At 33.2% G+C, this 144,179-nt stretch overlaps 10 protein-coding genes and 4 long non-coding RNA genes across 17 annotated transcripts; 5 read left to right on the top strand and 9 right to left on the bottom strand.

Moving 5' to 3' along the window:
* Positions 1-7,975: 7,975 nt before the first annotated feature.
* On the bottom strand, positions 7,976-10,620 carry LOC132254168 (uncharacterized). Of its 2 annotated transcripts, none has more exons than XM_059739008.1 (3): positions 9,693-10,620; positions 9,472-9,602; positions 7,976-9,376 (listed from the first exon to the last, which is right to left on the bottom strand). In XM_059739008.1, the coding sequence occupies exon 3, from the start codon at positions 9,237-9,239 to the stop codon at positions 8,040-8,042; it is 1,200 nt and encodes a 399-aa protein (XP_059594991.1). In that variant the 5' UTR covers positions 9,240-9,376; positions 9,472-9,602; positions 9,693-10,620; the 3' UTR covers positions 7,976-8,039. Both variants share the same exon structure in this region, with proteins under 2 accessions (XP_059594991.1, XP_059594992.1).
* Positions 10,621-22,204: 11,584 nt separating this feature from the next.
* On the bottom strand, positions 22,205-22,864 carry LOC109123015 (uncharacterized). The gene is made up of 2 exons (XR_009466396.1): positions 22,804-22,864; positions 22,205-22,758 (listed from the first exon to the last, which is right to left on the bottom strand). It is a non-coding gene; the product is annotated as an uncharacterized LOC109123015 (long non-coding RNA).
* A 2,272-nt stretch (positions 22,865-25,136) lies between these two features.
* Positions 25,137-27,765, bottom strand: LOC109122998 (serine carboxypeptidase-like 45). Its single transcript, XM_059739007.1, has 10 exons — positions 27,416-27,765; positions 27,227-27,316; positions 26,990-27,085; positions 26,785-26,877; positions 26,573-26,643; positions 26,222-26,485; positions 25,954-26,078; positions 25,711-25,803; positions 25,510-25,627; positions 25,137-25,390 (listed from the first exon to the last, which is right to left on the bottom strand). Exons 1-10 carry the CDS (start codon positions 27,672-27,674, stop codon positions 25,244-25,246), a joined length of 1,356 nt encoding a protein of 451 aa, XP_059594990.1. The 5' UTR covers positions 27,675-27,765; the 3' UTR covers positions 25,137-25,243.
* A 2,246-nt stretch (positions 27,766-30,011) lies between these two features.
* LOC100251693 (serine carboxypeptidase-like 45) lies at positions 30,012-32,809 on the bottom strand. Its single transcript, XM_002277384.5, has 10 exons — positions 32,339-32,809; positions 32,133-32,234; positions 31,882-31,977; positions 31,710-31,802; positions 31,525-31,595; positions 31,182-31,436; positions 30,966-31,075; positions 30,707-30,799; positions 30,505-30,622; positions 30,012-30,400 (listed from the first exon to the last, which is right to left on the bottom strand). Exons 1-10 carry the CDS (start codon positions 32,625-32,627, stop codon positions 30,254-30,256), a joined length of 1,374 nt encoding a protein of 457 aa, XP_002277420.4. The 5' UTR covers positions 32,628-32,809; the 3' UTR covers positions 30,012-30,253.
* Positions 32,810-36,486: 3,677 nt separating this feature from the next.
* LOC109123017 (uncharacterized) lies at positions 36,487-43,496 on the bottom strand. The gene is made up of 2 exons (XR_002030636.2): positions 43,393-43,496; positions 36,487-40,498 (listed from the first exon to the last, which is right to left on the bottom strand). It is a non-coding gene; the product is annotated as an uncharacterized LOC109123017 (long non-coding RNA).
* LOC109123016 (uncharacterized) lies at positions 43,353-44,101 on the top strand. Its single transcript, XR_002030635.2, has 2 exons — positions 43,353-43,465; positions 43,544-44,101. It is a non-coding gene; the product is annotated as an uncharacterized LOC109123016 (long non-coding RNA).
* Positions 44,102-52,578: 8,477 nt separating this feature from the next.
* LOC100255006 (serine carboxypeptidase-like 45) lies at positions 52,579-55,200 on the bottom strand. The gene is made up of 10 exons (XM_002282942.5): positions 54,855-55,200; positions 54,666-54,755; positions 54,429-54,524; positions 54,224-54,316; positions 54,014-54,084; positions 53,663-53,926; positions 53,395-53,519; positions 53,153-53,245; positions 52,952-53,069; positions 52,579-52,832 (listed from the first exon to the last, which is right to left on the bottom strand). The coding sequence occupies exons 1-10, from the start codon at positions 55,111-55,113 to the stop codon at positions 52,686-52,688; spliced, it is 1,356 nt and encodes a 451-aa protein (XP_002282978.2). The 5' UTR covers positions 55,114-55,200; the 3' UTR covers positions 52,579-52,685.
* Positions 55,201-57,539: 2,339 nt separating this feature from the next.
* On the bottom strand, positions 57,540-60,227 carry LOC132252594 (serine carboxypeptidase-like 45). Its single transcript, XM_059739006.1, has 10 exons — positions 59,811-60,227; positions 59,605-59,706; positions 59,354-59,449; positions 59,169-59,261; positions 58,978-59,048; positions 58,635-58,889; positions 58,419-58,528; positions 58,160-58,252; positions 57,958-58,075; positions 57,540-57,853 (listed from the first exon to the last, which is right to left on the bottom strand). The coding sequence occupies exons 1-10, from the start codon at positions 60,058-60,060 to the stop codon at positions 57,707-57,709; spliced, it is 1,335 nt and encodes a 444-aa protein (XP_059594989.1). The 5' UTR covers positions 60,061-60,227; the 3' UTR covers positions 57,540-57,706.
* A 5,397-nt stretch (positions 60,228-65,624) lies between these two features.
* LOC100249857 (mitotic-spindle organizing protein 1A) lies at positions 65,625-68,006 on the top strand. Its single transcript, XM_002282968.5, has 2 exons — positions 65,625-65,878; positions 67,560-68,006. The coding sequence occupies exon 2, from the start codon at positions 67,630-67,632 to the stop codon at positions 67,849-67,851; it is 222 nt and encodes a 73-aa protein (XP_002283004.1). The 5' UTR covers positions 65,625-65,878; positions 67,560-67,629; the 3' UTR covers positions 67,852-68,006.
* A 3,168-nt stretch (positions 68,007-71,174) lies between these two features.
* Positions 71,175-79,448, top strand: LOC100263696 (putative SWI/SNF-related matrix-associated actin-dependent regulator of chromatin subfamily A member 3-like 1). The gene is made up of 3 exons (XM_010655332.3): positions 71,175-73,070; positions 74,690-74,981; positions 78,440-79,448. Exons 1-3 carry the CDS (start codon positions 71,514-71,516, stop codon positions 79,243-79,245), a joined length of 2,655 nt encoding a protein of 884 aa, XP_010653634.1. The 5' UTR covers positions 71,175-71,513; the 3' UTR covers positions 79,246-79,448.
* Positions 79,449-95,799: 16,351 nt separating this feature from the next.
* LOC100854018 (adenylate isopentenyltransferase 5, chloroplastic) lies at positions 95,800-96,576 on the bottom strand. Its single transcript, XM_010655417.3, has one exon. The coding sequence runs from the start codon at positions 96,574-96,576 to the stop codon at positions 95,800-95,802; it is 777 nt and encodes a 258-aa protein (XP_010653719.3).
* A 12,847-nt stretch (positions 96,577-109,423) lies between these two features.
* On the bottom strand, positions 109,424-116,825 carry LOC100854396 (uncharacterized). 2 transcript variants are annotated; one of them, XR_786416.3, is made up of 3 exons: positions 116,295-116,825; positions 109,875-109,927; positions 109,424-109,701 (listed from the first exon to the last, which is right to left on the bottom strand). It is a non-coding gene; the product is annotated as an uncharacterized LOC100854396 (long non-coding RNA). The 2 variants fall into 2 exon arrangements; XR_002030588.2 differs by having other exon boundaries at positions 109,424-109,927.
* A 1,252-nt stretch (positions 116,826-118,077) lies between these two features.
* LOC104880090 (probable mediator of RNA polymerase II transcription subunit 26b) lies at positions 118,078-122,374 on the top strand. The gene is made up of 8 exons (XM_019221574.2): positions 118,078-118,646; positions 119,242-119,324; positions 120,848-120,918; positions 121,040-121,215; positions 121,396-121,423; positions 121,517-121,734; positions 121,817-121,907; positions 122,026-122,374. The coding sequence occupies exons 1-8, from the start codon at positions 118,164-118,166 to the stop codon at positions 122,130-122,132; spliced, it is 1,257 nt and encodes a 418-aa protein (XP_019077119.1). The 5' UTR covers positions 118,078-118,163; the 3' UTR covers positions 122,133-122,374.
* An 8,079-nt stretch (positions 122,375-130,453) lies between these two features.
* LOC100250012 (probable mediator of RNA polymerase II transcription subunit 26b) lies at positions 130,454-135,830 on the top strand. Of its 2 annotated transcripts, none has more exons than XM_010655334.3 (9): positions 130,454-132,288; positions 132,791-132,859; positions 132,988-133,070; positions 133,782-133,834; positions 133,962-134,089; positions 134,191-134,218; positions 134,335-134,702; positions 134,794-134,881; positions 135,086-135,830. In XM_010655334.3, exons 1-9 carry the CDS (start codon positions 131,800-131,802, stop codon positions 135,208-135,210), a joined length of 1,431 nt encoding a protein of 476 aa, XP_010653636.1. In that variant the 5' UTR covers positions 130,454-131,799; the 3' UTR covers positions 135,211-135,830. The 2 variants fall into 2 exon arrangements, with proteins under 2 accessions (XP_010653636.1, XP_010653635.1); XM_010655333.3 differs by having other exon boundaries at positions 134,791-134,881.
* Positions 135,831-144,179: the final 8,349 nt, after the last annotated feature.

The raw sequence follows: 144,179 nt of genomic DNA, 5'->3' as shown, positions 1-144,179 counted from the left end.
AAGGGAAAGAATCTTCTAGAAGGGAAAAAGGTTTTCTGTTATGGGGAGGTGTCGTCTGGCAGCGGCAGGGGAGAAGGGCAGCTGTGTGAGGCCGTTAGGAGCGGCCTGGAGATATTTTGGGAGGATCCTTTGCTTGGTGGAGGGGGATAGAGAGGATTCCAGAGTGCTTTTGAGGAAGAGGAGAAAAACAGAGGAGTTTTCTGGGGGGAGAGAGGAGGAGCAAGCTGGAGCAGAGAGCTTTAGAGAGAAGGAGCAAAAGAAACAGAGGAAGTTTCTGGAGAAGAACGAGAGAGCATGGTTTTGACAGAGATTCTAGAGATTTGTTGCTGAAGAGAAGCATTTTCAGGTACTGTCATTGTGGTTTCCCTATTAGCTTCTACTGGTATACTTTTCTGTTCTGTTTCTGTTGATTTTGGATGATGTTTATTGATTGGGGGTGGGCATGTTCATGTTTTGCTAATGATTTTCCTGTAGTTTGGTTTGCTCCTGTTTTGATTTCTTCATGAAACATTCCTGTAACCGTGTTCCATCTTTTATTTGATGCTCGTTTGATTTCATCCACCCTGATATGAGCTCATTGATTATTGTATGAAATGAGACTTGTATGAGTTTGTTTTGCTCCTATTATTGGTGCTTTGTTTGTTTGTTTTCCTTTGTTCCTGGTACTCCGACCATGGGGCATGTTAGTTTTCTCACCTCTGCCTAGGGGAGTAAGCAATATGTTCTCCGCTTGAAGAACTACCTAAACTCAACCAAGAGATGTGAGGATATTACTTCAGGATTTGACACGGGGTATCTCAGATCTAATGATTTTACTGTTGAAGTGGCTCTCTTTATTGGCGATTCGGTAGCGGAAATTTTGGAGTTTTTGGTTGTGGAAATGAAGGTCCAATGAGGGAAACATAATGTGCATGAATGGATATTTTATGAAAGAAGCTTTCCTATTCAATGGTGACTCGGGCATTGTGGGTATTTATTCTGGTTTCACTAGTTTTAGCATCCCAGAGGCACTGAGGCAAGATACTGGCAGTAATCACGTCGGCAACAAGTCAGGCTGCAGAATGGTTCATCATCATACCGAAAATGCCCATCAAGCATCTTTTAGAATTTCATACCACTCATTCCACTAACTTCCAACTTCCGATTCCACACCATACCCACCATTGTAAATATAGTCCCTGTTCTGACCCGCCTTTCTCTTTTATCCCATGCACAGACCCACCTTTAACAGACTCTACCCAATCATCCATAGATACCCACACTCCTTCATACCCATGTCCCATACTAACCACATGCATGCTTTCCTATTCATTCTATCACCACTTCGTTTGTTCATACCCATCTGACCACACCACTAAAACACCTTCTCTCCATTATCTGCCATACCCACGTCACATATCTCCTCTGCATATACTCATTGGACTACAGCTTCAAAACCTATTTCTCTCTCTAGATTTCCACATTGTTCTCACCACCATCACTCAAGGGATTATTCTTTCAATACTTGAAAATCACAGAAACCGGTTCATGGAAAGAGCAAGCAAAGCTGTCCTTGAATGACGTCGGCGGCTTGCCGCCGGCGGCGAAGCGCCTCCGCCATCACCGGAACGCCAAGCAACCATTGAAGCCCCTTTTGAAGATACTTTTACCTATTTTCTTTCATGCTATGCCTCCATGGTTTCTTCTCTGTTGTGGTTACATTCTCGTTTTTGGATCTTGTGCTATGCTTGAACCAGATCCGAAAACTGGCTGACAATTGTACTGATCTCCAAGGTTTCCTTGTTTTCAATGCTGTTAGTGGCGGTACTGGCTCTGGGCTTAGTTCACTGCTTTTGGAGCGTCTTTTTGTTGATTTATGGCAAGAAATCAGTAACTTGGGTTCGTAGAGCTTCTAAAGTTGGAGAAACTCTACCAGAGTAAGGGGAAGTATGGACCAGCTTTTATGAACTTATGGAAGTCATTGTTGAGCAGCCACCGCCTTATGCATCTGGCATCTGTTGATCAATTTTCTGCAGAATTCTGTTCCTTTATCTCTGTATGCATACAGAGAGGTCCAGATGACAGAAAGATCTCCACAATGGGCTTGCCCGCAGGTGCACCGTGTAGGTCTCATATGCTATTAGTGTGCCCGAGCCTTTATCCGTATTTGTTGACACGCATGCCACTGGAAAGATGCCAGACAAGGAGATTCTCAAGATTGTGAAAGAGAGCTTTGACTTCAGGCCTGGAATGATTGCCATTAGCCTGGATCTCAAGAGGGGTGGCAATGGCAGGTTCTTGAAGACGGCTGCATACGGGCACTTTCAAAGAGATGACCCGACTTCACATGGGAAGTTATGAAGCCTCTCAAGGCAAAGGATGACGAGCACCGTGAGGGAGAGTGAGGCTTCAGAGGTCGAGCTTCTTGAACGCAGATGAGTGCAGTTTCTTAGACGACTCCACGGTTGCTTGCACCCAGGAGACCTTTGAAGATGGACCTCCCAAAAGTTTTCTCAGTGGACAAACTCATCACTATGACATCATCAGAAGGAAATGTCTGCATGAAAGATCCCTAGGCAGTCCATGGCCTGAGCTTAGTTCAATGGATGAACACGCAGCAAAATCCTCCTTTGGGTATCTCTCCTACCACATCGGTCAAAGCTTCGAGAAGATCAACCAAAACACGGATCGTGGTTTCTTCATAAGCACAAAAGAAGCCAAGGAGTACAGATTTACAGATGGCGTCATCTTGAATCCTCTAAAGGCCTTCCCATCTCCGGCGGCTATTGCAGATCGAATAAAAGGCTTCCTTTAGAGAAGGAGATTAATCCTAAAGTCACCTGCGATCTTGAGATGATGCTGATAGAAACAAAGCAGGAGATGCCACATCAGGTGTTTTGAATGAAGAGTCAGAAAAGTCAACCCAAGGATGAAAGATCTGAAGTCCATATCCAATACCCAACTATGGCAACCTGGACCCACCCTTATCTATGACTTGCATGGCCACCTTTGGCATGCAACCCTTGACCATGTGGTTTTCTACATTTCATTATTATTATTATTATTATTATTATTATTATTATTATTATTATTATTATTATTGCTATTTTAAAGATAATTTCCTAACCCCATTTTCAAATGTTTTTTCCAAATTCCAAATTCTCAAACTATCCCAACTTCCCCATTTTTCATCCTTAAAATGTTTAGATCCCAAAAATCCTCCCATTTTTAATAAAATCTGGCTTCCATCTTTCTTTCTGGCAAGCAATTTTCACACCTCTATTTTTTAAAATGTTTTGAAATAAGCAAAAATCAAATTCCGTAATTCCAAATGATGGAATTTATGGAATTAATTCATGCAAAAATAAATGGGCTTTGGTGGGGGCCCTACATATGAGACTTCATGATTGATTGACTGATTGATTGATTCATTAGCTATATGTGATTGATTTACCCTGATCCTTGATATGCACATAATTATATTTGTTCATTGTTCACTGGAGAAAGCAACAGCTGCGGAATTATCACAAAATAATTTCAGCGGTCTAGAAATGGAGTCAACAACTCCTAAAGCTGAAACAAAATTCTGCATCCACATAGCATGACAACAAGCCTCATAACATGCCACATACTCTGCCTCCATAGTTGAGGATGTTGTAAGTGTCTGCTTGACACTTTTCCAAGATACAGCTCCTCCTGCCATCATAAAAATATAGCCCGTAGTGGATTTCTTATCATCTATGCAACCAGCAAAATCAACATCACAAAACCCAACTACATCAAGTAAGCTGGTGCGCTGATATGTCAACATTAAGTCCTTAGTTCCTTGCAAATACCTAAGGACCTTCTTAGCTGCATTCCAATGTTGACTCCCAGGATTGCTCAAGTACCTTCCCAACATGCCCACAACAAAAGCAATATCAAACTACAGTTGTGCATATTGAACCTCTTCATATCTTTTCAATATAGGCTCTTTGAGACAATTTAAGCACTCCATTAGTCCTATCACGAAGAATCTTTATGCCCAAGACATAAGAAGCCTCACCAAGATCCTTCATGTCAAAATGGGTTGACAACATGTGCTTTGTCTCAATCAACAAGTCAGGATCATTTGATGCGAGTAGTATATCATCAACATATAAAACAAGAAATATGTAACTACTCCCACTAACCCTCAAATATATGCATCTGTCAACTGTATTTTCTTTAAAGTCATTTTGGGTGATAATACTATCAAACTTCAGATACCACTAGATCTTTCATCAACAGAGCTCACATCTTCAAAATATACAACCCTGTCTAACTCAATGATCCTGGTGGTATGAGATGGACAATAAAATCTGGAACCCCTTGATCCAATGCAATAGCCAACAAAGAAACCAATAATGGTTTTAGGATCAAGTTTCTTTAACTATGGATTATAGGGCCTAACCACGCTTCCGCTGCGCATAGCTCATAAGGTGTCTTAAGCACAGACTTACTGGGCACTTGATTCAAAATATATGCCGCATTCCTTAAGGCTTCACCCCATAGAAATTCTGGTAAGGAGGAATTAGACAACATGCACCTCACCATATCCAACAATGTGCGATTCCTCCTTTCTGCAACCCCATTCTGTTGAGGAGTGCCTGACATTGTATATCTAGCATCAATGCCGCATTCCAATAGAAACTTAGTGAATGGTCCAGAATTCCGTCCAGTCTCATCACATCTCCCATAATACTCACCATCTCTAACCAATCTCTCTAATCTTTGCCTAGAAATATGACCTAGGCGTTTGTGCTACAATATGGAAGAACTCAAATTTACTTGGCTTATCAACTCTCAAAGCCCAGTCCAAAATGTGCATAGTCATATGCACATTGAAAGACTCAAAACATTCCTCAAAATTATTCCAGTAAGAGGGTTTGATGGCAAACAATTGCAGAGTAATACCAGGATTGCTAGTAGTTGGAAAATAGCAAAATTAAGCAATATGCATGTTACTACAAAATCATGCATTTGCTAGTTTCCAGAATTTCTCAATTTAGCAACAGCTTGGAATTTTGAAAATTCCACGGCGGTAAGGACAATCAATTAAATATCACAACTAAGATGCACTAATTTTATTACCGAAAGGGCAAAGAAAATTAGTACGAGTCATAATATAAAATTAATTTCCTTCACCAATCCAAGCATCCTACCAAATATGATCGCTCATTCTCGGACCATCACGCACCCGGAAAGCAGATTATTGGATATCAAAGGAGAGAAGAAATGGTTTCCCAAAGCACGAACCAAGGTAACGGATTGAATTTTGCTGTTAAATGCATGCTTAATTTGTCAACATGTGATTCTATGCAATTAATAAGGACAATCAATTAAATATCACAACTAAGATGCACTAATTTTATTACCGAAAGGGCAAAGAAAATTAGTATGAGTCATAATATAAAATTAATTTCCTTCACCAATCCAAATATCCTACCAAATATTATAATCATCGATAGGACAATCACAATACCCGTATGGACCTTAGTTATCACAATAATAAAACAATAAAAAAAGGGAGATAAAATATCTCAACAAAGACAATTTGACACATATAGGATCACGATAGGCAACCACACATATGTTCACTATTGTCATGAATAAAATTCAAAATATCTTAATTTTCACAATTTGACACACTTGGAATTGCGATAGGCAATCACACAAGTGTGCTTCATTGCCTCAATAAATTGAAATATTTAACAAAATTGACATAGGACAACATTATTGATATAAGGAAAAATTATACCATAAAGAACAATAATAATAATAATTGTCCCAATAAAGCCAAATTTAACAAATGCATAATAATTCTAGCATATGCACAATCAATCACACACTTGGAATTGCAATAGGCAATCACACAAGTGTGCTTCATTGCCTCAATAAATTGAAATATTTAACAAAATTGACATAGGACAACATTATTAATATAAGGAAAAATTATACCATAAAGAACAATAATAATAATAATTGTCCCAATAAAGTCAAATTTAACAAATGCATAATAATTCTAGCATATGCACAATCAATCCAAGAATACCAAGGCAACAAAAAAAAAAAAAATTGGTTTTTTTTTTTTTTTTTTTATGACGTCATGATTCATCACATCACTATTCATCTTCTCCTCTAGCTGAGCACGGCCTGGTTCTGGAGAAGAAAAAAAAAATTTTCCGCCCAAAATTTCATGCATTTTTCGTCAAAAATACATAGATTTCCATCCTCAAACATCAATTCTTCAATCCAAACCCAAAAATTGCACAAAAAAACGCATAATAGCAAGAACCAAACAAGCCTTAATTTTCGAAATCCCACCAAACAAGCTCCAAAAATCAAATAAAATGATGGGTTTTGCTCCAAACAATATTCTCTACAAGTTTCCAACAACAATCGGGCTTGAAAACAGAGAATCAACATCAAACGAGAAATAAAAATCCAAAAAAATGGCTTCCACCACAGGAAACGGGAAACCCAAAAATTAACCCAAAATTGCAGCTCAAATGTCAATCATGCTTGCTCTGATACCAATTGAAGAAAATTTAAACAATATAGGATCACATGTTGACATTTAAGCATGCATTGAACGGCAAAAACGGAAACGTTCACCTTGGTTAATTCCGTGAAAGGCCATTTCTTGCTCTTTTCTAGTATTCAGGAAGCTCCTCCAGTGCTTGATAGTGCGAGAATTACGGGTTAATGAGTTCTTCCCTTCTACACCCAGATTCAGTCCATGACGAGAGTGCGTGCTCTCTTTCAGCCAAAGGAGGAAGAGTAGGGAGCCAGCCACACAGTGAGCCCATCCTTTTCTTTTATATATATATATATATATCACACACATTATTTGGACCACCACTTGACTTAATGGGCTAATCAAGTGAATTAGGGTGAGCCCATAAAAATTAAGCAACAATATGTGTCCAGTCCCATTATGGACCACAATGCAAAAATAAATAACACTGATTTATGACATTATCAAATTAATTATGTAAGTCCACACATAAAAATTCCAACATACTCTTGGGATTATTACAATTTCCAGCCTCCATGTCCCCACCCTCACTGGAGACCTTTTTTCTACTCGGAATTTGGACTGGCTTCACATGCCTTTTTCAGGCCAGGCATCCTATTTCATGACCCGTGACTTCAGGCTGATTTTGCTCTCCAGTCCCTCTGCTTGCCAAATAAACAAATATTCTTGTTGTAAATTTGGCAAAAAAACTGATTTTTCCTTCTTTTTTTTTTTGGAGTGATGTTTTATGAGCGAGTGTTTTTTATGGTCTGCTTTCATGAATGGAATGACAGTGGATGTAAGATGGCATTAATAGGGTCAAGCAAGTTTGCAGAAAAAGGAATGAATTGAATAAATTGTTGTATCTTTTACAATAATATATATACACAAAGAATCAGAATTCAAATGAAAGGAATTGTTACAAATGAGAATATTACAATATGCTTAATTGCGAATAATTGGGAGCAGTTGAAATTAAGAGACTTCATTTCATGTGAATGAGTGGATCATGAGCTGGAATCCACGAGGTTGGGAGAAGTTGTTGATTCGTTCCCAATATTTCACCTCAAGATAATGATTCCATTGGAAACACCCATCTTGGAAAGGAATAAAAGAAGTCATTGATGGAATAATGATTTGGTGAGAGCGTCAACAAGTTGGTCTTGAGCAAGGATGAAAATATCAGTAATCACGGATATATCGGTAATTCGATTTTACGGATATATCGGATATATCGGAGATATATCGGTGGATATTATTGGTAGGCTTAAAATTGTTAAAAACTCATGGAAATGTAAGAAAAACCTCATAATAATATAATTAGAAGTATAATAGACATTTTAAAATTGTTTTATTGAAAAATTTGATATATATATGATATAATTTGCGATATTAGATGTAATTATATCATGTCGATCTATAAGAAATGTTAATTTCGTAATTGATCTCATTATAAAGTCACATCAAATACTTCATTTCATTAAATAACAATAATTTGTACACATTACATTGCAATGTCCCTTTAGTACCAAAATGAGTTTCGATGTGGTTCAATGGGATTGATAGATGAAGGAACCCCGGCTTGCTGTTGGAGACAATATTGGTACCAAGTCAATGAGTCTCGATAATATTGGTTATAAATTCTAACATGCCATGCATATATCTCTTGAGTCCTGCCTACTGCTTCTACATGGATAGGATACTCAAAGTTCACCCATGTGTTAACGCCAAATCCTTCTTCCATCTGATATGGAATTTGGTATGGCATTTGTCTGGAAGGGGAATAATGTGACATACCATACTCTTCATCTATTGAACTTGAAGGTTGACCATAACTCATCACATGAGGAGGGTAGACGTTAGCCTCATTCGAGGAGTCACTAAATTGAGTCCCTATACTCATAGATTCAAAACTCCCTGAAAGTAACTCCTTGTTATATGGTTCCATCATTCGTTCTCTTCCTCTATAAGGCCTCCCAATAGCTCTTATGCCTGGACCAGCTCTTCTAGAGCCATGGTCTTCATCCTGTGTGCAGTGTGTGAAATCATTTTCACAAGTAAATTGGTTGATTGGATATTGACTATGTCGATGTTCATCAATATCTCCTCCCCCATTATCACCTCCATCATCAGTTCCACCTCTTGAACCATCGTAACCAGAAGCAGAAGTACCTGCAGCACTAGGTCTACTACTATGGCCAGCACTTGTGGAGTCAATCTCTTGCTGGGAATATGTTGCATGAAGAGAATCATCAGTATCTTTGCTAAAACTTTCAGAGTGAACTTCTTCGGACAACACACGTTCAACATTAACTCCAAATTCTCGAGCATGAGCGGCAATTCGTGGATCAGGATTTCCAACTTCGTCATCCAAGTGTATAGGCCTAACCCACTGGAACAACTGATTATCTTCTTCTTCACCCACCTCGGCTGAAATGTCAAGGAGATCAAGGTAATCTTTTTCAGCAACTCGATCATTTTCTGTCTCCATATCGCGTAACTTTAGCCTCATATTATAGTAACAAAACACTAATTGCTCCAATCGAGAGTAAGCCAAAAGATTTCGTTGCTTTGTGTGGATGAGAGCAAACGTGCTCCAATTTCTCTCACATGCAGAAGATGACGCAGTTTGTGAGAGAACTTTGATGGCTAACTTTCTCAATGTAGGTGTTTGATTCCCATACATAAACCACCATTCAGCTGCAACGAATTTGATAATCATATAAATACTTATGTGGTGAACTTACAATAATAATAATCAATTTTTTCCTATAAAGACTCACCAAGCACCATGGTTGACCTTGATGCAATTGCCGCTCGATCACCGAATCCTCTTTTTGCATCTCGAAAAAGTACAAGCTATGTATTCAACATTTAATTTGTTAGTAAACGTTCAAATAAATTGATGAATGAAATTATTGTTTTATTGACAAAAATAACAATTTTTTATTCACCTCATTTCCAAATTGACCAAGCGATTCAGTAGTTGGATCTAATTTTGCAAAAACATCATGGACAGCTTGAAGTAGTTCCGGATCACTACCAACTCCACGCCTATATTGAAATCTTGGATTCAAGAAGTATGCTACAATAAAATTTAGTAGAGTTAGTATTTTTTTTTTAAATAAACTTAAATACAAAGTAAAACTTATAAAGATATATAGTATTTAAGTACCTGCTGCATGAAGTGGATGTTTTAGTGTTTTCTGCCAACGATCTTGTATTATTTTGAACATCCAATCTCCAGCTCCTTGACGAATAAGGTTCTCTTTCATCACGTGCATAAGCTCGTACACAAATGGCATTGTGGGAACAACTTCAGAATCCACAAGTCGAAGCACCACGTATAATGGCTCATATAATGAAACTATATTTGTCAATCTGTCCCAATACGTATGGTCAAACAATAATTGCTCCAATTCTCGTCCAAGTTTTGTTCGACTGAGTTTGTGTTGTGCCCATTCATCACTCATAAACAATTTTTTCAAATCAGCCCTTTTTTTTAGAAGACTGTCAAGAGCAATATAATTGGTAGCAAACCTTGTAGCTCCTGGTCGAACAATGTCTCCACCACAATACTTTCTCATTTGTGCTAGTAACCAACCATGATTGTAAATGAAGTTAGTTATCTTGCGAGCATTGTTTATCACCTCGATAACATTGGGTCTTTTACCGATGTCTTCAAAGATTAAGTCGATGCAGTGTGCCGCACACGGAGTCCAATATAAGTTATACTTCTTCATCAATTGTTTCCCTGCTTTCATGAATGCCGACCCATTATCTGTGACAATTTGGACCACATTTTCCTTACCGACTTCTTTGATAATAGTCTTCAAAAGCTCATATATATACTTGTGGTCTTTGATATAGTTCGATGCATCGACTGACTTAAGGAACACCGTGGTCCCTTTAGAATAAACCATGAAATTAATAATACTTAATTTCGTGGGCCCTGTCCATCCATCTGACATTATTGTGCACCCATATGTCTTCCATTTTTCCCGTTGTTGGTTCACATAAGCTTCCATTTCTTTGTACTCCATTTCCAAGTATTTGTTCTTTATTTCATATGGAGATGGAGGTTCGATTCCCATTCCTGCACTTCATATGTAAAACATGTCACAAAATACTATACTTACTAAAAGTATAACACAATATAACATTTGATAAATTAGTAATTACCTGCTTGTTGTGCACCAATAATCATATTCTTGAAGTGATGAGACTTTGCTTTTGCGGGTGCGACGCTCTCATAAATGAAGAATTTGCTGATTAAGCGTCCCATCGTTTCTTTAATTGCACCACCCTTGAATATATCTTTGATATTTTTTTGTTTTGCTGTAGAAGACTTGTAAAGCGAAGGGGCAATAGGGGGTGAATGATGCGAATATCGCATACTCTGTGATTTTCGCATCGTCAACGGTATACCAGTAGAAGACTCTCCCGATTTGCGTTTGCTTCCTACAATATTCTCATGTTGTTCACGTTCCCAATTAGATGCTTTCGAGGCACGAACTGCAGATCGATATGCATCTCGCTCATCTGGGTGCATATCTGTCGGATACATATACACATCTTCTTCCTCAGCATCTTCATCATCATCATCTTCGTTTACCAAATGTGTATGATGCGTCCCCATTGTGCCACGTAATTGACTACGAATTTCTTCAATATCAGCATTTTTTTTTGCTTTTGCTTTTTGTTTGTCATGCACCAACAATCGTATCTCTTCTTTCACTTCGGGCGGCACTCTTGGACACTTTTTGGTGTTGTTATGCGGGTCCTTATGCATTAAATGAGACTTGAATCGTGTGATGCCTCCACTTTTCATTACCAACCCACAAAAATTACAAATTGTTGCATTTCGATTACCCTCAATTGGTGAACAATACTTCCAAGCCGGATCTCGCCCTGGCACGGCAGAACCACCTTCACTAGCCATGCTAAATCTATTGCAAGAAAAATACACTTAAATTTAAATCTATGTTAATTTAACTAATTAAATAAATTACCTAAGTTAATTTTCAAAATCTAAATGTAATTTTATGACAAATTTACTAAATATTGAAATTAATCATAATTGAATATGAAAATAAATCGCGATAATATAAAAAAATTGATCATATTTAATATTCCATATATAGTAGTTCATGTTAATTTAACTAATTAAATAAATTACCTAAGTTAATTTTTAAAATCTAAATGTAATTTTATGACAAATTTACTAAATATTGAAATTAATCATAATTGAAAATAAATCGCGATAATATAAAAAAATTGATCATATTTAATATTCCATATATAGTAGTTCATGTTAATTTAACTAATTAAATAAATTACCTAAGTTAATTTTTAAAATCTAAATGTAATTTTATGACAAATTTACTAAATATTGAAATTAATCATAATTGAATATGAAAATAAATCGCGATAATATAAAAAAATTGATCATATTTAATATTTCATATATAGTAGTTCATGTTAATTTAACTAATTAAATAAATTACCTAAGTTAATTTTTAAAATCTAAATGTAATTTTATGACAAATTTACTAAATATTGAAATTAATCATAATTGAATATGAAAATAAATCACGATAATATAAAATATTGAGCATATTTAATATTCCATATATAGTAGTTCATGTTAATTTAACTAATTAAATAATTTAGCTAAGTTAATTTTTAAAATCTAAATGTAATTTTATGACAAATTTACTAAATATTGAAATTAATCATAATTGAATATGAAAATAAATAGCGATAATATAAAAAAATTGATCATATTTAATATTTCATATATAGTAGTTCATGTTAATTTAACTAATTAAATAAATTACCTAAGTTAATTTTTAAAATCTAAATGTAATTTTATGACAAATTTACTAAATATTGAAATTAATCATAATTGAATATGAAAATAAATTGCGATAATATAAAATATTGAGCATATTTAATATTCCATAATTAACCATGTTAATTAAATTAATTACATAATTTACTATGTTAATTAAATTAATTAAACAATTTAGCTAAGTTAATTAGTTTAATGTAATTCTAAATACGAATTTAAATCACAAATAATCATCTAAAATAAATATATCATAACCCAAATTAATTCAATAAAAATATACAAAATAATTACAATTGAATGTAAACATACTAATTAATTAAAAATACATGAATTAATTATTGCAAACAAACATACCTTAAAATGATTGAATAATTGAGCAATCTTGGAAAAAATTGGAGTAATAGGAGAGCAAATGAAGAATCAAAGCAAAAATGGATGAAATTGATGCAAAATTGGCTATTTATAGGTGAAATTTGGGCCAAAATAGCCGTTGAAAGCTTAAGTTACCGTTTAAAATTAATTTTGGCCGTTGGATCACAATTTGGAAGCAATCTGGCCGTTGGATCTCTTTGTTAACGTTGGGATTCAAATCTGGGCGTTGGATCAACACGGGCGTGATCTGGGCCGTCAGATCACGCTGGAGAGAGGGGGACGATTTTTCGCAAAAAATCGCCAAAAAATCGGCGATATATCGCCGATAAATCGGCGACACACGGGATTCTCAGGCGATTTTTTCATAAAATCGCCGATTTATCGGCGATATATCGCCGATTTTTTGGCGATTTTTTGCGAAAAATCGCCTGGCCGACTTATCTCCTCCATGTGTCGTTTCGCCACCCGCCGACACGCGATATATCGGCGATATTTCGCCGATTTTTTCCTCCTTGGTCTTGAGTGGAAACATGAGACGCACAATGTTGGCCGACAAAAACCTTATCGTGAACAAAATGAAAATCAATAGCAACATGTTTTATACACGAGAGTGAAAAATTAGATTGGTACATAGGTAGGTAGGTGGCAATTGAACAATGCGTATGAGTTGGTTAATGCATGACTTAAGATAACTTGTTTACAACAAAGAAGATGCCATTTGCACGGCTGAAGATTAGAGGGTTCGGTTCTAACCACTTGTCAATATTGCGTTGGGTTATAGGAAAGAGTACCATCATAGTGAACCAAAGGTGTTAAGGTTGATAATGGAATGTTCACTACATTGGATTATGATATATGGTGAGGTTGTAGGAGGTTCCAAATGTATTTATGTAGAGGTAGAAACATTACATTTGGTAGTAGGGACAACCTTAACATCAAGGAAGTCATGTAGATCTCTAAGATCCTTCACGAAGAACTATAATGAGAGGCTTGCAATGAAATGAGAAGTAAAGCTTAAGTGGTTACTAGTATTGATAAGGTCATGATCAACATAGACAAGAAAATAAATTATGATACTGTTTTTGGAATATATGAATAATAACACATCTATTAAGAGTCCTGAAAAGTATGATATGATACAACAAATTTAAAGTTTATAATTTATTTAATAAAGTTTCCGTTGCATTTTAATCTATTCTTATTTCATACATTTTATCTTATGAGTATTTTGACTTATATTTCTTGTATTTTGCATGACTTTGATATATTAAAAGTTGTACGGGAAGATTCAAGTCATTAGTTCTTTACAAATAGATGATTTATTTAGAGGTCAATTCATGGACTTAGACAATTCATTATAGGTTGTAATGCATTACCTCCTAATTAAAAAAATAACCGGTCTTACCCACTAGGATGAGGTTCCTATGGTAAATACAATAGTGTGTTCGGTTACACATTAGATAAAACTTATGTTGAATCATGACGTAAGACTATTGATTAGTTATGACTTTATTAAACTATTATGAACCTTGAGAGAATATTGAGTTTGTAACAAAGTTAGCAATGACTTTGACGTACGAGTGAAATCTTAAAGTAATTATATATTCCCTATAAATTGGATCACTGTTGATGAAATTTGATAGCAATATGTATTTTCAATATGAGCATTATGATATATTATGAAATTAAGACATTATGTCCCCTTGGGCAATCCTAAGGAGATGTGTTTAAGTAAATTATGACCATAATGGTTTCTTTAGTGAAATTTGATATAAGCTCGTTGTGAGTTAGGATATGTTAATTAATTATATTATAGGATGATTTGGAACTCAAGGATGATAAAGGTAATCTTGAGAAGTTGTTATCTTTCACCTTGTTAGATTACAGATATTAATTTATAAAGAGATTATATGCATAAGTTAATCAATTACTACTTTGGATTGTTAAGTCAAGATTAGTAGCAAACCCAACTTCAAGAGTTTGAACACTAACACAAACACTAAGTAATTTTCCTTAAATGCCTTTTTAATGAAAACACTATTAACAAAAAATGTCATGGACTAAAAGGGTTTTAATTAGAATCATTCCTAAACATGTTTCATATTTCGATAGGATGTCAACCCTTTCTACCTTACATTTTTTTGAAGTTAAAAGCCTAGAATAGGCATTTTAGTGTCCTAGGATGACATTCCGAAGCTTTTGATAATTTAATTTTCATAACTAGTAAATATAAAAAATAATTTATAACATATACAAAATAACAAATAAAAAATAATAAACTTCATAATAAATCAAAATAATTAAGAATAACTAAGGTGACATTTAAATATACTTTCTATTTTATTTTTAAAATTAAAAACCTCTGAACAAAATATAAGAGCTCTTATAAAAAATACAAAATTTACTTTGTATCTTAAAAACTCTTTTTAAAATCTTAAAATTTTAAAAAATTGAACTTGAAAATTTTCAAATAAACAAGGTATGTGCTCTTACATTTTATATATATATATATATATATATATATATATATATATATATATATATATATATATATATATATATATATATATATTTAAAAATAAATTTATAAAAAAATTCACCTAAATAATGTATTTTTTCACTTAAATTAATATTTAAATTGTATACTTTTTTATTACTTGAGAAAAAGGATAATGATGGAATTGCATTATTTTTAGTTATATATAAAAAGAACAATAATTTAATTACACTTTTTTTTTTTTTTTGTAATTTGAACACATGAATTGCAAACAAAAAAAAATTTGTAAAATATGGAAATCATACATAACTAAGTAATTTTTCCTTTTATTTTGCCAATAAATCACAATAATGCGGGATTAAAAATAAGTGACATTTATGTTGTAAATTGTAATTCATAAAAGGGAAAAAAATAAATAGAGGAAGAGAGAGAGAGAGAGAGAGAATGAAAACGAAATGAGGAGAGAAAGGAGAGAGCAGAACCTGCACTGCAACCACGGGAAAGCAGAGAAGAGCGAGGGGCGTCCACGAGAGAAAAAGAGTTGGGACTTGGAAAGGGCTTGGATTCTTTTCTGAAACTTGCATCCATTTCATCTTTTGTTCAACTACATCAAAACTTACGCGTCCACCCTCCACCCTCCACCCTCCAGGTCTGAAAAGCGCACCGGAGGCGCGCCTCTTCCATGTCTTGAACTCTGACTCGTATGCCTTTTGGGCTCGACGCGTACCTGCAGCGCGCCTCGACGCGTACCTGAAGCGCGCCTCGACGCGTACCGAAGCGCGCCTCGACGCGTACCGAAGCGCGCCCCGATGCACACTGAAGCGCGCCCCGATGCACACTGAAGCGCGCCTGCCAATTCCTTCACCGACGCCCAAATAGTGGGACAAAATCGAAATTTGATCTCCATTCTCCACTATGAATGGTAATAATGTATTAGAATGAGTCATCAACAGAATAAAGTAAGATTATTTTTTTAAGTTTTTCCACTTAATGCAGAAAGCTTTAAGCACGTCTTTCCGGTTGACACACTTGACCACTTCGTTGTTTTGTTGCATCTGCATCCTCTGTGGCTTTCTCCATATGTGAATCAAAAGATGGACAGCTGTAAAGCAAAGTCACACCCCTCAAACTGTAAACAATAAAGAGAGAATCCAAACTTCACCTGCGGCTAAGCAAAAGATGCTGACATCCTCAAGGATGAATGGAAGTATCAGTTCTGGAAAAGAGAATAAACTATGACTATAATAAAATATTAATATTTATATACTAAAATAGTATCATCTTTAATAAATATATATATAATTTATGTTTTTATTATCATATTACTAAAATCAATTATTTTTAATTACAACACCATTTTTTATTTTAAAAAGGCTTGAATTTAATTTAATTTAATTAATATTATGAAAATTTGAATTTCCAAATTTTTTATAAAATCAAAATATAAAAATTAATTTTAAAAACAACTAAAATTTGTTTATCCAAGTGTTTTTTTTTGCTCTTACAAATTATTTTTTTTAAACGCTTATTAAACACATTTTTAAAAGTACCAAAAAACATTATTTCTTTTTCCTTTAATTTCAAAACTAATTTAAGAAAACATTGTAAAACAAGGCCTAGACTTGAATTTAATCTTCATAATTAATAATTAATAAATATATAAAATATTTTAAAACATATAAAATAAAAGAGTGTATTACACTTTACCTTCAACCAATAGTGTGTTTTTCATATTACCCCTTTACATTTAAAATTCAACAATGTACCCATCATACTTCATAAATACATGTCATACATTTATTGTATTGTGTGATGATGTTAGTTATAATGAACAAAATATGCATAATGTTGAACATGTGACAAGGTTTAAGTGATGACAGAATCATCATTTCAATTTAAAAACCCCAAACTAGTCTTCCTCCTTCAAACGAACTTTTAAACGGAAAAAAAGGTACAACAAGTAAAGATACAAGAAGAGAATAAAATGAAAATAATGTTTGTCGTTGAATAGAAAGAGCAAGAAATGAGAATATGAAGATAAGCAAAGAAAATGATAATGATATGGGAACCGAGGAAAGAGAGCAATACTTGTGATCACTTTGAAGCAAAGAAGAATGGAACGTAGACAAGTTGAGAAGGGATAGGTTGGTTTTCCATTTCGATTTTTTGTTCAAGTACACTGAAGCTTATGCCTCACAGGTCTCAAGTTGAGACTTAACTTGACTCACAAGACTCACTAGAAGCCTTCCACTCAACTTGTTTCTGTTTTAGACTTAAGCACTCCTTGTACAAAGTCTCATATGCAGAGTCAAAACTCATCTCATTACCATCAAAGTCACTTGACTCACAAGACTCACCAAAAACTTCTTTCTTGAGTGTTTCCTCAATGACACTTACCATAAAGGCTGTGAAATTAGTGCATTCCTCACTTGCATTTGATTCTTTTTTGCTTGATTAACATGATTTTGTGTGACTCCAAATGACTTACATGGCTTTCTTTCTTTTTTTTTCTTTTTTTTTTTTTTTTTTTTTTTAGGGACATTCGATGACATAGTGCATCTTTTCCCCACACTTGAAGCACTCAACCTCAAGGTCCTTTTTGACATTCTTGTCTTTCTTTTTGTCTTTTACATTTGATTTTCCCATTGAATTGTTCCATTTTTTAGCATTTTCCTTGGACTTCTTATATTTCTTGAACTTCATGTGTTTTTTGAATTTTCTAGCAAATCTAGCAACTTCTCCATCCGACATTTTCTCATCACACTCACCTTTAGAACCTAAGGACTCATCTTTAATGGTATTTAAGGCAATACTCTTTGATTTCCTAGGTGATCCAAGAGTCATTTTAAAGGTTTGGAGTGAACCTACAAGTTTATTTACTTTTAAGGAATCCACATCCTTGGACTTTTCAATGACGGTGATTTTTGCTCTAAATCTCTCCGAAAGAGATCTTAGAATTTTTGAAACCACTTTGGAGTTAAGAATGGGCTCACTTAGATTAAAGCTAGAATTCACAATGTCCATCAATTTTGCATAAAACTCTCCAAAGTTTTCATGATCTTCCATCCTAATTGTCTCAAACCTAAAGGTCAACATCTGAAGTTTGAACACTTTCGCAACATTAGTTCCTTCATGAGTCACTTAGAGGATGTCCCAAGCCTCCTTAGCCAAAGTACATGTAGCTATCCTATGGAATTCATATGTGTTAATGGCATTAAAGATGGAATAGATGACTCTATCATTGTTCTCACTAGCTTCATTATCACCTCTATCTCATTCCGACTTAGGCTTGATAACATTTGTTGGTCTATCTTCTCTATCCAATACCTTAGGTGGAGACTAACCAAATTCAACAGCATTTCAAACTTTTTTCACTTTGCATTTTGAGAAAATATTGCATTCTCACTTTCCAATGAGAATAATTTTCATCGGTTAAGATTGGTGGTCTCCCAATGGAAGCTCCCTCTTGATGAGGTTCTATAATTGAGATTCAAGAAAGTGATTTTTGCTTTAAAAACCTACTCAGATGTCAATTGAAAAGGTAAATCTCAATAATGGACTACACTTAGAAAGGAGGGGAGGGGGAGAGAGAGAGAGAGAGAGAGAGAGTGAATAAGTGTTGTTGAACTAAAAAAAATTTCCCAACAAGGATTACCTAACCTTAAAAATTTTCAATGCCCATAAACTTCTCTTCCAACAACTTTTCAACAAAGCATAAAAACCACAAGCAAGTATGTATACACCAACACTCTCCCAACAATTTATAAAATGCAATTCACATGCAAATGTTTCAATACTCATTAAAATTTATTCAAAAAAACAATTATCTCCTTAACTCATTTTAATTTACTACAAGATACCATTAACCAAAATAAACAAAAAAATAATTGAAGATATTCCATGGATAATCATACTTATTTCAGCTCATATATCTACCATTCAACATATATGCTTAAGTATCCAATGATATCAAAAACTGAAAATAAATCAAACAGTAGAGTGAGAGAAAGAGATAATTGACACTAAGTTTTAATGTGGAAAACTTCCAAAAAGATAAAAAACCATGGGCCTACTATAAAATTGAAAACATTCACTATGAAGAATCAAAACTGAATACAAGATTTTACCTACCTCAAGTCAATCAATCCTTTAAAGACTACTTGACTAATACCTTCACTTTCAGCTTCTCACTTTCTTATTTCAGAACACACTTGGAGTCCGCACCAAGCTTGATCTCAATCTCTTCTTGAATTCACACAAGAAGAAAATGAGTTTTTGCACAAAACTAAGAGAATGAGAGATAAATTTTTAGAAATCAACCCATGTTCATTTTCAAAAAATCCATTAAAAAAAAATTTCTTGGAAAATTTGGATGGGATTTTCTTAGGAGGCAAACACCCTTAAAATGATGAGGAAATAAATAATCCTCTCACGGCTGTTGCAATCATTACTTCCAAAAATGGGAAAATTTTGATTTTAAATGAGAATAAAACCCTTAATCCAATGGCTAAAAATTGATCTTAAAAATAGGTTAGTTGGATCGATTTACTCCTGCACTTGGATCGATCCAGAAATAGGGGAACAAAATATAAACCAAGTTAGGGGACACTTAGGAATTTTATCAGAAATTGCCAACCTACCTAAACACTCATAGATAGGTTGGTTTTCCATTTCAATTTTTTGTTCAAGTACACTAAAGCTTACTCCTCACGCGTCTCAAAATGTAAAAAGTGCACTTAAAGCATGCCCCATCCATGTTTCCTCCCTTGATGGGTTTGTCTCTTGAATCGTGCCTTGATGTGTGCTTGAAACCAATGTTTGAAATATCGCAAATTTTTAGTGAAATTTTATCAATATTTCGCTTCACTTGTCAGAGTGATTCAATAGGGACCGAAAATTAGGAGAAATTTAGCTTATATTTTGGAATTATCACCGAAATATCGACTTTTCATAAATTTTCACAATATTTCAATCAATTAACTATCGTTGGGTCAAAAAGGCTTGAACTCATGTCTAACCACCGTTGGGGCAAGTTTGCCTTAATATATATACATATCAATATATTAAACTTCATTGTTATAAGAATATTTTAATAAATATATTAATTCTAATTATTTTATTTTAAATTTTATTTAATTGATTACTAAAAGTAGAAAAACCATCATTATAATTTTCTTAACAAGTATGATAATTAAATATAAAAAATATAAATATTAAAAAAAATCATACATGGTCATTTATTTGAATTAAATGAATTGTAGTTTTAATATTAAATCTATCATCATTTATCTCATTAATCATATTTTAAAATTTTACTATCATTTCACTTTAAATTTTTTATGTTTATCCTTTTAATTTTATTTAATTTAAATATTTTCATTTTAAAATATTGAAAACATAAATGTATTCAAAAATTGCTAAAATGTAAATAATAATAATAATAATAATAATAATAATAAAGGTCTAATATTTTATAAATTTAAATTAATTTGATAGGATAAACTATTAATATAATTTTTAATAATTTTAATTCTTTAAATAAATTAATATCTATAATAAAAAGTTGTTACCACATATAATAAAATTTTAGAAAATAAATCTCAAATAAAACATTTTATATAAATCTTAAAAAGGATTTTATTTTTTATTTAAAATGTAATAAAACATGTTTTTAATAAAAAATAGTTTTAAAATTTTAAAATAGATGAATATAAATATATGAAAGGAATTCAAGATAAATTTTTCTAAATTTTTTTATAAATATTATCCTTCATCATAATTACGTTATTTGCACTTACAAAATAATTTTAACATATATATTTTTATTTATTTTATTATTTAAAAAAAAATTAAAGTATTTTAATGAATTTTAAACCATTTTCGTCTCACTATTAGAATATTCATCTATATTTGACCGATACATCCATAAAATTCAAGTACGGTATCATTCTTCCTTGTAAGTGCTCCTCCATGTGCCATCAAAGTGTTTGTTCCCTTGCCCCCAATCACTTATTAACCAACGGGGCCACACTATGCTCCTATCCACATCTCCATTTTCTTCATCCCCAAGCTTAGTCCAATTGTTTGTTCAAGTGCATGGTTGGAGTTTGCTCTGAACATATGCGCAGGTGCTCAACAACAAAAAAACGGTTCTCTGTGTATATATATATATAAAAGGAGAATCAAATATAATTAAAACAAATTATAAATTTTTAAATATTTTAATTATTTAATCAAGAAAAAAAAGTGAAATAAATTGAAAATAATATATAAAAATAATTTATTAATTATAAAATATATATATATATATATATATATATATATATATATATATATATATATATATATATATATATATATATATATATTCTTTTTTTTCCTTAAATTTTTGAAGAACCAAACATAATATAATTTATGCATTTTCAAATTATTCAATCTTTATACAATAAAATTAAAATGTATGAAATGACTTTCAAGTAATGTCTTAAAACTATTTATTAACTTTAAATATATTTTTTAATTTCCTTCACATTTCTCTTCCAATATTTTGGAAACTAAACATAATTTAGTTAATTTTTCTTAAATGCATTTTTATTAGAAATACAAAAGTATTATTACATAATAAAAACATTTTAATTAGAATATTAATTTAGATAGGGATGATGACCTTTTCTCCCTTACAAAATTTTTGAAGTTAAAAGTCTAGAGTAAATATTTTAGCTTCCCAATTTGACATTGGGCCTAAGCTTTTAAAATTTTAATTCTCATAATTAGTAAATATTAAAACATATAAAAAATAAAAAATAATAATAATAAACAAAAAAGAGTAATGGTTTCGCACTTTCATTTTTTTACTATTTTAAAAAGATTAATAATAATTCAATCATATAACATTTTTGCTAGTGAAAAAAATCAATAATTTAATTGCATAAATTTTTTATTACCTAATATAATGAAGAAAAACTAAGGTGACAAGTGGATATACTTTCTATATTTTACATAAAATATAAAACCTTTACATAAAATGTATAGTTCTTATAAAAAAACAAATGTAAAATTTGCTTTGCATCCATTTCATTTTTTGTTCAACCACATTCAGACTGACGCGTCCACCCTCCAGGTCTGAAAAGCGGGCACCGGAAGCGTGCCTCATCCATTCTCGAACCCTGACGCGTATCCCTTTCGGGGTAGCCGCCTCGCTCTGAAGCGCGCCTTGACACGACCCCGAAGCGCGCCTTGACACGACCCCGAAGCGCGCCCCGACGCGCACCTGAAGCGCGCCTCGACGCGCACTGGAGCGAGGCTCGACGCGCACCTGAAGCCAATTCGCTCACCTGAGCGCGCCTCGACACGACCCTGAAGCTTACCCCGAAGCGACCTGAAGGGCGCCCCGACGCGCACCTGAAGCGCGCCGCGACGCGCACCTGAAGCTTCCTTGGCCAATTCGCTCACCTGAGCGCTCCTCAACACGACCCTGAAGCTTACCCCGAAGCGACCTGAAGCCGCCCCGACGCGCACCTGAAGAGCGCCTCGACGCGCACTGGAGCGAGGCTCGACGCGCACCTGAAGCTTCCTTGGCCAATTCGCTCACCTGAGCGCTCCTCAACACGACCCTGAAGTGCGCCGCGACGCGCACTGGAGCGAGGCTCGACGCGCACCTGAAGCGTTCCTAGGCCAATTCGCTCACCTGAGCGCGCCTCGACACGACCCTGAAGCTTACCCCGAAGCGACCTGAAGCCGGCCCGACGCGCACCTGAAGCGCGCCTCGACGCGCACTGGAGCGTGGCTCGACGCGCACTGGAGCATGGCTCGACGCGCACCTGAAGCTTCCTTGGCCAATTCGCTCACCTGAGCGCTCCTCAACACGACCCTGAAGTGCGCCCCGACGCTCACCTGAAGCGCGCCGCGACGCGCACTGGAGCGAGGCTCGACGCACACCTGAAGCGTTTCTTGGCCAATTCGCTCACCTGAGCGCGCCTCGACACGACCCTGAAGCTTACAGCGACGCGCTCCTGAAGCGTTCCTTGCCAATTCGCTCACCTGAGCGCGCCTTGACAAGACCCTGAAGCTTACCCCGAAGCGACCTGAAGCGCGCCCCGACGCGCACCTGAAGCGCGCCACGACGCGCACTGGAGCGAGGCTCGACGCGCACCTGAAGCTTCCTTGGCCAATTCGCTCACCTGAGCGCTCCTCAACACGACCCTGAAGCGCGCCCCGACGCTCACCTGAAGCGCGCCGCGACGCCCACTGGAGCGAGGCTCGACGCTCACCTGAAGCGTTCCTAGGCCAATTCGCTCACCTGAGCGCGCCTCGACATGACCCTGAAGCTTACCCTGAAGCGCGCCCCGACGGGCACCTGAAGCGCGCCGCGACGCGCACTGGAGCGAGGCTCGACGCGCACCTGAAGCTTCCTTGGCCAATTCGCTCACCTGAGTCCGACTCCCAAATGGTGGGACAAAATTGAATCTTGATCTCCATTCTCCCCATGAATTGTGATAATTATTAGAGTTACACTTGCACACTGATTTTAAAAAATATTTTTAACATTTTTAATATTTAAATAACAAAAATTTTCAAATATCAAAAATATTAAAAATATTTTATAAAATCACTATGAAACAACATTTTTAGTCACAGATTCAAAGTAAATTATATTTTTAGTTAATGCAGAAAGCTTTAAGCACGTCTTTCCTGCTTAAAAACACTTGGTCACTTCGTTGTTTTGTTGTATATGCAAGCAGCAATCATCTACATCCTCTGTGGCTTTCTGCATATTTGAATCATAAGCTGGCCGTAAAACAAAGTCACACAACTTTCTAACACACTATTTTTTAATACAAACTGATAGAGATTCATATAGAAAAAATATTCCTCCCCGTAACAACTAACAAGAAGAAAAGGTGAAACCGCCTCCACGTCATTTTCTGCTTCAACAAATTACTAGAAAAGAGCACTGTGTTGCTTTCCATCTATGGTTACATATCCAGAAAATTGTTGAAAACTGACGTGGGCTTGCAGAGTGTCTCCATTGTTGAGCATAACGGAGTTGTACATGTTGTGGCTATTATTATAATAAGTATAACATTCCATCTATGACTGGGATTTCAGGGCTTTGATGAGACAGACGTCTCTGGACTCTGGAGAGAGAGAGACAGCTGAATGGAGACCTTTGGCGTGTGATGTAGCTAGGATGATGGTGTCTTCGATCTCTTATAGATACCACCAATGTTGATTAATTCGAGAAACTTAAACAATCAAATTAATCTATCGTTCTTTAGTATAATATTCATTTTATTATATAATATGCTTTGAATTTTTCTTCGAAAAAGTCAACCAAAGATTTTTTTTTTTCTGAAAAAATTACATAATACATCTTAAGAAGTGTATCAAATTTCAACCTATTTCTAAATCTCTAGAAGAGTGCAAGTCGGTGCTGCTATTCTCTGCCAATCAGAGCTTTCTTCCACCATATTCTTAAAGCCATAAAATCGTGGTTTGCTTCATGTTGCATCGTCTCCTCCCGAAGTTGAGATCCAAGGGTGTGAAAACAAGAGAGTGGTCGTGAGATTGAAGAACAAGGGTTTTAGGGCTAGGAAAGAAAAGGCTGTTGTTTGGTTAGGATATTAGGTGTTGTGCATGGGCCATTAATTTTAGGCTTGGAATATTGATCCCCCATATAGTGCTAGTTATGGGCTGATAAGCTTTATGGTTTGGTTTAGGCTTATAGTTAGCAGTTTATCCTTCTCTTTACGAAAAAATTCTGCTTCTAATTCTAATCCGAGTGTTCCAACTGAAGTCCTCTACAATAATCACAGGATTTTAAATGCAAATTTGCCGTTCTGATACCTGAGATGCTGCTAAATGCATGGAAAATGAGGATGTGAAGAGCATTGATCTAATCTAAAAGGAAATGCATTAATATCTGAACACAATATGAAGAGACATCCTCTGTTATCTAGTAATACATAATGACCTATAGTTCTTATCCGTGAATTTGATCCGTTCATTCAGCTGGTGGGGGTTGTCCTTTTAGAAATGCAGTGAACAGAACTAGTGCTCTGGCTGGTTGTGTACCCGGCACTGTATGTGACCCTCCTCTCACGGTGGCAAAGGATAGGATGTCACCATAAACTTGCGTCCATCCACCAACCTAGAAAAACAGAAGAAAAACCATCATGAATGAGATTTGAATCATCCGATCTTTAATTAAGCAGTTGAAACTTGAAGTGATTTATGAAGTTAATCTCATATTCATGTATAGAAGCCGACCTGTTCTCCCTCAAACCAATTTCTGTAAGGCACAGTGGTATTCAGTCTCAACTCCTTCGCCAATCCATCCACCAGAGTCCGAGTTCCAAATAGTGGGATTACTGAATCTTGATCTCCACTGTAGAGGTTTTTAAGTATTACTATCACTATTTTGAATCATAATGAAAAAAAATAGCGCCCATATGTATCATGTAACATTACCTGTAAACAAAGGTCCGGATACCAGACTTGACAAGGGAGCCCATGACAGGAATCATGGTTATCTCTTTGTCTTTTATATTGTATCTAAGAGCACTGTAACATGGAGATTAAAAAAAAAAACAATTTATATCCATGAAATCGCAATTTTAAAAAGCAAAAGGTAAGAGAAAAAGAAAAAGCAAATATGGATGCTAGAAAAAAAGTTGGTTATGTAGTAGAGGTCCATTGTAGATTGAATTTTACCCGCTGCACATACTCCAGTTGGCGACTCCAACTAGTCTAGCATGGAGAGACTTCTGCACATCTTCCCTATTGAAATACTTGTTTACTTCGTCTCCTATACAAACATCCACATTCTCTGTGACTTGCTGCATAGGCCGAAAGCAAAGTCATGTACAAACTAAAGCAAAATTGTGCAAATTCCTACTAAAAAAAGTAAATTATCATGGTGATGAAATTAATTGCAGTGTATTTTAATGGTGGAGCACTATTGAGATAATGTTAACCTCACCGGTTGTGGATCAACAGATGGTAAGCAGGAGTTAAGAGTGACATCAAACCGGTCAACAGAGTCACCAACTTCTTGTGAATATTGGCTTCGTACAGCTAAACAAGCAGGTGATAAAGAACCAGATGTCTGCTCTCTGTTCATTCGAGAATAATTGCACTTGGAAGAGAAAAGATTGTAAGTAGAATCTGATATCAAGCCATGGGACCAGTAGAAATGTGGGACTGAGTTGTAATTAGTATCGAAATCCATAAGAGGATTTCCCATCTGCAATATTAAAATTAAGTCCTAACATTAATTTCAGTCCAATCCTATAAGAAAAACTGATCCGGATTTTTCTCTGCCTCAACTCACAAGGATTCCTTTCAAATTGAACTTCACGCGGGACTCAAGAATGAGTTGGGCAAGTTGTGGAACAAAGTGACCTGAAAAAAGAATAAATCAAGCAGAGGATTGAAGCAAAAAAAAAAAATCATGTTTGATCAGAGCGCTTGAAATCAAAGGACAAAATTTTGGTTAACGTGGGGAAGAGACTTGTGAATATTCTTTATTATGTTACAGCATACCAGCATAACTCTCTCCAGCTATGAACAATTCGCTGTTCTTGTATTGTGGGAATTTGATGAACCAATTCTTCAAGAAGACGAGATTGTCTCGTGCTTATAAAGAAAAGCAGACCCATAATCAGTTAGAAAAATGTATCAGATTGAAACCAATTCTCAGTAACCGCTAGTTAAATTCTTGATGAAATTTTGAAAGGAAAAAAAAAACCTGTAATCTCATCATTTAGGTTGGTGTAGAAGGACGTATTAGCAGAATAAGAGAATCCAGTTCCAGCAGGTGACTCCGGATATAACATGTTTGCTTCTGTAACATAAAGAAATAAAAAAATATGAAGTTCATTACTTGACTACGGCCCCTTTTGGGGTCATTTTCCTTTCCATGACTACAGCCAAGTAGCACCCTCCTACAAAATAAAAAAGGAGAGAAAAGTATTTTGTGGCGTGCCTCTGTTCCAACTGTATTTATTGGTGAGTAGGATATCTCCACTGGGTCTAAAAGGGCCATGTTGGGCTCCCACGGAGGAGCAACCAGGTCCTATACAAGGAAAAAGGTAAAATTAATGCTAGATCTGTTAAAAACTCAGAAATGATTCTAACGTTAGCAGCTACAGTTAATTTAAAGCATAAATTTTACCTCCACTGAACCAGACAACCAGAGGCTTCAAAGCAGTTGTGTCATTTTCCGCTTCAACAAAGTAGTAAAAGAAAGATCTGTCCTGCTTTTCATCTATGGTTATGTATCCCGAAAATTGTTGAAAGCTGACTCGGGGTTGTCCCGGCAAACTACTGATTTGATCAGCCTGGGCAGAGTGGGACTCCACTGCTGATGAACAGAAGTGAACCAGAGCTGCGCATACTGCAGCCAGGATCATCATCCAAGACTGGGTTTGCATGGTTACCGAGAGAGAAAGAGAAGCTATGGAGACAGCTTGATTCTCCAATTTATTATAGGAAGGGCACAATTTCCATGCGTTGAAAAAGGTGCCTTGTATGAACGCAGATATATTTGGAGTGGTGTTTCTTTGGACGTCATGAGTGACGCCAAGGTTGTCCTCCTTCTACTTTCCAGTGAGAAAAGAAACTGACTGATCCAAGCATACAATTTCAGTCGACACGTTCCTGGTTGTACTATTGAGAAGACACGTCCCATCGTGTCTTCAGATCCCGAGGAGAAAGGAATCTAATTTGAAGGAAGAAAGTTGTCATAGATCCAAATTTTCGGTGAAATAAATTATTATTAAAAAGATGTTAAAAAAAAACGTGGCTTTGGATAAAATTTGGGATTAATAATAAGTACTATTTTGAAACGTCACATGTATTAAAAAGGTGATAGATGGGAAAATACTATATTAAAATTGAACAAGTATTTTAATGAAAATAAATAAATATTTTTTTATTAACAAATTTCCTTAATGAAATCTCCTTGCAAGTTAAAGAGATGACATAAGTATTTCATATGCGATCTTTGCTTTTAAACGAGTTCATTCCAAATCAAGTTATTAATGATCATTGATTGTTCTCTCAGATTAAAGAAACATTTTCATTGTCATCTTTCAAATTATGATCAAGTTAAAAGAATTAGAGAAATTTATTATTTTACAAAAAAATATTATTACAAAGATTGTATCACATAATTTATTAATTTTAATAAAAATTTTGTTTTGTATTATTTTTCTTTTATATATTTTGTTTATATTGTAGGACTTTCATAAAATAGATTTAGATTCCATTTTATGGTCATTTTAGAAAGCGTTTTTAACCATTACAATATTTGAAAATTTTTAATACTACAAAGTGTTTGACATTTTAAAAATTTTAATTATTTCATTTTTATGATCTTATTAAATGATACTTGATTATTAAATATAAATTTTTATATATTTAATAAATAAAATTATTTTTAATTAACCCTAATTATTTGCTTATTACGTAGTTAGTAGTAGAAATTTTATTTAAAGTAATAACACATAAAACATCATTCTAAAATAATATGTTTTTATTATAGAAAAAAAAAGTTATTTAAACTTATGTTGACAAGACGAGTTTTTGATAAATAAAATAATATTGTATGGGTCCATAAATTAAGAAACATAAATTAAGAAATAGATTTTGAACAATTAAAATTAGAGGATTAGAATAGATAAAAATATTAAATTAATAACTAAAATAATAATTATCAATTTTGAGAAATAAATTTAAATTTTAAGGTTATGTTTGGTTTTTCAAAACAGTAGAAAAAGAAAAAAAAAATGTTAGATAAAATTATTTTCTCATATTTGATTTTACTATAAAATGCAAAAGAAAGTTAAAAATCATTAAAATTATTAAGAATAGAAGAGTTAAATTTGTGAAAAAAGTTTGAAGTAATATATAATAATAATTTATTTATTTTAATTTTTTTTTTTCTTTTCTTCTATCTTTCATTTTTTTTTTCTCTTGTATTTGTTTTTAAACCTTCTAAGAACCAAACATAGCCTAAGACAATAGAAAATCCCCTCAATCTTTATGAACTAGGGAAATCCTAAATTCTCAGTTAAGAGAAGAGTACCACGGGAGGTTCAAATCTTTTGTTAGAAGGTTTTCAAATTTCTCCAAGAACTTTAAAGTTCTTTGAAAGGTTTTTAAAGGGGAAAAGGAGATTCATAATTAATAAATATATAAAAGAATTTTAAAAAATGAAAAATACAAGAAGAATAGACTTCATCAAAATTTTATTTAAATAAATATTTCCTTTTTTTTTTTTTTACTATTTTTCAAAAAATAATAACTAAACTACATAATATTTCCACAAAATTTTCAGTAATAATAACTAAATTGTATTTTCTTTCCTACATACAAAACAAGAATAATCATATCGTATAATTTTTATTACTTGAAAAAATGATAGTGACTAAATCGTATTAATTTTTAGGGTTTTTTTTAAAATGTTGTTTTAAGTTGTAACATTTCTTTTGATTAGTGAATTTTGAAGTATTGATGCACTTTATAGATGTAGATATTATATTGATTGTCAAATCACATTAAAATTTTAGTTTTATTTTTTTTTATGTCTATGGTTTTGGTTATCAGAGAAAAAAAAAATTGCAATATTTCAAAGGTATGAAATACGAAAATCATGCATAACTAAGTAATTTTTCCTTTTATTCTCCTCAATAAGTGAATCATGCAAGTAAAAAATAAATGAAAAATTAAATTAACTTGCATCCCACCAATGATTTAAATTTATTATTTTCATAGTAAAAAAAAAATCATTACTTTTTTTATTATTAAAAAATGACTAAATCACAATTTTTTGCACCTTCGTGTAGACTATTAAAACTTTTACACCCAAATTCAAATTACATGATACAATTATTTTTCCACTATATGTATATAAATGGAACACATCCATACACAGAGGATGTGACATTTGCTGGCGAGATAAAACACCCTCCCCTCCAACTTATTTATTCAACCATGAAATTGATGAGTTTCATGCATCTGGGAGGGGCTTTCCTTCTAGAAATGCCGTAAACAGCGCCAGTGATCTCGCCGGTTGTGATATGGGTGCTGTGTGAGAACCTCCTCTGATGGTCGCAAAAGATAGGATATCACCGTACACTTGCGTCCACCCACCCACCTGAAGAAGAAAGGAAAATTGGAAAACATGGTCATTACGGTCACTCATTTTTAATTTGTCTCACCTTCAATTTCAATTAGTATGTGGAATGATCATATGTGAACCTGTTTCTTCTCGAACCAATTTCTGTAAGGCACGGTTGTTTTCAGCTTCAGCTTCTTTGCCAATCCCTCCAGTAAAGACCTGGTTCCAAATAGGGACATCCTTGAATCTTGATCTCCGCTGCAATTTTAATTGTTATTTTCATAATTGTAAATAAAAACCCAACATTTCCAGATGTCATATCATCAGACGAATGGAACCTACCTGTAAACAGAGGCGCGGATCCCAGACCTAACAAGCCATTCCACAACATTAATAGATGGAATCACAGCGTCTTTCAAGAAGTGGGCACTATCCCTGCAATACAGAACAATGTTAAAACAACAGATCCAAGAAATCCGGAATCGAAATCGATTTCCCACGGATGAGGAGAGAGGAAATGGAATGATTCCCTTCCTTTCCTTTCCCCTTAAATAAAGTAAACCCGTCCATAGAGTAAATTGGAAATGTGTGGAATCCTTACGGATAGCATAAAGTCCAGTTGGGCGTGCCCACAAGCTGGGCATGGAGAGACTTCTGCACATCTTTCCTGTTTAGATACGCGTCCACTTCATCTGTTAGGCAGACCTCTTCCTGCACGAGTCAAACCCAAATATTACCATCAAAGTCAAGTACAAACAAGTCTTTTTTTTTCTCCTTCCCTCTGCCCACCAACTGGATTGAAGAAATGAAACCTTACCGATGACAAACATTTGTCCCCAAGAACATCAAATGGGTCAACTGATCCACCAATTTCTCCCGCAGATTTGTTATATACCTCGTAACACTCGGGCGAGAGAGACTCGCTGATATTATAAACCCATCGCATAATTTGGGAATAGTTGCAGGTGGACGTGAGAAGTGCATGTGTAGAATCTGAAATCAATCCATGGGACCAGAAAAAGTCTCCTTGGGCATTCATATCAGTATCGAATTCTAGAAGAGGATTTCCAATCTGCATGCAGCCATCAAATCGAGCTCAATTATCAGTTTTAGCCCAACCATTTATTTTAAGAATGTATACTTAATGCAAATTTACTCACAAGGATTCCTTTCAAATTGAAATTCTTGCCGGAATTAATAACGAGCTGTGCAAGTTGAGGAACGTAGTGACCTGAATTAAAAGGAGACCTTCAATTAAAATAGGAAGAGAAAATAAAAATTGATGAATTCACTATGAATTCAAATGATTGTCTTAACCTGAATAACAGGTCTTCACTAAAATTACCTGCATAACTCTCCCCTGTAATGAATAATTCTCTGTTCCTGTACTTTGGAAATTTCATGAACCAGCCCTCCAAGAATGCGAGGTTGTCTCGTGCTTAAGAAAAACATCCAAAAATCAGTACGTCTGAAGACCTTTAGTTGAAATCATTGACAAAAGGGGATAAAAAATGAACCTGTGACTTCATCATTTATATCATCATAGAAGGACTTATTACGAGAATAAGAAAACCCAACTCCAGCTGGTGACTCCACATACAACATATTTGCCTCTGTGATAGAAGAATTTCAGAGGTAAATTTCATCATTTTAGTAATTTAATTAATATCATAGTCGAGAAAAATTGAGCAAAGTGCCCTAAATACTAACAAATTCTACCACACTTGATTGAAATTGAAAACAACTTTGTCCAAAATCTACAACACACCTCTGTTCCAGCTATGCTTATTCCTTAACAGAGTGTTCCCGCGGGGCCTAAAAGGGCCATGTTCCATGAAAGCCCCCCCTCCTAGGGACGAACAACCAGGTCCTACAAAATAAATTCCACTACTCAGAGACCAAGAATGAAATGATTTTAACTTTATCTACTTACCTTAATAAGATGCCAGAGAAGAAGAATTTGATACTAATTACCTCCAGTTAACCAGAGAACAAGAGGCTTTGAGGCAGTAGGATCAGTTACTGCTTCAACAAAGTAGTAAAAAAGAGCTCTGCCTTGCTTTTCATCAATGGTTACGTATCCACCAAACTGTTGGAAGCTGACATGTGGTTGCCCAGGCAAGCTTCCGAGTTTATCCGACTCGGAGACGGGCTCCATCGCGAAGCACAGCGGAGCTACACATAGTGTGGCCAGTACCACCATCCATGAGCAGTGGAGTTTCATGGTCTGAGAGAGAGGTAGAGAATGGTGTTTAATAACCATGTGATGCTCTGTTCTTATATAGAAGTGAAAGAAGACTTAAAAAAAGACCTCCAACTACGCGGTTGTCGAAGAAAATCATGCATACAGAGATGATAAACCTGTTCTGCCTACGTCCGCCGAAGAAAATTATGGGTGCATGTGATGTATTGGTGATAAACCCTGGAGTCTTCTGGATGATACTTCCGGGATAAGTAATCAAATTGTCCTGGATATGGAGATACGATGACAGGGGGACCAAGTCTATGCTATGCTCTGTATCATGTGGAATAATTTTCATTCAACTTTGACATTCAAATCGTTCGTCTTTGTTCGACTCAAATTAATGACTTCTAACAAAATGGTTGATGACTAGCACTAATTTCTAATATTAAAATAAATAAATAAAACATTTTTTTTCTTTGTGTTTAAGAATTTTCTAAGTGTTTGACAAAGTCTTTAAAATTGCTTCTAAAATTTTTTAAAACTGCATCATCTATTTTGTTGTTTATATAAGCTAATTGGATTAAGAAATATTAATCCGACCTTGATTTGAGTTGAAGATTCATGCATCGAGATCAAACCCAAAGCCTATCTAAGTTTCTCACTATGAATATTTTGTCATTTTAGTATCAATATAATCATAATTTTAAAAATAAAAAGTTATTTTTTTAATACAATATAAAAACAAAATTGCTTCTAATTTTTTTTTAAAAAAAATTGCATCATCTATTTTGTTGTTTATACAAGCTAACTGGATTAAGAAATATTAATCCGACCTTGATTTGAGTTGAAGATTCACCCGGCGAGGTCGACTCAAAATCTATCTTACTATGAATATTTTATCATTTTAGTATCAATATAATCATAATTTTAAAAATGAAAAGTTACTTTTTTTAATACAATATAAAAACTCGAAGTTGCAAATGAGATTTAATGAACTAAATTCTTCAATATTTTAGTAGTTTTTAAAATAATTTAAAACTTTAAAATTTTACTAATTAATTGTAAAATCCTGAATTGTTAGATAGGAAATTTTTAGTTTAAAAAATATATATATATAATAATTAAAAATCCAATTAAATTAAAAATAATTAGGAAATTTAAATAACCTCAAAATTATAGAAATAAGCTACAAAATAATTATTTTAACTAATAAGTGTATTTAATTAGAGGATATATTAGAAGTGTCACGTGTCACATTTATAGAGGTTACCAAATGTTACACATATACTTGAAATTTGGGGATGTATTAAAAGCGTTACAGTTTGTGGTTGGCCTTCCCACTAGAAGGCCTATGATATAAGGCGAATGATATTCTATTGTACAACTACTTCATATTAATAGTACAACAACAACACCTATTGTACTACTAAAGTACCAAGGAAACCTTCTATTCCCTTTGTTTTACATCCTAATGTAAATAATAGGGTTATTTATATTAACTCATATTTCTTCATTTCCTTAGGTTTTCTTTTCTTATTCTTCTTCTTTGAAAATTTATTAAGGTTGTATTTGGTTCTCAAAAAATATTATGGAAAGAAAAAAAAATGTAAAAGAAATTGATTTTCTCATATTTGATTGTTATATAAAAAATATTAAAGAAAACCAAATATAATTAAAACTAGTTAAAAACTTATATATTTTTAAATTATTTAATATTTATACCGATAAATTAAAATAAGTAAAATGAATTTGAAATAATAAATAAAAATAATTTATGGACTTCTAATATATTTTTTTTCCTTTACTTTTTATTTCCTTTTATATTTTATTTTCCCTCAAATTTTTTGGGTACTAAACATAGCTTAAGAGAAAAATGGTGTAGAAGTTGAATATAAGCATGAAGAAGTGGAGATTTTTCATCTCTACTTAGAAGAGACACTAGAGGTCATAATCTTGTTTTATATTTTACCTTCTTTTATTTTTCTTGTCTTCTTCATATTTTCTCAATGTTTTTAGAATCAAAAAAATTACCACTTTACAGTTTATTAGTCGGACCCATGGTCAAATGGCGGTCGTATTGGTGATGTCATAAATATATAATTTATATTTTATTAAAATTAAAATTAATTTTAAAATATTTAAAATATATATAGTTTAAAAATAATAATAATTGTAATATTATTTATTCTTTTTTATATAAATGGATTAATATTTTAAATTTATTAAAAATATATATATACAATATTTAAATATGAAAATATATTGAAAATAGAAAAAATTTGTATTAAATGAAAAAAATCGAATTGTGTAATTATATATATATATATTATTTTTTGAAATAGCCTATCTAGTTGTTTCTTGTTAGGCTTCTAAACAAGCAAAAACTAGCAGAGTGGAGAGATATCCCATCCTATTTGAAGCTTAAGATCTACGGTTCAAGGTCCTTGTTGCAACAGCAAAGCTGATGTTCTTTTTAAAGCCACCACTAAACCAAATGGCTATTGGGCCGATGGAGGCTCTAATGGTCCATTTTGCATCTAATTTAAATTAACTTACAAAACAAAAAATAAAACTTTGTTTGTTTTTAAATTTATTTTAAATAAAATAGTATTTATTATTATTATTATTCATTTTAACAAAAAAAAAAAAAATCAATCATGCCTTTATAATAAGAAATACTAAAATAATTCCTTTTTTTAATAAAAATATAATTTATAATTTTATTGCAATGCCAATATTCATATTTTGCTAAGAACTATTTATTTATGATTTATAATTATTTTTATTTTTAATAAGATTTGAATTAATTTAATTAAGATTATATAAATTAAATTTACACAATTTTTATAAAATAAAAATCCAAGAATTATTTAAAAAAACAGCTAAAATTTATTTATCCAATTTTTTATTATTTAAAAAGTGTTTTTTTGGAATCAACTTATCAAACATTTATAAAATCAATATTTTTTTATGAAGGTATTGAGACTGAACATTTTCTCATTAACTTTCCAGCATTCCGACCGGCATTTTACACTCGGGACAAGTATTTTTCTAATTGTTAATGATCCCAGGTGATCCATCAGAAGAAACCCGAGCCCTCGTCTTGGTTTTGTGAATGGAGATGGGTGATGATGAAGGTTTTATATGAAGACAAAAAAGTTGCAGAAAATGTATGAATGAATGAATGGTGGGCTTTTCAATGGAAAATCTTGGCAATTCTTTATTTGAGTTGATTGCGTTCATATTGCTTTTTCAAAGCCGGTGCTAGAAACAGACGCTGGAGACACCATTTTCAATCTCTCTCGTGATGTTCTCATTTGGACAAGGGCGCAAGACTACTCTGAAGAAAATTTAAACAATATAGGATCACATGTTGACATTTAAGCATGCATTGAACGGCAAAAACGGAAACGTTCACCTTGGTTAATTCCGTGAAATGCCATTTCTTGCTCTTTTCTAGTATTCAGGAAGCTCCTCCAGTGCTTGATAGTGCGAGAATTACGGGTTAATGAGCTCTTCCCTTCTACACCCAGATTCAGTCCATGACGAGAGTGAGTGCTCTCTTTCAGCCAAAGGAGGAAGAGCAGGGAGCCAGCCATACAGTGAGCCCATCCTTTTCTTTTATATATATATATATATATATATCACACACATTATTTGGACCACCACTTGACTTAATGGGCCAGTCAAGTGAATTAGGGTGAGCCCATAAAAATCAAGCAACAATATGTGTCCAGTCCCATTATGGACCACAATGCAAAAATAAATAACACTGATTTATGACATTATCAAATTAATTATGTAAGTCCACACATAAAAATTCCAACAATTCTCCCACTTGGACTATATAATCAAACATCACAACATATACATAATCATAAATCAATGTCCCATAGAATCTCATCAGAAATAAATAATCAAAAGCGATCATATATGCTTCATTGCTTGATTCATAGGGAAATGTACAATAATAGCAATCCTTTCAACAATAACATAGTATTACAATACAAAAAAAAAATGGCTCCCACTAACTTAATACAACCTAGGCTTCCAACAACCCCATTTGAGATACATGTTCCTGAAACGCAATTATGGGTAAGCCTTTTGTTAATGGATCCGCCAACATACTTTTTGTGGACATGTGTTCAATATCAATAAGAGACCCTGCCACTTTCTCCTTAACAAAATAGAACTTTACATCAATATGTTTGGAGCGAGAAATACTCCTAGTGTTCTTGGAGAAAGCAACAGCTGCGGAATTATCACAAAATAATTTCAGCGGTCTAAAAATGGAGTCAACAACTCCTAAAGCTGAAACAAAATTCCGCATCCACATAGCATGACAACAAGCCTCATAACATGCCACATACTCTGCCTCCATAGTTGAGGATGTTGTAAGTGTCTGCTTGACACTTTTCCAAGATACAGCTCCTCCTGCCATCATAAAAATATAGCCCGTAGTGGATTTCTTATCATCTATGCAGCCAGCAAAATCAGCATCACAAAACCCAACTACATCAAGTAAGCTGGTGCGCTGATATGTCAACATTAAGTCCTTAGTTCCTTGCAAATACCTAAGGACCTTCTTAGCTGCATTCCAATGTTGACTCCCAGGATTGCTCAAGTACCTTCCCAACATGCCCACAATAAAAGCAATATCAAACTACAGTTGTGCATATTGAACCTCTTCATATCTTTTCAATATAGGCTCTTTGAGACAATTTAAGCACTCCATTAGCCCTATCACGAAGAATCTTTATGCCCAAGACATAAGAAGCCTCACCAAGATCCTTCATGTCAAAATGGGTTGACAACATGTGCTTTGTCTCAATCAACAAGTTAGGATCATTTAATGCGAGTAGTATATCATCAACATATAAAACAAGAAATATGTAACTACTCCCACTAACCCTCAAATATATGCATCTGTCAACTGTATTTTCTTTAAAGTCATTTTGGGTGATAATACTATCAAACTTCAGATACCACTAGATCTTTCATCAACAGAGCTCACATCTTCAAAATATACAACCCTGTCTAACTCAATGATCCTGGTGGTATGAGATGGACAATAAAATCTGGAACCCCTTAATCCAATGCAATAGCCAACAAAGAAACCAATAATGGTTTTAGGATCAAGTTTCTTTGACTGTGGATTATAGGGCCTAACCACACTTCCGCTGCGCATAGCTCATAAGGTGTCTTAAGCACAGACTTACTGGGCACTTGATTCAAAATATATGCCGCATTCCTTAAGGCTTCACCCCATAGAAATTCTGGTAAGGAGGAATTAGACAACATGCACCTCACCATATCCAACAATGTGCGATTCCTCCTTTCTGCAACCCCATTCTGTTGAGGAGTGCCTGACATTGTATATCTAGCATCAATGCCGCATTCCAACATAAACTTAGTGAATGGTCCAGAATTCCGTCCAGTCTCATCATATCTCCCATAATACTCACCATCTCTAACCAATCTCTCTAATCTTTGCCTAGAAATATGACCTAGGCGTTTGTGCCACAATATGGAAGAACTCAAATTTACTTGGCTTATCAACTCTCAAAGCCCAGTCCAAAATGTGCATAGTCATATGCACATTGAAAGACTCAAAACATTCCTCAAAATTATTCCAGTAAGAGGGTTTGATGGCAAACAATTGCAGAGTAATACCAGGATTGCTAGTAGCTGGAAAATAGCAAAATTAAGCAATATGCATGTTACTACAAAATCATGCATTTGCTAGTTTCCAGAATTTCTCAATTTAGCAACAGCTTGGAATTTTGAAAATTCCACGGCGGTAAGGACAATCAATTAAATATCACAACTAAGATGCACTAATTTTATTACCGAAAGGGCAAAGAAAATTAGTACGAGTCATAATATAAAATTATTTCTTTTACCAATCCAAGCATCCTACCAAATATGATCGCTCATTCTCGGACCATCACGCACCCGGAAAACAGATTATTGGATATCAAAGGAGAGAAGAAATGGCTTCCCAAAGCACGAACCAAGGTAACGGATTGAATTTTGCTGTTAAATGCATGCTTAATTTGTCAACATGTGATTCTATGCAATTAATAAGGACAATCAATTAAATATCACAACTAAGATGCACTAATTTTATTACCGAAAGGGCAAAGAAAATTAGTACGAGTCATAATATAAAATTAATTTCCTTCACCAATCCAAGCATCCTACCAAATATTATAATCATCGATAGGACAATCACAATACCCGTATGGACCTTAGTTATCACAATAATAAAACAATCAAAAGAGGGAGATAAAATATCTCAACAAAGACAATTTGACACATATAGGATCACGATAGGCAACCACACATATGTTCACTATTGTCATGAATAAAATTCAAAATATCTTAATTTTCACAATTTGACACACTTGGAATTGCGATAGGCAATCACACAAGTGTGCTTCATTGCCTCAATAAATTGAAATATTTAACAAAATTGACATAGGACAACATTATTGATATAAGGAAAAATTATACCATAAAGAACAATAATAATAATAATTGTCCCAATAAAGCCAAATTTAACAAATGCATAATAATTCTAGCATATGCACAATCAATCACACACTTGGAATTGCGATAGGCAATCACACAAGTGTGCTTCATTGCCTCAATAAATTGAAATATTTAACAAAATTGACATAGGACAACATTATTGATATAAGGAAAAATTATACCATAAAGAACAATAATAATAATAATTGTCCCAATAAAGTCAAATTTAACAAATGCATAATAATTCTAGCATATGCACAATCAATCCAAGAATACCAAGGCAACAAAAAAAAAAAAAATGGTTTTTTTTTTTTTTTTATGACGTCATGATTCATCACATCACTATTCATCTTCTCCTCTAGCTGAGCACGGCCTGGTTCTGGAGAAGAAAAAAAAAATTTCCACCCAAAATTTCACGCATTTTTCGTCAAAAATACATAGATTTCCATCCTCAAACATCAATTCTTCAATCCAAACCCAAAAATTGCACAAAAAACGCATAATAGCAAGAACCAAACAAGCCCTAATTTTCGAAATCCCACCAAACAAGCTCCAAAAATCAAATAAAATGATGGGTTTTGCTCCAAACAATATTCTCTACAAGTTTCCAACAACAATCGGGCTTGAAAACAGAGAATCAACATCAGACGAGAAATAAAAATCCAAAAAAATGGCTTCCACCACAGGAAACGGGAAACCCAAAAATTAACCCAAAATTGCAGCTCAAATGTCAATCATGCTTGCTCTGATACCAATTAAAGAAAATTTAAACAATATAGGATCACATGTTGACATTTAAGCATGCATTGAACGGCAAAAACGGAAACGTTCACCTTGGTTAATTCCGTGAAAGGCCATTTCTTGCTCTTTTCTAGTATTCAGGAAGCTTCTATAGTGCTTGATAGTGCGAGAATTACGGGTTAATGAGCTCTTCCCTTCTACACCCAGATTCAGTCCATGACGAGAGTGCGTGCTCTCTTTCAGCCAAAGGAGGAAGAGCAGGGAGCCAGCCACACAGTGAGCCCATCCTTTTCTTTTATATATATATATATAAATATATTCATATATATATATCACACACATTATTTGGACCACCACTTGACTTAATGGGCCAGTCAAGTGAATTAGGGTGAGCCCATAAAAATCAAGCAACAATATGTGTCCAGTCCCATTATGGACCACAATGCAAAAATAAATAACACTGATTTATGACATTATCAAATTAATTATGTAAGTCCACACATAAAAATTCCAACATACTCTTGGGATTATTACAATTTCCAGCCTCCATGTCCCCGCCCTCACTGGAGACCTTTTTTCTACTCGGAATTTGGACTGGCTTCACATGCCTTTTTCAGGCCAAGCATCCTATTTCATGACCCGTGACTTCAGGCTGATTTTGCTCTCCAGTCCCTCTGCTTGCCAAATAAACAAATATTCTTGTTGTAAATTTGGCAAAAAAACTGATTTTTCCTTCTTTTTTTTATTGGAGTGATGTTTTATGAGCGAGTGTTTTTTATGGTCTGCTTTCATGAATGGAATGACAGTGGATGTAAGATGGCATTAATAGGGTCAAGCAAGTTTGCAGAAAAAGGAATGAATTGAATAAATTGTTGTATGTTTTACAATAATATATATACACAAAGAATCAGAATTCAAATGAAAGGAATTGTTACAAATGAGAATATTGCAATATGCTTAATTGCGAATAATTGGGAGCAGTTGAAATTAAGAGACTTCATTTCATGTGAATGAGTGGATCATGAGCTGGAATCCACGAGGTTGGGAGAAGTTGTTGATTCGTTCCCAATATTTCACCTCAAGATAATGATTCCATTGGAAACACCCATCTTGGAAAGGAATAAAAGAAGTCATTGATGGAATAATGATTTGGTGAGAGCGTCAACAAGTTGGTCTTGAGTGGAAACATGAGACGCACAATGTTGGCCGACAAAAACCTTATCGTGAACAAAATGAAAATCAATAGCAACGTGTTTTATACACGAGAGTGAAAAATTGGATTGGTACATAGGTAGGTAGGTGGCAATTGAACAATGCGTATGAGTTGGTTAATGCATGACTTAAGATAACTTGTTTACAACAAAGAAGATGCCATTGGCACGGCTGAAGATTAGAGGGTTCGGTTCTAACCACTTGTCAATATTGCGTGGGTTATAGGAAAGAGTACCATCATAGTGAACCAAAGGTGTTAAGGTTGATAATGGAATGTTCACTACATTGGCTTATGATATATGGTGAGGTTGTAGGAGGTTCCAAATGTATTTATGTAGAGGTAGAAACATTACATTTGGTAGTAGGGACAACCTTAACATCAAGGAAGTCATGTAGATCTCTAAGATCCTTCACGAAGAACTATAATGAGAGGCTTGCAATGAAATGAGAAGTAAAGCTTAAGTGGTTACTAGTATTGATAAGGTCATGATCAACATAGACAAGAAAATAAATTATGATACTGTTTTTGGAATATATGAATAATAACACATCTATTAAGAGTCCTGAAAAGTATGATATGATACAACAAATTTAAAGTTTATAATTTATTTAATAAAGTTTCCGTTGCATTTTAATCTATTCTTATTTCATACATTTTATCTTATGAGTATTTTGACTTATATTTCTTGTATTTTGCATGACTTTGATATATTAAAAGTTGTACGGGAAGATTCAAGTCATTAGTTCTTTACAAATAGATGATTTATTTAGAGGTCAATTCATGGACTTAGACAATTCATTATAGGTTGTAATGCATTACCTCCTAATTAAAAAAATAACCGGTCTTACCCACTAGGATGAGGTTCCTATGGTAAATACAATAGTGTGTTCGGTTACACATTAGATAAAACTTATGTTGAATCATGACGTAAGACTATTGATTAGTTATGACTTTATTAAACTATTATGAACCTTGAGAAAATATTGAGTTTGTAACAAAGTTAGCAATGACTTTGACGTACGAGTGAAATCCTAAAGTAATTATATATTCCCTATAAATTGGATCACTGTTGATGAAATTTGATAGCAATATGTATTTTCAATATGAGCATTATGATATATCATGAAATTAAGACATTATGTCCCCTTGGGCAATCCTAAGGAGATGTGTTTAAGTAAATTATGACCATAATGGTTTCTTTAGTGAAATTTGATATAAGCTCTTTGTGAGTTAGGATATGTTAATTAATTATATTATAGGATGATTTGGAACTCAAGGATGATAAAGGTAATCTTGAGAAGTTGCTATCTTTCACCTTGTTAGATTACAGGTATTAATTTATAAAGAGATTGTATGCATAAGTTAATCAATTACTACTTTGGATTGTTAAGTCAAGATTAGTAGCAAACCCAACTTCAAGAGTTTGAACACTAACACAAACACTAAGTAATTTTCCTTAAATGCCTTTTTAATGAAAACACTATTAACAAAAAATGTCATGGACTAAAAGGGTTTTAATTAGAATCATTCCTAAACATGTTTCATATTTCGATAGGATGTCAACCCTTTCTACCTTACATTTTTTTTGAAGTTAAAAGCCTAGAATAGGCATTTTAGTGTCCTAGGATGACATTCCGAAGCTTTTGATAATTTAATTTTCATAACTAGTAAATATAAAAAATAATTTATAACATATACAAAATAACAAATAAAAAATAATAAACTTCATAATAAATCAAAATAATTAAGAATAACTAAGGTGACATTTAAATATACTTTCTATTTTATTTTTAAAATTAAAAACCTCTGAACAAAATATAAGAGCTCTTATAAAAAATACAAAATTTACTTTGTATCTTAAAAACTCTTTTTAAAATCTTAAAATTTTAAAAAATTGAACTTGAAAATTTTCAAATAAACAAGGTATGTGCTCTTACATTTTATATATATATATATTTTTAAAAATAAATTTATAAAAAAATTCACCTAAATAATGTATTTTTTCACTTAAATTAATATTTAAATTGTATACTTTTTTATTACTTGAGAAAAAGGATAATGATGGAATTGCATTATTTTTAGTTATATATAAAAAGAACAATAATTTAATTACATTTTTTTTTTTTTTTGTAATTTGAACACATGAATTGCAAACAAAAAAAAATTTGTAAAATATGGAAATCATACATAACTAAGTAATTTTTCCTTTTATTTTGCCAATAAATCACAATAATGCGGGATTAAAAATAAGTGACATTTATGTTGTAATTCATAAAAGGGAAAAAAATAAATAGAGGAAGAGAGAGAGAGAGAGAGAATGAAAACGAAATGAGGAGAGAAAGGAGAGAGCAGAACCTGCACTGCAACCACGGGAAAACAGAGAAGAGCGAGGGGCGTCCACGAGAGAAAGAGTTGGGACTTGGAAAGGGTTTGGATTCTTTTCTGAAACTTGCATCCATTTCATCTTTTGTTCAACTACATCAAAACTTACGCGTCCACCCTCCAGGTCTGAAAAGCGCACCGGAGGCGCGCCTCTTCCATGTCTTGAACTCTGACTCGTATGCCTTTTGGGCTCGACGCGTACCTGCAGCGCGCCTCGACGCGTACCTGAAGCGCGCCTCGACGCGTACCTGAAGCGCGCCTCGACGCGTACCTGAAGCGCGCCTCGACGCGTACCGAAGCGCGCCTCGACGCGTACGGAAGCGCGCCCCGATGCACACGGAAGCGCGCCCCGATGCACACTGAAGCGCGCCTGCCAATTCCTTCGCCGACGCCCAAATAGTGGGACAAAATCGAAATTTGATCTCCATTCTCCACTATGAATGGTAATAATGTATTAGAATGAGTCATCAACAGAATAAAGTAAGATTATTTTTTTAGGTTTTTCCACTTAATGCAGAAAGCTTTAAGCACGTCTTTCCGGTTTACACACTTGACCACTTCGTCGTTTTGTTGCATCTGCATCCTCTGTGGCTTTCTCCATATGTGAATCAAAAGATGGACAGCTGTAAAGCAAAGTCACACCCCTCAAACTGTAAACAATAAAGAGAGAATCCAAACTTCACCTGCGGCTAAGCAAAAGATGCTGACATCCTCAAGGATGAATGGAAGTATCAGTTCTGGAAAAGAGAATAAACTATGACTATAATAAAATATTAATATTTATATACTAAAATATTATCATCTTTAATAAAAATATATATAATTTATGTTTTTATTATCATATTACTAAAATCAATTATTTTTAATTACAACACCATTTTTTATTTTAATAAGGCTTGAATTTAATTTAATTTAATTAATATTATGAAAAATTGAATTTCCAAATTTTTTATAAAATCAAAATATAAAAATTAATTTTAAAAACAACTAAAATTTGTTTATCCAAGTGTTTTTTTTGCTCTTACAAATTATTTTTTTAAAACGCTTATTAAACACATTTTTAAAATTACCAAAAAACATTATTTCTTTTTCCTTTAATTTCAAAACTAATTTAAGAAAACATTGTAAAACAAGGCCTAGACTTGAATTTAATCTTCATAATTAATAATTAATAAATATATAAAATAATTTAAAACATATAAAATAAAAGAGTGTATTACACTTTACCTTCAACCAATAGTGTGTTTTTCATATTACCCCTTTACATTTAAAATTCAACAATGTACCCATCATACTTCATAAATACATGTCATATACATTTATTGTATTGTGTGATGATGTTAGTTATAATGAACAAAATATGCATAATGTTGAACATGTGACAAGGTTTAAGTGATGACAGAATCATCATTTCAATTTAAAAACCCCAAACTAGTCTTTTTCCTTCAAACGAACTTTTAAACGGAAAAAAGGGTACAACAAGTAAAGATACAAGAAGAGAATAAAATGAAAATAATGTTTGTCGTTGAATAGAAAGAGCAAGAAATGAGAATATGAAGATAAGCAAAGAAAATGATAATGATATGGGAACCGAGGAAAGAGAGCAATACTTGTGATCACTTTGAAGCAAAGAAGAATGGAACGTAGACAAGTTGAGAAGGGATAGGTTGGTTTTCCATTTCGATTTTTTGTTCAAGTACACTGAAGCTTATGCCTCACAGGTCTCAAGTTGAGACTTAACTTGACTCACAAGACTCACTAGAAGCCTTCCACTCAACTTGTTTCTGTTTTAGACTTAAGCACTCCTTGTACAAAGTCTCATATGCAGAGTCAAAACTCATCTCATTACCATCAAAGTCACTTGACTCACAAGACTCACCAAAAACTTCTTTCTTGAGTGTTTCCTCAATGACACTTACCATAAAGGCTATGAAATTAGTGCATTCCTCACTTGCATTTGATTCTTTTTTGCTTGATTAACATGATTTTGTGTGACTCCAAATGACTTACATGGCTTTCTTTCTTTTTTTTTTTTTTTTCTTTTTTTTTTTTTAGGAACATTCGATGACATAGTGCATCTTTTCCCCACACTTGAAGCACTCAACCTCAATGTCCTTTTTGACATTCTTGTCTTTCTTTTTGTCTTTTACATTTGATTTTCCCATTGAATTGTTCCATTTTTTAGCATTTTCCTTGGACTTCTTATATTTCTTGAACTTCATGTGTTTTTTGAATTTTCTAGCAAATCTAGCAACTTCTCCATCCGACATTTTCTCATCACACTCACCTTTGGAACCTAAGGACTCATCTTTAATGGTATTTAAGGCAATACTCTTTGATTTCCTAGGTGATCCAAGAGTCATTTTAAAGGTTTGGAGTGAACCTACAAGTTTATTTACTTTCAAGGAATCCACATCCTTGGACTTTTCAATGACGGTGACTTTTGCTCTAAATCTCTCCGAAAGAGATCTTAGAATTTTTGAAACCACTTTGGAGTTAAGAATGGGCTCACTTAGATTAAAGCTAGAATTCACAATGTCCATCAATTTTGCATAAAACTCTCCAAAGTTTTCATGATCTTCCATCCTAATTGTCTCAAACCTAAAGGTCAACATCTGAAGTTTGAACACTTTCGCAACATTAGTTCCTTCATGAGTCACTTAGAGGATGTCTCAAGCCTCCTTAGCCAAAGTACATGTAGCTATCCTATGGAATTCATATGTGTTAATGGCATTAAAGATGGAATAGATGACTCTATCATTGTTCTCACTAGCTTCATTATCACCTCTATCTCATTCCGACTTAGGCTTGATAACATTTGTTGGTCTATCTTCTCTATCCAATACCTTAGGTGGAGACTAACCAAATTCAACAGCATTTCAAACTTTTTTCACTTTGCATTTTGAGAAAATATTGCATTCTCACTTTCCAATGAGAATAATTTTCATCGGTTAAGATTGGTGGTCTCCCAATGGAAGCTCCCTCTTGATGAGGTTCTATAATTGAGATTCAAGAAAGTGATTTTTGCTTTAAAAACCTACTCATATGTCAATTGAAAAGGTAAATCTCAATAATGGACTACACTTAGAAAGGAGGGGAGGGGGAGAGAGAGAGAGAGAGAGAGAGAGTGAATAAGTGTTGTTGAACTAAAAAAATTTTCCCAACAAGGATTACTTAACCTTAAAAATTTTCAATGCCCATAAACTTCTCTTCCAACAACTTTTCAACAAAGCATAAAAACCACAAGCAAGCATGTATACACCAACACTCTCCCAACAATTTATAAAATGCAATTCACATGCAAATGCTTCAATACTCTTTAAAATTTATTCAAAAAAACAATTATCTCCTTAACTCATTTTAATTTACTACAAGATACCATTAACCAAAATAAACAAAAAAATAATTGAAGATATTCCATGGATAATCATACTTATTTCAGCTCATATATCTACCATTCAACATATATGCTTAAGTATCCAATGATATCAAAAATTGAAAATAAATCAAACAGTAGAGTGAGAGAAAGAGATAATTGACACTAAGTTTTAACGTGGAAAACTTCCAAAAAGATAAAAAACCATGGGCCTACTATAAAATTGAAACACTCACTATGAAGAATCAAAACTGAATACAATATTTTACCTACCTCAAGTCAATCAATCCTTTAAAGACTACTTGACTAATACCTTCACTTTCAGCTTCTCACTTTCTTCTTTCGGAACACACTTGGAGTCCGCACCAAGCTTGATCTCAGTCTCTTCTTGAATTCACACAAGAAGAAAATGAGTTTTTGCATAAAACTAAGAGAATGAGAGATAAATTTTTAGAAATCAACCCATGTTTATTTTCAAAAAATCCATTAAAAAAAAATTTCTTGGAAAATTTGGATGGGATTTTCTTAGAAGGCAAACACCCTTAAAATGATGAGGAAATAAATAATCCTCTCACGGCTGTTGCAATCATTACTTCCAAAAATGGGAAAATTTTGATTTTAAATGAGAATAAAACCCTTAATCCAATGGCTAAAAATTGATCTTAAAAATAGGTTAGTTGGATCGATTTACTCCTGCACTTGGATCGATCCAGAAATAGGGGAACAAAATATAAACCAAGTTAGGGGACACTTAGGAATTTTATCAGAAATTGCCAACCTACCTAAACACTCATAGATAGGTTGGTTTTCCATTTCAATTTTTTGTTCAAGTACACTAAAGCTTACTCCTCACGCGTCTCAAAATGTAAAAAGTGCACTTAAAGCATGCCCCATCCATGTTTCCTCCCTTGATGGGTTTGTCTCTTGAATCGTGCCTTGATGTGTGCTTGAAACCAATGTTTGAAATATCGCAAATTTTTAGTGAAATTTTATCGATATTTCGCTTCACTTGTCAGAGTGATTCAATAGGGACCGAAAATTAGGAGAAATTTAGCATATATTTTGGAATTATCACCGAAATATCGACTTTTCATAAATTTTCACGATATTTCAATTAATTAACTATCGTTGGGTCAAAAAGGCTTGAACTCATGTCTAACCACCGTTGGGGCAAGTTTGCCTTAATATATATACATATCAATATATTAAACTTCATTGTTATAAGAATATTTTAATAAATATATTAATTCTAATTATTTTATTTTAAATTTTATTTAATTGATTACTAAAAGTAGAAAAACCATCATTATAATTTTCTTAACAAGTATGATAATTAAATATAAAAAATATAAATATTAAAAAAAAATCATACATGATCATTTATTTGAATTAAATGAATTGTAGTTTTAATATTAAATCTATCATCATTTATCTCATTAATCATATTTTAAAATTTTACTATCATTTCACTTTAAATTTTTGATGTTTATCCTTTTAATTTTATTTAATTTAAATATTTTCATTTTAAAATATTGAAAACATAAATGTATTCAAAAATTGCTAAAATGTAAATAATAATAATAATAATAATAATAATAATAATAAAGGTCTAATATTTTATAAATTTAAATTAATTTGATAGGATAAACTATTAATATAATTTTTAATAATTTTAATTCTTTAAATAAATTAATATCTATAATAAAAAGTTGTTACCACATATAATAAAATTTTAGAAAATAAATCTCAAATAAAACATTTTATATAAATCTTAAAAAGGATTTTATTTTTTATTTAAAATGTAATAAAACATGTTTTTAATAAAAAATAGTTTTAAATTTTAAAAATAGATGAATATAAATATATGAAAGGAATTCAAGATAAATTTTTCTAAATTTTTTTATAAATATTATCCTTCATCATAATTACGTTATTTGCACTTACAAAATAATTTTAACATATATATTTTTATTTATTTTATTATTTTTTGAAAATTTTTAAAGTATTTTAATGAATTTTAAACCATTTTCGTCTCACTATTAGAATATTCATCTATATTTGACCGATACATCCATAAAATTCAAGTACGGTATCATTCTTCCTTGTAAGTACTCCTCCATGTGCCATCAAAGTGTTTGTTCCCTTGCCCCCAATCACTTATTAACCAACGGGGCCACACTATGCTCCTATCCACATCTCCATTTTCTTCATCCCCAAGCTTAGTCCAATTGTTTGTTCAAGTGCATGGTTGGAGTTTGCTCTAAACATATGCGCATGTGCTCAACAACAAAAAAACGGTTCTCTGTGTATATATATATATAAAAGGAGAATCAAATATAATTAAAACAAATTATAAATTTTTAAATATTTTAATTATTTAATCAAGAAAAAAAAAAGTGAAATAAATTTAAAATAATATATAAAAATAATTTATTAATTATAAACTATATATATATATTCTTTTTTTTCCTTAAATTTTTGAAGAACCAAACATAATATAATTTATGCATTTTCAAATTATTCAATCTTTATACAATAAAATTAAAATGTATGAAATGACTTTCAAGTAATGTCTTAAAACTATTTATTAACTTTAAATATATTTTTTAATTTCCTTCACATTTCTCTTCCAATATTTTGGAAACTAAACATAATTTAGTTAATTTTTCTTAAATGCATTTTTATTAGAAATACAAAAGTATCACATAATAAAAACATTTTAATTAGAATATTAATTTAGATAGGGATGATGACCTTTTCTCCCTTACAAAATTTTTGAAGTTAAAAGTCTAGAGTAAATATTTTAGCTTCCCAATTTGACATTGGGCCTAAGCTTTTAAAATTTTAATTTTCATAATTAGTAAATATTAAAACATATAAAAAATAAAAAATAATAATAATAAACAAAAAAGAGTAATGGTTTCGCACTTTCATTTTTTTACTATTTTAAAACGATTAATAATAATTCAATCATATAACATTTTTGCTAGTTAAAAAAATCAATAATTTAATTGCATAAATTTTTTATTACCTAATATAATCAAGAAAAACTAAGGTGACAAGTGGATATACTTTCTATATTTTACATAAAATATAAAACCTTTACATAAAATGTATAGTTCTTATAAAAAAACAAATGTAAAATTTGCTTTGCATCCATTTCATTTTTTGTTCAACCACATTCAGACTGACGCGTCCACCCTCCAGGTCTGAAAAGCGGGCACCGGAAGCGTGCCTCATCCATTCTCGAACCCTGACGCGTATCCCTTTCGGGGTAGCCGCCTCGCTCTGAAGCGCGCCTTGACACGACCCCGAAGCGCGCCTTGACACGACCCCGAAGCGCGCCCCGACGCGCACCTGAAGCGCGCCTCGACGCGCACCTGAAGCGCGCCTCGACGCGCACTGGAGCGAGGCTCGACGCGCACCTGAAGCCAATTCGCTCACCTGAGCGCGCCTCGACACGACCCTGAAGCTTACCCCGAAGCGACCTGAAGCGCGCCCCGACGCGCACCTGAAGCGCGCCGCGACGCGCACCTGAAGCTTCCTTGGCCAATTCGCTCACCTGAGCGCTCCTCAACACGACCCTGAAGCGCGCCGCGACGCGCACTGGAGCGAGGCTCGACGCGTACCTGAAGCGTTCCTAGGCCAATTCGCTCACCTGAGCGCGCCTCGACACGACCCTGAAGCTTACCCCGAAGCGACCTGAAGCCGCCCCGACGCGCACCTGAAGCGCGCCTCGACGCGCACTGGAGCGTGGCTCGACGCGCACTGGAGCATGGCTCGACGCGCACCTGAAGCTTCCTTGGCCAATTCGCTCACCTGAGCGCCCCTCAACACGACCCTGAAGCGCGCCCCGAAGCGACCTGAAGCGCGCCCCGACGGTCACCTGAAGCGCGCCGCGACGCGCACTGGAGCGAGGCTCGACGCACACCTGAAGCGTTTCTTGGCCAATTCGCTCACCTGAGCGCGCCTCGACACGACCCTGAAGCTTACAGCGACGCGCTCCTGAAGCGTTCCTTGCCAATTCGCTCACCTGAGCGCGCCTTGACAAGACCCTGAAGCTTACCCCGAAGCGACCTGAAGCGCGCCCCGACGCGCACCTGAAGCGCGCCACGACGCGCACTGGAGCGAGGCTCGACGCGCACCTGAAGCTTCCTTGGCCAATTCGCTCACCTGAGCGCTCCTCAACACGACCCTGAAGCGCGCCCCGACGCTCACCTGAAGCGCGCCCCGACGCTCACCTGAAGCGCGCCGCGACGCGCACTGGAGCGAGGCTCGACGCGCACCTGAAGCTTCCTTGGCCAATTCGCTCACCTGAGTCCGACTCCCAAATGGTGGGACAAAATTGAATCTTGATCTCCATTCTCCCCATGAATTGTGATAATTATTAGAGTTACACTTGCACACTGATTTTAAAAAATATTTTTAACATTTTTAATATTTAAATAACAAAAATTTTCAAATATAAAAAATATAAAAAATATTTTATAAAATCACTATGAAACAACATTTTTAGTCACAGATTCAAAGTAAATTATATTTTTAGTTAATGCAGAAAGCTTTAAGCACGTCTTTCCTGCTTAAAAACACTTGGCCACTTCGTTGTTTTGTTGTATATGCAAGCAGCAATCATCTACATCCTCTGTGGCTTTCTGCATATTTGAATCATAAGCTGGCCGTAAAACAAAGTCACACAACTTTTTAACACACTATTTTTTAATACAAACTGATAGAGATTCATATAGAAAAAATATTCCTCCCCGTAACAACTAACAAGAAGAAAAGGTGAAACCGCCTCCACGTCATTTTCTGCTTCAACAAATTACTAGAAAAGAGCACTGTGTTGCTTTCCATCTATGGTTACATATCCAGAAAATTGTTGAAAACTGACGTGGGCTTGCAGAGTGTCTCCATTGTTGAGCATAACGGAGTTGTACATGTTGTGGCTATTATTATAATAAGTATAACATTCCATCTATGACTGGGATTTCAGGGCTTTGATGAGACAGACGTCTCTGGACTCTGGAGAGAGAGAGACAGCTGAATGGAGACCTTTGGCGTGTGATGTAGCTAGGATGATGGTGTCTTCGATCTCTTATAGATACCACCAATGTTGATTAATTCGAGAAACTTAAACAATCAAATTAATCTATCGTTCTTTAGTATAATATTCATTTTATTATATAATATGCTTTGAATTTTTCTTCGAAAAAGTCAACAAAAGATTTTTTTTTTTTCTCAAAAAATTACATAATACATCTTAAGAAGTGTATCAAATTTCAACCTATTTCTAAATCTCTTGAAGAGTGCAAGTCGGTGCTGCTATTCTCTGCCAATCAGAGCTTTCTTCCACCATATTCTTAAAGCCATAAAATCGTGGTTTGCTTCATGTTGCATCGTCTCCTCCCGAAGTTGAGATCCAAGGGTGTGAAAACAAGAGAGTGGTCGTGAGATTGAAGAACAAGGGTTTTAGGGCTAGGAAAGAAAAGGCTGCTGTTTGGTTAGGATATTAGGTGTTGTGTATGGGCCATTAATTTTAGGCTTGGAATATTGATCCCCCATATAGTGCTAGTTATGGGCTGATAAGCTTTTTGGTTTGGTTTTAGGCTTATAGTTAGCAGTTTATCCTTCTCTTCACGAAAAAATTCTGCTTCTAATTCTAATCTGAGTGTTCCAACTGAAGTCCTCTACAATAATCACAGGATTTTAAATGCAAATTTGCCGTTCTGATACCTGAGATGCTGCTAAATGCATGGAAAATGAGGATGTGAAGAGCATTGATCTAATCTAAAAGGAAATGCATTAATATCTGAACACAATATGAAGAGACATCCTCTGTTATCTAGTAATACATAATGACCTATAGTTCTTATCCGTGAATTTGATCCGTTCATTCAGCTGGTGGGGGTTGTCCTTTTAGAAATGCAGTGAACAGAACTAGTGCTCTGGCTGGTTGTGTACCCGGCACTGTATGTGACCCTCCTCTCACGGTGGCAAAGGATAGGATGTCACCATAAACTTGCGTCCATCCACCAACCTAGAAAAACAGAAGAAAAACCATCATGAATGAGATTTAAATCATCCGATCTTTAATTAAGCAGTTGAAACTTGAAGTGATTTATGAAGTTAATCTCATATTCATGTATAGAAGCCGACCTGTTCTCCCTCAAACCAATTTCTGTAAGGCACAGTTGTATTCAGTCTCAACTTCTTCGCCAATCCATCCACCAGAGTCCGAGTTCCAAATAGTGGGATTACTGAATCTTGATCTCCACTGTAGAGGTTTTTAAGTATTACTATCACTATTTTGAATCATAATGAAAAAAAATAGCGCCCATATGTATCATGTAACATTACCTGTAAACAAAGGTCCGGATACCAGACTTGACAAGGGAGCCCATGACAGGAATCATGGTTATCTCTTTGTCTTTTATATTGTATCTAAGAGCACTGTAACATGGAGATTAAAAAAAAAACAATTTATATCCATGAAATCGCAATTTTAAAAAGCAAAAGGTAAGAGAAAAAGAAAAAGCAAATATGGATGCTAGAAAAAAAGTTGGTTATGTAGTAGAGGTCCATTGTAGATTGAATTTTACCCGCTGCACATACTCCAGTTGGCGACTCCAACTAGTCTAGCATGGAGAGACTTCTGCACATCTTCCCTATTGAAATACTTGTTTACTTCGTCTCCTATACAAACATCCACATTCTCTGTGACTTGCTGCATAGGCCGAAAGCAAAGTCATGTACAAACTAAAGCAAAATTGTGCAAATTCCTACTAAAAAAAGTAAATTATCATGGTGATGAAATTAATTGCAGTGTATTTTAATGGTGGAGCACTATTGAGATAATGTTAACCTCACCGGTTGTGGATCAACAGATGGTAAGCAGGAGTTAAGAGTGACATCAAACCGGTCAACAGAGTCACCAACTTCTTGTGAATATTGGCTTCGTACAGCTAAACAAGCAGGTGATAAAGAACCAGATGTCTGCTCTCTGTTCATTCGAGAATAATTGCACTTGGAAGAGAAAAGATTGTAAGTAGAATCTGATATCAAGCCATGGGACCAGTAGAAATGTGGGACTGAGTTGTAATTAGTATCGAAATCCATAAGAGGATTTCCCATCTGCAATATTAAAATTAAGTCCTAACATTAATTTCAGTCCAATCCTAAAAGAAAAACTAATCCGGATTTTTCTCTGCCTCAACTCACAAGGATTCCTTTCAAATTGAACTTCACGCTGGACTCAAGAATGAGTTGGGCAAGTTGTGGAACAAAGTGACCTGAAAAAAGAATAAATCAAGCAGAGGATTGAAGCAAAAAAAAAATCATGTTTGATCAGAGCGCTTGAAATCAAAGGACAAAATTTTGGTTAACGTGGGGAAGAGACTTGTGAATATTCTTTATTATGTTACAGCATACCAGCATAACTCTCTCCAGCTATGAACAATTCGCTGTTCTTGTATTGTGGGAATTTGATGAACCAATTCTTCAAGAAGACGAGATTGTCTCGTGCTTATAAAGAAAAGCAGACCCATAATCAGTTAGAAAAATGTATCAGATTGAAACCAATTCTCAGTAACCGCTAGTTAAATTCTTGATGAAATTTTGAAAGGAAAAAAAAAACCTGTAATCTCATCATTTAGGTTGGTGTAGAAGGACGTATTAGCAGAATAAGAGAATCCAGTTCCAGCAGGTGACTCCGGATATAACATGTTTGCTTCTGTAACATAAAGAAATAAAAAAATATGAAGTTCATTACTTGACTACGGCCCCTTTTGGGGTCATTTTCCTTTCCATGACTACAGCCAAGTAGCACCCTCCTACAAAATAAAAAAGGAGAGAAAAGTATTTTGTGGCGTGCCTCTGTTCCAACTGTATTTATTGGTGAGTAGGATATCTCCACTGGGTCTAAAAGGGCCATGTTGGGCTCCCACGGAGGAGCAACCAGGTCCTATACAAGGAAAAAGGTAAAATTAATGCTAGATCTGTTAAACACTCAGAAATGATTCTAACGTTAGCAGCTACAGTTAATTTAAAGCATAAATTTTACCTCCACTGAACCAGACAACCAGAGGCTTCAAAGCAGTTGTGTCATTTTCCGCTTCAACAAAGTAGTAAAAGAAAGATCTGTCCTGCTTTTCATCTATGGTTATGTATCCCGAAAATTGTTGAAAGCTGACTCGGGGTTGTCCCGGCAAACTACTGATTTGATCAGCCTGGGCAGAGTGGGACTCCACTGCTGATGAACAGAAGTGAACCAGAGCTGCGCATACTGCAGCCAGGATCATCATCCAAGACTGGGTTTGCATGGTTACCGAGAGAGAAAGAGAAGCTATGGAGACAGCTTGATTCTCCAATTTATTATAGGAAGGGCACAATTTCCATGCGTTGAAAAAGGTGCCTTGTATGAACGCAGATATATTTGGAGTGGTGTTTCTTTGGACGTCATGAGTGACGCCAAGGTTGTCCTCCTTCTACTTTCCAGTGAGAAAAGAAACTGACTGATCCAAGCATACAATTTCAGTCGACACGTTCCTGGTTGTACTATTGAGAAGACACGTCCCATCGTGTCTTCAGATCCCGAGGAGAAAGGAATCTAATTTGAAGGAAGAAAGTTGTCATAGATCCAAATTTTCGGTGAAATAAATTATTATTAAAAAGATGTTAAAAAAAAACGTGGCTTTGGATAAAATTTGGGATTAATAATAAGTACTATTTTGAAACGTCACATGTATTAAAAAGGTGATATATGGGAAAATACTATATTAAAATTGAACAAGTATTTTAATGAAAATAAATAAATATTTTTTTATTAACAAATTTCCTTAATGAAATCTCCTTACAAGTCAAAGAAATAACATAAGTATTTCATATGCGGTCTTCGCCTTTAAACGAGTTCATTCCAAATCAAGTTATTAATGATCTTCGATTGTTCTCTCAAATCAAAGAAACATTTTCATTGTCATCTTTCAAATTATGATCAAGTTAAAAGAATTAGAGAAATATATTTTTTTATAAAAAAATATTATTACAAAGATTGTATCACATAATTTATTAATTTTAATAAAAATTTTGTTTTGTATTATTTTTCTTTTATATATTTTGTTTATATGGTAGGACTTTCATAAAATAGATTTAGATTCCATTTTATGGTCATTTTAGAAAGTGTTTTTAACCATTATAATATTTGAAAATTTTTAATACTACAAAGTGTTTGACATTTTAAAATTTTTAATTATTTCATTTTTATGATCTTATTAAATGATACTTGATTATTAAATATAAATTTTTATATATTTAATAAATAAAATTATTTTTAATTAACCCTAATTTTTTGCTTATTACGTAGTTAGTAGTAGAAATTTTATTTAAAGTAATAACACATAAAACATCATTCTAAAATAATATGATTTTATTATAGAAAAAAAAAGTTATTTAAACTTATGTTGACAAGACGAGTTTTTGATAAATAAAATAATATTGTATGGGTCCATAAATTAAGAAACATAAATTAAGAAATAGATTTTGAACAATTAAAATTAGAGGATTAGAATAGATAAAAATATTAAATTAATAACTAAAATAATAATTATCAATTTTGAGAAATAAATTTAAATTTTAAGGTTATGTTTGGTTTTTCAAAACAGTAGAAAAAGAAAAAAAATGTTAAATAAAATTATTTTCTCATATTTGATTTTACTATAAAATGCAAAAGAAAGTTAAAAATCATTAAAATTATTAAGAATAGAAGAGTTAAATTTGTGAAAAAAGTTTGAAGTAATATATAATAATAATTTATTTATTTTAAATTTAATTTTTTTTTTCTTCTATCTTTCATTTTTTTTTTTCTCTTGTATTTGTTTTTAAACCTTCTAAGAACCAAACATAGCCTAAGACAATAGAAAATCCCCTCAATCTTTATGAACTAGGGAAATCCTAAATTCTCAGTTAAGAGAAGAGGACCACGGGAGGTTCAAATCCTTTGTTAGAAGGTTTTCAAATTTCTCCAAGATCTTTAAAGTTCTTTGAAAGGTTTTTAAAGGGGAAAAGGAGATTCATAATTAATAAATATATAAAAGAATTTTAAAAAATGAAAAATACAAGAAGAATAGACTTCATCAAAATTTTATTTAAATAAATATTTCCTTTTTTTTTTTTTTACTATTTTTCAAAAAATAATAACTAAACTACATAATATTTCCACAAAATTTTCAGTAATAATAACTAAATTGTATTTTCTTTCCTACATACAAAACAAGAATAATTATATCGTATAATTTTTATTACTTGAAAAAATGATAGTGACTAAATCGTATTAATTTTTAGGGTTTTTTTAGTAAATGCAACTGCAATTGAAATGTTGTTTTAAGTTGTAACTTTTCTTTTGATTAGTGAATTTTGAAGTGTTGATGCACTTTATAGATGTAGATATTATATTGATTGTCAAATCACATTAAAATTTTAGTTTTATTTTTTTTTATGTCTATGGTTTTGGTTATCAGAAAAAAAAAAATTGTAATATTTCAAAGGTATGAAATACGAAAATCATGCATAACTGAGTAATTTTTCCTTTTATTCTCCTCAATAAGTGAATCATGCAAGTAAAAAATAAATGAAAAATTAAATTAACTTGCATCCCACCAATGATTTAAATTTATTATTTTCATAGTAAAAAAAATCATTACTTTTTTTATTATTAAAAAATGACTAAATCACAATTTTTTGCACCTTCGTGTAGACTATTAAAACTTTTACACCCAAATTCAAATTACATGATACAATTATTTTTCCACTATATGTATATAAATGGAACACATCCATACACAGAGGATGTGACATTTGCTGGCGAGATAAAACACCCTCCCCTCCAACTTATTTATTCAACCATGAAATGGATGAGTTTCATGCATCTGGGAGGGGCTTTCCTTCTAGAAATGCCGTAAACAGCGCCAGTGATCTCGCCGGTTGTGATATGGGTGCTGTGTGAGAACCTCCTCTGATGGTCGCAAAAGATAGGATATCACCGTACACTTGCGTCCACCCACCCACCTGAAGAAGAAAGGAAAATTGGAAAACATGGTCATTACGGTCACTCATTTTTAATTTGTCTCACCTTCAATTTCAATTAGTATGTGGAATGATCATATGTGAACCTGTTTCTTCTCGAACCAATTTCTGTAAGGCACGGTTGTTTTCAGCTTCAGCTTCTTTGCCAATCCCTCCAGTAAAGACCTGGTTCCAATTAGGGAGATCCTTGAATCTTGATCTCCGCTGCAATTTTAATTGTTATTTTCATAATTGTAAATAAAAACCCAACATTTCCAGATGTCATATCATCAGACGAATGGAACCTACCTGTAAACAGAGGCGCGGATCCCAGACCTAACAAGCCATTCCACAACATTAATAGATGGAATCACAGCGTCTTTCAAGAAGTGGGCACTATCCCTGCAATACAGAACAATGTTAAAACAACAGATCCAAGAAATCCGGAATCGAAATCGATTTCCCACGGATGAGGAGAGAGGAAATGGAATGATTCCCTTCCTTTCCTTTCCCCTTAAATAAAGTAAACCCGTCCATAGAGTAAATTGGAAATGTGTGGAATCCTTACGGATAGCATAAAGTCCAGTTGGGCGTGCCCACAAGCTGGGCATGGAGAGACTTCTGCACATCTTTCCTGTTTAGATACACGTCCACTTCATCTGTTAGGCAGACCTCTTCCTGCATGAGTCAAACCCAAATATTACCATCAAAGTCAAGTACAAACAAGTCTTTTTTTTTCTCCTTCCCTCTGCCCACCAACTGGATTGAAGAAATGAAACCTTACCGATGATAAACATTTGTCCCCAAGAACATCAAATGGGTCAACTGATCCACCAATTTCTCCCGCAGATTTGTTATATACCTCGTAACACTCGGGCGAGAGAGACTCGCTGATATTATAAACCCATCGCATAATTTGGGAATAGTTGCAGGTGGACGTGAGAAGTGCATGTGTAGAATCTGAAATCAATCCATGGGACCAGAAAAAGTCTCCTTGGGCATTCATATCAGTATCGAATTCTAGAAGAGGATTTCCAATCTGCATGCAGCCATCAAATCGAGCTCAATTATCAGTTTTAGCCCAACCATTTATTTTAAGAATGTATACTTAATGCAAATTTACTCACAAGGATTCCTTTCAAATTGAAATTCTTGCCGGAATTAATAACGAGCTGTGCAAGTTGAGGAACGTAGTGACCTAACATAAAATTAAAAGGAGACCTTCAATTAAAATAGGAAGAGAAAATAAAAATTGATGAATTCACCATGAATTCAAATGATTGTCTTAACCTGAATAACAGGTCTTCACTAAAATTACCTGCATAACTCTCCCCTGTAATGAATAATTCTCTGTTCCTGTACTTTGGAAATTTCATGAACCAGCCCTCCAAGAATGCGAGGTTGTCTCGTGCTTAAGAAAAACATCCAAAAATCAGTACGTTTGAAGACAAATGTTAAGCAACTTTAGTTGAAATCATTGACAAAAGGGGATAAAAAATGAACCTGTGACTTCATCATTTATATCATCATAGAAGGACTTATTACGAGAATAAGAAAACCCAACTCCAGCTGGGGACTCCACATACAACATATTTGCCTCTGTGATGGAAGAATTTCAGAGGTAAATTTCATCATTTTAGTAATTTAATTAATATCATAGTCGAGAAAAATTGAGCAAAGTGCCCTAAATACTAACAAATTCTACCACACTTGATTGAAATTGAAAACAACTTTGTCCAAAATCTACAACACACCTCTGTTCCAGCTATGCTTATTCCTTAACAGAGTGTTCCCGCGGGGCCTAAAAGGGCCATGTTCCATGAAAGCCCCCCCTCCTAGGGACGAACAACCAGGTCCTACAAAATAAATTCCACTACTCAGAGACCAAGAATGAAATGATTCTAACTTTATCTACTTACCTTAATAAGATGCCAGAGAAGAAGAATTTGATACTAATTACCTCCAGTTAACCAGAGAACAAGAGGCTTTGACTCAGTAGGATCAGTTACTGCTTCAACAAAGTAGTAAAAAAGAGCTCTGCCTTGCTTTTCATCAATGGTTACGTATCCACCAAACTGTTGGAAGCTGACATGTGGTTGTCCAGGCAAGCTTCCGAGTTTATCCGACTCGGAGACGGGCTCCATCGCGAAGCACAGCGGAGCTACACATAGTGTGGCCAGTACCACCATCCATGAGCAGTGGAGTTTCATGGTCTGAGAGAGAGGTAGAGAATGGTGTTTTGATAACCATGTGATGCTCTGTTCTTATATAGAAGTGAAAGAAGACTTAAAAAAAGACCTCCAACTACGCGGTTGTCGAAGAAAATCATGCATACAGAGATGATAAACCTGTTCTGCCTACGTCCGCCGAAGAAAATTATGGGTGCATGTGATGTATTGGTGATAAACCCTGGAGTCTTCTGGATGATACTTCCGGGATAAGTAATCAAATTGTCCTGCATATGGAGATACGATGACAGGGGGACCAAGTCTATGCTATGCTCTGTATCATGTGGAATAATTTTCATTCATCTTTGACTGTCACGCCCCAAGACCCACTCCAAGGGCGTGACGGTCATTTCACACCTCAAACCCGAAGGCTTAAAGTATAATCTGACCCAAACAATCATATTGTAACTGGATGTTACCAATTACCAAATACCTGTTCAGAGTAGCGGAACAAAATCTAAAATCCTCAAAATTCAATTTCCAAATAACTTCCAAATACCAAAAGATCCAAATGAACATAACTAATAGTTAAATAAAATCCAACATAAAATCCTAAGTCAAATCCTAATGATGACCATTCCTCAGCCTAGCCATCACTCCTCACCCGAACTAAGAGTACCTGAAAATTTTTCAACAATTGGGAATGAGCTCACAGCCCAATAAGGAATATTAATGCAATTCATGGATCAAATATTTTCATTTCAAATAGGAGATATCAATTTTTTTTTTCTCTCATCAAATATCAGAGTTCCAAAAATACCAATATATTCAAAATTCAACCAACCAATTTCATATCAAATTCAAACACTTTCACATAAGATTCAATCAAATTCATTCAAGTTTCATTACTCTGGTTATCAAATATCAAATGCCCAGTTAGGTGGGACTTTTCAAATGGGTGGCTAGCCTCAAATTGTTCCTGGTGGACGGAACCAAACACTACTAGTACTAGTAACCTCTAACCAAACCCCTAGAGGTTGGGGTCCAAATCAATTACATTTCCACCATGAAATGTAAAGGTCAACTATTATATCCCGTTGACAGGGCCGAATAGTCAACTATTATATCCCGTTGACAAGGGCCAAATAAACCAGAGTGATGTTTTTGTTCGAGTATTCAAATTTACACAACATAATATCTCCACATTTTGTGTCATAAATAAAACAAAATATTCCAACATAACATTTAGTGCAAAACAATTTGATCCATGCATGGTAACAAAATATCATTTTCTTTTCCACAATTCAAAATAACATATGAAATAATTTAATTTTATAAATATTACATTAACTTCCCTTACCTCAAAAGATGTCCTTGAAAGCTTGGGAGAAGAATAATTCTGAAAAAAATATAATCTACTCTTCACCTAATATAACATAAGAGAAACAATTATTACTATTTATTTATAATTTAACTAATTCATTCCTTATTTAAATAAAACTAATAAATTCCCAATTTGTTTCTAATAACACATTACTAATTTAATTAAATTATAATTTTATTTCATTATAAAATTCTATATATATATGTATATATATATATATATATATATATTTTGCTAAATCTCTCATTCTATTTAAAAAAAAAATACCATTATTACTATTATCTTATTCATTAATCTAAAACTAAATATTATTATTTTAAATTAACCAATTCAAAAGCCACTAAACCATTACCTAGTTGTCTCGGGTACACCAAACCACCAAACCAAAAAGCAAGTTTTTTTTTTATACCTAGGGTATTTATTCGTAAAATTACACTTTTACCCCTCTTCCACTTTATTAAATTAATTAATTAACTAATTAAATTATTAATAACAATTTCCTAAATTACCCTTAAAAGAAAATGTCTGGGCGTTACATCGACATTCAAATCGTTCGTCTTTGTTCAACTCAAATTAATGACTTCTAACAAAATGGTTGATGACTAGCACTAATTTCTAATATTAAAATAAATAAATAAAACATTTTTTTTCTTTGTGTTTGACAAAGTCTTTAAAATTGCTTCTAAATTTTTTTTAAATTGCGTCATCTATTTTGTTGTTTATATAAGCTAATTGGATTAAGAAATATTAATCCGACCTTGATTTGAGTTGAAGATTCATGCATCGAGATTGAACCCAAAGCCTATCTAAGTTTCTCACTATGAATATTTTATCATTTTAGTATCAATATAATCATAATTTTAAAAATAAAAAGTTATTTTTTTAATACAATATAAAAACAAAATTGCTTCTATTTTTTTTTTTTAAATTACATCATCTATTTTGTTGTTTATACAAGCTAATTGGATTAAGAAATATTAATCCGACCTTGATTTGAGTTGAAGATTCACCCGGCGAGGTCGACTCAAAATCTATCTTACTATGAATATTTTATCATTTTAGTATCAATATAATCATAATTTTAAAAATGAAAAGTTACTTTTTTTAATACAATATAAAAACTCGAAGTTGCAAATGAGATTTAATGAACTAAATTCTTCAATATTTTAGTAGTTTTTAAAATAATTTAAAACTTTAAAATTTTACTAATTAATTGTAAAATCCTGAATTGTTAGATAGGAAATTTTTAGTTTAAAAAATATATATATATAATAATTAAAAATCCAATTAAATTAAAAATAATTAGGAAATTTAAATAACCTCAAAATTATAGAAATAAGCTACAAAATAATTATTTTAACTAATAAGTGTATTTAATTAGAGGATATATTAGAAGTGTCACGTGTCACATTTATAGAGGTTACCAAATGTTACACATATACTTGAAATTTGGGGATGTATTAAAAGCGTTACAGTTTGTGGTTGGCCTTCCCACTAGAAGGCCTATGATATAAGGCGAATGATATTCTATTGTACAACTACTTCATATTAATAGTACAACAACAACACCTATTGTACTACTAAAGTACCAAGGAAACCTTCTATTCCCTTTGTTTTACATCCTAATGTAAATAATAGGGTTATTTATATTAACTCATATTTCTTCATTTCCTTAGGTTTTCTTTTCTTATTCTTCTTCTTTGAAAATTTATTAAGGTTGTATTTGGTTCTCGAAAAATATTATGGAAAGAAAAAAAAATGTAAAAGAAATTGATTTTCTCATATTTGATTGTTATATAAAAAATATTAAAGAAAATTAAATATAATTAAAACTAGTTAAAAACTTATATATTTTTAAATTATTTAATATTTATACCGATAAATTAAAATAAGTAAAATGAATTTCAAATAATAAATAAAAATAATTTATGGACTTCTAATATTTTTTTTTCCTTCACTTTTTATTTCCTTTTATATTTTATTTTCCCCGTATTTTCCCTCAAATTTTTTGGATACTAAACATAGCTTAAGAGAAAAATGGTGTAGAAGTTGAATATAAACATGAAGAAGTGGAGATTTTTCATCTCTACTTAGAAGAGACACTAGAGGTCATAATCTCGTTTTATATTTTACTTTCTTTTATTTTTCTTGTCTTCTTCATATTTTCTCAATGTTTTTAGAACCGAAAAAATTACCGCTTTACAGTTTATTAGTCGGACCCATAGTCAAATGGCGGTCGCATTGGTGATGTCATAAATATATAATTTATATTTTATTAAAATTAAAATTAATTTTAAAATATTTAAAATATATATAATTTAAAAATAATAATAATTGTAATATTATTTATTCATTTTTATATAAATGGATTAATATTTTAAATTTATTAAAAAAAATATATACAATATTTAAATATGAAAATATATTGAAAATAGAAAAAAATTGTATTAAATGAAAAAAATCGAATTATGTAATTATATATATATTATTTTTTGAAATAGCCTATCTAGTTGTTTCTTGTTAGGCTTCTAAACAAGCAAAAACTAGCAGAGTGGAGAGATATCCTATCGTATTTGAAACTTAAGATCTACGGTTCAAGGTCCTTGTTGCAACAGCAAAGCTGATGTTCTTTTTAAAGCCACCACTAAACCAAATGGCTATTGGGCCGATGGAGGCTCTAATGGTCCATTTTGCAATAATAGGAGTGGGCTTGGACTATTGGGCTGGGGGGTGGAATTTTGGCCCATTTTGCCAAAAAAAGAAACAGGGAAAAGGAGGACCCATCTGGTTCTACAAGAACCGGCCGGCTCAACCGAACCAAACGAGTGAACCGAAAAGGTCACCAATAGTTCGATCGGCCGATATTTTTAAAACAGTGTCTTTTCTTTGAGAAAATGTGGTTAGAAATTCGGTTTTTGAATGTGTGTAAATTTTTAGTATTTTTAAGTCATTTTTTCTACTTTTTTGATTGTTTGGTTGCCAAAAAAAAAGTGAAAGAAAATATTATAAATTGTTAGGAAGTGTATGAAGATAATTATGGTATTGCTACTTGAGGGAAATTTGGTAATACCTTTCAACCTACAACGAGTAAACCCTAATTTCTTTCAACCAACTCTAATAGATTGAGTTGAGTTCATGAAGGTCATTTTCATGAAAAAAATGGGTTTCCCATGAACGTGAAATACCTTGGTTTTTGGTATTTTGACTAGCTTGTGATTTTTAAGTTATTGGAACTTTTTGATAAAATATTAAAAATTCAAATTATTTTTATTAAATAATAGACTCGATAATGAATCTAACCATCCAAGTTTTGTTATATTTGGACTATGTGTGCCACATGAAAATTTTTCAAATAGATTCAGTAACACAAGTAAGAGATTCACAAAGATTTTCTCAAAAATCTCCTAACTCTTTTTTTTAGAGTATTATACTCAAAATTATTTTTATATGATATTAGACATTCTAAATAATCTAATCTAAAAATTTCGCCTAGTTGGACAATGATACCCTTGTACGAAAATTCCAAAGAGATGAATGAAAAACAAAGTGATTTAACATAGACAATTTTAAATCACTTAAGTTTCTTGAAATTATAGAATATTTTGACCTAATTTTCATGATTTTTAATTATTTTTATATATTATTACACTTAAATGTATATAAATGTATTACAAAAATAAATTATTTGTCTTTTGAAAAAACATTATATTTATTCATATAATTCATTTTAAATAAAATATTACTAATAATGATCATTTTCCAAAATATTATAATTTATTTTTACTAATAAAACAGAATTTATAGATTTATTAAGATACTAATATCTACATTTTATAATTTTTTAGTAAAATGTTATTTTTTAATAAAAATATATATAATTTATGTTTCCCTTATTAATTTTATAATTTTTAAAATTTATCATGATATTATTATTTTTAGATAATTATTTTGTATTAGTTCTTTATAATTTAATATCTTATTGATTTAATAACCCCTTTAAGATGGATAAAAGGTTTGTGTGAACTTCTTAAATATTATAATTTATTATTGAAAAATTAAAATATTATCATTTATTTTTAATAAAAAATATAGTTTAATGTTTAAGGAAAATTATAATTCATGAAATTTTTTAAAAGATAAAAATAAAAAATTTAACAAATTTGAGTATGTTTCGTAAGAGATAGGTTTGAAAAATAGGTGAGACAAATAATTAATAAAAAAAAAATTAATGGGCCTCCGCCTCTCCGGGGCTCCGCCGCTCCGCCGCTCCGTTCTTAATTATTAAGAAAAAACGTTAATTTTCCCTGGAAAGGAATTTGAATTAGCAATTTTTTCCCGAACCCCGTTTCGGCCCGGCGAACTGATCTTTTAGATCTCCTTTTCCAAGACCTCTCTTCACTCTTCCTTTGAATTTTGATTTCAAACCCTAGCCCTAACCAATTTGGCAACAGGTTTTCTTCTAGTGGGAAGCTGAAGGTTTGTTGAATTCGAATCCATTTGTTTGTTTCCTTGAGTTGGCATTGTTGAAAATTGTTTTCCATTAAGTCCTTTCATTTTTCTGAATTTTTTTGGTTGAGTTTTGTTATAGTGGTGGATGATGCATGCGAGGTGTTCGATGAAAAATGCAGAAAATTGTTTGACAAAAAATCATGCTGCTGTTGTGATGGTGAACCTTACAGAGTTTGCATCAAAACATGAAAGAGTTCAGCAGATTTTTGTTTGTCTGAGCTGGGCTATTTTTTAATGTTTGGGTGTTAATACCGTTTGGAAATGTGTTCTTTTGATCTATAATTTTGTTTAGCTATTCTGATTTAGGGTATGTATCAGGGTTTTAGCGGGTTCATCATGTATGAGAAATGGGGATGTGTTTTCAGAGGATATTCTGAGACACTTGGTATCCTGTGCTTGCAAATTGGGTGCAGCTCTTGATTATGGCTAATGAAAGGCCTAGACATGCTCCTGATTCAATAATGTTTACTCATTAATTGCTTTTATTATTTGTTGCTGCTTAAATTTCTAGATCTAATGCCTTTGCAACTATTTCGCTGTATAAGCACCTCTGAAATTAAGCTGCTCTTTCTGCATTCCCTTCTAGGCAGGCTTATGCATTTTCTGTTTGTATCGGTTTCCTCTGCAGAGGCTAGAAGATATTCTTGTTGTTTCTTTGTTGGTTTTAATGTGAAATCTCTGTTGGATTTAAATGTATAGAAGGTAGGAAGAGTTGGGATATTGGGGGAGCGTGTGTTTTTCTCTGTTCGTTTTTCCTTTTAGCTTAACATCATGGAGTGATTACATCCTTGAAATAGAATTATTATTAATGAAAGCCACCTATATTTTCTATTTCATGTTTTTTCATCTATTCACCAATTTTCGAGAAATTCTTGCATTGTTAGACCAGGTTTTGCAGGCAAATACTCAGTTTAACAGCTTAAAATTTATTTACATTTTAAATTAGATTATTGTTTTCCTGGTAGTTGGAGTAAGGAGCACATAAAATTAAGTACCTCTAGCACATATGCTTACAGAATGTTGTAGGATGCTGCCCCAGTTTGCCTGGACTCTATTGTTAACAGCATCAGTACCATAGAATGTAAGGGTTGCAGCTCAGTGAAGGGACTGTTGATTTGTTGGCAGAAGAGGGGCTGATGTTGGTTGTGGAGAAAAATATTTGTTCTAAAGTTCGATGATTGGAAATATGAGATGAGTTGGAAGTTTGTCATGGAAAAGCCATATGCTATGGAGTATACATTTAAGCAAAGACATTTCCTGTATGGTTTTAATTGTTCTTATTGGGAATTGCCTATCAAATATATATATATATATATATATATATATATATATATATATATTAAATGGACTTGTGACGATGGCAATGCTATTGTTGTTTGGATACTTGGTCTTTTAGTTTCTTTCATTTTTAGTCACTTTGATGGCATTGGCGTTACCTTCTTTAGACATAACTGTTTGGTTTAGCCTTATAGCTTCTTGCATGCCCTTCAATTGATAGTATTTGTTAAATTGAATGGATTTGCATACTTAGCTAAGGATAATGTGTCTTCTTATAGGTGTGTTCATCTCAATGCTTGCTTTGTCAGTTTGCTTTTCATGTCCTGAAATTAGTTAACAGTATGCTACTATTCTTGTATTAAACTTTCAGGCTCTCTCTTCTAAGGTTGGTTGATTGGACCAAATTTTTCAAAAACAGAAATCCTTTTCAGTCTATTTGTATGGATCCGGAGGCTGCACAGACTGCCCGAGAATCTCTTGAGCTGGCATTTCACATGTCAAACATTCTTGACACAGGACTTGATCGACACACCCTTTCTGTCCTCATTACTCTTTGTGACCTGGGTTTGAACCCTGAGGCACTGGCTGCTGTGGTGAAGGAACTTCGAAGAGAATCCTGTTCCTCGTCCCCAATGCCAGAGACTCCATCATCTGTTTCCTAGGCAGGTTTGTGGTGTATTCTGCTAACGGTCAAAGAAAGAAGAAATTGTAGTTCACTTTTGTTTCAAGCAGGGTCCTTTGCAGATACAGGTTTTCTTTTCCTTATGGAAGTGATTATTCTCTGAGCTTATATTCTCTCACTTCATATCCACTGTTATGTCTTGGCTTGTTCAGTTCCTTCCATTTTCGTATTATTACTTTCTAGCAGTATAATAGGTGCAACAAAAATGAAATGTGTTAGTCACATATATATCCAACTATAGCTGCTTTGGGAGGACATGAAATAGCTATAGACAATGAAAGTAAAAAGCAAGAAGCTATTAGAAACTGTAAATAAATACAAATAATCTATTGCTAATTATCAATCTACTGAGATAGCATAACTAGCTGGCTTTCATTGAAGGTGGTGAGCGAAAACTTCTTCTTTGCCCATCTATATGAACTTCCATTTAGTAATATGGCATTTGGATAGCTTGGGGGAATGAATCATGACCTCAATTTATCATGTTTGATGCAGTGTTTGAAACACAAGTTATAACTGCAACATGCAACAAACACCTTAATCACCAAATTAAAGTAGGAAGTATGTCATTGAAAATTTCAAAATGCCCTTGTTTTGAACGTGAATTACTGAAAATAGATGTTCTCACATAATGCTATAGAAAACATAATAGAAACATTTCTAATACCATGTAAAAATTGATAGAATTCAAGTTAGATAAGACATTTAAATGGTCTATGATTGTAACGACCCACTCACTCTAATACCATTCTATAATGATCTGCTCTGTTTTGAATCCAACGAGTCTTTATAGTTTTAAAGCCTTTCTATACAGTTAACATTCTTCCCTTGACCGATGTAAGATATCAGAATGATTCTATCACGGTTTGCTCTTATAATTGGATTGGAACTTGGCATATCATGACATTTTTTGGGATATATAGTTTAATGCTTTCTAGGAATAAGATCCTTTAGAAAAGTTGAATCAGATGCTTTTAATTAGTCAAGGGAAAGATCCCATTGGTAGCTGACAATTGACAATGTAGATTGGTCATTGGTCCAGAGGAGTTGTTTTAATCTTCGATGAGTTTAATCAGGGGTTTATTGCTTCTGGATGGTTGCCTTGAGAGCATCCTAGTCCTCCAGCACACCAAACTTGAACACAACATGTCTGGTCCTATTAGAAAGACAAACACAAAGATTGAAAAGAAAAAAGTAAAATAACATAATGCTACCATCCGTATCTTTCAATAACAATTAAATGATAAGGAGATGGTCATACTAGTGAATGCCATAGGCAATCTCTTGATGCAATTGTCACAGGTAACATGCATGCCCAGATTTGTTCCATTACCATTACATCCAGTAATAAATTTAATGTACATAATATTAGCAACATTAAGATGATTATTATGATTTATAGTCCTAATAATTCTCATTGACTAGTACAAACTGAGCCACAAGGGGGTGATGGAAATTTAAACAAATCTATATAAATATCTAATAAAAGTTGCAGTCCACATCCATGGGTATTTTTCACATCCCTGGTTGGGTTTTCCAGGCTGGTTGGGAAGACAGACATTCTATGGTTGGAGGTACAATTTTACATCCACATGCTCCAACTACTAATAATGACTTTTTCCAGGAGGCAAAGGTATCATCAGTGGAAATTTGTTTATTTGTCTTGGGTACACTTTGATTTGATAAAAAATATTCACAATAACCCTTTTTTTGGCGTATTATTATTCATTGACTTATGAGCACCAAATGTGTCATTAAGGATAAGACTTAAATAAGATATGGGGGAATCAACATGACATGTGAAATTTGAATGAGCAAGCATGACATATAATCAGGCTAGCTTCGAGTACACGATTTTAAGTGAAGGTAGCTTTATATCGACATGTACCTTAGCCATGGCATCTGTTTGCCCCCATGTGTTGAAACAGACTTATGGATTAGGCCAGGTTCTTGCTACCCTATATTAAACATTGATAGGGTCCTTACATATGTATATGGGAATATTAGGCTGCTGATATGATGCATGACCATTTGGTCTTTACTCTTTCACATTTGTTAAATTCTTTGGGGAATGAAGGTTTCTGAGTCAGTTGAACAAGAAGAGAACATTCCACATAGCTTTAAGTGACCGGCACTACGTTTGGTGTGTTCTTACTTACTAGGAAATGAGGCCGAAAGGAGGGCACTTTAGGAGCAATGACGGTTTGTTTGTTTTCCACTTGCAATTTTTTTAATGTATTTTTATTTTTATTTTTCATGGTTTTTTTGGTCATGTAAGACCAAGTTATCATAGCATGTAGTGCAGTACACCTTGCGGCATGTCTCTTTCAAGATGCTACCCAGCCCAGCCTATACCGAGAAAATTCGAAGTATGAAATTGGAAATTTGCCCTCATAATTAAAAATGCTTGATAACCTCAAAAAGAAAAAGGAAAAAAAAAGGAACCATTCAAGATGGGTATTCCTCAAAGACAACAACCCACCTCATTGGCACCTTGGGTCTGCCGAGCAACCATATTATTAACGATTAGGTGGGTATGTGTTTTATTTGGAGGATGGAGTGTATAAAGGTGAGAGAAAGGGGGGGAGTTGTTACTTTTAAATGGTAAGACAATTATTAAAATCAAACCATATCTTGAGATTTATGGCTGTCTAAAGCACTCACCAAATCAAACTCCAACTTTGATATGGACCTGAAGCTTTTAGAATTTTTGTATGCGATGAAAGAGATCTGATACGACTGAGATGCTCACCAGTCACCACTCTTCACGGGTGGCCAACCCTCTTTATTAGCCAGACTACTGGTACATATTTTCAACGCTGAATCATATACCTCTAAAGTTAAAAATCCTTACTTTTTAAATATACAATAGTAACATTTTAACACAACCTCTGGGCGTGGGAATTAGGTATTAAAAGAGTAGAGTTTTGAAAGGGTCTGCAAACGTGAATGGAAGAACAGATTCATTTCGTGCTAATCTAATGGGGCATCACATGAAATTAATATAATTTTCAAGAAAGCTTGGTAGAATTGAATTTAAAAATCAGTATGATTATGGAGGCCTGGAAGCCCTTAAAAGTTGTCCGAGTGTTGGAACGGGTCCGGTCTGAACCAAAAACAACACACGTGTCGAATTGGGAAAGAGGGCAATGTTGGAACCGGTCCGGTCTGAACCGAAAACAACACACGTGTCGAATTGGGAAAGAGGGCAATTTCAGTTACAAAAACGGACGGAGGGTGGGATCCACTTAAAAAAAATTAAAATTTTCCAACAACCACTAAACCCACAAGTGAAGTGACCATGTGGACAAGCGTGTGGAGAGCGATGGGAAGAGGGGGAGACAGGGGACGGTGTGAGGGTGCGGTGCCCCTCTTTCTGGCTTGAGTCTTCAGCCTTCTCTTCTCCAAATTCCAATCCGCCGTTTCGCTATTAGAGTTCAAAACCTCTCTCTCTCTCTCTCTCCCTCTCTCTCTCCCTCTCTCCCTCTCTCTCTCTCTAACCAATCACCCTGCCCTTTACTTTCTCTCTCTAAACCCGCCTTTACCTTTTTCAAAAACCTCTTATAAAACGGCACTCACCCACAGCAGCGAACCCATTCTATTGTCTTCTGCGCACCGACTCTCGATTCTCTGGGCACCGCCATGGACGAGGAAGACCCTGTGAGTCTCTTCATGAGCCTTGATCATTGGCGTGAGTTTCCGATCGACGCTGATGATGACGAGGATTCGTCGCAGTGTCCTCTCTCGTCGCCGTCCGAGACTTACCTGGTGGGTTTCGTCATAGTCAACATCGTGGGTATTCAGTACTATTCGGGGACCATCAGCGGCCGCGAAAGGGTTGGGCTGGTGCGGGAACCGTTGAATCCGTACGACAGGAACGCCATCAAGGTGCTCAACACGACGACGATCCAGGTGGGTCACATTGACCGGTCGGCGGCGGCGGTTCTGGCGCCGTTGATGGACGCTAATTTGGTGACTGTGGAAGGCATTGTTCCCAACACTCCCGGAAGTGGAAACAGGTATCGAATTCCATGCCAAGTTCATATATTTGCACAGATTGAGTGGTTTCCACGGGTGCGGTCAGCAATTTCCAGAGGTGGGTTGCAGCTAATTTCGGATTCGGATCCATCGTTTACCTTGTCAGAAGCTGTTATTGTGAAGGAGAAGAAGTGTGATAAGGAGTTCAAGAGTTTGGATGAGATATTCAAGTTGGCTATTGAGAATGTGAACAAACAGGGGGCCTTGGAAGCCATGGAGCCCCCGAAGGATGTGATCAAATCGGAGCTTTTCTTGCACCAAAAGGAAGCTTTGGGATGGCTGGTTCACAGGGAGAATTCCTGTGAATTGCCCCCTTTCTGGGAAAAGCAAAATGGGTCTTATGTCAATGTGTTGACCAATTACCAAACAAACAAACGGCCAGAGCCATTGAGAGGTGGAATTTTTGCTGACGACATGGGATTGGGTAAAACTCTAACATTGTTATGTTTAATTGCTTTCGATAAATGCAGTAGTGATCTTTCTTATAGTGTAAATAGGGACAATATCGAAAAACTTGGTGAAGAGGATGAGGAACTCATTGTTTCAAGTGGTAAGAAGTCTAGGAAGGGGAGAGTGAGTAGAAAGGCCAGTGGCTTGCGCAAAAAACGCAAAACTGATGATACCCCTTCTGATGACATGCTAAAAGGAAACTCTGTGGGTGCTTCTCATAAGTTTTCAACTGTTTTAGTTTCAAAGACCACATTAATAGTCTGTCCTCCTTCTGTATTTTCAACCTGGGTAACACAGTTATTGGAACATACTACACCCAAAAGGTTGAAGGTGTATATGTATTATGGAAATAGGACTCAAGAGGCGGAAGAGCTTCAGAAGTATGATATAGTGTTGACCACGTATAGTACCTTGGCTACTGAAGAAGCTTGGTCAGGGTCTCCTGTGAAGAAGATAGAATGGTGGCGAGTTATTTTGGATGAAGCACATATGATCAAGAATGTGAATGCTCAACAGAGTCAAGCTGTCACCAATCTGAGGGCCAAGCGGAGGTGGGTTGTTACAGGAACACCCATCCAGAATGGCACATTTGACTTGTTTTCTCTCATGGCATTTTTGAGGTTTGAGCCATTTTCAATTAAGAGCTACTGGCAGAGCTTGGTGCAACGCCCACTTGGTCAGGGAAAAGAGAAGGGGCTCTCACGGCTGCAGGTAACATAATTTCTTCTACTTCTACTTGGAAATGATTTTCTGGTTACAGTATTCACATATTCATTGTAGAATTTCCATGTTTCCTGCCATTACTGACATTTCTTTGTATTCAACTAAATACTTATATGTTTTCAATAGCAATTCTATGTCCTTATACATTGTCCCTTCATAAAGTTTAACTGTGGGTCAAATGCCTGCCTTATCCAAGTAAATGCTTCTCTCTCTGCTATTCATGAGATGCTAATAAACCTCATGATCCATCAAGGGAAATGGTATTGCAGTCAGAGCAACTATATGAGGAACATAAGGCCGATGTGCAACATTCTCTTTCTTTGGTGAGAAATTTTCTTTTGACCATATGGAAATTAGAGCCCAGTCCTTGTTTGCATAAACTGTTGTTCACAGCCCACAGGGTTTGTTAAGCTGGCTTACCTAAGAAGAAGGTTAAAAACGTTTTATTATTTATGAGAGTTCTAATGTCAATGCAGTATGATCCAATAAAAAGCTTCTGTGTAGGAGACAGTAAATCCATTAGCAGAACTATCCAACCAAAATTTGTTCAAGTGTTCATTACTTGTCATTTCATTTTAGGTTGCTTGCAAACTTCTGAACAACTTATTAGAAGATGGAAAATGATAGGATTTCAATGAAATAATCATATATTGTGAGTGAAATTTATTTTCGGAATTCTCTTCCTGAAGGTGAACTCCAGAGCTAAATCTTTGTTGAGGATAAAAATTTTGAATTGGAACAGTGGTAACATTTTTTTTTATAGGTAATTTTTTATTTTTTATTTTTATTTTTATTTTTATTTTTAGTTTATATTATTCTTGTTGCATGGAATTGAACTTAGAACCTCCCGTGTCCCCACCTCAACCTTGCTAGACCTTAAGTATGAACAATTATAACATGGCAGGAGAAGAAAGATTTTTCTGCTTTGTCATAAGGAGTGGAAGTATGGGGAGAGGTTTGGTGGTAGACGATGCCAAGACGCTCAATGTAGGCCTCAGTTGGCTTATGGGCTTTTTGGGAAACTGCCGTTCAGAGAGGAAGAAGTGGTCCTTTTTGGAGGAAGAAGGGAGGTTGCTAAGGTTGGAACTGACAAAGCATGAGTGAGGTAGATACCCCTTCTTTATCTTGTAATCTTGAAGGAAACTATGAGGTCTTTTTGTGATTTTTCCGGAGGATTCTGGTAGTTTGGAGTGGTGGGCACTATAAAGGAAGAGGCAGAGTTTGGGGGTTCTCAAGTTGATAAGGTTGTGGTTAGGCAACTCCTTGATATTTGAGGACCTTTCCTATGTTTACTAAGCAACCAAAAAAAAAAAAAAGCAAAGGAAAAAGAAAAAATCCTCAAGGTTATTATCCTGATTGTTTCTTGAAATGTGGAAGAAAAAGGTTAAGATCTTGATGATCAACGTCTATGATGTTTCATGTGTTTTTACTTTTTCAATGATATCCTGTATTTGCATCTTTAAAAAGATTTGATCACTACAATTTTTTTTAATTCTTGTTTTTTTCAAGGATGCACTATCCAGATGAAGTTGATCTCTATAATAGGTGTTCCTTGTTCCTTATTCACACTGGTTTTTTCTTTTAAGGAACCTTATCAATCTTTTCAGGTTTTAATGGCAACCATCTCATTGCGGAGAACAAAAGACAAGGGTTTGATTGGATTGCCACCTAAAAGTGTAGAAACTTGTTTTGTGGAACTCTCTGCAGAAGAACGTGAACTGTATGATCAGATGGAAGCAGAAGGAAAGTGTGTCATCCGTGATTATATTGATGCTGGTAGTGTGATGCGCAACTATTCAACTGTACTTGGCATAATTTTACGACTTCGTCAGATTTGTACAGATGTAGCTTTGTGTCCCTCAGATCTGAGATCACTGCTTCTATCTAACAACATTGAAGGTATTACATTTGATTTCACCTTTCCTTTCCTTCCCTTGAGTGCTTTCTCACATCTCATTGTTGCTTTGTTAATTGCCCAGTGTCCCATAAAGCATTTCTAGTATTATCTCGTAATCAGTAGATAGCTCGTCTCTTTTTCCTTTTTCTACAGTTTTCTGATTTGTCATGACTTATCATAGAACTTAAAATTTGGGTAAAAACAAAGAAGATTTCATTTTATTCATTCTTCTGGCTACAATATTATAATCTCGAGTTTCTGTTTTATTAGTTTTCCATCCTTAAATTCCTAGAATTCCTTGAAGCTGGATTTCAAATAATTAATATTCTTCTAATTCTACGTATCATTATTTTGACAGCAACTTTTCTTTCAAATTATGGTTTAGTAAGTGTGAATAGCATATCAGCATCAAACAAGGCTAAAAGTATGGGTTCAAAATTTCAAGCTTGTGGTTTTGTGGCTTCAGTCAAGGCTGTGATTTGGAAGTGGTTTATAGTTTACTGTACTGAATTTTCTGACTTTGGCTAGAATCACTAGATGGTATTTATGTCACTCTTACAAGACAGCTTTAACAATGTCTAGGCGAAACTACTTGTCATTGATTGTTGGAGACTCAATTAGTGAGCTTCAAAAGTGTCTCCTAGAATCCTTGACAAGGGAAAAAGGCTGGAATCCCAAGTTGGTATAAAATATCCCACCAAACTTTGAGGATGCTCTTTACACTTCTTTTTCTGCGAGTTAATTTGAGAGGTAGTCAACCATATGAATAGTGAGGTTGAGGTTCTAGAGGACAGTAGAATGGGAAGAAAGGAAGCATGGGTGGAGAGATTTGGAAGTCGTCCTTAAAGGGATTGATTTTCTTAAAGTAGATCTCAAGAATGCTCGAGGAATTTGAAGATGGGCTTAAGAATCATCCAAAAAAGAGGTTTTATTCTTGCAAAATGGTCCCATTGGGCCCCCATGGTCCAATTGATACAATTTCTAATGCATGCTTTGTTAATCTTGCATCAACAAATCTCTAATTTTATCTATCAAATAAGATCCTCCAATCAATCCTAAGTGTTTGGTTGTAAGAGGGCTAAGCTAGCCATGACATTGTTGTTGAAGTGCTTTGTCCTTGAAGAATTTTTTTTTTAGGTAAAAAGGATAATATATCAAAGACACCTGCAAAAAAAAGGCTCATCAAAGTACACACGAAGTATACAATTAGGGCCAAATGGCAAGCATGAGAAGGGAAAAAAAAAACAAACACCCATCTCCCTAACAACGACCAACTCCCATGCAAGTTGGAATGATGCCCCTAGCAGGAGCTCCCAAAACTAGGGCATGCCCCCAACCTACACCCACTGATACATATTTGGAAAAATCACAAATTCCCCCAGAATCCTAACTTAACCAACCTCCCTCCAACAAACAAGAAACGAAAAAGCAATCTCACAAAACCAACGTTGAATTCCCAATGCTCCTCTCCCTTCCCCTGACAGTGGGCGGAAAACTATATTAATTGACCAATTTTCAGATCTCCTTCTCCAAATGGGATGCTAAGAGAGTTTTCCTCTTTCCTCTTGAGATCTTAACTTTACTCCCTTTTCTTGCCTCCATTTTTCTCAATAGGGAGTTGATTTCCTTTTCAAAACCCACAACAGGCATTCCCACAAAGTTATTGAAATTAACAAACATACTGGGAAGGTTATCAAGGTTATGCTCCTCCCCCATCGAACCGCATCCAAACCCCAAGGCCTTAGAGGACTCCAACTTCTCAACCCTAATCACCATCTCCTTACCCAAAGGATCATTCGCATCACTTCTCGAACAATCCAACAAATTGCTATATTGAAGCATCATCCTTAGCGGCTGACATCTAGAATCCACAGGCCCCAAAGATTGCCCCACCTTTGACTGAAACTTCGAATCATTGTTGAGGGCGGGCAACCCTGCAGAAGAAGAAAGGGGAGTATAATCCTCCACTCCACAGCCATCTTCCGAAAACCTAGGTTTTGACCTCCTACCGCCTGCCGAAGCCCCCAAAGCACCAAAAGAAGAAGAAGAAGCATCCAAACCCCCCAAAGTAATAACCAACAGAGGAGAAACACCTGGAAACCTTGCAGCTTCCTCCAACAGAGCGTTGTCAGAGGGCAAGAGGCCTCCCTGTGTCTGCATGTCAGTCCTTGAAGAAAATTGGCAGTTTTGAGATAGTGAAAAGATTATGAGAGTTATTATTCAGACATGGTGAGAGTAGAGGCCACCTGCACTATGAAGGAGTGATCTACCCTTTAACAATAAATGGCTCAACCTCCATCAAATACGAGGAAGGCCCTCTGCTTCACATAAAGAGTGGAACCTTTGACAGGAAACACATTCCTCCTGGCATTTTTGGTAAGAGACTTATTCAAAATCTTTGACAGGTGGGCATTCATATTGGATCCATGTTGCTTGGGTATCTAAGATATTTGTGCATTCACCCAAGGGATAGGCATTTGTGCTAGGTGGCAGACACACCAAGGTTCCAGTAGGAGTGCCGGAACCTGAAACTACAGAAAACCGGGTGGAATTTGTGTGTTTGTTGTCATTTCTAAGGGTGCGCTAGCCTGTTGGAAATATTAAAATAAAAATATTTCAGAAAAAAATTAAATATAAAATTTTTCTGCACAAAACAAGGAAAAAGAATTGAACACATGAAGTAAATTAAAGATATTTATGCAATGTGTTTATGAGTTTGTGCATGAGATGTGTCTTTGAATGGAGAACCATTCGATTTACATAGCATTGATCAATTCCAGGCACTTATCCCATCTCAAATTAAGTCTCAAATTGAGGCTGCTGCTTCAGATGTTTTGTTTGTCAAGTCAAGAGAATAAGAATACTAGTCTACTGTTCAAGATTTATGGTGTAGTACTTTAGGATTGTCGCCTAGGAGAAGTATCCACTAAAGAGCTAGCTTTAGATATGCATGTGACCTTGCTTTTGTGTTCCTTGGAATAGGTCCTTAGTTTGGTTCACACCTGGTTTGGGCACTTACATAACATCATAAATTAATCAATTATCAGCAGGGAGCGGCACTTGGTAACCAATGTAATATAACAGCATTCAACAAATTGGTATCAGATTGATGGTTGTCTTTGTCTGTGAGCTTACTTGGAGGTGTGTGCATGCAATTATGTTGTTTTCTTACTAGAAACAACAGTACGTTAACAAACTTCATATTTATCTTTTTATGAAAGATTGGCTTGTTGGTAAAAAATGATGCTAAGCCATATATGCAACTTAAGAGGGTAAATGTGAACAATGTTTCATACTGAGGATGGTTTTTGTTTTCTTTAATCTGGGACATCTGTGTTTATATCAGAAATGATACTGCCTTTAGATATTAATGTAAATTTCACAAATCACAGAAGTTTCTTTGGTCATTGTTTCACATGTTTGTATGTGTGCTGATAACCTGTAAATTGAAACCAAGCAGATGTATCTAATAACCCAGAATTGCTTAAAAAGATGGTCTTAGTGCTACAAGATGGTGAAGATTTCGACTGTCCAATTTGCATTTCTCCACCGACTAATATTGTCATTACATGTTGTGCTCACATCTTTTGCCGTGTCTGCATCCTGAAAACTCTGAAGCGCACCAAACCCTGTTGTCCCCTTTGCCGCCATCCTTTATCACAATCTGACCTTTTCTCAGCCCCTCCGGAATCTACTGAAACAGACAACAGTGAAATACCGTCTTCTGAATGTACATCTTCCAAGGTGCTTACACTCCTAAAATTTCTTTCTGCATCGAGGGATCAAAATCCTTCTACAAAATCAGTGGTATTTTCACAATTCCGGAAAATGTTATTGTTACTCGAGCAACCACTTAAAGCAGCAGGTTTCAAGACCTTGCGCTTGGATGGGTCAATGAATGCAAAAAGACGAGCTCAAGTGATTGAGGAATTTGGAGCCCCCGGCCCAAATGGCCCCACAGTGTTGCTTGCAAGTCTGAAGGCTTCAGGTGCTGGTATAAATCTTACAGCTGCTTCCAGGGTCTATTTGTTGGAGCCATGGTGGAACCCGGCAGTTGAGGAACAGGCCATGGACCGTGTCCACCGCATAGGGCAAAAGGAGGATGTAAAAATTGTGAGGTTGATTGCTCGAAACAGCATTGAGGAGCGAATATTGGAGTTGCAGGAGAGGAAGAAGAAGCTGGCTAAGGAAGCCTTTGGGAGGAGGGGCCTGAAGGATAGGAGGGAGGTTGGTGTAGAAGATCTCCGCATGCTCATGTCCTTGTAAGTTGTTTTTTTTTGTTCATGTATGTGCATATTTGTACACAACTCCCATGAATGGAGCTTCTGTTATTTTAGGATCAGATGCAACACCGAACATGGTATATGCATAACATAGGTTTCCTTGAATTTTTGAACAATTTCTTCCAACTTTGGTGGCAAAGGAAAAAGTTTGTCAAGAAAATTAAAGTTCATTTATATTTTGTCTTATTGTTGTTCTCAGACTTCTAGTTAGTGCTTATTGAAGAATTGAATTTGAGATCAGGGAATCAAATGGGTTTTCTGGAGAACTCCTCGAGTTGTAAATAATTGGATTACACTGGGAAGGTCAAAGTTCTTCTCATCTATACTTTAAGAGGGTGTTTGGTACGTAAGAATGAGAAGTAGGAATAGACATTTCCTTCCCTCTCTCACTCCCATATTTGAATAAGTTTTATAAATATAGGAATATAATAAAAAATGATTTCAATAAAAATCAAATTCTACTTATAAATAGGATTTCACCTCATTGCAAGTAGGTGATATTTGATCCATTCATCCCATAAGAAAATATAAAATAGTATAAAATTATTATTTTATCCTTAGATTTCACTCATCAAATCCCAATACCTCTTCATCCTTATAACAAGACTATTTTTTAGTCTTATTATTTAGTAACAAAAAATTCTCTCAAAATTTATTTATTTTTAAATGAAAATAAAAAATTTATTTTAAACTATGCGTAAAACTACTATTGTCAATTTATTATTTATCATTCTCGTTTCTATTATTATCAAACATTATAATGGAAACAAGTAATAATTCCAATCTTGAATTTCTAAATTCATTCAAATATTAAAAATAGAATCACCAAATTCATTTTCGTTCACCAAAAAATAGAAATAAAAATAAAATATTATATTCATTTCCATTCCTTATTTTCATATGCCAAACACCCCTTTAATATAAAAGTCTTGGGAAAAAGTCATTTGAAGGGAGAATGTGGATAAAAATGCTTTGAGATTTCATTGTCCTCAATTAATAAGTGATAAAGGGAATGAAGTTGATGATGTTACACATTGCATAAAATTTAGGGAGAATCATGTAGTAGTAAATTTTTTTGAAACTTTGAGTTTTTACATTTAAAATTAATTCACTTTTGGGAAAATAACCCTCAAGTGGGGAGAATCATTCAACGGCCAATTGTCACCAATTTTTCTTTTTGTTTTTATTTTTATTTTTTATTTTTTATACTTTTATATCACAAGTCGAAAAGCTTATCACCCATTATGATTAATATTTTAAAAAAAAAAGAAAAGAAAAAATATTGACATGTGACAATCAACCATGTCATATGATTTTTTTTTTCCCTCCATAATACTTCCATATTATTGTTTTTTCAACATGTTGGCTTCATAAAAAATTTTAAATTTAAAAAATTTTCACACTTTTATATTTTCATACTTATTTATTTTAATTATTTATGAACATTTTAAACATAAAATAATATGTGTGTGTGTATATATATATATATATATATATATATATATAATAATAATAATAATAATAATAAAAAATCATTAACGAGAACAAATTTAATATAAAAATAAATATATAAGAACACATTTAGAGATTTAGGATATAAGATTTTTTATTTCATAAATTTTATTATATTTTCATATTATTTTATTGTTTGTATTTTTTAATATTTTTAAATTTTCATGTGAAAATCAAAATTGATTATTATAGTTTTAATTTTTTGTTTGTAGATCTAACTTGCCAGTGGTTTAAACTTTTTTTTTTTATTAAAATGTTTAATAGTTTTAATTAAGAAAGATAAAAACTTGGTTGTGGTTTTAATTTTTAACATTTTGCTTTGTCAAAATTTTAAATTGTTTATTTATCTAAAATAAAAATAAAATATATATTTTTCATTTAAAAAGTGTATTTAATCATTTTTATTATTTTATCTTAATTTTGTTTAAAATTAAAACTTTTGCATATTGAAGTTGCTCATCTATAGACATAACCCTTGAAAAAGATAATACTAGACTTTTTTCTGGAAAAAAAAACGCACCACTCTTTTATGAAAAAAGTAACACTAAAATATATTAATAATATCACTGTCATGAGAATGATGTACCACTCTTATTTGATTTTCTAAAAAAAAAAAAGTATCACTCTTTTATGAAAAAAGTAATATTGAAGTATATTAAAAGTACTACTATAGTGGAATGATATATCATTGTTATTTGGTTTATGGTAAGATATGCAAAAATTTTAATTTTTAATCAAATTAAAAGAAAATTAATATAAATGATTGAATACAAATTCTTTATGAAAAATATATTTTATTTTTTATTTTATATAATAAAAAATTAAAAATTTTAATAAATCAAAATGGTAAAACCACAACCAAGTTTTTATCTTCTTTAATTAAAAATATTAAACTTTTTAATCAAGAAAAAAGTTAAAATCATGACGCATGTACATACCTATAATAAAAAGTTAAATTTGTTTATTATATATTTATTTTTATATTTTTTTCTCATTAATGATTTATTATATGTTATTATTATTATTTTATATTTAAAGTGTTCATAAATAATTAAAATAAAAAATAAAATAGTGAAAAAAATAAAATTAAAAATATTTTATGAGAATATGTTAGTGGCATATTATAAAAAAATTAAAAGGTAAAATGAAGAAGGAGGAAAAAAGAAGCAAAAATATTGTTGCATGTTGATGCCCACATGTCAAGCCTAAACACATTGATAAGCATGATTGAAAAAAAAAAAAAATATATATATATATATATATATATCAAGTGGCATGGTTGTTTGCCACATGTCAATTTTCTTTTTTAAAAATAACAATTATGAGTTTTTTCAATTGTTATGTTAATTTAAAAAAAAATGGAAAAATGAAAAATGTATGGTAGTTGATAGATAGCCACGAAAGAGAGAAAAAATGATGGATAATCTTCGAATTTTGCTTATTTTACAATTAGAGAGTATGCTTCCAAATTTACTTTTTAAAATTTCTTAAAAAAATCTATATTTTTTTTTGTTAGCGAAGCTTTCCATGATTTCCCCAAATTTAGTTGTGTCAAGTCCAAATATATACGAAGTATCATGATTCATGTACTTGGACCGGATAAAAGCTATTGGTCTCACAATTGTTGGGATGTAAAAGAAAAATTATTAAAATATGATAATTTGACAAAAATATTATTACACATTCAATGTAAAAAAATAAAAAATAATTCAAAATTGAAATATTATTTTTATAAGATAAAATTTTATATAAAATAATTAATTTTCTCATTTGGAATTCGTATTTTCAAAAAAGAAGTACAATATCAAAGTACTAAGTTGGTACTTTCAACATACTAATTCAATAAAAAATATTAAGCTCGTTTTTTCTAATTTTTTTTTTTTTAAAGATTGGTTTACTACCAGGATTGTTTTGTTTTGTTTGGTCAGTGTTATTTGTAATCTTGTCTATGTCATCACTGTTATCATTGCATTGTTAAATATACATCCACCCTCTTTATCACCCATTTGATAGAGTTTTATATTAGAGACTTTGGTCATGTTTGGTTATGAGATCATTTAAGGGAAGATTCAGGGAAAAAAAATAGAGAGGAAAAGCTGAGCGAGGAAAAAAAGAAATGAATATAAAAAAATAAATTATCTGTACTCATTTAATTTATTTTTCCTCTTTGAGATGAAGATATAAATAATTTTAAAAGTATATATTTTTAATTAATTTTAGTTATATTTTATTTTTTTTCTTTAGTTTTTATTATGAAACTAAATATAAAAAAAATCATTTTTTTTAAGGTAATGTTTAGTTTTTGGAAAGTGGTAAAGAAAGTAAAAAAAATGTTAAATAAAATAGTTTTCTCACGTTTAATTTCTGTATGAAAAATGCAAAAAAAAAAAAAAAGAAAGAAGATATAATTAAAATCATTTAAAAATTTACACATTTTAATAAAAGATTGTTTATGTTGATCATAGAATTTTTTTGGTGATTCACGTTTGAGGAGCCGTATTTTAGCTTTTGTTTAAGTTCACCCTGACGTTTTCAGCTGCTGTTTTAAGTTCACTCGAGTGGACATCAATGGCCACTCGAGTGGTGTGCTGGATCTGACTCCTTCCATGCCTACTTTGTTTTGGTTTTATTTTGGTATCTTTTATTTTCTCTTGTGAGTACCTGATGCATTGATCCTTCCTGAACTTGATATATAAAAATCATGCTCTTATTTCCTGCGGATTCCACCCCTCTTAACTCTTTGACAAATTGACAATCTATGAAATAGAGTTAAGTTCATACTCTATTTTTTTTGTGTTTGTTCTTCTTTATTTATTGCTCTGTTTTTTATGGATGGTGGGATGATATTATCAATGGCCAAGTTGCTGAAAACTGGAGGAGTGAGGTTATTGGGGGAAATAAACTTAATGGAGGGTTTTTGTGATTGTATCTGTGCTCCAATCAATTGGTTCAAAATGTTGGCGACGGGACTGCAATTGGAGTCTCGGTATTTGGGATCACTTTGCCATCTGAGTTCAATAAGCTATATAGTACGTGGCAATAAAGATGCATTGAAGTTATTAATTTTTGATGGAGAAGTTGGTTGAATGGTCAGTGAAGGCTCAGGTTGTGCTTTGAGGGAAGTAGATCCTGCATTCCATTAAGAACCGCATGTGCACCGGGAGTTCCAGATGGTAGTGTGGGCAATTATCGGATTAAATCATTTGATGGGTTGGATAGCAGTTCAGAAATTTTTAATCAAGCAGTTGGAGAAAAAGAAGCGTGAAGTTGAGAAAGAAAAGGATGGACCATTATGATAAATGGGTGCATCAAGGAGACATTAACAGTTTTGATTAGATGATGGGTAAATGGAATTGAACCAGATTGCGCAACTGTGGCTTCAATGTTACCAGTTTACAGTTATTCGAAGGAGTTGGAGGTTGGAAGAAGAGTTCATGCATTAGTGGAAATGGTGAATGTTCCGCTATGGAAAGCTGTGTTACACGTACAGCCACAGGAAAATGCAGCTTGCTGTGAGAGTCAAGGTGGGACCCTAACAGTACCAATTTTCCCCACCACTTCCCCGATCACTCCACCACCTAACCCTCCTATCAGTGCCTTGCCACCCTTCTTCCCACGTGCATGTGACCCATGCGTGCATGGCCACACAAAGCCTTTGCAAAACCCTCCATCAAAATCCCTCCTCTATCAAATCCAATCTCAAGCCAAACAACTCCATGCATAAGCCTCAAGACAAACCCACCATTTCCCCAACCTTCATACCCACTAAGCTCATTACCATACTCACCACTATCAACTTAACCCACATCATCATGATTACCAATCACTCCTCGAGCACCACCCATTTGGTCCCCAGCTCCGACCAATCTACACTACTTCTCCACTGCCACTGGCACCAACCCATGGGCATGAAAACACAGAAGCATAGTTTCATCCCCGTGTGGGGAAGCTATCAGTTTGGAGGTAATGCACAGTCAACCCATTCGCCAAGCTCAGCGTCCAGCACACTTTTCTCACAGTCATCAACCATCCCGTAACGTATGGCTTGCTTACAACCCCTCACTCAGAATGTCATTCCCATGAACACCAGGCGCAGGGTGAATTGGCTTACTGACAAGCGGGTTTGCTCGGCGTGTGGAGGATCATGACTTGCACAGTTTGAATCATTTGCATATGGAAGCGGGCAAGACTGGGTATGGGGCGGCCAAAGTTAGCAAGCTTTTGGAATGTGAATTTGAGAAGAGCGAGTGCTATTCACTGAGCTGTATCATGCAGATGTTCCAGACGAAATAAGTCTAATGCCTAATTTCGACTGTTCATTCGGTCCGAGAATAACAGAGAGAGTTGAGAACGGGCACATCCTCAGAGTGGGTTCAATTGGGCACCCGATTGAGCTTAGTGGAGGGACTTGAAGCATTTGTTTGTGATGATCCAAATTTCCAGGGATGTGTGTTGGAAATCAAGCCAACATCCTCTGTTTACTTCCCTAATTAGTATAATGTACAGCTTTTATTATAATTGATTTAGGAGTAATTCTAGCAAGGTAGTTTATTCACTTTCCATGTAAGAGTAGTTCATATATTTAGGAGTAATTCTAGCAAGGATGTTTATTCACTTTCCATGTAAGAGTAGTTTATTCACTTCCCATGTAAGAGTTTATTCACTTTCCATGTAAGGGAAATTCCATTCCGGAATTGTCTCATATCCGTAGGCTATTTATTTATGCTTTCATTCATTGTAAAGGTAGGTATCACAGAATGAATTGAGGTGTTCCTCCATATTTTGTCTTCAAATTCTTCATATTTTTATTCAAATTCTTCATGGTATCAGAGCAGGTTTAATCCTGTCTCATCGTCTTCATCTTTAGTCAGTTTTTTTTTTACTCAATTCTATTCTTCTAATTTATGCCTAAATACGGTCCAGCCTTTGGAATGGCTACCAACTCATCATCCTCTACTTCTGATATCATCATCTTATCATCTTCATCCTCTCATCAGATGGAAACCTCTCATCTTCCAATCACAGCCCATAAACTGAATGGGCAAAATTATTTGCAATAGTCTCAGTCCATATTAATGTTTATACGGGGAAAGGAGAAAGATGACTACATCACCGGAGCTTCGGCGGCACCAGAAACCACAGCATCAACCTACAAAAAGTGGATAGCAGAAAATAATATGGTCATATCCTGGCTAGTCAACTCTATGACCGTTGACATTGGTGAAAATTTTCTGTCATTTGATACTGCCAAAGAAATCTGGGACACTGCAAAAGAAACTTTCTCAGACAAGGAAAACACATTTGAAATCATCCAGATTGAAGGCATCCTCCACGATTTGCGTCAAGGGAACCTTACGATGGTTTTTTGTATAAAAAGATTGTCGAAGGGAAACGTGTGTTTAAATTTTTGTTAGGTTTGAACAAAAATCTTGATGAAATCAGAGGAAGAATCATGGGAGTAAAACCCCTACCTAGCCTCAAAGAGGCATTCTCTGAAGTCCGTCGCGAAGAAAGTCGGAAAAATCTCATGATGGGATCCCATCAACAACTGAATATGGCAGAAAGCTCGGCACTTAAGACTCAATTCGCTCCTTTTGACAACCGTCAAAAAATTAAAGGAGGTAGACCTTGGTGTGATCATTGCAGAAAGCCGGGACACTCAAGAGAAACTTGCTGGAAGATTCATGGAAAGCCAGTAGATTGGAAGCCACGTCAACCACTTGAGAAAGAAGGACGAGGCAATCATGTGGCTACCGATGAACAATCGCCACAACCTGAAGCTAACCCTTTTAATAAGGAGCAAATGGAGATGCTTCAGAAACTACTGTCTCCTCTTTTGTCAGTACAGTCACAAACTGGCTCATCTTCCAACCAGGTCATTGGTTCCGGAACCTTGGCTCACAAAGGTAATTTTTTGAGTGCCTTCACTGCTGGTAAGAAACGTAAAAAACCTTGGATAGTGGACTCAGGAGCATCTGATCATATGACGGGAGATGCGACAATTTTTGATACATATAGCTCATGTCCAAATAATTTAACAGTCCGAATAGCAGATGGTTCACTATCAAAGGTTGCCGGAACAGGTTCAGTTGTGCTATCAAGGGATCTTACTCTCAACTCTGTTCTCCTTGTTCCTAACTTGGACTGTAATCTATTGTCAATTAGTAAACTCACTAAGGAAAAGAGGTGTATTACTAATTTTTCCTCCACTCACTGTGAATTTCAAGATTTGGATTCGAGGAAGACGATTGGCAATGCTGAGGAATGCTCTGGACTCTACATCCTTAAGGAGCGCCACGATCCACAAGAACAACCTCAAATGACAGTTGGTAGTAATTCTTTTTCAGTTTCATGTCAAAATAACGATAGTGCAATTAGGTTGTGGCACTATCGCTTAGGTCATCCAAATGTTATGTATCTCAAGCATTTATTTCCTTCATTATTTAATAAAAATCCAAAATCCTTTGAGTGTGAAATCTGTCAATTATCAAAGCAAGTCCGGTCTCATTTTCGCATTCAACCCTATAAAGAGTCTAGTCCATTCTCAATGATTCATAGCGATATCTGGGGTCCGTCAAGAATAAAAAATGTAACTGGTACTAGGTGGTTTGTCTCATTCATAGATGATCACACTAGATTAACTTGGGTATTCCTCATGAAAGAAAAATCTGAAACGAGTCAAATTTTCAAAAATTTTAAAAATATGATTCAGACCCAATTCCAGTAAAAAATACAAATTCTAAAGTCTGATAATGCTAGGGATTATTTCAACTCCATTCTAGGAGAATTTCTAGCACAAGAAGGGATAGTTCACTTAAGTTCATGTGTTGATACCCCACAACAAAACGGAATCGCTGAAAGGAAAAATAGGCATTTGTTAGAGGTGGCTAGATCACTAATGTTCTCCATGAATGTTCCAAAATTATTCTGGGGGCAAGCTGTCCTTACGGCAGCCTACCTCATCAATAGGATGCCGTCTAGGGTACTAAAATTCCAAACACCTTGTCAAACACTCCTAAAATCCTTTCCGACTACTCGTCTCATCTCCACCATCCCACCCAAAATTTTCGGGTGCTCTGTCTTTGTTCATATCAATCAACAACATAGAAGTAAACTTGATCCTAGGTCACTCAAGTGCATCTTTCTTGGGTATTCTTCAAATCAAAAAGGGTATAAGTGTTACTCTCCGGTCACAAGAAAATTCTACAATTCAATGGATGTCACATTTTTTGAAACCCAGCCTTACTATCCCAAAAACGATATTCAGTGGGAGAATTCAACTCAGGAATATCAATTTTGGGATCTTGAGTCATTCAGTGAGTCACCCATCACCACTGAAAATCACATTCCTCCAGAGTCATTTAATCAACCCGAGTTCATTGTTGACTTGTGGGATAAGGAGCACATCCAAGAGGAAACGGAGGAAAGAGCACTTTCTCAACAAACGAATGAGGCAGAACCGGGTCCTAATCCAAGCAAACTTCCAGGTAACAACGCTCCTGATGGTACTGTTGATTCCGAGTTAGAAAATGATATTCTTAATATGCCCATAGCTTGGAGGAAAGGAGTTAGATCATGCACTCAGCATCCCATTGGAAATTTTATTTCTTATGATAAGCTATCACCTACGTTTCGTGCATTCACTTCTAGCATCACAGAGATACAAGTTCCTCAGAATATTCAGAAAGCTTTCAAGTATCCTAAGTGGAAGGCGGCAGTCGATGAGGAAGTTCGGGCGCTGGAAAAGAATGGTACGTGGGAAATTACTGACCTCCCAAGAGGTAAGAAACCAGTTGGGTGTAAGTGGATTTTCACAGTAAAGTACAAGGCAGATGGTAATGTGGACAGGTATAAGGCTCGGTTGGTCGCCAAAGGATTCACCCAATCCTATGGCATTGACTATCAAGAAACTTTTGCTCCAGTTGCCAAACTCAATACTGTTCGTGTACTTTTATCCTTGGCAGCTAATCTCGATTGGTCGCTTCACCAACTTGATGTGAAGAATGTCTTCCTCAATGGTGACTTAGAGGAAGAAGTTTACATGGACATTCCTGCTGGACTTGAGACGACATCAAATTTCAACAAGGTTTGCAGACTCAGAAAATCCTTGTATGGTCTCAAACAATCTCCCAGGGCCTGGTTTGAACGGTTCACTAAGGTAGTGAAAGGGTACGGATTCGTTCAATGTCAATCCGATCACACATTATTTGTGAAACACTTCCCAGAAGGGAAACTGGCAATTATCATTGTATATGTGGACGACATAATTTTGACAGGTGATCATGAAGAGAAAATTGACTTACTTAAAAAATTACTGACAAAGGAATTTGAGATCAAGGATCTTGGAAACCTTAAGTACTTTCTCGGAATGGAGATTGCTAGGTCAAAGAAAGGTATAGCAGTCTCACAACGCAAATACGTTCTGGACTTATTGAATGAAACAGGAATGCTAGGATGCAAGCCGGCAGAAACACCTATGGATACAACTGTCAAACTGGAAGAAAGTGATGGAAGTGCGCCAGTTGATAAAGGAAGATATCAACGTCTTGTAGGGAAACTCATCTATCTTTCTCATACAAGGCCAGATATCGGCTTCTCCGTTAGTGTGGTAAGTCAATTCATGAATAATCCAACCGAAAAACACATGACTGCTGTGATCAGAATATTGAGATACCTCAAGATGACACCGGGAAAGGGTCTCTTCTTTCAAAGAACAACAAAGAAAGAGATTGAGATTTTTTCAGATGCAGATTGGGCAGGTTCAGTGACTGATCGGAGATCAACTTCAAGTTATTGTTCATTTGTTCTGGGGGAACTTGGTTACATGGCGAAGCAAGAAACAGTCAGTGGTAGCCCGTAGCAGTGCTGAGGCAGAATTTCGTGCTATGGCACAAGGTATCTGCAAGGGAATCTGGTTGAACAGGCTGTTAGAAGAATTACGGGTTCCATTGAAGCATCCCATGGTGTTATACTGCGACAATCAAGCTGCCATCAGTATCGCTAAGAATCCGGTTCATCATGATCGAACTAAGCACGTGGAGATAGATCGACACTTTATCAAGGAAAAGATTGAAGAAGGAGTTTTCAAAGTCAGCTACACTCCAACAAACTGTCAAACGGCTGACATTCTCACAAAAGCGGCTGACATTCTCACAAAAGCTCTTGCTCGAGTTAACTTCGAAGATCTGACAGAAAAACTTGGAATGATCAACATCTACAACGCGGCTTGAGGGGGAGTGTTGGAAATCAAGCCAACATCCTCTGTTTACTTCCCTAATTAGTGTAATGTACAGCCTTTATTATAATTGATTTAGGAGTAATTCTAGCAAGGTAGTCTATTCACTTTCCATGTAAGAGTAGTTTATATATTTAGGAGTAATTCTAGCAAGGTAGTTTATTCACTTTCCATGTAAGAGTAGTTTATTCACTTCCCATGTAAGAGTTTATTCACTTTCCATGTAAGGGAAATTCCATTCCGGAATTGTCTCATATCCGTAGGCTATTTATTTATGCTTTCATTCATTGTAAAGGTAGGTATCACAGAATGAATTGAGGTGTTCCTCCATATTTTGTCTTCAAATTCTTCATATTTTTCTTCAAATTCTTCAATGTGGAAATCCTTCCGGTGGTGATATGATTCATGCAACCCCAAACCCATGAGAGACAATCTGAATCTGAACCAAGGAGAAATAGTGAGGCAAATGGTTCTCCTTTCGAGCATGGCCAGAATGCCACGCTCGATGTCAGGGAAGATACCCATTGATGTGCGAATGGGTTTGGCGTCTTGGGTTTGAATTGGGTTCGTCAATGGAAAATCCGAATGCTTTGCTAGTGCAGGGGAACTCAATTGGAAGACTTTGCTAATAGGCCCACTTCCCAGTTGCTCCACCACTCATCCCCACGTTCATGAAAATTTGACATGCACGGCCACCTTAGTGTACGTGGCCAATTCCTTTCCAGTCTTCGAGCTTGCTACTAATTAAGTCTTCACGGCATCAGGTTAGTGGCAGTGTGCACTTCGTCGAAATCTGAATGGAAGCAAGGGAGTCCATGGCTCAGGAAGTCAAGAATTCTAACGATGATGCAAACTGTGGCTTCTCACAAAACTGAAAATAAAGCAGATGATTAGAGATTGAGAAGCTGTTGGCTATTGGGGTTATTAAACATGCTATGGAAATTATTCACTTGTTTGACTGCTCAGAATCCATCCAATTCACTGAAGATGCTGTCATCAGCAGTGAGGCGAACAGAAGATGGGGAGCTTTCATCTTTGGTTCCGATTGCATTTGTTATAAATGAGGCTAAGCTCATTCCCTCGAGAGGATCTGAACTTGAGCATTCCAGATGATCAGATTTGATTTCAAAGAGCATTGTACCTCCAATGAATAAGGCAAAATCACAGGGCTTCAAGAAACATGATGCTAACTCAGACCTTATAATGGATGTTGACTGTGATCTCGATGGGCCTGCACCAGATAGCTAAAGCTCGCTGTTGTCACTCAAAATCTGGAGTGGAAGCTGCATGCTTTTGATGTTCTCTCTGAATTTGATGACAATAATGAAGCTGGACCCCACCTGCAAAGACTTCAGCATTGTGACAAACCTCCAATGAAGATATGTTTCTTAAAGACCTCGATGACCTTGCTGGTACCATTTCTGATGAGTAATGTTCTGATGATGACATCATGCATGACTGGAAATAATACCAGCTGCTAGTGCTGCATAGAACAGTATGATTCATGGAACAAGGCAAGTTCAGGAAGATCCAGAGAAAGGCTGAAAAGGCAGTTCAGAACCCCACTTTTCTTAAAAGTCTTGCTCGAAAAATTGGACCAAAGGATTTTTCCGCATATCATAAGAAAATGCGATTGTCTCAAGTTGATCACTTGCAGCCAGTTACTAGAAATAGCCTTCAGGACAATCAAGCAGCTCCAAAACATGTCCACACTGGCAGGCTTAGGGTTTGTAGAGCAAAGACGCCTGTGTTCCTGTTCCAGGCTTCCAGCCCTCCCTGCACCCAGGACCCCACTTCTGCATAAGAATGCATGGCCACCCTCCAGTGCACCACCGTAAAGCATACGTGCCTCATCTTCTTAATTTCATCCTTGCTTTCAAACATTGATTTCAAAAGTCCGGTTTTTAAATAATTTTAACTCTTCAGCTTTTTTTATTCTTCCTTAGCCATCTTTGAGTCTTTAAAACCTAATCTTAAGAAGGCTTTTGCTGCCATTTTCCTCTCGACATGCATCTTTCTTATTTTCTTTAATTTTAAATAATTTTTAGATTTTAAAAGATTTTAATAAATTTGTTATCATTTTTCTTTTCGGCAAGCATCTTTTGTAAAATTCTTTTGAATTTTAATAATTTTCTGATTTTCATGTTTTTAATAAGCGTGAATATAATACTATAATTTCAAATAATGAAACTTATAAAATTAATTCATGCTAAAATAAATTGGGTATTAATGGGGCCCAACATATGAGACATTTGTCATTTGATTATTGATTCTGATTGCTATATTTGATCGGATATTGGGTATTAGTTTGGTCACTTTCCATTGCTACTTTGACAATAATACATCTTTGATCATTTGTTTGGTATCTATTATTATTGCCCTAATTGATTAGTAGAAACTCATTTTTAGGGGCTTAGAGGAATGTTACCGCTTATCACCATACTTTTCTAATAAGTAATCTAACCCTCAAACTCAAACTCAAACTCAATTTTCACATATTATCTTTTCCTTTAGGAGTCGCATGAGTTTTCTTTTTTATTTTATTTTTCCTTTAAAAAAAACATGGTCACTTCAAGTCTTTTCTAAAAATAAAATTTTTCAAGAATAAAAAAAAGTCTCACACCATGGGAACGCATCATGAAAAATATGAGATCCACAACATGATATAAAATATCTCAATGGATACAATATCTTATAAATATCAATCTAAATTGTTCTACACTATCTTCTAGAGATTTTCACCAACATTACTTATTAAAATTCTAATTTAAGATGTTTGAAAATTCTAATTTTAGTATTTTTACTTTTTAAAAAACAAAAAGGTAAAAAATATAAGCATGGTATAAAATATCTCATTGGATACAATATCTTATAATATCATATTCACTTAATATAATATTAAAAAATATCATATATGGAAATAGTATCCTATTATGATAATACATATATTCCTAAGACAAAAAATCTTATCCCATAAGCAAATATAACCATAGTAAGTTACTAATTAAGGTGGTGTTTGTTTTTTTGGCTTTTTGCTGAAAACCATTTAGTTTTAGAATTTAGGTTGTTTGTTTTTTTACTTTTTCATGACTTATTATAAACTTTTTACTAAATAGAAAAAGTCAAAATATGTAACTTTTTCTAAATAGAAAAAATAACACAATAGTTTTTTTTACTTTTTAATACTTAATAGAAATAAAATACTACAAAAACAAACAACCTAATATTTAATACTATTAAGTATTAAGGTTCTATTTAGAATTAAGTAAAAAAACAAACACCACCTAAGTGTTGTTGTATATGCCAACTTTACTTGGGCACATTCGTTTCTTTTTCCTAACCTAACTTTTGGCTAATCACATTGACATCATCAAATCAATACATAGTATATTTAATGTGATATTCTTTCGAACTATGTGGATAATGCTATACTGTCATTACTTCTAGAAAGTTTGTTTAATCGCTATTTAATCCCATCAACATTACCAAAATTAGCACATAACAATTTCAAAGCTATTAAAATCATTTTTTATTAAATTAAATATTTAAGGTTACGCAAGAATATGAAATATTAAGTAACAAGGCTTGTATTGTATTTCCTTCAAAATCTGCTTAGAAAACATTCAAAATAAAAGGAAAATTAGAAATAAGAGAATAAAAAAAAAAAGGAATAGGGAGAAATTTAAGTTGATATGGTAATTAACGATCTATTTTTTACTTAATTTTAAATAAAATTTAAAATTAAATAGTGCTTAATAAGGTTAAGTATTAAATTATTTGTTTCTTTAATTTTTTTTATTAAGTGTTAAGAAGTAAAGAAAATCTAATAAGTTACATTACAATTTAGAGAAAGTAAATATTTTCGTTTTTTTTACTCAATATATATTTTCTAAAAAATGAGTAATAAGTTAATAAAAAAAATTATTTAAAATCTAAAAGTAAGTTGCTTTCAAATAAAGGTTAAAAGAAAAATTGTAAATAAGTTAATTTTAATTATCATGTATTTTGTATAATAATTGAATGCAAAATAAATATAAATGTATAAATAAAATTATTAACATTTTAAAATAAAAAACATTTGTACTTGTATTATCATTTCTTTTATTTTATTAAATATATCCCGATTATATAGATATAAAATTTACTTTTAAATTTTGAATATTATTGTTGAATATCAAAATTATAGTGTACATTTATTCATTTCTTTAACAAATTAACCTTAAAAATATCTATTATTACTTTTTAAATCATTTCTTAGAACTTTACTCAATTCTTTTATGAATATTGATTTTTCATTGATATTTTATGATGATATTTTCTAATATATTTGTAAAATTGTCCAAACCGATATTCTCATCGTTGGGTAAAGCAAAGGTTCATTTATGCTAGGAACCTTTTATTTGAGGAGAATTATGTACATCTGTTGCAGCATCATGAAATAAAAGAAGAAAACAAAACCCAAAATTAGGCATTTCAGGGAAAGTACAGTATCACCCAAATAAATTCCCCTTTCATGCACTTTAACAGCGTCCTCCCCACTATGCCCAAAAATGCCCTTAAGCCAATTTAAGGTTTTATTTTTTTTTTTTTCCTTTCATTTTGACTTTTTTTTTCCTTACTTGACCGGCCAAACTTTTGGGCTTCCGCCACTTTTTTTTTTTCATTTTCTTTTTCCCTTCCCCACTCCCAATCGCCTCATTTTCACCTTCTCGCCAAATTAAATTAAGTTTTATATTATAATTAAATAAATTAAAATTTGCTATTTTTTAATACTTTTAAACAATTTTGATTTCATAATATTTTTTTATTTATAATTGTTATATTATGGATTTCATTTTTTATATTTTTAAATTTTTATAAAATATTAAACCTAAATTTTTAAAACTAAAAATAAAAAAACACCATCCACATGTGTTAAAACTAATTTTTTTGTTTTCTTCAAAATAATAACAAAATTATAATAATAAAAAATATTAACTTATCTTTAATTTCATTCAACAAAAAAATTAGTAATTGATCATTTTTAAGAGCATTTAATTTTAAAAACAATATTTTAAGGTAGGTAAAATTAAAATTTTAAAAGTGTTTGTATTAAATATTTTTAATATAAATTCACAATTCTCATATTACATTTAAAAAGAAAAAAGAAAAACTAATGTTTTTTATTAAATATGTAAAAAAAAATACATTTTTGCTTAATTAAAAATTTAAACCATTAAAATTGTTTTTATTTTAATAAATAATGTCTTTAAAAAGTATGTTATTATTATTATTATTATTTTGTATATTATTTAATAATCTTTATCAAAGTCATGACAATGACAATAAAAAATTTAAAAACTTAGTATACCCTATTATCTATAATGATATTTTTAGATATTGTTATTTTTAAGTAAAAATACTGTTATTATTTAGGTAAAAGTAATGTTATTTTTTAAATAAAAATTATATTACTATCTTCAATGGATCCATGACGTAAAGGGTGAAATGGTGAATGACTGTGGCCCAATTAAGTGTACTTGTTACCGTACATGAAAGGGAGATATTTTTTTTGTCAAACCGTACTTCCTGGCTATTTGTGGGTTCCGTTTTCTTGTTTTATTTTCATAATGGAACATATTTACGTACTTCTTCCTTTTATTTATTAATTATTACAATGTTAGGAAGTCATCCCTCTGACTATGGAACTGGACAAATAAGACGAACCCACCCACGCTTAACAAAGAAAACTCTCTTCTCTGTCAAAAATGCCAAAAATGCGTCGAGTGGACAACATGTTACTGTAGGGTTTCAAGTAAGGAAAGAATCTATGATCCCAAAGGTTGGTTTCTTCACCAGCATTTCCCAGGCAGCGTCTGCCTCTTCTCCACATTTCTCAAACACAGGGGTGGTATCAATCTGGTGCATATTCCACCCAAGCTTGTTCCTCAACGTCTCAATTTTCCCCACTTGCTTACTAGCCAGTTTGCAGGTGTTGGCCTTGATATCATCGATAGCCTCCTTCAGCAGCGTCTCCCTTTCTATGTAACCTACCATCCTGTCAGCCCTCAAGTAGGCGTCCATCTCCGGCACTCCAATCGACCTATAAATCCCCCGCTTGTAGTCCAGATTTGGAGAGAAAACCGCCTTCACTTCTTCCACTAGCCCACCCCTCACCATGTCATCCACCCTTTTCGAAAGGTATGTGTCCAGAATTGGTGGGGCCACGTTCAGCCAGATGAAGCATGGTTCGTATCTGGACTTGAACTCCACCGATGGGTTTTGGACCAGAGCCTCCACGAAGGAGTTGGACCCACCCACGATGATGGGCACACGTCCCTGCTCCACGATGCGCTCGATGGCGGAGGTGGCCGCCATGCAGAAGTCTTCGGCGGTGAAGTCCACGTCGGGCTCCACCTCCCCGATCAGGTGGTGAGGCACACCTCGACGGTCGGACTCGGCCATTTTGTTGGTGATGATATCCAGTCCTTTGTAGACTTGCATTTTGTCAGAGTTGATGACCTCGCCCAAGTAATGGGAGGCAATGTCGATGGATAAGCGAGATTTTCCAGAGCCAGTCGAGCCCATTACGAACACTAACTTTTTCTTCTGACACGGAGGAGCAATGGTGGGGGCCGAGGCCACTGTTGTACTGTAAATGGAATCCAACTCTTTACGATTTAGTTTTTAGACTATGAACAAAAGCCATAGTAATTTACTATATTTAATTAAAAGAATAAAATAAATTAAATCTAATAAAAAAAATCACCAACACATTCAACTTAAAAAATACAATCATTTTGGGAATCGAATTTTTCATTATTTTAAATGATAAAGCATACATTTTATTCTTATTATTATTGAAATATTTCCTTTTCTTTTAACAAAAGTCACACAAATATGTAAGCATTAAATACCAATTACGTCATTCATCATTGAAAAGTATTTACTTAGGATTTACAAGAATTTAGCCAAAATCATTATATTTAATTATAATCACACATAGATTATAAGTATATACGGTTTCTATTCTCTACAAGAACTTTAAATACAAAATTGAATATCATGAATACAATATCCACTCATAATTATTAGAAATATTTAATTAAAAAGAAAGAAATAATTTCTAAATTATGAATATAATATTATCTATGTTTTTTTTTAAAAAAAGTAACTCATTTTTATTATAAATATTCTTTATTATTCAAGCATTTATATGTAAATTTTAAAAGAAATGATTATTTTTACAAAAAAATAATAAAAGTATTTTTGTTCAAATAATACCAAAAAAGATAGGAAATTAAATTTCAAAAATTGAGTTTTCAAATGCCCTTTTCATTGAATAACCTTAATTATTATAAATCATAAAATAATAATAATAATAATAATAATAATAATAATAATAGGAAGAAGAACATGCGGAGGAGTAAGGAGTTATAAGAGTGTCACCGTTCTCCAGCAAAAGTTGGCCCCCGAATGCTATGGATAATGGAAAAAGATGACTGTCTAAAGGAAGACAAACCCAAAAATGGCTTTTGAAGTTTCCTTGATCCATTATAATTTTCATCATGGCGCGTTAGCATCACCCCCAAATTCTTTTGAATAGTGTTCACCACCATGGAGGACATTGCCATGATATTTTTTTACAGGACTAAAAGGAAGAAATGAGGCAAAGAGGAGTACGTAAACTGAGACCCAGACCCGTTAATATATAGCTCTCCTGCACACCTTCAATTAGATATCACAATAATTACTCCAAATCCATCGTTAACCTTGATTAGCTACCACAATAATTACTCCAAATCCTTCCACACTACATATAAAGAAATATATCCATTTGAGAAAATATTAAATTTTCCTATTTAAGAATTCAATTAATAATACGTCAAAATTTGAAAGTATTGATATTCATATATATTTTTTTTCTATCTAATATTAACAAATTTTAAAATCTATATTTAAAGGAAAATTTGTACTCATATATTACCATTTAGTAGTTAAAGGATAGTCACAAAAAAAAAAAAAATTCTTTTTTTTTTTGAGTTATATAGGGAAGATAATTGTGTCATTAATGATCCTGTTAGGTTGATTTTGATTTATCATTGGGAAAATTAAGAAAAAAACATTTTGATATTCACATTTTTCTATATTTCATAATATTTAAAAAAAATGGATATCCATTTTAGAGAACTCACATTAATGTATGAGAATCGCTTAATGAATTACTTTTTTTTTTTTTTGTATATTTTGTAACCATTTCATTCATTTACCAAGAGACAATGGTGGATACTATTGCTTAATATCAATTTTAGTCTATTTGCAATTGATCAATAAAATTCTTATCACTACTATTGTTTAACGTCCTATTTATAAATATTCATTAAGTCCCTAGACACTATTATTTAAATGAGTTTATTTGTCATTTCATTTTTCTTCTTCTTATCTTAATACAAAAAATGTAGCTAGTAGGATGATATTTTCAAATTTTTATTTAAAATATTAGTGTTAAAATCTTATTTTATGTATAAATGTAAAAATGTACCAATCGGAATCAATTTTCAAATTTGTATTCAAATTAATAATGGCAATGGTGAGAGCCAAAGTATAATAATTGGATTTGCCAACTTCTTCGTTGTTATGTAATTTTATTTAAATATTATTTCAAAAGAAAAATGACAATATATTTTATTGCTTGATCTATTTTCTCCAAATCTAGAACAAAATACTATATAAGATTTGTGTAATGGTTATTTTATGAAATGTTTTTACTATATAACTAATTTTTGAATGACATAGATCATGACTAGGAATGACAATTTTGTGGGTTAATCGAGTCACCCGCCCCTATTGGGACGGGTATGGGAAAGTTTTGTGAAACCCGAATCGGGTTCAGGACGGGTATGGGTTTGTAGTTACCCGTCCCACCCTGCCCCGAATATATAATTACCAATTTACCCTTAAATATTACAAAATACCCAAAATCTCTTCCATATATATAATTTATTCTTTTTAGATTTTTAGGGTTTTTTTTTTCTCTCAAAAGAAAAGCTTCGTTTTCTCAGTTTGAACTACCCTAAAAGCAAAATCTTTTACTCTAAAAACCAGATTTGCAGTCTCGTAGACAACAAATTATTGGAGTTCTTGTGGATCCCTTCCTTCCAGGTAAGAAAACCCTAACTTTTAAAGTTTTGTTAAAAATTTGGCTTGTTTTTCAAATTTTTTTGGTTTTAGTTTATAGGTTTGAGATTTTTTTCAATTTTTTATCAGTAGATTTGTAATTTATATGCATTCTTGGTCTTCGTCTTATATGCATTTTATCATAAATATAAGTTGAATCAATTTTCGTCTTTAGCTCTTATTGTTCATGTTTCTAACATTAATTTTCACCCTGTCCAAATCAATTTCATCCACATATAAACTGATTTTTGGGGTTTATAAGAATAAGAATGATGATTTATGGGATTTTCATTATTTTAGGGTTCAATTTTGGTATTCACATTTTTGCATAAACAAGTTGTTATAAGAGAACGATCTAATTTTTTTTTTTTTCTAAACAGCTTTTGGAAACATATTATCATGGTTTTAAAAACTGGACTAGACTGGTTGGTCCGACCAGAGACCGGTCACCATTCTGGTCTGGTATGACAAATTGGACCTGGAAGTGATCGAGTCGGCGGTCAGACCAATGACTCGGCGGTCCGACCAACGAATCGGACAAATCGTCGATTCAATTTTTTTTTTCTTCTTTCCTCCCAACATCCACGCGGCCTATTCCCATTGTCGCCGGCCATTGAAGCATCATCCTGGAGGTAGCACGCGCTAGAAACCACCCCCCTCTCCCCAGCACCTCCCCCCGCCCGCGTGTGGGCGCTAAAAAACCCTTCCCCAAAATGCTCCAAAGTCCTATCGCCGGCCACTCCGTCATCCTGCCAGTAGCAGCAACCCCCCCTCCTAAAAGTCAAAATTTTAAAACAGAGAGAAACCTTTGGTGGAGGTGTGGGCAATGTGGTTCTTCGACTTCGTCATTTCCCTACAACATTGAAAGTGGAAGAATTCAGTGAAATGCGAGAAAAAATGGTGTCATTTTACCAAAAGAGGAGATGCAGAGGCTATATCAAGGTGGAAGAAGAACTAAGTTGTCACAACTATCAGGGTTAGGGTTAGGGTTTTGACTCAAAACACAATGCTCTCTTGCCTTCCTTACATTTTTGTTTTTTAAAATTTAATTTTTATGTTTTATATTTAATTTCTTAATTTTTTTGTTGATTATAATTGTAATGATAGGTTTAATATTTAATTTTTTCATTTTTATTTTATTTATCGGACACTAAAATTTTAATTTATTGAAATTATTGAAAATATTAGGTTAATTGACATTTATAGATAAAAATTTTGTGAAAAAATCTAATAGATATTGTTAAACTTTAGATAGAATTTATTATTTTTATTTATTAATTTTTTTATTTTAATAATATATAAAAATATATATTTATGACGTCATTAGTTCGACCGCGGTTCAACCGCCGGTCTGACAAGTGAACTGTGAACAGGTGACTTTTCTGGTTCAATGATCGGTCCGGTTCTAAAAACATTGCATATTATTCATGCTTCTGGAAACACACAAATAGAATTTTATTGTGGCTAAATTGGTTTTAAACTATTTTGGAATATCCTAAGGATTTAGCAAAATGACATCAGAAGGAGAGAGAAATTTTTTCATGCCAAGTACTGGTTCTAATCCAGCTACAGGCAATACTTCAACTACTAATGGATCATTGACATGTAAAAAAAGAAAGTTGACTTCAATTGTTTGAATGGTTTTGAGAAAGTCATAGTAGATGGACAAAATTATGCTATTTGTAAGCATTGTAAATCAAAACTCAATGTCGATAGTAAGAATGGGACTAAACATTTGCATGTACATTTAGATAGGTGCATCAAACGGAGAAATGTTGATATTAAGCAACAATTATTAGCAGTAGAGAGAAAAGGCTATGGAAAAGTGCAAATTGGTAGTTTCACATTTGATCAAGATATCTCAAGAGAGAAGTTTGCACATGCAATTATATTGCATGAGTACCCTCTTTCAATTGTTGACCATGCAGGCTTTAGAGATTTTGTTAGTAACCTTCAACCTTTGTTTAAAATGGTTTCCCACAATACAACTAAGGATGACATAATGAAGATTGAAACTATAATGGCTATCACAACTGATATGTGGACATCTAATCAAAAGAAAGGTTGCATGGCTATCATTGTGCATTACATTGATGAGTCTTGGTTACTAGAACATCATATTGTAAGGTTAGATATGTTATTTGTTCAAGTTTTCAATTTTTATTTTATTTTATTATTGGTTAATGATATCACTTATATTAATAATATGTTTTTATATATTGTTTAATGTAGGTTTGTTTATGTGCCTCCTCTGCATACAAAAGAAGTTCTTTTTGATGTGTTATTAGATTAGAATATGGATAGGAAACTATCTACAATCACCGTGGATAATTGCTCAAGTAATGATGGCATGATTGATATCCTCTTAGAGAAATTATCTTCAAGTGGTTCACTTTTATTAAATGGAAAAATCTTTCATATGCGATGTGCAACACATGTCTTGAACTTGATTGTGAAGAAAGGTCTAGATGTCATCAGAGTAGAAATTGAAAAAATCCGTGAGAGTGTTGCATATTGGTCAGCAACACCATCAAGAGTGGAAAAGTTTGAAGATGCAGCTCGCCAATTGCGCCTTCCATGTAATAAGAAGCTATGCCTTGATTGTAAAACACGATGTAATTCTACATACTTGATGCTATCAATAGCTATAACTTATAAAGATGTGTTCCCGCGTTTGAAGCAATGTGAAAATCTCTACACCACAATGCCATCATAGAAAGAATGGAATTTAGCAAGAGAAATATGTGAAAGGCTAAAATTGTTTTATAATATAACAAAGTTGTTCTCAAGGTGAAATTATCCCACTGCGAATACTTTTTCATCAAAGTGTGTGAAATTAAATAAACATTGTATGATTGGTTGATTTGCTCAAATGAAGTTGTAAGCACAATGACATCAAGTATGTTAGAAAATTTTGACAAGTATTGGAGTGGATGTCATATTGTAGCAGTTATAATGGACCCAAGATACAAGATGAAGATTTTAGAATTTTATTTTCCGATAATGTATGAGTTTAAAGCTTTAAGTAAGATTGGAAAAAATCGTCAACTATGTTATGATTTGCTTTATGAGTACTAATCAAAGTCTAAGATGGGTCAACAAACTTCATCTCATGGTGCTTCATCAGTTTCAAATCTCTTTGAGTTGACCTATGATGAACAAGATCCTCTTTCTTCTCCAAGTAGGACTAATTACTTGAAATTTGTGCATCATTATAATAAGAAATATTTCAATAACTAATTTTTTACTACGATAAATGAGGGTCCATAATAACAATATAGTTCTTAGAAAGCAAATCGGATATTATGCATATACACATAGACATGCATATCTATGTGAAAAGGCAATGCTTTCAAATTATTAATGGTAAAATCTTCTACTTATATGAGCATATTAAAGTATTATAATTGGATTTATAAACTTTTTTGTTGTTACACAATTTTCTTTGAATACTTTACCTTTCAAATAGATATGGATGTCAATGTGTATATATAAGCAATTTTCTTTGAGTAATATTCCAAAAAAGAAAAATGATAGGACATTTCATTGTTTATTTATTTCTCCTATTTTAGAAGTAATTATTCATGAAATTTGTCTATGTTCATTATGAAATTTGTCTATGTTCATAGTACAAAATATTTTTGATATAACCAATTTTTAACTAGAATAGATGAATAAGGACTATGTGGTTCTTAACGAGTCAATTCAATATACCTTTACATATATATATATAGACATACGCATATGCATATCTATTTGAAATGTCAATGCTTCGAATTATTGATGGCGAAAGTTTCTACTTATATAAGCATATTACAATATTATAATTGGGTTTATCAACTTTTTTGTTGTTACAAAATTTTCTTTGAATATTATTTCGGAAAACACTAATAGAATATTTTATTGCTTGATCTATTTTTTAAAATTTAGAATTAACTACTTCATGAATTCATCCATTAACACCAAATTTAACTAATTATTTAGTAAGATGATAAACATGCTATGGTTCTCATAGAGCTAATTGGATTTACCATCTTTTCCATGGTAAATACAAGTTTCCTAACATACATGTATATCTATGTCTAAGGTTGATATTTTTAAATTCGCATTCAAATTATTAAGGGTGAAAGCTTCAGTTTATATGAGCATATTAAAGTAGTATAATTGGAATTATGAACTTCTTACACAATTTTCTCTTTTTGAAGAGTCAAGTGGATTCACCATTTTTCCTATGGTAACAACAAGTTTCCTAATTTACATATATATATACCAGTGTGAGGTGTATAATTTCAAATTTGTATTCAAACTAACAACGATAAAAGATTCAACTTACATAAGCACATCAAAGTGTTATATATATATTATTTCATTCATTTCACAAACTAAATATAAATATAATATAGTATAGTATATCTCATTGAATATGTTATTTTAAAATATTATATCCATAGAATATGTATATCCAAGGATATCATATCTCATTGAAAATCATACCCAATGGGATATGATATCCTATAATATACAAATCATATCCTATGTTTGGTTGGATATAGCATGGGATAGGATAAGAGAGGATATTATATCGGTGATGAGATAGGATAAGTGTTAAGATATATTATCCACCCTCTTTTTTTAATCTTTTTCACATGGGATATGTTAATCTCATGGTAAGATATGAGATATACCTATCTCATGTATCAAAAATTTATTTTTTATCAATTTTTTTATTTTTTTTAATATATTCATTTTACAAAATAATTTTTTTATTATAAATTAAATTTATGATTAAAAAATAAAAACTAAAAAAGTATTCATAAAATACTATTAATATATGATATATAAATTATTTTTATATATTAAATAATATAATATAAAAAATTTATTTGTAAAATTTAAATATTTTAATCATGAATATTGTTAAACATAACAATATTTGAATGTGATATAATTTTTATTTTAAACATTAAAAATAATATGTATTTCATATTATTTTTTATTCATTTCACAAATTAAATATAAATATAAATATAATATAATATATTTCATTGGATATGTTACCCTAAAATATCATGTTTACGGAATATGTATATCCAAGGATATCATATCTCATTGGAAATCATATCTTATGATATGCATATCATATCCAATGAGATATAATATCCTATGATGTACATATCCTATCATATCCCGCCAACCAAATGTATTAGGATACTCCTAAGGACGTGTAATCATGAATCTATGGGTTCATTGGATATGTTACCCTAAAGTATGTCATTTGATCACATAATAAAAGAATTTGTTACTCAAATATGGTAAAAGTGGTCTTGAAAGGCTGATGACTATCACCTTATTAGAATATGGATAACCAGTACATAGGGAGACCATATATAGTGGATAGCAAGTCACAAACCTAAACACTTAGTTTCTCATTATAATATAGATAAGGTATTGGATTGTAATTAACTCTCTATAATGGAATGTTAAGTTAACTTTAAAATTGGATTATAAGGGAACCAATATTGTTCTATGGTCCCTATGGTCCCCACTCGAGCTCATATTCCTTGATGACACGATTTATGAGGGTTGTATAGGTTTTAGTGCACTTGTGTGTATAAGGGCAATTTGGTAATTATATAAAATTATACATGGGTAAATAAGCGGTATTTTTGGATTGAGCTAATTGATTAATTGGAACCCTATTGAGTTAATTAATCAATTAACAACCTTTATGAGTTAAATTGAGCAACCCAAGCTCATAGTTGGCTTAAAGGCAATCTTGTTACCTCTCTCTTTAGTCCAAAAAAAAACTTTAACCTCCAACCCAAATATCTCCATCATCTTTGTGCCTAGACTCAATGAGTAGTATTGTATTTACAAGATCATATGTAATTTTGGAGCATTCTACACCAACAAGAATCAATTTCAGAACATCCAAATCCCAAATATGGTACTATTCTCTAGATCTATGGTATTTTTATTAGTTTTGAATGTCTAGTTTTCCATTGTGTGATAGACCTACAGAGTTTAGGATAAGATTTCATGCACCTTTATGATCCAAGGCCTAGGAATGGAGCAATCTAGAGTTTCCCAACAACCGGTATCAAAGCCCTAAATTTGGTTATTACGAGTTAAATCCATTCTAAAGTGTGTTCACTTGGTTTTGCAAGATATGTTTATTCATCTCATGGCCCAAAAAGATGAATGAATGTCAATATGATGTTTATAATTGTGATTGAATAATTAAGTTTCTTCTATCTCTGGATTGGGTGGTACATTTAAAAGCATAAGATTTTTATATTTCAATCTAAAATTTGTTTCTTTTTCATAAATAGATTGTAAACTCCGTTTTTGGAGGAGCATATGATTTTCTCTTTGGATTTTTATCCATCTATGTTGACCCAAAGTGGAGATTGAAGTTTCTATGCATTCAACGACATCCATGATACAAAAAGTCATTTGAAAAAAAGTTAGTTTTTCAGTGGAACAATGACCAAAAAAAGATGTAGAAGCAATCTCGGATGCAAACCTATGGGGTTGCAGCACTCAAGCGCTCAGATTAGCACTCAAGCGGTGGCATCGAGCTCTCAAGCGTCTGGATCAGTGCTCAAGCACTCCTTTCAATGGACTAAGTGGGTATTCAATGCTCCTTCAAAAAATTTGGGATGATGGTTGTTTAACGCTTTTGAGGTTTTTATTGTAAGGTTTCCTTATTTTGTAACCCTATTTTTGGTTGCAAGGATTTTTAGTGATATTGATTGTTTTATGCAATAGGATCCCTAAAGACCATACAAAAATATATTTGTTTTAATTATTTCCTTATTTATTATTTTATGGTATTATTATTTGTTGCATGTATGACATGAAATAAAATATTTTGGACTCTTATGGAAAATAAATTTTCATAAAATATTTTTCCAAGTTTATTTATTCAAATTGGAAGTTTCTAATTATAAATTATTTTTTATTTTAGAATTTTTCTTATATTAAGTGATAGGTGGTTCTCCAAGCTCTTGGACCCAAAGAGTATGGTGATCCTTTAGGCTCCATCTTGAGAGGAGGATAACACCAATTCCTTCAAGCCTCCATTCTTGAGAGAAAAAAAGACCATGTCTAAGGAAAGTTCAAGGATAAAAAAAAATAAAGCAACTCTATTTTAACACAAACATTCTAATTTAGGAAATAAATAAAAGGTTTGACAATTGTCATGATAAAGAGTTTATTTGAAAAAAAAGGTTACCAAGGTATTTTGGAATTTTTAGTAATGTTTAATTGCTTTTTAGAAATAAATATTTTTGAAAGTTTTTCATAAAAAATATTTTATATCGTTAAATGTTTGTTTTTTTTTATGGAATAAATTATTATGAAAATTAGTTTCCATATTTGTTAAATTGAAAAGGAAAATCTTATCCAAAATTAAGAAATCCATTAGATAATGTTTTAGATTTTTTAATAAAAATAAAATCATAAAATCTTATCCAATAGATCTTACTATTCTAGTTTAAATCTATCATATTCATAATATAAATGATAATAAATAAAAGAAATCATTTACCATTGAAAAAATTAATTTGCAATATCCCAAATTTTTATATAAGAAAATTTTTATTTTTCTAAAAAAAATAGTAATATAAATAAAATAATTAAAAATTATATTAAATTAAAAATAATTTAAAAAGTTAAATAACCTCAAGACTACACAAATAAGTTACAAAAAATAATTACATTTGACTAGACCACTAATATAAGTATAATTAAATTGGGAATGTCCACATGTTACACTTAAAGGACAGTTTGGTCATGAAGAGTCGAACACTACAAGATAATAAGGATATAGGTAAAATTTTGATGGCAGCCAAGGACGGTTTGGTCACATCCTCATGTAGATAAGAATATTTACGTCAAGCCATATTTAAAGAGAAAATACAAATGAGGAAAATCTAAATAAATAATTTTATAAAATTGAATTTATATCAAGACACTTTTCATAATTTTTATATCTACCACATACTCAAAAAAATTAAATTTATAGTAAAAGTGTTTCTTTAAGAAGTATTTTCCACAATTCCATAACATTAAATTTATACTAAAAAATAATTTTCTATAATTTTTTATCAGTTATATACATTAAAAAAAATGAATTTATATTAAAAATGTCTCTTGAGAAGACACTTTCTACAATTTTAAGATTTTTTCACGCAAGAATCTAATATGACCCAAATTGACGTAAATTATTTTCTAATATGTTGTATTTTAAAATTTTATTTTTAAAAGTACCGTACCCTTATAAAAAATCTAGGATCAAATCATCCATTGATTTAAAACTCTTGAATTATTGTTTAGCAACTTAAGCCTCATTGATTTTGACCTGTGAAGTTTGGGGATTTTGAAAGAATCATATTATTTTTGAAAAAATATTTTTTATGAGAAGTCAAATAATTAAAGTAGCGAATTTTAAGATTATTTTAAGAAAAATAGCTTTAAATTTAAAATGCATATTACAACCAAATTTTCAAATTATTATTGATTTGAAAATATATTTTCAGTTGATATAAATCCTTAATTATTTCTATAACTAGCCATTAATACATCTTTTAAAAAAGTGGTACAAATATAAAAAAATAATAAAAAATCCAAGAATTACAGGTTAATTATGAATATATTGGTTAGAGTAATAGTAAAATTTGAAATATGATGATTCTACAATTGTAGGAGAAGATTTTTCAAGTCTTTGCAAAGCATATAATACAAAATTAATTAGGTAAAGTAAATTTAATACATGAGAATCCGTGCATATACGTCAAAAATTTAATTTACAAATATAATGAAAAGTGGTGTATATATCCAAGCCATATTTTTAAATCCCTAACACTTAATACTAAATATAGAACAATAATAAAAATAATTTCTTATTATGGTTAGTGGAAAATTAAAAAAGGAAAAGGCAAAATAAAAATTCAATTATGTTTTTTTTGTTCTCATTAATCATTTATTACATATTATTATTTTGTGTTTAAAATATCTATAAATAATTAAAAAGATTTGATGAAGTCAACACGTTAAAGAAAAAAGAAATATTTGGTTAAAATGAATAAAATATTCCTCAAATTATGAATCTAACCCTTCTCATATTTTTTTTTAGTAACTTATTTTTTATATAAATATCCTTAATCATTTCAAAAATTTACTAAAAAAAAAAGTGATTGTTTTAACAAGAAAACAATAAAGTACTATTCTCCAAAAAGAAGGATGGAGGTCCAAATTTCTAAATTTGGGTTTTCAAAAACCCCTTTTATTTGATAGAATACCCTTTTAAGTGGAAGTGTTAAAAAATAAATAAATAATTAATTAATTAATTAATTTAAAAAATAAAAGTAAAAAATAAAAAAACCATGATGATGAGTTCTTTGACTGGTCTGGTCGTGTCAAAGTAAAAAGAAAAAATTTATGAAAGTTAGCACGAGAGGAGGGTTAGTGAGTAATTTTAAAATTTTGATGATTTTCAATGATAGTTTTTTAGGATTATTTTCATCAAATGTATTTTGAAAGTAAAAAAATCAAACTTCTCAAAAATATAAATTTTTTGAGGTGATACATGATTCTCCAAACCAAAAAAAAAAAAATGTGCTTCTCTAAGCCTTTCCAGCTACTGGGAAATGCTACAAAGACCTAAACGCCACAAACCTCTTCAACATAGAAGTCCAAAGTCATACGTGGAAACTGAATGTGAATGACAAAATTCATACGATACCAAACGAAAAACAATTTGATGTTTTCATTGAAAATCACTTAACCCCTAAAACAAATCTGTATTAAAAAAAAACTAAGATGTCTCCAATAGGAGTCAACCCTTCTCTACCGTCCATATGTTTGATTGAAAAATTTTAAGGACAATATCAGAAAAATATTGAAAAATAAAATATAAAATTAAAATCAATAAATTAGTTTTATATGTTTCAACAAAGTTATTTCACTTTTTTTTTCTATTATAAAGATTAAATAATTTAAATTACATAAGTTTTTAATTAATTTTAATTATATTTAATTTTTTATTTCAATTTTCTACCATAAAGTAAATGTAAAATAAGAATCATTTTTTTAATATTTTTTCCCTCAGTAAATATAGCCTAGATCTTTTGTCGTTTTTCCTAGATACAAACACCCATTTGAATTGATTTTCAAGAATCCAAAAGCACTATTTTAACCTCAATAAAAGCTTTTATCCTTGTTTAGAGAACTTATGACCTTGAAAAGAGCTAAATCAGGAAAATGTTACTTCGTGTAAAAGGGCTTAACTTCCAGCTTCCAGCGAAGCCAAAATAAGAAGCTATACCAACAAGCTCAAAGTCCAAAAGCTTCAAGTCAATAGCAATGAGCAATTATTAAATGCTATGTTACCTTATGGCATGTTTATTTGCACGAAACAGTGAATTTCAGCCTCCTTGTTCAAAGCAGACTGGTTCCTCCAACAAATCCAACCTTCAGAATTTTGTCAAAAGGGATGTTTTAGAATCATCAAGCCTCATTCATTGCTTCAACCTGACTTCAATGACCAGAACATTTTCAATAAATCCAAAATCCCTTGCTCAAAAGGAGAAAAACAATATCCAAATCAAAGGGCAAAAAATTCAAACAAGAAATCTGTATCACATTGACAGATAATTAGAAAGAATGAGTATATCCTGTTCCAAGATAAACAGTATAATGTGCACCTGTTGTGACAAACCTGATCCTGCCTTTAACAGCCCACAAGAATGAACCAATTCTGTAACATGCCATATCAAACCAGCCATGTCAATCAATATTTAATCGAGAAAAGAAGACCAACTATTTCCCATTATTGTGCAACAAGAAATTTTTAATTTGTCATAAATGTGTTAATAAAATTAAGATTCTCTAAAATCAAGTTCACTGTGCATTGACTCCATGGACATAATCATCGACTAAGAAAAGATAGTGAAGAATAAACAAGGTTCTTTAAAATAACTCCAGCTTAAATAAAGAACTTAACTCTTTTTGCATCTAAGCTCTATGGATTATCACGTCTGATACGCCATGAAAATATTTCTGTCCATATCCACATGTCATTGGCACACTTCTAAAACTTTTGAAAATGCAGTGTGAGATCCAATAGGGAGTTCTGTATTTCAAGGTGGTATGACCATGATCATACAGTACTTCTAATGTTCACTATATATCTGGTCTTAATTTTAACACAAGAAGAGTTGTCCTTCAAAAAATGAGGGAATATGAGTGCCCCTGCCTGGCTCAACTGGCAAGTGGCAGGAATGGGGTTGGGATGCAGAAGGTTCTAGGTTCTATTCCCAACAAGGAAAAAAAAAAGCAGGATGTCCAATACAAATAGTTGCAAACAAATTTTTCAAGAGGACCTGGCATGATATGTAACAAGAGAACATCTAACTCATATTCCCTTTTTTTTTCCATGTCGAAGACTGATAAAAATACACATTTCAGTCTCAATTTGGATTTCATGTCCCCTGCCAGTTGAACTTGTTTTAAGTTCATCACAAACCATTGCAATTTCTGTCCTTTATCACCCTATGTGTTCCTAACACAATCCAGACACTGGCCAAACTACTAATTTTGAGTTGAATTCTTACTTGAATTCAATTGTACTTCCATGGTTCATGACTTTGAAAATAGAAGGCACATCATAAAATGAAGATAGATAATTCAGGTTCTTTAAGATCCAGAAATTGAAGCCACCCACATTTACACTTCATTTGGTTCTTAGAAGTAGGAAGTTAAATAGGAACTTAGGAGGGAATCTCAAATTCCTCTTGTTCAGTTAAATTGTGGATCTCACAAGGTCTTTTGTATGATTTTATACCCTTATTTGTTTCTAACTTTTTAGAAAACAGTTCTACTTTTCTTAAGAAAATTTTGAATAACTTCATATTAGTGTTTCACTATTTCATTGGTAGAAGAGAGTTGAAGAGTAATATGGTCGACAAGGTAAAATGGAATTAACACATGGGAACACATGAGAACAAAGATGTAGAAGCAATTCTTACCATTGGATTATGCTATGCAATTGTATAAGTTGTACTCATTAAGCAAAAGGGCATCTCAATTGCAGAATACACCTTTGAGGTTGATAATTTCTCAATTTGAGGGTGATGAACAAATGATGTCTCATTACATATTGAATTCATCAATTAGAGATAAGATGGGAATGGTTCTTTTGTTCAACCTGGAAGAAGCTCAACTACAAGCCTTACAGTAAAAAATAAGGCATGGGGTTATGGTGCAAGAAAAACTTTATCCAAGCACCTTAATGGTTAATCATAGAGAAATATAGTTGCTATGCACGGCGATCAAAGTGATCAGAAAGTTAAAACGAATCAGCAGGGGAGTACCATCACTAATTAGACCAGTTATCCTTATTGATAAGGGTGGAAAAGGGAAAAAATACATAAGTTCAAAATGCAAAACAACCCTACTACAAACTATTCAAGATAACACAATACATCACAAATTCGTTGTTTCACTTGTGTAGAAAAACGACACACTTAGACCACAATGATATTTTCTCGATGCAAGGAGGATCCTTGGTGGTGCACCAAGTATGACAACACCAAAATTTGAAGAAGAAGAAGAATGATATGATATTTTTCTAACAAGTGCACCTTTGGCGGCAGTAAGGTATGCAATTTTATTCTTGATGGTGATAGTAAAGATGATATTGTTTCACAAAAGGCTGATGTAAAGTTGAAATTGACTATTGAAAGGCATCCACTTCCTTACAATATTGCACGGTTTTGAAAAGGGAACAAGGTGCAAGTTATTTCTTACTGTTCAAGGTTCACTATAGGGGACACTATTAATGATGAGGTTTGATGTAATGTTGTGTCTACAAATTTTTTATTCTATTGGAAAGACCATGGTTGTATGACAAAAACACTGACCACTATGCTAATTGAACACATGCATTCCAAATAGATGGAAAGAAGGTAGTATTGAATCCTCTTGAGGAAGAAGTAGCTAATACCTTTAAAAAAACCACTTCATCTCATTCTAATTGATGAATTCAAGTTCAAAGGTAACTGGACATCATTTGTTCATTACTCTTATTAAAATCTACTCAAATAAAGAGATTATCAAACTCAGAGGTGTATTCTACAACTGGCATACCTCTTGGTTTTAATGGTGGAACTTCTTATACAATTCCATAGCATAATCTAATAATAAGAATGACTTCTGCATCTTTGCTTTCATGTGTTCCCATGTGTTAAGTTAGCACCGTTTGTTTTTTCATTTGAAGCCTTAATAGTGCATATTTTTAGTACCATGTGATTTTTAAGTTAAATCTTATTTGTAGACATTTTGTTTGATACAAAAAGTTCAAAACTATAAATTTTATATCAAATTTGAAGTATGAATGACATTCTTATGTCGATTTCTAATTAAATTTCAGACAAATTAAGGCATGCTAAGGCTTCAAATAAAATAAAAAACGTCACCTTAATCCTAATCCTAAATATAATGGAAAAACAACCCTAATCATAATTGAATTATTCCTAAAAGAAAAATATTAAATAGAAGTCTAGATAAAGTAGAAAATGAATATAATCAAAACCTAATTAGAATTAATAACCTAGACACATGAAAACCTAATGCAAGTGAATTCTTAACACTAGAACAATCATATATTTAATGCACCAAAGTGGCCTAGCTTACCATATTTTTAAATCCTCCTACATCACAATACCCCTGTAATTTTTCATAGCTAAGAGCTTCCAAACCACCATTTAAGTCAAACCAAAAATACAACTAAGACTTTAAACTAGAGAAGCAACATACTTATTAGAGGTACCAGATGGTTTAGGTCTTGAGAGCCAATAGACACCGGGAGGTCGAATTGATCCAACAAGCCATATGTTGAACACAACCCTGGGTAAAAGTGCTTGAACCATGTGCCCAAGGTTTAATCACCCTGAAACAGTAGATCGTCCAACAAGGTACACTTACCATCTCGAGGCTTCCAGACGAACACCGAGGCAAGAACACTGGAGATACTGAGAAGCACCAAATGACCTATGGCCCGAATCAACAACATTCCTTTCTAATCACAAGCACCCAACCACTATCCAAGAAGAAAGTTTCCCAATTGACGGCTAAAGCATCAAAGCACACCAATCTAACTAATGGCCAAGCCTAGCAACCAAAGCATTTGAGTTCGGTCACAACAGTTCAACACAATTGACCACCTAACATAATTGACCACCAGGTCTCCTCAACTACAAAAACCATTGAAAACCTATTACATGTTCCACTTCCAAGAACATGGTGTCGATGTCTCTCTCTCTCTCTCTCTTGCCAACAAAGCTAAGGACTCTAGAAACATAAAAGTCACCTCTGACTTGGTACAGCGATGTCAAAGCTCGGTCAATGACAAGTCCCATCAATAAGAGTCATCCCTAACAACTTATTAGGGGACTCTTAACATATGCAGAGAGCCAATAACGAACTCTACACAACAACCCAGGCATGACTACTTATTTGCTCCTTCACAAGGAGAGAGTTTACCGTTTCAATAACCAATCATAGCATAATAAACGAAGACTATTTAAGCAAACCTATGACTCTAAGAACAAGAGGTTTGATCCCACATGCGCTAACTAATATTAGTTTTCAGCTCTCCTTCATCCCTCATGTTAAACCTAGGCTAATCCCATTCTTACCAACCTCTGTTCAATCAAGTTTTAACTTAACCGTCAGAGAGGCATAGACGGGTTCACCCCAACTAAAAATTGGTATAGGTGCTAGGTAGTTGAAGCAAACAAATGGGTCAATCACCGTTTCAAGGAAAAGTATTGTTCTATGAGATCATCCAAGGACCTAACTTTGGAGTTTGAGCACCAACAATAGGTGACATCTATGGGAATGGACAAAAAGCCAAAAGCCCCATGGCAACCACTCGCGCAGCCAACAACATAAATGAAACACAAATCCCAATCCTAACATTCAAAGATAGGTTGTTGCAATGCAAGAAACAATGGAGGCCCTAGAGAACGAGCATTGGGCACATTTAGCATAGTCATGTAGACACACTAGCTATAGTTGGACCCCCAACCAAACTGGGTGGACTAGGCGCAATAAGGCACAGAATGGAACTTATCACACCATGCTTGGAAGCTAGCAAGCACACAACATGACTAAACCAACAACAACCTTGCTTGGCCACAAGAAGTTAAAATTTTTGCTAAACCATTATAGGAGGCATACAAGTTGAGCCAAGCAACAAGAATCATCAAGGAGATGTTGAACTTCATGGAACGACTAGAGCAATAGGAGAAGGACACATTTTCACAAAGGTAACTTAGTGTTGTTGCATAGAGTTGCATTAATAATTTCACAAACGACTTGGTCAATGCCTCTAAAGCACCTAACCAAGCTCATAGCCCAATCGACCTAAGGCGTGCCCACAAAGCACCTAGCCAAACTAATAGCCCTCCCAACCTAGAGGATGCCTCTAAAGCACCCGACCAAGCTAATAGACCATCAACTTAAGGCATGCCCAGAAGCATCTAGCCAAGCCATAACCTTTCAAGTCAATAGGATGCTCTCAAAGCACCTAGCTCAGCCCATAGCCCAATCTGCCTAAGGCGTGCCTAAAAGCATCCAGCCAAGCCAATAACCTTTCAAGTCAATAGGATGCTCTCAAAGCACTAGCCAAGCCCATAGCCCAATTAGCCTAAGGCGTGCCCATGAAGCACCCAACCAGGTTGATAACCTTTCAGGCCAATAGGATGCCCTCTAAGCATCCAACCAGGTTAATAATCTTCCAAGTCACTAAGATGCCCTCAAAGCACTCAGTCAGGCCCATAGCCCAATTGGCCTAAAGCGAGCTCACAAAGTACCCAACCAAGCTAATAGCCAACCACTAGGATTCTTATGAGCACCCAGCCTTTGGGACTGACAGGATGTATCCAAATCACTCAGCCAAGCTAATAGCCCTTAAGGCCACTAGGATGTCTGCAAAGCACCTAACTAGGTTGATAACTCTTCAGGCCAATAAGATGCCCCTAAAGCACTTGACCAAGCCAATAATCCAATCAGCCCAAGGCATGACCACAAAGCAACCGACCAAGCCAATAGTCATTTAGCTTGATAAGATGCCCTGAAGCACTGACCATGTCGATAGGGTGCCCATAAAGTACCTGGCCAAGTTGATAACCCTTCAAGCCTATAAGATGACGCCCATGAAGCACCTGACTAGTCTTATATCCCCTCAAACCACTAAGACGCCCACAAAGCACTCAATAGGCAGATAGCCCTCTAGGATGATATGAAAATGAAAATTACTTTCAAAAATAACATTCTGTTTTCATTTTCTTTGCTTTTATTACATTTCTACATCTCCTCAACAAACACACAATTCTAAAAGAGTAGCACTCAAATAAATAAAATCTCACATATAAGTATTAAAAACACTAATTAATTCACTATCTACAAGAGCAACAAAGAATGATTTCAAATTCAAAGTCATATGCATAAGAACAATTCAACAAGATCAAAATGATCATAGCACGGCCTATCAAATAGGGTAAAAGCATATGAATTTATAAAATTGAAGCACAAACAATTTCAGAGAAATAAAAACAAAATCCAGTGGGAAATTTCCAATTTTCAGAATTGAAAATCATCATGCTATAATAACCAGTGCTATTGATCCTGTCATGATGAAGATCAGAGTCACTGCTTGCTCCACTGTTCTTCTAGGCTTCATTGCCGCTTCAAAGAATTCCCACTATCAACCAATTTAAACTCACATACACAAAAGAAAAATAAAAAAAGAAACAAACAAACAAATTAGAGACCGAGCAATATATATATATATATATATAGATATCATTTTACCATCTTAGATTCCTGGAAGAACAGAGAAAAAAGAAAGAAACTGAAAGTTTGTGGAACAACTTCTGTTTTAAAAAATCAAGAATTTTTTACAGTTCAAACACCTTCTCGGCAACCGAACAGATCAAAATAGACCACTTATTGTACTCCATATTCTTGGAATTTCAGAAAACGTTCTCACAAACCTACCAACTAAACAATTATTATCTTGCTGGAAATGAAAACGTTTCAAAAACTAAACTTATGCGTACTGCCTGCATTGGAGAGGGAGAAGGGAACCCTAATCAATCCGACGACGGTGAAGTCACAGGTATAGCATTTTCCATGGTTCGTGACCATGGTTTTATCACATGAAAATGACGAGCCATGTGTCTGCATTTCACAGCCGCTGCATGCGGTTTCAAGAGAAGACCGAACAGCATTTCTCCTCCCAAAAATTCAATCGATATCAGAAAATTTGAGGTTTTGAAAAAACGAAAATGATCACCAGAATTTTCTCGGCACCCAAACAGGACTCATCATTCTAGAAAGAAAAAAAGACATATATGAGAAAAGACACAATCGATAGTCCAATAAAGCAATTGTTCCACCATTGCCCAGGAGAGAGAATATTTTGCGGATCCTGAAGAGCCTCAAGAATAGAAATGAAAACCAATATGAATAAAGAAAAACGAAAAACCCTAGCCCTAGATTGAAGATGAAAGGGGAGATCTCATCAGGAAGATAGACACGATATCCTATGAGAGCGCCAAGTGACAAAGATTTGAATCTTGAGGATTTATATCTATGGTGGGGGCCTCGGCCTCGGCCTCTTAAAGTAATCATATCGAACGTGTGGGAAAGACACTCCTGCTTTTGCACGTACACATTATATCACTTGCAACCTATGAAGTTTATGGCTGGCTTGTCAATCATTTTTCAGAAAAACCGGAAGACTATCACAAGAATGAAATTTACCATAAAAAATTATATGTGCCGTGCTTAAAAGCCCTTTAAATCAAGCTTTTCGAACCCTCATAAGATACATAACACTAGAGCTTACAAGACACACAACATAAAGGGAAAAATACTCACCTTATATTAACTTCTAAGTGATAACAACTTGTCTTGGTGAGTTTTTACAAAGAAGGCTTGACAAGACACATTGTGTATAAATACCAAATGCTACCCATGTCTTAAGAGCCAATCTATTAATCCTACTCACATCTAAGTAGCGATTCAACCATTGCCACCTGTCCAACAAGCACGTTATTTACTTCTACTCATACCACTAGCCATGGTAGTGGCATTACTTGCTTTCGCTAGGGCCACCTCTTCCTTGCTCAATAGCCTACACCTCAAGCATGTCACCTTTATAGGTTTAGACTCACCATTGAATGTCACAGCCTCTCATCTTTGTAGAGATGCATTTGGTTTGTGCCGTTTGACAAGCATTTTAGCCCACTATGTGTCTGACAATTTCAAAATCACCCAAAAAAGATTTGTTATTGTTAAACATGTTTCATTTTTTGCTTTTAAAAATAAGAAACAAAAGTAAGGCCTTCTTTATTAATAGATTGTAGCTGTTTGTGCACCTTTCGTCTTTTCAATTAAATTTTCCATCTGAATGAAGTTTTCAACTTTGCATTGCGTTTTTGTATTCATTCATATTAAGACTTTAGACATTCAGACTCCAAATAAGAATGCTAAATGCATGCCAGACAACAATTAAAGAATAATCGAAGGTGAATACTCAATTACTGGTGATAATATGATACTTTATGAGAGATTTTCCTAATTCATCTCCATAATATTAAGAACTCAATGAACAATAAATACATATAATTTAACAATAGGAAAAGAAAATTTTGAAATATTTTTGGTGGCACGCCGCCTCAGTCTCTTGGAAGGTGTGGGCATGACGGTTGGTGTCTTCGAGTGAGAGGGTTAAGCCACGTCTCAAAGCTTCCAACTAGACGAACGTAAAAGCATAGAGTCTTGGAAACTAGTATCAGGTCATCTAGATGAGCTTCTTCGAAAAATCTCAAACACCCATTAACGCTTCTTGATCCAAGTTCTCACCTTTTTGGTGAGAATCACTTGAGTTTTTTCATTCGAACCTGCTGCCCAACCCCGTTTTCATGATAATGAGTATGGAGAGCGAGGGTCTGGATCACTGGAGAAGCTACTTTAAGAGTGCGAGCTCGAGCATTTTTGAGGTGATCGAGCATGGAATCATGGTGGCGGCTAAGGATTGTCCAGAGGAGTTCAGGCTCAAGCGAGGTAAGATTGCGGAGAAGCTTTACTCTTGCCAATTTGCAGGCAATTCTGGGTGCGATTGTGTGGAGGTTTCAATGAAGAATGAGGACCTCAATGTTGAGAAAAGGGAAGGTGGAGGTGACGAGAAAGAGGTGGGTGGCAATGGTGATGTTTCCAAGGCTGATTGTGGACAGAAGACTAAGGATGACGGCAATGTACCTGAGCATGCAGTGATCCAAATGAGAAATCGAAATGACCCCAAAGGGAAGGCAATGGAGGATGAGAATCACGAGGTTGATGAAGAGAATGAAATACTTGGGGAGGTTCTGAGAATCAAAGAGCTTATTACCAGCAGTCCAAATGAGGTTTGCACAGCTCAATTTTTGCTCTTAAGTCATGCTTTCTAATTCCATTATAGGGTTTTTCTTCCATCTATGAGACCATGTAGCTAAATTACCACATTTGAGATGCTTTGTTTGTGGGTTTCTTGGTTTTTGATTGTTTAATTTTGGTACAGTCTGAAAGAGTGTTATTCGATGCTTTAAAGAGACTTCAATTGATGCCTATTTCTGTCAAGATCCTGCAGGTTGGAAATGAATCTACTGTCAGGTTTTTTATGTTGATTTCCGTCTGTCTATAGAGGAGCCTCAATCTTGACCAGACCTGTTGTCACTAATTTTGTTTGAATTTGTTGTAGAAACCACTTGCATGTCTAATGATGCATTTGTTCATCCCAAATATTGTCTGTATTTGTGGGACCAAGTTAATCGATACTGTATATGATTGTTAGGCCAAATTGAATGAATTTGTCAACATACATGCCTGTTTTAAAAATTGATGAAATGATCCATCAGTGATGGTTCCTGTCTCATGTGGAAATGGTCTGATTTCAATACCAGTGCCTTAATTAATTATAAATATGTTAGATGTAGATTCTCACCCAGTTGTTTTTTTCCTCAGGTAACAATGGTAGGTAAGGCAGTCAATGATCTGAGGAAGCGCAGTTCCAAACAAACAAGTCAGCTGGCTAAAACACTCATTGAGTATGAAATTTGTGTTTCCATCCATTCTCTACTGTCTACATTATTTCATTATCTTTGATGACATTGTTGGAATCCATGATGGTATGCTGTTATGGCCTCTGCTATGCTTCTATTGAAATTTCTCAGTTTGTGTCTTACTGCATTTTTCCATTTTTTTTTTTTGGGGTTCATGGCTTAAATTTTTTTATTTATTAATTTCTTTTGGTTGATCAATTAAAACTCTGTAAGCCAGTTCAGTTTTCCTCATGCATTTCCATCCCCATAAATTACTTTCAGCTGTGAATATCTGCACTTTCTTCTCTTGGGTAATTTCCATTCCATCAATAGTGGCAGCTGACTTCCTTGGTGTGCTTTTTCATTCTGAGTGATGCATCGCCATTTTGATCTTTGATTGAGATTGGCACAGCCTGTTAGTCGCCTTCCTGGAAATCTATAGTCCTAATACTTGAATTGTGCTACATTTTTAGAAGCATACCAAGGCTCTGGCTACAATGAAAACTGATTCAAGTTTTTTTCTTTTTCTTTTTCTTTTTCAAAGTTATAACACTGCTTCTAGTTTTACTTAATCATGATCTTTAGTTAAATGAGTGAAGGATAGGAAAACAAAGGAGCAATCACTGAAAAAGACTCCAGCTTTTGGACTAAAATCGACTAACCGACAAAGAAGCCAAGTTCATCATTCTAATAAGAAACAAGATCTTCCTTTTTTTGTCGTACTTCTGTCGTTAATGCATTTGTTCAAGTTAATAGGCACACAACGAGACATTTTTTTTCAATAATCCACTCTTTAACTTTTCTTTCCCTGTAGTCTAACGCAATCATTACGCAAAAATATTGCGTTACTTGAAATGTATGAAGTACTTTTGTCGCACATGAAATGGCGTGTTTGAGATGTGTCAAAGCCAGTTGTTAATCATGTACCGAATTAGTTTTCGTATCCGACAAAAGAAGAACACATTCTTAGTTCGCTAGATTTTAAAAGTTAATATTTGTAGGTATTTTTATCGCACATGGATAGTGAACTTTCCATCTCATACATGCTATGTGACATAGATGCACATTTTTCCCCTTGAAGAAACCAATAACTGCAGCACCTCAACTGTGACCTTGTTCCTAAGATCAGGTTACATAAATCTAATAGCCATACTTTGAGATTTAAGAACCGACTAGAAAGTACGCCAACACAGTGCAAGAATATGATTTCCATGTAAGTAAACTATTATATTTGTAATCTACAAGAAATCCATAGTGGTATCCAAAGCCTCACTATAAAAGAAAATGTAATAAAGTTCTAGCACGAGAAATTAAAAGGTTTAGCTTGAAGGCTCACATCAAATCTACAGAATCTGTACCAAGAAATGATCATCTCAATGATTCTTAAGGACTTGATATCTCCATTTTGAGAGATGTTCATTGCTTATATTAAGCCTAAATAGAATGCCTTGTCTCAAGATTACTGCTACTGAGCGTTGTTTAGGTAATGGTACAAATTTCTTACAATAAAATGTTCTCATTTGTTGCAGAGGATGGCAGCTTGTGGTAGACCAATGGGTCTCTGCTATGGAGGCTGTCTCTGCTGTAGAAGCTGTTTCAGGTAATTCAAGTACATGTGGGGGTAGGTTGCAGTGTGTTTTTTCCATACATTTTACCTCCCTTTTATTTTGGACCTGAATTGGATTCAATCATTTTTATTAATGAAGTTGTGACTGATGTAGGTTCAGCTGCCGACTCCAACCCTTGTGCGGTCGATGAAAAAGAGCTCCCTTCACTCCCATTGAATGATCAAGAGTTCCCTTCGCTCCCATGGAATGAAAATGAGCTCCTTTTTGTCCCCATGCGTGAAGAAGATATCTTCCCTACTCAAACTGCTTCAGAAGACTGTCTAGAAACAGTATGTAGTTTCTTCCTCCTTAATAAAACTTTCCATTCACTAAAAAATGGTGTGTGTGTGTATACATTTATAGTTTTTCCTTATTTTATGAGGTGGGTATTTATTTCAATTTTATATTGAACACTTGTTTTACTAATTGGAATTTGTCTTTTTTCTATCTATAAATGGCCCTATGCAAAGTTCTTTGATGGCCTTGATGAGGATGGAAGTGAGTCAAATACGAGATCTTTTCCACTTGTGTGTGTTTTTCCCTGGATTTTATCCAATTTCACATAATTATTTTGCTTGAGGTGCATTGTAGATCCCATAAGCACTGAGGATGACGAAGGAGAAAGGATGGAGCAAGAGCCTGCTGTGAAGCCAATGGAGGTCCCCAATATTAATCTCTCAACTACCAACCTGGGGCCAGGCAGACGTCTAAAACCAAGTTTAGAGACAAAGCTCAATAATGAAACCGAGTCTCAGCAGAAGTCTGACAAGTTTGCAATAACAAAGCGACAGGGAACAAGTCAATATGAGGTATGTATCACTAGTATGAACGTCTTGACGTTTCAACTCAAAAAGTCCTTAGCCATCTAACTCGTGTTACTTATTCTACCAGATACTGAATGGTTCAAATGAAGCCGCAGTCCTAGGGAAACCCGAAGCCATGGAGCCAGAGCTGGAGGAAGACCGTCAACAAGCTGAAAATGGTGCGTATATTTCCACCTTGAACTTCTAAACCTTTTACCCTTTTTGTCCTCGATTTTCCCCAACCTCAAATTGCCATTTTGATCTCACAAATAACTCTAACATCTTCCTTCCAAACAGCTAAAAAGCCGAGGACAATGCGCTTCATGGATTTCCGCGATGTCCCTAAACAGGGGCTCCGCAGGAAAAGCCCACGTCCAAGACGCAGGAATCAACAGTCCCATTAAAGTTCATCCCCAACTCTGCCAACTGGTGTGCCTGCAAGCCAAGACTAATAAGTTGCCTGATCAGATAAGAAAAAAACCATAGAGCTCTGTCCAAATTATGCTTATGGTGGTGTGGACAGGGTCCCCAAATTGCAAGTCATCAGGCATAATATGTAGATCAATCCTAGTATCACAGTATAAGTTGTTGAACAACCTGTGGGCCTCTAAACAAACTTTTGTAATGAAAAATAAAATAAAATAAAGCACTCATTTATATTTTCTGCTCATACAATGTATTAGGAAAATGTTAAGATACCGTAATAATATCTACCGAAATTTGAATCTGAACTGTTGAATATGCATGGTAAAATTTATGTTATTGAATCATGGTACAAATAAACGGGATCAAGATATAATGTTACAAATAAATGGGATTAAAATATAAAACATAAGATTCAAAAATATACATGTGATATTTATTTGATAGATAATGTCTTTTTGATACCTCTATTGAAAAAAATACCTCTATGTTCAATGTTTTATCCAATAGAATGAATGTTTCAGGATTTACATAAACTTGTTCTCTGCATGTTGCAGATGTCGTTATAGTGGTCATTGAAATCAGTCTAGAAAAAGCAACGCAAGTTGAGAAAAACCGGGTGGGAAAACGAATGTTGAAATTGATGGGTAGTTATTTCAAGGCATCAAATATTTTGGGTAGAGATAGAGTGATGGTTAGAGTTGATGGAGACGCTTAGGGGGCAACCTTTTGCCTAGGAATTAAGAGAGTCGGTTGGTTAAAAGAGGAGTTTATAGGTTGAGGGTTGACAGCTGATGTTTAACCAGCTTTGAGGAGTGACCAACAAATGGGTGCATCATGCATGAAAGGTCATAACAATAATTTAGAACATATTTGGTCCTAGTATTAAAAAAAATTAAATAGGAAAATGCTTTAAAAAATTCTTAAGACTGATTCATCAGTGTTCTCTTTTCGTTTTTAAAAACAAAGTGAAACAGACAATAGTTTTTAAAGAATATAAAGGAGTTGTTTTCATAAGTTTTTAAAAATCAAAGAAAAATATAAAAAAAATAAAAAATTAAATATGATATCATTTTTTTCTTTCTCCATGATCCAATATCAACATAAAAAATCTTTAAATATGAGACATGTTTTTATAAATATCCTTTTAACTTAATAAAAAAAATTCATTAATCAAGTCAATTATAAACCAATCTATACTTTATACATAAGATGTATTAATTTTTAAAAATAATTTGAAACTCGAAAACCGATTTAATTAGTACTATAAAATCATGAGATTCAATAATATTATAAAGTCATGGACCAAAATTGAATTTGAATGTCATGTCTAATTTCTCCTTTACATATATGATCATGTTCTTGCAAAAAAAATTTCACTAATTAAATAAACTTCAAATCAAGTAAAACTTAATATATTGAATTCATTAATGGGTTTAACAATTTTTAAAAATAATTTGAAACTCAAATAGTGATCCAATTAAAGATTAAAAATTTATGGATAAAAATTGATTTAGAATTACTCTATTGTTTTTCTTATACATAAAAACATATTTTTCTGATTTTTTTACCAGATAAATAAAATTTAAATTAAACAAGAGCTAATGTGTTGATTTTATTAATGAGTCTAATAATTTTTAAAAATAAGTTAAAACTCAAATAGTGATTGAATTAATATAAAAAAATTATAGATAACAATTGATCCACATTATATTTTTAGAAATTTTTTAATCAAATATAGTATTTCATAAGAATCAAATATAGCTCAAGCAACTATTCGATGTAAATTTATATAAAAATTTTAATATTGAACCAAATAAATTAAATTACCATAATATATAAAATCTCTTTATTTAAAAGTTTGATAATCAAATATGTCATTATATCAATTAATAATAATTAAAATAATTCATTATTTTAAATTATGTCAGTATTTTAAAATTTTCAAAATATGTTATTATTTTTAATATGTCACAAAATAGAATGAATTTTCTCTTAATTCCTTAAAATTACGTGACTTCTCTTTTACTAATTTAAGATTCGAGATGTATAAACTTTCAATTAGTTGAATTAAGCATGGCCAACCTAAAAAACTTAAATCATTAAGTTGTAATGGGTCAATACTTAATAGTATCAAATTATTTAACCCTAACAACTAGTATTAATTAAATTGGAGACAAAAACATGGAGTTGACATTCTAACTTCCATTTTTTCAAAAACTAATAATAATAATAATTTTTATTACATTTATTTCTTGTATTATTTATGAACATATTTAAAGAATATAATAGTAATGGTGGTAATTAAAAGATAGAAAGTGGGGGGTGCCCTTCACATTCAATGCCTCAAAAATCAAAGGGTGTAGGTTATCAACATTGAATGCTTTATTTACCAAAAGGAAAAACATTGAATGCTTTAAAAAAAATGAGAGGAACATGGGGTTACCCTAATTAAAAAGTCTATGTTTAATGGCTGTTTTTTCTTGTTCCATATGATAAGCCTCAATTGGTTCCGAATTACTAAAGGAAAAAAGTTGACCATAGACTATTGACGAGTTCCTTCTAAGTCCTGACATCGTCCGCGGAATCCACCGTTTTCTGGGTTTGACTTTTTGCCCAATTGACTATCCAATTTGTTGAGAGTTGATTTCGTTTTTCATTTGGGATTATTAAAGATGTTTCCCATGTTTCCTTGAAGTTGCTTTACGCCATGTTTGGTGTTTTAGAAACATTTAAGGGAGAATGTAAGGAAAATTAAAAATAAAAAAATACATATAAAGCGAATAAATTATTTTTTTTATATTATTTTAAATTCAAACTCATTTCACTTATTTTGATTATTCAATATAAATATTAAATAATTTTTAAATATATTAAGAGGGTGTTTATTTTTTTAGTTTTTTATTAAAAGTAATTTGCTTTCAAATTTACGTTTTATTTTTCTATTTTTTCATAACTCATTATAAACTTTTTACTAAATAAAAAAAGTTAAAATATTTAATTTTTTTTAAATAGAAAAAATAACATATTATTTTTCTTTACCTTTTAATGATTAATAAAAATAAAATAAACGGTCTAATGTTTAACACTATTAACCATTAAAGTTTTATTTATAATTAAGTAAAAAACAAACATCACTTAAGTTTTCGAATTCATTTTTTTTATAATTTTCATAATACAATCAAACATAGAAAAATCATTTTCTTTCGAATTTTTGAGGAATCAAATATAACTTTAATAAATTAAATATTGTTTGAAGGTTTTAAGTGAGAGACGTAATTAGTTTATATTAATTAGTTACATGTATAGTTTGTAAGAAATTCTTTCTTTTCCTTTTTGTATATGGTTAATTGTATAGCCAAGAAGCAATACAACACCATGAAAGATGGTCTTTAAGCTGGTGAATATATAAGAAGCTCAAATCTATCTACAACAGCCTTGAAGTGATAAGAAAGTCAATTTCCTATAACCATCATATGGTTGAAATGGGTTATCCATTCTTCTCTAGAATGTCCTTGTCCTACTAGCCTCACGCATTTCAATCTGTCACCAACCTTATCAATCATCTCCCCACCCCCGTTCTATACCAAAAATCCCCTTACTTTGTTCTCTATTACCAACTCTCAATACACATTCAACTTAAAGTTTTTGGTTCATCTTAAAATTATTTGTTAATTAATGTAATTTTAAATCTCATCAAGGTAACTCACTTCTCTAAATCATCTTCTTCTTTCTTCTTTTAACTTAAAGATTTCGGTGTCATATTGATGATCATACCCAAAAATCTTGAAAACCTAATGGAGATGTTCAAATTCTTATACTTAATCAACAAGTGAGTGCAAGTTTGCTTAATCCCTACCATGAGGAACTCAACTTGAAAACTAACATCTTAACAAAATCACTTTGCATTATTCTCGTTTCCAAGTTGACTTTTACCAATTATCTCACCTTTCATAGGTCATTTCCTCTATTTCTTTCAACTCCACTCAAGCCAAGTATATACTAATGTTGTATCTTCTTTATGATTGCCTTGTTATTAACTACAAGCATCGCCTTGACATTGGGATAGCCAACATCTTGTTTCTTTAAATTTTAAAGAAGACAAAAAAAAAACACTTATTTTCTTTTTCTATTAAGAGGTTATACTTTCCGATGTTTAATCTACCTGGATGCAATCAGGATAGAGAAAATGGATAAGTCATTGGTAATTAATGTGGGAATCTAACACTAAGGACCACCATAAGATATGGGGTGTTGCTTTGGTCATTTAGGAAAACATATGAGTCAATGTAATCAAGCATATGAGTCAATGAAGACATGAATTTAGTCCGATAAATCGAAATCATGTTTTCAAGACAAATTTCTAATAAAATACATCTTGTATTTCGAAGGTGCGATTTCAAATGTGTCAAACCTAGAAAATTTGGTTAGGGAGAAAGATAAAAATTGTAAATTAGAATAAATATAAATAATTTTTTTAAATTTAGAAATAATAATCACAATATCATTCAATTAAGTAAGCAATTATTGATATTAGTCAGAGAAGAAAAGAAAAATACTCCATTTAACAACTTAAATGGCAAAAATATTAAAAATATCTGTAAAAAAAAGTTTAAGATTTTATTAAAAAGATCATAGATTTTTTTTTCAAATTTAAATAGTGGGAAACTCATTATTTTTTTTAATAATTTTAATCAATTTTTGCTACAAAAATTTTAGAATTCAATAATTTCACTAATAAATTTTAAAATAAATAAATAAATAAATATAAATCCTTTATTTGATAGTGATAAACTTTTTACTTAAAAATTTATTTATAATATTGTAATATAAATATTAAAAAATAAGTGATTTGATAGTTAGGTGAAGACACAGCATATAACTATAATACAATAACTCCATCTCAATCATTAATTAAAATTAAATTTAAATTTTATCAATAGTTAAATAGTGTATAATTTAAATAATTATGTGGTTAGTTGTCAATTAATAATTACTTAATTAAATTTTAAAAATTAAATATTCACAAATTTACAAAATCGATCTAAAACAACCCAATGCTAAAAAAAATATTTAATAAAATTTCAAATGCAAAATAAAAATAAAAAAAATAAAAAATAGTTTATTAGAATATATTTTATGATGTATATTTTGGTTGATTTACATAGAGGTCTCCTCCGTTGAAGGACCATTTATATTAAATAAAATTGATTTTGTTCCTTTTAAATAGAAATAAATAACTATTTTATAAAATTTATATAGTATCATATTTATCTTTTTATTTATTTTAATTATTTATAATCCTATTTTTTCATAAAAAGTTATTTTTTTTAGGGTCAAACTTGTTATTTTGCTTTCATTTTTCATTTCTAATTAATGAAAATAAAAATTTTATTTATCAAATTTGAGGTGGGGCATTTGTAATTATAACAAAGTGTCAATAATACCAAGGTGAGATCCATCCTGGTTTGGAAATATTGTTACTCACTAAAAGGAGAGATAACAAAGTTTTACATAATTCGTTTGATAAATAAGTAGACTTTTTTTTAGCCTACATAACATGAATTTGACCCAAAGACATGTTTAATAATTCTATTAATTAACTTAATTATAATTTTAAAGTATTCGATCATATATTAACTCATTTAAAAAAAATTATTAAATAAATAGATTAATTGAATCATAAATATATTTAGTTAATTAAGACATTAGTCATAAACTTATATAAGATATAAATAATTATTAAATAAGACGATTTAATTATTATATAAGTTATATGACCTATAATCTGTTTAATAATTATATAATATCAGGGTTTATATTTTTTATATAATTATTATTTGAGTCATATTTGAATTGGTCTATGTAATAGAATACCTCACATGACATCATCACAATCCATCAACACAAATTGTGATCCAAATCAAAACGGAAGTTTGACCTCACGATGAGAAGACATAATATTGTTTCTCACAATAACACGAAATTACTTCCCTTTGACATTGAGCGATAATTTGAATTAGAGTTTGCGTGCCAAAAAAAATGTTCACTCATTCCACAATACGCGTCTAAATTCAAAAGTCACGTTTGATAAAGCTAGCCAGATACGATGGCTGGCATTTGATTCATTGAATAGGAAGTTAGTTGACGCCAACGTGGCGCAGATATGATTCGAGAGTTCCCTTGCTTGTTGTACTAACGTGTCACACTAATTCACTCTCTCCTCATACCGCTCTGACGTGGCAGTGATTGTGGATAGAACCGGCCCACTCACTCACCCATTGGGCAACATATTTTTATACAACCGTTGAACACGTGTCCAATTACTTTTTAACTGTTCAGATTTGAAACGCATTTTGTTATTTATAGCGCGTGTCGCTATCCGTTCGGCGTGGGCCCATACTGTGAAAAGTTTTGTCAATCTTGAATCTCCAACATGAAAAAATTTGTTACATTTGGTTGTCTTTTGTTAAAGATGTAAATTCTGAATATTTGTGTTTCATAATTAAGTTAGATAAAAGTTTTGAATATCATCATATATTTATTTCATTGGGAAAAAGGAACAATGGGTTAGTGGACCGTCAGTTAAACATCTACTGAAAGTTTAGACTGTTTCTACCAAAGAACATCATATATTAAAAAATCAATATTATATTTAAGTTTTATTATAAATTTATTATTCCGGTTCGAGATGATATAATCAAAGTTTGCTAAATGAGCCAAAAATTTCATGTCACAAGAATATCATATTAAAGGATGAATTATTCTTATGAGATGTTTAAATTCCGATCTAAGACTTTTAACATACATTTTATATGTTTCATAATTTATTAATATCAAAATACACATCAATGCAAAATTTTTAATCAAGATCAAATACAAATAGCACAAAGTGGATCATCCCTAACAACAATGCCGTCACTAATTTTGTAGAGTTTTGGAGTTGAGTATCAAGTGGCCCCACTGCAACCGCATCCCATAAAAGGAAATCATGGATGCCCTTTTGTGTAACCTTCAATGGCAAATTTCCCCAACATGCACCTCCACGGTAGTACATCTGCACACCCTTCATATCCCATATTGAATCAAAATACCCCCTAACTCAAAAAATCCAAAATTGGACCGTCATAAATGAGAGTTTACAATAGACGCCTCTTCTCTCAATCGCTCCTCCAGTGTTGACCTTTCGTCAATGATTTTGTTTGGTAATAAAGCAAGACAAACCATTGTGAGGGATGAGAGGAGAATTTGTATTCTCGTGCAGCTATGCATGCGACATCTTGAAACCGTTAACCTACAGATGGGTGTCACGTATGAAGTTGGGAAATTTATATACATGATTTTACTGAGCCGAACGAAAATTTTGAAATACAACCTTAAAATAATAATAAATAATAATAATAATAATTGTTTTAAAGTATGGTTGGTTTGTGATTGGACAGCATTCATATTTTTGTTATGATTTTTTTTTTATATATATATACTAATAAGTAATAAGTAGAGGAAAGAGTGTCTTTCATTTTCAATATGATATTTTTAGCTTGTAGGATAGTATTAAAAATTATAATCAGTTTGAAATGTTATGAAATATATGCGTCTTAGAAATAAAATCAATTTCATAATAATTTTTACTTTTAAAGATTTTATGCTACCCAAAATATCAATTGGAAATAATGAAAAATTATTGCCCATTTGAATGCATTACTTAATTTTTGTTTCAAACAATAGAAGATAATAATAAATTGTATATAAAAAAGGAATTTTGTTATAAAAATATAATTTTACCTTACAAATTATTTTTAAAAATTAAAATTTGTGAGATTGTAAAATTTTGTTATTTTAAAATCATTATTTTTTTTTTAATATAAACCTCTACAAAAATTTTAAAAATTAATCAGATGAACAATTAATTGGTGTTTGGTTTTTTTTTTTGAATAAAAAAAATATATTTAATTAAAAGTAATTTTGGTTGTTGATAATAAATTTATTTTAATTATATTAATTAATATTAATATATGAATTTTAAAAAGGTTAAATATTTTAATTTTTCCTATTCAACTAAAAAGTAAATACCGCATTAATCCTTTCATTTTATGCATTGGATTATATAAACAATCAATTTTGATTTGGAAGAAAAATAATGACATTCAAATATTAGATTAAAATAAATAAATAAATTGCCGGCTTCTCAATCGGGAAAAAAACTCATCATTTGTCCGGCCTTTTAGAAAAAAAATTAATATAATTTTTTTACCAAAAAAGGAGAGTAAGCTTATCTTATGAGGAGCTTCCGACATCAGCCAAGATATGCATAATCTTATCAATAGAAAATTGTTATACCCAAAGCGAATAAATACATGAAATGGGAGAGATTTTTTAATCTAATAGGACACGTGTCAATATGGGTCCAATGAATATATGCGCCTACCATGTGGAGGGCACAGAGTTCCTCCGTACCACCAGCAGGGCTATCGTGTCTTGACACAGTATCTCACCGTCACCAAAGAGCTGTAACCATAGCATCACTTAAGGAGAACGAAGCGCCGAGTTTTTGGCGCTTCCCAAGTTCCCAACCCTGAGTTCCTAACCCCTAACCGAAGCACCGCAATCCGAAACACGGTGGAAGTCGCGGCGACTCAACACACACGTGAATCGCGAGTAGGAGGAGCCGGTACGGCTGCTGCCAGAACCGAGCCAACAGCTTCCGCGCTCCTGGCACGCTTCACATTGGATCGTCGCACGTGATACAACCTCGGAACAGCGGAAAAAAAATCATTTACAGAGTTTTTACCTGTTTCTCCAAAAAGAAATGAAAGCCGGATTTACTGGAATACCTATCTTCACAACTCTTTTGAGTCATAAACCACTTATCAACAGTCAATACATCTTTTTTTTCTCTCTCTAAAATAATATCGAATTTTCACTTTATTTTTTCTTGTTTTCTCTCTCTCTCTCCCCCCAACTATTGTGACCCATGAGGTCAAAGCACACCCAGAAAATTAAAATTGTCCTTCAATAGTTACAAGGAGGAAAGAGAGGGAGAGAACCAGACTCTCTTTGTTGAAGAGTGGTTTTGTTAAACCGTTTGAGCTATTCTTGTCTCATAGCATCTGGTATTTCATTCAAAGAAAGGGTGGGAGGGAAGGGAAAATCTAAAATCTGTATTCCATTCTCGACCTTTTTTTTTTTCCTCCAAATAGCCTAGTTTCCTAGAGGCAATTGCAGGGATTTATCTGTGAAAGTTTTGGATTTTGGTAATTAAAATCAGGGTGAATCCGGGTTGTTTCAATCGGTCAGATATTTGTATTGATTTTTCTGATCAGATCGAATCCTAAATCGCCGGTGTTTGTGTGTGGGTGACGTAATCGGTGCGTTCAGGAAAATACCAATTTCTCAAGCAACATTTGCAGGTCAAAACTGAAAGGAACCGAAAAGCTCTGATCCTGGGTTTTGTCTTTCTTCAATCATAATCACAACAAAAAATCGAGTTTTTTTCCTGGGTGCTATCAGAATCAGAAGAAAATCGATTTTTTATTTCTGGGTACTATCAAGATCACATTAAAAATGGTAATTTGATTTCTGGGAATTTCCTAGAATTCATTTTCTCGATCTAATCCGGGAATTCATTTTCTCGATCGGGTTCCGATTATGGCTACGAATTCTGGTGCCCTTGATCAGTGGAGAAATTATTTTCGAACTGCGAATTCGGATATTTTTGGCATCATTGAGCATGCAATCCTTGTGGCGGCTTCCGATTGTCCGAAGGAGTTCAGGCTCCGGAGAGATCGAATTGCTGAGAGGCTGTTTTCCTGTAAATTAACGAGGTGTTTCGGTTGCGATCGAGTCGAGTTGGCGGTACCTGAAAATGATGGAGGAGGTTGTAAGATTGAATTTGATATGGATGCATGTCAATTTGAGGCTGGGGGTAGTGGGAGCAAAGAAAGCAAGGTTAACAGTAGTAGCAAAGAAAGCAAGGCAAACAGTATTAGAGAGGATCATGGAGAAATGAACATGAACCAGGTTAGCAATTATAGCTATGGAGAAGCTGAGGCATTGACTGATGAGATTGAAGAAGAGACTCAAATTGCCGGGGAAGTGTTGAGGATCAGGGAGATTCTCGAACACAGTAAAGATGAGGTTTATCTCCTTTACTTGTATTGTGTTGTTTTGTTCTCTTAGTTTCTAATTAGTACCTTTGCCTTTTCTGCTTCAAATTTAGGGGATTTTATGAAGAATTTGGAAGTTTTAGGATCGTATTTGTTGATCAGATTACTCAATTGTAGTTCTGTAGTTCCTTTTCAGATGGGTTTTGAAGATGTTGAAGAATTTTTTCTGTTCTTGGGAGGGGACTGCGTTGCTAGTTTCCTGTTAGCATCTTTTTAAGTGCTTGAATATTAGTGTTTTTATAGAACAATTTGGAAGTTTACTGACCTTTATGTGCTGATCAGATACATAAATTTTGCAATTCTGAAGATTTTTGTGGATGGTTTTTTTTTTTTTTTTTTGATATTTTGAAGAATTATACTGTTCTTAGGAGATTGTTTGATTATATGTTGAGTAGCATGGTTTGATTGGTTTTTATTTTTCCTTGCGGATTTCTGGTTTTTAATTGATGGTGCTTCTTTTACTTTCATTACAGTCTGATTCGGTATTGTTCGATTCATTGAGGAGACTTCAGTTGATGGTGCTGTCTGTGGATAATCTTAAGGTCTGAATCGAATACTTTGTTTGTTATTGATTTTTTTTCCATTTCTTTCAGGTCTAAATTCTGTTTGATCCATCCTGTTCAAAGTTCTTTAAGCAAATTTGTAGACTAATATAATGCTTTTTTATCAGGCGACTGAGATTGGAAAGGCGGTTAATGGTCTCCGAAAACACGGATCAAAGCAGATTCGTCAACTCGCGCGTACACTCATAGAGTACGATTTTATTACCTTTAGCTGACTGTAATGTGTTTGTCATATATGGCATATATAGTAACTTAAAATCAACAATGAAAGTGTGCCATTTATCAAGTACCAATTGTATCTTCTTGTCGTGTTTATGGGAAGAAATATAGTATCTTTTTGGTATGAGATTCATGTTTTAGTTCCTTGCGGATCTGGTTTGCATTCATATGTTCTTGTCGCATTTATTCTTGTCGTGTGTATGGAGGCAAATTGAGTATAAATCTGTCTGGTACTTTCCAAATTCTGTTTATGCATTCTTGTCATGTCTGTTGACAGAGGCTTGAATCACCCTCATTTTACTTTCTTCAAGGTTTAGGAACACATGTAATTCATATTGCTTTATCTCCATAATTGTGTGATTTTGCTCTCTTTGATATTGTTGTATATCAATAAACAAGTGCTTCGTTTGAACATGTAGATGTTTCATGATTCTTAGTTTTATTTCAGCTCCATTTAAGGCATATGGATAAAGGATATCATAGCTCCATTTATCATTACTTGTTTTTCCAAGGTTACTAGATTCATTTGAGTTTCCTGTATATTATTGGAGGTTCTTGATAGAATGGCCGAAGATTAATTTTCGCCTTCACAAGTTTCTTGAAACTTTCATTTTTTTTCCTAAACGCATTACTTCAGATTAGCAAACTGTGTCTCTTAGCTATGATTTATTGTCTATTGCAGTGAATGGAAGGATATGGTAGATGAGTGGGTCAATGCAACAGCTGCTATTGCAGGTAAGAGTTTGTCAATATTTTGGAATTAGTAATGGATATGTATTTCTAAGCTCTCTGTTTCTCCAAATGAGAGTGTGCTGCTGAGATGGAAAATCATAGTTTAGTCATTGATAATGTGTGGGTGCAGAAGGTACTCCAGACTCCGTGAACCCATCTGTTGTTGATGATGATGATGATGAAGAAGGGCTTCCTTTTCCTCCAATGGATGAACTATCTTTCCTCACAACTCAGCCTACTTCACTAGAGCTATCTCAGGTACGCTTCATTTTTATTATTTGGTAATTCACTTCTGGATTTTATGGATATAGACTGACAGGTTTGCTTCTTTGTTTGTCCTTCAATTGCACTACGTGAAGTTCTTTGATGGCATGGATGATGATGGAAGTGAGTAGAATTTGCAATTTCATATGCTTCTCATATAGCTTTCCCTGTTCGCTTCTTTATTTGAATTCCCTGTTTCTTGGAAATTCATTATTTTCAAATGGGGAATGTTGTTTCAGATCCGAGAAACAATGGGGAGTTCAACAGGAACCGTGAAAATGGAAGAAAGCCAGCATTGGAGAACCAAAATATTTCAAAGCGGAAACAGCAGCTTCCTGATGAAGCAAATGGTGTTACCAAGGACAAGGGTCAACAAATAAAGAAGCAAGAACCTGTTGTAAAATCAAATAAGCCCATAAATACTCAATCTGGGTTTGGGAGACCACAAGAAATTTTAGTGAGGCCAAATAGGCCCTCAAACACCGACTCTGGACCTGGGAGACCTCCAAAACCTGGTGTAGGACAGAAGGTTAATAATGAAACCAAGTTCTTGCAGAAATCAGATAAGCCTGCCATCCATAGGAAACCAGTGGTTGGTCAACAAGATGTAAGTATCAAAAGCACACTTTTTCTTTTTTTCTTTTTTGGCTTTTTCCAACTTGTAGCCTCTGATTTCTATTCTCCTGTTAAACTAGAAGTCTAAATCTTCAGAGGAAGACACAATCCAAGTGAAACTTGAGGCTGCCAAGAGAAAACTGCATGAACGTTACCAGCAAGCTGAGGATGGTTTGTCTCTTCCCCTTCAAATTTTAGATATCTTCCTTTTTGGCCATAGTTTTAAATATTGGAGTTTTGCTAGAGGCAAATGCTTAGATTGGCCGCACTCCAAATCGAATTACTGAAATTATGACCTTGAAATTATCTATTTGGGGTGCTGTGAATGTTCAAATTTAATCTGATGGTGCAATGTATTTTTCTCTTGTTAAACAGCCAAGAGGCAGCGGACAATACAGGTTATGGAGTTGCAAGATCTCCCAAAGCAGGGCCTTGGCCATAGAAATCCACATATACGGCATGGAAATAACAACAGGCATTGGGCAAATGGACGGCGCTAGGTTCTCTAGTGATGCAGACTGGGTTCAATGACTTTTCAAGTTGCTTCCATTTTTGAAGCAGTGGAACAACACCAATAACTCTCAGAGTGCCATGGCTTGGCCTGCCTGCCCGTGTTTGAGAAATCTGGACACCAATGTAGCAGAAGTGGGCTGTTCCATAATTGGGGGGCCATGGCTTTAAGACTCTTCACCCTTGTCCTAATTCACACACATTGAGTTACTGTAATTATCAAACATTGGGAGGCAGATAAAAAATATACGTTGCGGTCTGAAAACTTTTGGTACTGAGATGATATTGATAGAAAACTCTAATTTGCATTCATCCATTTGATGAGAAAGTATCAACATTCTTTTCTCATTTTTCACTATCCCACCTCTACATCATGCTTTGATATGCCTAAATCTGCACATATAATATGTGCATTTTCATAATAGCATCTTTGTAAAACTTCTCGGTATGAATGTAAATGAAATATGAATGCTCCTTATTTTGTAGGAAGTAGGAACTGCCTATTCATTTGCACAATGAAGTGCATTTTGACTAAGACCCCACTCAGTTGTAAGCTTGTAACACTAATATATGGATGTAAATCAAAGTTAAATTTTCTTGTTTGCAGGAACTATCTATTGATTTTAGTTGGAATGTTGATGTTTTTTCATTTTGTTTAATGGAGCTTATTGTGGATGTTGAAGTTAAATTGATTATATATTTATTGTTTATTGTTAAGATCAATGAGATATTAGAATATATTGTAGAATATTTCCCAAATCCTTGTTTAGATTGAACCTTATTTTTTCTTAAATGCTTGGTGAGGCCTAGGTTATTGGGTAGTGTGTGTTCAATGATGCAGGCAGTGAGCTTATAGTGGGCAAATTGTTTGTTAAAATCCGTTTCATAAATTAGTTTTAGAAAGGTCACACGAGATGGAAGGCTCATATTTAAGAGTTTACACCTTCGCATTCTTCATTTGGCATTTTGTGTTAAGATGAGTAAAGCCAGAAAATAATGGAAAAAGCATACATGATTCAATTTTGTAGTCATTCTAGTTAAGAAAAACCAAAGAAAAAGTTACTATAGCTTTTGTAGTACTTCTGATATCATTATCAAGGATTGGCCTATAGAAATTGTCAAATTAGGTCTAAATAATTTTTTTTCTTCTAATTTTTAAAACTGGGAATGTGTAAATTTGATTTGAATAAAATTGAATTTATTAAAATAAACTTAATTAAATTACAAGATAATTATTGATTTTTAATTCAAATGATATAAGATTGAGGGTTCCACAACCCAAATTCAGGTATAGGCTCTTAAGCAAAACAAGGGTATCAATTTGGTTAGTCTTTAGGGTATTCATAATGTGAGGTCAAACGATATGTAACTTGAATTCCAAAACTCAAGGTTACATCTATTGAGATTGAGTCCTAAAAAGCATAATTGATATACATTTGTAAATTTTATTTATTCTTGTTTCTTGGTTTCCCTTTATCTCATTTGCATTAATTGGTTATATGAATATACCCGTTCATATCTCTTACATCATATATGACTTAGGTGCATTAGGATTTGCATAAAAAATACATGTCATGGGTTCCTTATAAGTAGATAAGTTGTCCACGGTTAATTAATAAATTTGGGCAATCTAGTAAAAATTGTGGTGCACTACCTCCTAATTGGAGAGATAACTTGTCTTAACTGTCGGGATAAGTTTCTTATATTGAGTGCACTATTGTATGTGATGCATATTGGACAAGACTTACGATGAATCATGATGTAAAGTTATCGATTGTTATGATTCACCAAGTTGTTGTACTATATGGACTTTTAACTTTAAGAGGATATTAAGTCTATGTCAAAATCAACAGGAAACTTTGACCTATAAGTGATATTCTAAGATGGTTACATATCTCTATGGATTGGATCGTTATTGATGGAGATTGGTGGTAACAAGTATTCTCATTAGAGGCTCCATAATATCTTATAGGATTGAGATAACATGTCCATTTGGATGATCTAAAGGACATATAATCTAGAAGACTATGATCATAACATTTCTTTTAGTAGAAATTCGACATATACTCTTTAGAGTCAAAGTATATCAATTAATCACATAATAAATGGAATTTGTAACTTAAAGATTGAAGAGGTAATCTTGATAAATAGTAGCACTACCTTATTAGATTACGGATACTAGTTCATAGGAAGTCTGCATCCAATGGATAATAGATTATAGACTTAAGTTTCGTGTTGTTGTTATTTAAACAAAGTATTGGAATACAATTAATTCTCTTTAGTGGAATGTTGAATCAACTTTAGAATTGGACTCTAAGAGAGCCAATACTTTAATGGGTCCCAATTGTTCCCGCTCAAAGCTTATATACCATAATGGCATAGTTTAAGATGGTTGGATTGACTTTAGGTTCACTCTTGTGTATAAAAATGTTTTGGTAATTACGTAAGGTTGCATAAGGAATAGTGAACAAGATCTCTAAATTAGGCTAATTGATTAATTAGATGGTCTTGTGTAGTTAACTAGTCATTAAGACCCGTTTTGGATTAGATTAAATGACTCAAGTTTTGGTAAACTCAAGTCACATAAACCTAGTAGGGAAACTTTATAAATATCCCTTTAGGGGTTGGAGTTTCCAAGACTTTTTTATAGTTGTCTTCCACCTCCAAAAAGTGTGAGAGAGAAAGCCTAGGAATCTTCCCTTCCAAAACCCACACTTTTGAGTGTCAAGATCTTGATTCAAGTCATCAAGCGGAAAATTTTGGGTGTATGAGACCTTTGAACTCTTTAGACTTCCTCTTCATTATAGGAAACTGGTCTAGGAACATCCAAACCGCTTAGATTAGTTTCTAAAGAAGCTTAAGGCAGATTTGCATATACGTATATAATCCAAGGTATGGGAATGGAATGATCCCGAGTTCCCATCAACATCCATGTCCTAACTTTTAATATTTAATTTCACGATTAAAATACCAAATAGATGAATGAATATGAAATCTGAATTAAGGTTTAAGATTTAAGCCTTTACTACTCTATGTAGTATGTCTTAAGGTAGATAACAATAACAAAATCTCATATAACTAAGGATCAAGAATTACCAAGAATCTATATTATCAAGAAATGAGTTATTGTATCATTCCCTAATTGAAACTAACATTAGAAGATATCTTTGTTTTCATTTATTACACTTCAACCTTTCATTCATTTTATTTTTAATTTGATTTTACCCATTGTTTTTCCTTAACTCTAACCCTAAGTTTTTATGTTTCAAACCCTAAAATGGCTTTTTATCTTCTCATGGTGGTGATTTCATTTACACAATTCATAAAATAAAAAATAAATAAACATTTTTGAATAAAAGAAATTGAAATAATTGATCAAATTAATAAAATAGAAAAAACAAAACAAGAGTCTTCAATATCATCTTCTCTTCTTGCCCAATCTAAGAAGTCCTCAAAAAACCTAAATGTTGAGTCTTTGTAGTTTCAACCAATAATGGAAATATTGGTAATCATGGATTTATCAATATTTAGATTTTACGAATATGTCGAGAAATATTGGTGGACATTTTGACAAAAAATTTAATAAGATGAAAATTGATCAAAATTCATAAAAATGCTTGAAAAAAATTCTAAGAAATAATAAAAGAAGTAATGATAGATACTATGAAATTGTTTTGTTGAAAAAATTTATATATGTATGATATACTTTGTCATATTTAACAATAATATGACATGTGTTGATAAGAAATATAAATTTTGTAAGCATATATTATTATTAAGTTACATTAATATTAAATATTATTCAACAAGAATATTGTAATATTTGATAATAATATGTCTAATTTGAAAATATATTTAATATATATATATATATATATATATATATATATATATATTTGTTTTTTAATATTTATATTTTTATATTTAATTATCATATAAATGCTATAGAAAAAAACTTGTCACTAATTTTTATATTTTTTGTATCAATTAAATAAAATTTAAAGATAAAATAATTATAATTTATTTATTTATTAAAATATTTTTTTAACATTTTGTTTATATAATGAAATTAAATATATACATTTGTGCATTCTTATTATTACATGTGAATTTGACCCAATGGTTGCTCAAGATGAGTGGGTTGTCCAGGGCAAAGGGAACAATAGGGATTTTTAGGGTTTGACTAAGCAAGTGAGCAATGAGGGGTCATTAGACCATCCAAAAAAATGGGAAATTTCCATGATTTTTTCAAAAAATCGACAAAACTTTGCCAATTTTCCACAACAGCTTGCATGCCAGAGGAAACTCTTTTGATTTTATTGATCAACCTAACATATTGTCAATATATTAGTGATATTTACCGTTTTTTTTTCCTACAATCGAGCTTTCAATGGAAATTTTCACTTTGGGCATTACTGATATTCGATATTTCAACAAAATATGGGTGATATTTCCGAATATTTCAAATCTTAGTTTAAAAAAAAAAAAAAAAATCCAACATGTTTCATGCTCCTATTGGTCACTTATTTCTCAAATTAATTATCTAAAAATAAATAAATCTTGATTTTTGCTCATGTTAGGGCCCACTTAAGGTGGATATGATGCCCAATACATAATTTCCAAGGTGAAAGAGGTGAAACCTCGAAGGGCAGTGTGTGATTTTAAAATTGGGGTAATTTTTTAAATCATTTTAAAATGGTCCCTCAATTATGTTAACTGTCTTCAAATAGTTGTAACTTATTTGTTTCAACTCTGATTTATACATCGTTTGAAGCATTGGACTTTTAACTTCCTAAGTTTCAAAATGATATAGGCTAAAATTGACCTCAAAAAGTGCTCTAGATTTTACTTTGAAGTCAAAGTACGTGTTGTTGTTACATTTTTAGTTTCAAATTTTCAAGTGAACTCGATCGCATTTGCTTCACCCCTTCTTCATTATGATTGTTTTCTCTCTATCTTAATCCATAACATCCATTGCTAATATTTCATGCCTACAGCTTATTCACTACGCCCTTGTTTGGACTCTTCATGGTTCACAAGTCCCAAGTCGCTTAGTCAAACATGTTTAGCCCCTTCTACTTCTTTTGTTGATAATAACTTTTATACTTTTTTCTTTTTTTTCATTCTTTAAACTAGGAATTGGGTCCAAAATAGAAGTTAAATCTATAACTATAGTTTTAGCATGAATTTAAGTTAAGTTCGATAATTTAACCTTTTAATATTGCATAAATTATATCATGTATGTTTGATTGGAGCACATATTTTGGCTCCAATCAATCTACATCTAATTAGGTGTGGGATTGTTAGGCTCATCTAATCACCAACCCGCCCAAAAGATCTGCACACCAATAATTTAGTTTGGTTTAGTAATTTAAGTTTATTTTGTTTCAATTTGTTTAAATTCAATTTAACAATAAAACCATTTTTTTTATTTGGACAAAAACCAAAATGTCTATAATCAGACATTATGAAAAAATCTATAATTCAACACTATGATAAAAATAAAATAAAATAAAAACTTAAATAATACTATTATAATAAGTTACTTTTAGAAATTATTATGACAATACCATTGTAGCTTATTTCAAAACATATTACTAGAAATTAATTACATTTATATATAAATAAACACCGCTAAATTCACCCACTTTATGTTAAGTAAAAATAAAAATAAAAAATCTATATGAAATAATAAAAAATATTAATTTTTACTTCCCTTGGCCCTTGGCCAAGTAGATCTCTCTTTCTTTTTCTTTCTTTTTTTCCCTTTTTTTTTCTCATGTTTTCCTATTTTCCATGATCCACACAAACCTAAGACAAAAGAAGAGAAGGTTGCATCGTGTTTCCAACTCCTAACCTAGACAAACTTGGACAGTAATTCAATGATGGTTTTGAAAAATGAAAGGGTAAAGGTAAAAACATTTAAACACTCACTACACTAGGCATGGTAAGAGATGGTTATAGATGACCCTATGTTGACTCTCTTCTTTTTATTTAAAAGACACTGTTCAACAATAGATTAGCACATTTGGAAAATTATATTTAATTTTGAATTTTATAATTGTAATTCCTTATGAAATTTTGGGAGGGAGAGAAGTATATTTTTTTTATTTTGAATTTAATAATTTAATTAATTAGATCCCTTTTGAATTACTAAAAGAGGAAAAGTGAGAGAAATAAAATATATTTATATGTTATTTTTCAGCTCTTTCTGGCAAAGTTTAGGATTTATTAAATTCAATACGTTTTTTACAGATTTAAATTAAATATTATGTGTTTGGATCAAATTTATGTTGATTTATGTAACTTATTTAATAAATAGATAATGTTTAATAATTATGCTAATTGATCTAATTATAACTCTAAATTATTTAACTCGTATTCAATTTATTTAATTTTTTTAATAAATGAGTTAATTAAGCATATTTGATTGCGACATTAATCATATAAACTTGTACAAAATATAATTCAATTGAATTATTAAATATGAGGATTTAATTATTAAATGGTTTATACAATGGATTATTGATTAATAATTAGGTTATGTTTTTAAACCGATTATTATTCCTATTTTATTTGGGTTGACTAAATTAATAGAATGTCTACACTTTGACACAATACCAATTCGATGCCTCAACAACCATTGCAATCCTTAATCCTACTTTTCTTTTTTCCTTAGGAAGAAAGAAAGAAAATATAAAGAAAAATGGTTCTCAATTTCATTATAAAAAAAAATTAAATATAATTAAAACTAATTAAAAATTTATGTATTTTTAAATTATTTAATTTTTATACAATAAAAAAAAATAAGTTAAATGAGTTTAAGCATATAAAAATAATGTATTAATTTTAAATTTTTTTTTTCTTTCATATTTTCCAAAAACTAAACACGACCTTACTATTTCCAAAAAAAAATATAAAAAATATAAAAATAAGAAATTAAATAAAAATAAAATAAAATAACAAATTTAAAATCATTATATATATATATATTCCGAGAATAAAACATAATCATTGGGATTGTGAATTCTTCGTATGAATCGCACCTTAAGAGGTGGTTCAAAACTGTTGCCTTACAAATCTGTTTGTCAAAAATTTGCCATGAAATCATCTAACAAATCGGAAAATCTCAAGTTTACAAAGGAAGATCCCCAACAAATCGAATGGGGCAGGGGCAGAGCCCTGTCGTTTGTGGGAACACAAATCCTCTGGATGCCTCCACAGGCATAAAGCCGCCGTTGAAGATCACCAAATTGGCCCCGTTTCAAATGGCGGGTTTCGTGTGTAGGACCCACGCGTTTTGAGCCTCCGTTTCTTGACCCTCTTCACAACTTGACATTCAACCACAACACTTTTTTATTTTTTATTTTTTTTATCTTTTGAAATTTGGATTCCCAAGGCATTCTTGCGGCTAAGTGTAGGACCCATTTATTTATTCAACATTTTTATAAAATAAAAAAAAATCAGAATTTACCCAACATCACATTCCATCAACCATCACACTAGTGATAATAAGTCCACCTGACTTTTTGGGCACTATGAAAAAAAAGGTAGGTGGTCGGATTCGCTGTAAGGGGAATTGTGGCATCAGGATCTCTGCACCTTTCTTTCTTTCTTTCTTTCTTTTGTCATATATTTGTTGGTCAATCCTCACTTTGTAGCTGTCCATTTTGGGTCCAAGCCAGTTCACTTATTGTTGGTGGAAACCCTCTTTTTTTTTTCACATAATTTTAGCCAATTTATCAAATGGCAAGAAGGGGAAGAAGAGAATTTGGTCATGGGTAGGTTATTAAAGTTTTGTTGGCAAAAATTTCTAATTAGTTACCAACAATGTTTTTGCAGATGGGTCAGACTTTTCCACTTTCTTTAATATTTATTATCATCTTGATGTTAGTTGCCCATACCATCACTTGTCTACTAAACAATTATTTGGGTTTTGCTTATCAACTTGACAACTTCCTCTCAAAACCCCCATCCCAAAAGGTAAAATCTGTGGGCTTGTTGGCTGACATATGATGCACACCTTCAAACTACTTTCACCATGGTTAGGTAGCCCTTCCCATGTACATCAACACTTAGAAAAATGAAAAAATAAAAAGTCAGAAGCAACAACTTCATTATGTGAGTCTTTACATGACATGACAAAGAAAAAGTTTTCTTGGTGAAAATTATGAGTCTCAAATATTGAAATCTTCAATTATGTTCTCTCCCTGTTACTTATGGCATTAGAACACAAAAGTTAGGTGTGTTGGCAAGAGGCTTACTGGGAATGAAGAAGAGAAGAGCTAAAACCATGGGGATGGAGGAATGGATGGTGGGGCAGGTGTTTCTGACAAGTATGGAATGAGGAATGGTGGGAAGGGTGTGCAACCCCCTTGCAAATGTGGGAATCATTGTGTTTTTAGTGCTAGGCAGTTGTGTGCTTTTTTTATTTTTATTTTATTATTTTCGAATATTTTATTACTTAGAAAGGAGCATGCACCCATGAGGAAGGTTCAAATCTGATTACTATTTTATCCATATTAGAAATAAAAAATGATTTGTTTGAATGGTTTGAATATGCTCTTAATTTCTAGTCCATTCTGTGAAAGAAAGATAAAAAAGTGGAGGAATAATACATTTCCAATTCTTGACATATCCATATATATATAATAATGGCAGGGAGAGACAAACTTGAAGTGAAAGGCATTCATGTTCTCTCCAATTCCCATGTTCCAAGCAGGGTATGTAGTCAAAGCCAATGGCAAAAATGGGTCCAACCCTGTGAAAATGTTGGCATGAGTTTGAAGAGCTACACCGCCTTGCCAAGATGTTGTAGGGACCCCTCCCCTTGGGAAACACGTGGCACGCAGCTCATGGTGACGCGTGGCACATGTTATCAGCCGGACCATCATCATCCGGATTCCCCTAAGGATATGCATGGTGCAGTTATCCTATTCGGACCGCCTCAAGGAAAGGC

This window comes from Vitis vinifera, chromosome 8 (genome assembly GCF_030704535.1).
Source record: "Vitis vinifera cultivar Pinot Noir 40024 chromosome 8, ASM3070453v1".
Lineage (NCBI taxonomy): Eukaryota > Viridiplantae > Streptophyta > Magnoliopsida > Vitales > Vitaceae > Vitis > Vitis vinifera.
The sequence above is the reverse complement of the archived record's forward strand: the minus strand, read 5'-3'. Positions and strand labels throughout refer to the sequence as shown.

Bases quoted from the DNA above. Each gene is read 5' to 3' on its own strand.
- LOC109122998 (XM_059739007.1), bottom strand. From the start codon at position 27,674: ATGCAAACCCAGTCTTGGATGATGATCCTGGCTGCAGTATGCGCAGCT. The intron at 26,878-26,989 runs GTTTTTTTTTTC...TTTCTTTATAAG, and splicing joins CCTAAATGATGAGATTACAG to CACGAGACAATCTCGTCTTC. The intron at 25,391-25,509 runs GTCGGCTTCTAT...CTGTTTTTCTAG, and splicing joins ATTGGTTTGAGGGAGAACAG to GTTGGTGGATGGACGCAAGT.
- LOC132254168 (XM_059739008.1), bottom strand. From the start codon at position 9,239: ATGATTATCAAATTCGTTGCAGCTGAATGGTGGTTTATGTATGGGAAT.
- LOC100250012 (XM_010655333.3), top strand. From the start codon at position 131,800: ATGGCTACGAATTCTGGTGCCCTTGATCAGTGGAGAAATTATTTTCGA. The intron at 132,860-132,987 runs GTCTGAATCGAA...CTTTTTTATCAG, and splicing joins TGTCTGTGGATAATCTTAAG to GCGACTGAGATTGGAAAGGC. The intron at 133,071-133,781 runs GTACGATTTTAT...TGTCTATTGCAG, and splicing joins CTCGCGCGTACACTCATAGA to TGAATGGAAGGATATGGTAG.
- LOC132252594 (XM_059739006.1), bottom strand. From the start codon at position 60,060: ATGAAACTCCACTGCTCATGGATGGTGGTACTGGCCACACTATGTGTA. The intron at 59,049-59,168 runs GTAATTTTAGTG...ATTTTATGTTAG, and splicing joins TACAGGGGAGAGTTATGCAG to GTCACTACGTTCCTCAACTT. The intron at 57,854-57,957 runs GTTCACATATGA...TTTCTTCTTCAG, and splicing joins ATTGGTTCGAGAAGAAACAG to GTGGGTGGGTGGACGCAAGT.
- LOC100251693 (XM_002277384.5), bottom strand. From the start codon at position 32,627: ATGGTTATTAAACACCATTCTCTACCTCTCTCTCAGACCATGAAACTC. The intron at 31,978-32,132 runs GTGTGTTGTAGA...CTTCTATCACAG, and splicing joins TAAGCATAGCTGGAACAGAG to AGGCAAATATGTTGTATGTG. The intron at 30,401-30,504 runs GTTCACATATGA...TTTCTTCTTCAG, and splicing joins ATTGGTTCGAGAAGAAACAG to GTGGGTGGGTGGACGCAAGT.
- LOC100263696 (XM_010655332.3), top strand. From the start codon at position 71,514: ATGGACGAGGAAGACCCTGTGAGTCTCTTCATGAGCCTTGATCATTGG. The intron at 73,071-74,689 runs GTAACATAATTT...CAATCTTTTCAG, and splicing joins AGGGGCTCTCACGGCTGCAG to GTTTTAATGGCAACCATCTC. The intron at 74,982-78,439 runs GTATTACATTTG...GAAACCAAGCAG, and splicing joins TCTATCTAACAACATTGAAG to ATGTATCTAATAACCCAGAA.
- LOC100255006 (XM_002282942.5), bottom strand. From the start codon at position 55,113: ATGCAAACCCAGTCTTGGATGATGATCCTGGCTGCAGTATGCGCAGCT. The intron at 53,070-53,152 runs GTAATGTTACAT...AAACCTCTACAG, and splicing joins ATCCGGACCTTTGTTTACAG to TGGAGATCAAGATTCAGTAA. The intron at 52,833-52,951 runs GTCGGCTTCTAT...CTGTTTTTCTAG, and splicing joins ATTGGTTTGAGGGAGAACAG to GTTGGTGGATGGACGCAAGT.
- LOC100249857 (XM_002282968.5), top strand. From the start codon at position 67,630: ATGGATCCGGAGGCTGCACAGACTGCCCGAGAATCTCTTGAGCTGGCA.
- LOC100854018 (XM_010655417.3), bottom strand. From the start codon at position 96,576: ATGGGCTCGACTGGCTCTGGAAAATCTCGCTTATCCATCGACATTGCC.
- LOC104880090 (XM_019221574.2), top strand. From the start codon at position 118,164: ATGATAATGAGTATGGAGAGCGAGGGTCTGGATCACTGGAGAAGCTAC. The intron at 119,325-120,847 runs GTATGAAATTTG...CATTTGTTGCAG, and splicing joins CTGGCTAAAACACTCATTGA to AGGATGGCAGCTTGTGGTAG. The intron at 121,908-122,025 runs GTGCGTATATTT...CCTTCCAAACAG, and splicing joins CCGTCAACAAGCTGAAAATG to CTAAAAAGCCGAGGACAATG.